The sequence below is a fragment of the Halichoerus grypus genome, chromosome 5 (genome assembly GCF_964656455.1).
Source record: "Halichoerus grypus chromosome 5, mHalGry1.hap1.1, whole genome shotgun sequence".
NCBI lineage: Eukaryota > Metazoa > Chordata > Mammalia > Carnivora > Phocidae > Halichoerus > Halichoerus grypus.
This window is the reverse complement of record NC_135716.1, coordinates 114399290-114522155: the sequence shown is the minus strand read 5'-3', so window position 1 is coordinate 114522155 and position 122866 is coordinate 114399290. Positions and strand designations below refer to the sequence as shown.

General features: G+C 38.7%; 2 protein-coding genes and 1 pseudogene across 3 annotated transcripts; 1 reads left to right on the top strand and 2 right to left on the bottom strand.

Moving 5' to 3' along the window:
* Nucleotides 1–17469: 17469 nt before the first annotated feature.
* LOC118540324 (homeobox protein MSX-2 pseudogene) lies at nt 17470–18207 on the top strand (annotated as a pseudogene).
* Nucleotides 18208–21508: 3301 nt separating this feature from the next.
* On the bottom strand, nt 21509–37032 carry LOC118540325 (guanylate-binding protein 1-like). 2 transcript variants are annotated; one of them, XM_078072781.1, is made up of 12 exons: nt 36857–37032; nt 35869–35980; nt 31096–31304; nt 29215–29342; nt 28028–28137; nt 27563–27759; nt 26713–26955; nt 25564–25844; nt 24758–24970; nt 23961–24063; nt 23526–23719; nt 21509–22693 (listed from the first exon to the last, which is right to left on the bottom strand). In XM_078072781.1, the coding sequence occupies exons 3-12, from the start codon at nt 31283–31285 to the stop codon at nt 22577–22579; spliced, it is 1776 nt and encodes a 591-aa protein (XP_077928907.1). In that variant the 5' UTR covers nt 31286–31304; nt 35869–35980; nt 36857–37032; the 3' UTR covers nt 21509–22576. The 2 variants fall into 2 exon arrangements, with proteins under 2 accessions (XP_077928907.1, XP_077928908.1); XM_078072782.1 differs by lacking the exon at nt 36857–37032 and adding an exon at nt 36325–36347.
* A 12481-nt stretch (nt 37033–49513) lies between these two features.
* On the bottom strand, nt 49514–111666 carry LOC118540323 (guanylate-binding protein 7-like). Its single transcript, XM_078071774.1, is given in 13 exon segments — nt 49514–49723; nt 61949–62142; nt 62469–62571; nt 62841–63053; nt 64413–64540; nt 64543–64692; nt 65790–65879; nt 65882–65944; nt 65947–66027; nt 68470–68642; nt 68850–68986; nt 110841–110968; nt 111477–111666. Coding segments are annotated over 13 exon segments (1860 nt in total).
* Between the last annotated feature and the right edge of the window lie 11200 nt (nt 111667–122866).

The window sequence follows — 122866 nt, the reverse complement described above, 5'->3', positions numbered from 1 at the left end:
TGCCTGAGAGAAGGCGAGCCTAAAGAGAATGTGAAAAGGGATTTGTAGATGTATTCATCGCCTGTGATGGGGGTGAGAGAAAAAAAAGCAGGAATTTACATTTCTGAATAGAAAAAAAGAGAGTTTGATTAGAGAACTGAGAAGGAAAGGGGGTGTGACACTGGAGGAAAATACACGACATCTTAAAAGTGAAGAAAAGATCGCCAAAGAGAAAAGGACACCACCTGTCCGTTAGGGGAGGTGGTGGAAAGCACAGTTTTGTTAAGAATCAAATTTCACAATTAGATTTTCTTCCTCTCCTATTTTAAGAAGATGAGAAGATAGATGAAGTGAGAGTGGCAGTAGCATTGTTACTCAGGCCTAGAGGAAAGAACAAAGACAATCTGTGGTTGAAGGAATATACTCTTCAACTAGGTACAAGGAGGTTTAGGAGACAATTAGGTGACTGGAGAAATTACTGGATGCAACAGAGACGCTAGCCCTAAATTGTGAACTATTGTGAAGGCCATTCAGTTGTCAATATTTTCCAGCAATTTGTCAATACTCTCCCTATTTGCTGGAGAATACTGGTAGTCCAGAACACCACCAAGAACACACCTGTAGTCAGAAAATTGGTTATATTACTCATTGCAATGAGGGAGAACACACACCTTGGGGAACCATGGGGTCATTTCAATAACAGGGCGTTAGAAATGACTTATTATAAAATTTGGGCATGTATTAGATGATGTGGGGGGAGGATTCAAGGAAAGGGAGAGTCATTCTGTTTTGGGCGCTGTCAGGAAGTAGAGGCAACTGTAATATGAGGTACATTATGACATTTTATGTAGAAGGAGGGAGGAAAATTGCAAGGCTAAATCCGTAATTGGTAAAGAGGCAACAATTTTACTAGATGGGAGAGGAGGAAATTTAGTATCTTTGCAGTTTTCACAATGACCTTGTTTTTAAATCTGTGCTTAGGCAAGGTTATTAAGTGATCTTGTCTGTTGTCTCACTTCATCATGACCACAGTGTGATTTTGTCTCATGTTGGTGTTCTGTCAGATTGTTATATTCTATAGGGGAACACCGCAGCCAGTGCTTAACAACACTGAAGACTTAAAAGTTAAGTGTCAGTTCAGTTCCCAATGTCCGGTGCTGCTTTTCTTTTTCTCACAGTTAACAAACAAGAGTTGAGTACATAGGTGCTGAGGCTACTTGAAAAAATGAGGCAGAGGAAGTGTGTGTCATAAACCTTACAGAGGGAGAAACACACAATAGAGGAGTTAATATGTACAGTGACTTCAGACGATGATAAGTGCTATAAAAGAAGCAATGATGGGTGGAGACAGCAGATGGTTTAAATAGGATGGTCAGGAAAAGGTTGTTTTTGTTTTGTTTTGTTTTGTTTTTTGAGGTGACATTCAATCCTGAATTGAATGATGAAGAGGCAACCTTGCAAAAACTGATTCTGGAAAAGAAAACAGTAGTGGTAAAGTCCCTGAGAGGGGAACAAACTTGGCATGCTCAAGGAATAAAAGAGACCATAGCGATCCAGAGGGAAAGTGCTTCCAGATTAGGATGGAAAAGAAAGCAGGGGCCGTATCATGCAGAACCTTGTAGACCCCAGAAAGGAGTTTAGATTTTATTCTGAAGCAGCCCTTGGAAAACCTTTAGCTGAGGAATAATGTAATCTTAATTACATTTTTTAAAAGATACTCTAGCTGCTTTGGAGAAGAGACTTGGGGGCAGGCAAGAGTTGAAGCAGGAAGATCTGTTAGGAGGTTGCTAAAGTGGGGAGTGATATTGGTTGGGACTAGGGTGGTGGCAGGGGAGGGAAAGAGGGCTAAGGATCTCGACATTCATTCTGCTGACATTGTTACTGCTCCTATTTCAACACTGTCCCTCCACATTCAGCTGTGCCTGGTTTCTCTGAATTCAGACACTCTGCTCACCCTCTTCGGAGTATAAACTGCTAATCTCTTGCCAAGATGAAGAGGGGCTAATTGGCAGGGCTATGTGGACCAGGAATGGGGGTCTGGAGATCTAATCGTTTCCTAGAGAGACCTTTAAATGATCCTCCTGTATTTAGTCCTGAGCCTTTGGAGAGTCCTCTGGGGGTAAATCTAGTTGCCTTTTTGACTTTCTTCGTGGCTAGTCTAGGACTCAGCTTATCTGAATCTGCTGTCTACTACCTGCCCATTTGCTTTCTAACTTCTATAATTTTTGTTGCCACTCTCTTTCCTCTTGTTTTTGTTCCCATGGGTTTATTCTTAAAAGAATCTCCTTACTGTTATTTTAGTGGGTCTTACATAGGGAGTCAAAATATAAGTATCTTTGCTGTAGTTGTTATTGGTTTACATATATATTCTTTAAATGACTGAATGGCCCAATGCTGGGCATTCAGGGGCTTTGTTCCTACATTAAGCCTCATGTTATTCTTTATACTCATGTTGATGTTTAAAAGAGAAATATAGAAATATAAGTGATTCCCTGAAATTAATAGCTCATAGGTGTATTTTCCTTATAGCTTCTGTTCATTTGTTTTGTGAATATAAAGACAGTATCTTATGTAGATAAAGCCTTTCCATTGCCTCATATTGAGGACTAAAAATATTCTGAAATATAGCAGAGAGAAGGCAGTTTAGCCCAGCGGCTAGGCCAAACCGTCTGGTTCAAATCCTAGCTCTGCAATTATCTGCAACCTTGGGCAAGTCACTGTATTTCTCTGTACTTTGCTTTTCTCATTTGTAAAATATGGGTAATAGAACCTTACTTATAGTGCTGCTGTGAGGATTAGATGATTTTATAGACCCCAAAAAAGCTTAGAACAGTACTGGTTCTTAGTAAGTACTATAAAATTGTTCCTTAAGAAAAAAGGAAAGAGAATCTTTGGGAGGAGGCTGCTAATTATTCCCTAATATTTAGTATTCTCTTCTTCTGTAGTAATAGAACTGTAATGGAACTAATGTGAGTTAGCTCCTTGGTGAGTCACAGATAGAAACTCCACCAGGTGAGTTGTCGCACAAGGAAACTTTATTTGCCGCAAATAAGGAGGTCACGGAATAACTTCCAAGGCAAGGGTGAATGGGTTCCTTTTACTTAGAGTTAGGATGCATATTTAGAAAGGGAAGCCTTGTCATCATATCTAGAGGCGGGCATAAGGTCATGCGTCCAGTAAACATGCCTGTACAAACATTGTATATTATATAAATGAGGCTTGTGCCCTCCTTAGGGGGAGATTTTAGTGTTATAATGAGGTAAAGGTAATTTTCAGTCATCCCAGAGGTCACTCCATGGTCCATCTGTGCAGGTGTGAGTTGGGGGGTTTATCTCAAACTGGTCTGGGTGGTCTGGGCAGTCATTATTGCTTGAGGGTCCATTTTGGTTTCCTTAATGGGATGCTGTGCCTATAGGGTCTTTTGCCTGAGTGAAGAGAAAAGAGAGCTTGGGGAAACATGTGGGATGAAGGTCAGTAGATAGAAGCAGGTGAGCAGTAAAGTTCAAGTCTCGGGGTCTAGGTGGTGACAGAACTTACACATTTCAGCAGAGTTTGTGGGTATTTGGTATAAAGACTGTGTTTCCACCTTCTTTTGTAGCTGGGTTGGACATAAAACTAAATTCTGGGCACTGGGATATAAATGGAAACTATATGCGCTTCATCCAGGAAAATCTTAAAGGGCTAGCATGCCTTTATTCTCCCTTATTTTGCAGTTCCCCTGACAGTTTGTGTGCAGACATGATTGCTGCAGTCTCTTGGACCAGCAGATGGAATCTGCAAGTTGAAGATGGTAGAGCAATAGAGTGAGAGAGAAGGAGCCTGAGCCCTGACATCAGGGAGCCACAGCTCCAGCCCCACACCTACTACATTTAAGTGTGAGAGAAATCAACTTCAGTTTTGTTTAACTCTTTTATATGAATTTTCTGACATGCTGTTGTACTGTGACTGTTGATGGGTTCTTGACTTTTCTAGTTTGCTTACCAAAGGTATTCTACTTTACTTTTACATGACCTCCCAGGTGACAATAGAGGAGTGACAGGGAGGAGAACAAGGTGGAAGCAAAGCTCCATTACCTGGAAATGCTTCGCAAGAGGTATCTGTCACTTCTAGGCACTAAGAGGCAGGCAGGCGGAACAACATTCTTCTTTTACCTCTAACCCTAGGGCAGTACTAAGAAGGACCTGCTCTAGGAAAGAAAGACAATTAAGTCTGGGTTTGTAACTTCCTAAAGCTTTTTCCACACATTCCTGCTATAAAGAGTTACGTTCTTGAGAGCCGATGAGAATAGATCTTCAGCATTTCAGCATTCTTACCACACACACACACACACAGAGTTAACTATGTTAACTATGTGAGATGATGGACATGGTAATCAAATTGACCGTGGTAATCATTCGGCAATGTGTGTGTGTGTGTGTGTGTGTGTGTGTGTACATACACATATATATGTCAAAAAAAGAGTTATGATCAGTTTTCACCCTCATGGAGCTATTTTAAATGCAATGTTTTATGTGTATTATTACAGTAAATTAATGCTTTCCAGCCAGATAAATAATAGCTGTACAAACATTAGTTTAAGTATTTCAAAAACCATAATAGAAATTATACATTTAACCATAGAAAGCCTGCCTAAGGCAACTATGTATTTATTTATCTATCTGTCTATCCACCCAACTGTCTATCCATACACACATTTGGCTGGATTTTTAGCAGTTTAGCTATTAGCACTGGTTACTTAAGCCATGCAGAAAGTCTTCATAGTCTTTGAACAATCTTTTGAAAGAGAGCATAAATTTTGACTTTACAAATCAATTTGGTAGGAAAAAAGTCATTCAAAACATGGGGTCCATATGTAAGATATATAAAATAAAAATTGTCCTTGTGAAAGCTTTGGCAAGTACTGTACCCTTCTAGGCTAGGTGTGTGGCTTCTGGCTAAATAGTGTGAGAAAATGTCCGTACACAAGTGAGTATCACTGTGTTAGAACCTAGTAGAAATTGCTCTTCTCAGGGTGGTGCCATGTGTTCTTTCTCAATCTCCTTTGCCTCTGGAATTCATGGTTCACATTCCTGATGAAGCTCTCAAGCTTTCAGAGGCCTCTCTCTTACAGGCTATATGCAGATTCTCAGCTCCTAAAGGGTTTCTATGGTGACGGCCTTTTGATCCCTCAGTTTATCATAGTGTGCGATATCTCTTTGGCACTGCTGCCTGTCCAGTCAGTACCACACCCTTAATGCGGGGGGGGGGGGGGGGGGGGTCTCCAGAGCAGCGGTAGGAAATTAACACCATATTCTCTAGGTCTGTAAGGAAGAGATAATGATGAAATCCTATGTGGGGAAGGAGAGGGAGAAGATTCTCCTCTAAGTTGTACAAGAATATAAACCATCAAATTCCTGCAATATTCAATATGACGTTAAATAACCAAATGGTAAACTTTCAGGGAGAAACATCAGGAATGGAGTTGTGATGATAAACAGCATAAGGATATTCACTTGTATGTTTAAAGATATTCACGGTATGAAATGTTTACTATGCCAGGCACCCTTCTGCACTCTGCTGATTCCAGTGATGAACAAAACAGTTCCTGCCCACGTGGAGCTTATATTCTAGTGGGGGAGGCAGGCAATATATACTGACAAACTCAAGTGATAAAAGGCAGTGATAAAATACTGTGAAGAAAAATTAAAATGTTGGCCACTAGATGGAGCTCATTGCCTTTTTCATTTCACTTACCGAGCCACTCAAAAAGAGCGAGATGATGAGTGCATGACATACATTAAAGTTGTGTTTTGGGGTCAGGTGATAGGCTGTCTCTCTCTCTCTCTCCCTGTCTCTTCCTTCTAGTCTGGATTTTCTTTTTCTACTAACTGAAAGGGGGAAATATAGTTAAGACATACTACGGAGCCAACCGAGATATCTTAGGGTAGGTGGATTAGATCAGCTCCTTCCTAAGTCATAGAAATCCTCTCCCCTCAATTTCCTGGGTATTTACTTTTATGTATTTATTTGTTTAATATCCGTATTCACAACTAGACTATTAGCTCCTTGAGAGAGGGACTACAGGAATACTTCCCAGTCCTTGACAGAGTACCTGGTAGGTACTCAGCAAGTACTTTTTGAATGAATAAATCCCTTTAGTTCAAGTAATTGGTGTTTTCCATGTGGTCACATCTAACTCCCTAGGGACTCTGTTTTGATGTTTGGTTGGGGGAAAATCTCCATAATAAAAACTTAGGTGAGTTTGTCTCTCTTGTGTTCTATGAATTCCTGTCAAAGAACTCTCAGTGGGTGGGAAGTGTGTGTGTGTGAGTGTGTGTGTGTGTTAGAAATACTTTTTGGCTTTCTGAGTTCGTGGCCATATTTTTTCCTTTTTCTACTTGGAGAAAGCCTAACACACAAAATGGACACACACACACACAGACATGCACACATATTTTTCTTTTCTTTTTTTTTTTTTGAGAGAGAGAGCACACACTTGCTTCCAACTGTTCATTGTTTGTATATAGAAATGCAGTTGAATATAAGTTTTTTTAAAATTATTGAAGTAAAATTGATATACAGTGTTATATTAATTTCAGGTGTGTAACATTTTTAGAAGGTAGAGAAGAGACAGGAAAGTATCCCCCAAACTGAGAAGGCACTTTGAGACCACAAAACGAAGCACACCACTCCATACAGTTTACACAGTTTTATTCAGGGTAACTTACTGACAGGGACGATCTGGTGGAGGACGATCCATGTCAGCTGTATTTTCTCCACAAAATTCAGACCTTAGTCCACAGATTTTATAGTGAGGGGACACACAGAAGGGGCATTGTAGTGAGATCAAAGGGTTGGCACCTGACAGCTGCCCTTCAATTAGATTTTGTGGTACTACCTATGTGTCAGAAGGGGAAGGAAAGATGTCTCTAATGGATTCCTGGGAGGCCAAAGCAAGCCTGCCGCCTTCCCTACCTTGACAGGCATTTCTAAGGTATGTATATTAATCTCCAAGGGGCCCAAACATGTAGCCAACGATGGAGTCCGTACTGTCAGCACTCCTACAGACATACTGACTTGACAATTCTATGCATTACTCAATGTTTACCATAACTATTATGGTCACCATCTGTCACTATACAACATACTACAATATTATTGACTATCTCCTATGCTGTACTTTTCATCTCCATGATTTATTTTATAACTGGAAGTTTGTACCTCTTAATCCCCTTCCTCTATTTCGTCCATCTCCCAACCCACTTCCCCTCTGGCAACCACCAGTTTATTCTCTGTATTTAAGAGCTGTTTTTCGTTTGTTTGGTTTTTTTTATATTCCACATATAACTGAAATCATGTGGTATTTGTCTTTGTTTGACTTATTTCACTTAGCATAATACCCTCTGGGGTCCATCCATGTTGTTGCAAATCAATGCAATCCTTATCAAAATACCAGTAGCATTTTTCACAGAACTAGAACAAATAATCCTAAAATTTGTATAGAACCACAAAAAAACTTTGACTAACCAAAGCAATCTTGAGAAAGAAAAACAAACCTGAAAGTATCACAATCCCAGATTTCAAAATATATTACAAACTATAGTTAATCAAAATAGTATGGTACTGGCACAAAAATAGACACATAGATCAATGGAACAGGAGAGAGCCCAGAAGATTAACTCTGTGTGTTGATCTTGTATCTTACAACCTTATTAAACTCACCTATTAGTTCTAAGAGGTTGTTTTGGTCGATTCCCTGGGATTTTCTGTAAGGACAATAATGGCTGAGAATAAAAACAGTATTATTTTATCCTTTTTGATCTATATGCTTTTTTCCTTTTCTTGCCCCACTGTGCTATAACTTTCAGTATCATGTTGAACAGGAGTGGTGAGAGTAGACATACTTGCTTTGTTCCTGAGTTAGGGGCAAAGCAGTCAGTTTTTCAACATTAAATATGATGTTAGCTGTAGGGTTTTTGTAGATGCCTTTTATCAGCTTGAAGAAGTTCACTTTTACTCCTAGTTTGCTGAGTTTTATCATGAATGGGTATATTATTTTGTTGAGGTTTTCTGCATCTATTTATATAATTAAGTGGTCTTTCTTCCTCAGACTTTTTAGTAAGGTGAATTACATTAATTGATAAACCCCAGATGACTGAGGTGCATTATTTTTATATATTGCTGGATTCAACTTGTTAATATTTTGTAGAGGATTTTTGTATCTATGTTCATGAGAGAAAATGGTCTGTAGTTTTTTCTATACTGTTTTTGTCTGATTATGGGTTCAGGATATGCTGCCCTTGGAGAAGGAATTGGGAAATGTTCCCTCTTCTATTTTCTGGAAGAAATTGTGTGGATTGGTATTACTTCTTTAAAAGCTTGGTAAAATTCACCAGTCAGGAGGGACCATATGGATCTGGGTAATTCTTTTCTTTTTTTTTTTTTTAAAGATTTTTATTTATTTATTTGTCAGAGAGAGAGAGCACAAGCAGGGGGAGCAGCAGAGGGAGAGAGAGAGAAGCAGGTTCCTCGCTGAGCAAGGAGCCTGATGTGGGACTCGATTCCAGGACCCTGGGACCATGACCTGAGCCGAAGGCAGACGCTTAACGACTGAGCCACCAAGGTGTCCCTGGGTAATTGTTTTCCAGAACTCTTTTTAACAGCTTTATTGAGATATAGTTGATGTACAAAGACCTGCACATGTTTGATGTGTACAATTTGTTGAGTTTGGACATATGCAAACACCCATGATACATGGTAACAGGCATTTCCAACACCTCCCCAAATCCCCCCTGCCTTTTTTTTTTTTTTTTGGTGGTAAGTATCCTAAACCTGAGGTCTACCCTCTTAACACATTTTGAAGTACATAATACCATATTTTACAGCAAAAAGATCTCAAGAACTTATTCATCCAGCATAACTGAAAATTTATACCCATTGGATAATAACTCCCTGTTCCTGCCCCATTCCCCACCCCCAAACCCCTGGCAATCACAATGGTAATTCTCTGCTTCTGAGGGTTTGATGAGTTTAGATAACTTCTATAAGTAAATAACTCATATAACTCATGCAGTGTTTCTCCTTTTGTAACTAGCTTATTTCACTTAACATACTGTTCTCCAGATTCATCTATATTGCAAATAGCAAGATTTCCTTCTTTTTTGAGGCTAAATCATATTCTATAGTATGTATATATCACTTTTTCTTTATTAATCTGTCGATGGACTCTTAGGTTGTATCCATATCTTGGCTATTGTGAATAATGTTGCAATGAACCTGAGAGTACAGATATCTCCTTAAGATCCCAATTTTAGTTATTGGATAAATACCCCGAAGTGGGATGGTTGGATCATATGGTAGTTCTATTTTTAATTTTTTGAGGAAACACCATACTATTTTCTATAGTTGCTTCACCATTTTACATTCACACTTACAGTATACAATTTCTCTACAACCTCACCAATACTATCTTCTTTATTTTTTTTAATAATAGCCATCTAATAGGTATGAAGTGATATCTCATTGATTTGCATTTCCTGATGATTAGTGATGTTGAGTATCTTTATATACCTGTTGGCCATTTGTATGTCTTTAGAGAAATGTCTGTTCAAGTCCTTTGCCCATTTTTAATTAGGTTATTTGTTTTGTTTGTTTTTGCTCTTAAGTTATAAGAATTCCTTACATATTTTGAAAATTAACACCTAATCAGGTATATGGTTTGTAAATATTTTCTCTCATTCTGTAGGTTGCCTTTTTATCCTCTTGTTTCCTTTGCTCTGCAGAAGCTTGATTTGATGTCGTCTCACTTGGTCTATTTTTGCTTCTGTGGCCTGTATTTTTGGTGTTATATCTAAGAAACCATCACAAAAACCAATGTCAAAAAGATTTGCTCTGTTTTTTCCTAAGAGTTTTACCATTTTAGGTCTTATGTTAAAGTCTTTAATCCATTTTGTGTTGATTTTTGTGTATGGTGTAAAGGAAGGGTCTAATTTAATTTTTTTTGCATATGGATATCCATTTTTCCCCAACACCATTTGTGGAAAAGACTATCATTTCTCCATTGTGTATTCTTGGTATCCTTATCAAATATTAGTTGCTTTTTCCTTGAGATGCAAGGATGATTCATCATATACAAATCAATAAACATGATACACCACATTAACAGAATTAAGGATAAAAATCATATCATCATGTCAATGTATGCACATAAAGCATTTGACAAAATTCAACATCTTTTCATGACAAAAACACTCATAAACTAGGTATAGGAAGAATGTATCTCAACATAATACCGACCATATTTGACAAGCCCACAGCTAATATCATACTCAATGATGGTCAGGAACAAGACAAGGATACCCATTCTCACCACTTCGATTCAACATAGTACTGGAGTCCTAGCTAAAACAATTAGACAAGAAAAAAGAACTAAAAGAAATCCAAATCAGAAAGGAAGAATAAAATTATCTGTGTTTGCAGATAACATGATCTTATATGTAGAAAACCTTAAACTCCATAAAAATTCTTAGAACTAATAAAGTTTAGTCTATGTTTGTCCTTAAAGCTAAATGGAATCTCTAATAGGCAGCTTATTGTTGAATCCTGCTTTTTTTTTTAATTTTTAAAAATTTTAATTCCTGTTTTTAAAATCTACTCAGCTATTCTGTCTTTTAATTGGAGAATTTAATTCATTACTTTTTAAAAATTCATTTACTTTTAAAATAATTATCGATAGGTAAGGACTTACACCTATCATTTTGTTAATTGTTTTCTGTTTTGTAGTTTCTTTGCTCCTTTCTTCCTCTCTTGCTGTCTTCCTTTGTGATTTGTTGATTTTTTGTAGTGGTATGCTTTGATTCTTTTCTTTCTATCTATTATGTATCTACTAGAGGATTTTTTCTTTGTGATTAACATGAAGCATACATAAAACATTTAAGTCTATTTTAAGCTGGTAACAACTTAACTTCACATACCAAAACTACACTCTTACATTGCCCCTCCCACATTTTATGCTATTTATGCCACACTTTACACCTTTCTATATTGTGTATCCATCAACAAATTATTGTTGTTCCAGTTATTTTAATAATTTTATCATTTAGGGGTGCCTGGGTGGCTCAGTCAGTTAAGCGTCTGCCTTTGGCTCAGGTCATGGTCCCAGGGTCCTGGGATTGAGCCCCACATTGGGCTCCCTGCTCAGTGGGGAGCCTGCTTCTCCCTCTCCTCCTCCTTGTGCTCTCTCTATCTCTGTCACTATCTGTCTCTCTCTCTCAAATAAATTTAAAAAAATTAAAAAAATAATTTTATCATTTTACTTTTATGCTAGAGTTAAAAGTGATTTATGCACCATCATTACAGTATTAGAATATTCTGAAGTTGATTATATATCTACCTTCACCAATAAGCTTAATACTTTCATATGTTTTCATTTTGTTACTTAGTACTCTTTTGTTTCAACTTGTAAAAGTACCTGTAGCATTTCTTGTAAGGCAGGTCTTGTGGTAAAGAAGTCTTGTCTGAGAATGTCTTTATCTCTTCTTCATGTCTGAAAGACAGTTTTGCTGGGCATAGTATTCTTGGTTGGCAATTTTTTTTCTCTTGGAATTTTGAATATATCATTTCCCTGCAAATGTTCTGTTAATAAATTCAATGATAGCCTTCTGTGTATGCCCTTGCATGTGACAAAACACTTTTCCCTTGCTGCATTCAAAGTTCTCTTGTCTTTGAATTTTGAGATTTTGGCTATAATGTTTCTTGGGGTAATCTTCTTTGGTTGATTTTGCTAGGGGTCCTTTTAGTTACATGAATCTAGATGTCCACATCCCTACCAAGGTTTGGAGAATTTTCAGCCATTATTTCTTTAAATAAAGTTTCTGCCTTTCTCTCTCGTCACCTTTTTGGATTCCCATAATGCATATATTTCTCTGCTTGATGACATCCCATAGGTCTCATATGCTTTCCTCACTCTTTTTCTTTTTATTCCTTTAATTGGCTAATTTCAAATGACCTGTCTTCAAGGCCATTGATTCTTTTTTTTTTTCTAATTCAATTTATACTAATTAGAAACACTGCCAGTTATTTCATGTTAATATTAACATTTTCATAAGTATTTGCAGTTAGAATTCAAGCTGAGATTCCAATAAATCTCTTAGATATTTAACACTTAATTTTCCTGTCTCAGACTTTGTAAATATTTTAAAGAACATTTTTGGATATTAATCGGCCTTTGGGGAATTTATGCTGTTTATGTAAAACAGCTGGGCAGAGAAAAAAATATTTCAATTTGGCAAAGCAAATTAAGGACAACCATGCCAGTTCTTAAAAACAAGTGTAGAATATGAAAGTCAAAATTTTCATTCTAATTTTTAGTAGATGTGCTGCCAAAGTGAGCACAAAAGTCAAAATTTTAACACAGATAAATTGAGCCATTAGTTTTTCACTTTATGTAAAATGTCACTCATAACTTCTTTGAATGGCAACCTCCTGACAGTATTTATGTATGTATGTATGGATGGATGGATAGTTGACACCAATGTTACCTTAGTTTCAGGTGTACAACATAGTGATTCAACAAATGTATGCATTATACTGTGCTCACTACAAGTGTAACTACCATCTGTCACCATACAATGCTGTTAAAATGCCATCAACTATTATTTCCTATGCTATTCCTTTCATTCCCATGAAAAGGCCATTGATTCTTTCTACTGAATAATTGAGTCTGCTGTTGAAGCACTGTATTGAAGTTTTTGGATCAGTTGCTACTGTATTCTTCAACTCCAGATTTTCTGTTTGATTATTTTTATGGTTTCTATTCCTTTCTTGACATTCTCATTCTGTTCATGTATTGGTTTCTTGATTTTTTTTAATTTGTCTGTGTTCTTTTGTAGTTCACGGAGCTTTAAGATTTTTTTAAAATTTTATTTTATTATGTTATGTTAATCACCATACATTACATCATTAGTTTTTGATGTAGTGTTCCATGATTCATTGTTTGCGTATAACATCCAGTGCTCCATTCAATACGTGCCCTCTTTAATATCCATCACCAGGCTAACAAGATTTTTTTTCTAAAGATTTTATTTATTTATATGACAGAGAGAGACACAGCGAGAGAGGGAACACAAGCAGGGGGAGTGGGAGAGGGAGAAGCAGGCTTCCCGCCGAGCAGGGAGCCCAATGCAGGGCTTGATCCCAGGACCCCGGGATCATGACCTGAGCCGAAGGCAGACGCTTAATGACTGAACCACCCAGGCTCCCCAAGAAGATTATTTTGAATGCTTTGTCAGGCAATGTATAGTTTTCCATTTCTTTAGGGTTGGTTATCAAAGATTTATTCTGTTCATTTGGTTGCATCATATTCCCCTGACTCTCATGTACCTTATAAATTTGCATTTGTATCTGTGCATCTGATGAAGCATTCACCTCTTCCAGTCTTACAGGCTGGTTTTGTCAGGAAAAGACATTCACCAGTCAACCCAGCTGGAGATTCTGGAGGCCTGTCAAATGTTTTCTGTGGTCATGCACTTCCCAGTCCTCTCCCTCCCTTCTGGAAAAGAGATTTCAGGCCTGTACATCTTCTTTCAATTTTACAGAGCCATGTTGGCTTCTATAAGCTTGCTTTCACTTTCACTAGAGCAGTAGCACTGATAGGGCAGCATACTGGAAAACTACTCGTCTTTTCCCTCTCTTCCAGGGGAGAAGTCTCAGGGTTGTGGACCTTTTTCCAATCTCAAAGAGCAATGCAGGCCACGATAAACCTCCTGCCACTTTTTTCTAGGTCAGAGTACTGAAATGCTAAGTTGTTCCATTCAAGCTCCATTTTTTCTCCCTTGCTTCTGAGGAGAAGATTCTGGATTGTGTGTTTTCTCCCTATCCCACAGAGCCATGTCAGCTGTTGAGAGCTGCCTGCTCTATTTTTCTCTATGACAATATACTAAAATGCCAGGATGTACTGGAATGGCACTGGGTGCAAGCTCTACTTCTCTCTCTTCCTCTAACTCTCACAATTGTTTACATTCTCTCTTTCTCTCTTTTTATTTTAATTTAAATTTATTTAATTAACATATAGTACAATATTGGTTCCTGGAGTAGAATTCAGTGATTCATCACTTACATACAACACCCAGTACTTATCGCAGCAAGTGTCTTCCTTAATGCCCATCACCCATCTAGCCCATCCCCCACTCACCTCCCTCTATCAACCCTCAGTTTGTTGTCTATCATTAAGAGTCTCATGGTTTATTTCCCTCTCTCCTTTTTTTCTTTTCCCCCTTTCCATATGTTCATCTGTTTTCTTTCTTAAATTCCACATATGAGTGAAATCATATGGTATTTGTCTTTCTCTGACTGATCTATTTCACTTACCATAATATATTCTAGCTCCATCCATGTTGTTGCAAATGGCATTTCATTCTTTTTGATGGCTGAGTAATATTCCAATATATATTTGAATCCAATCCAATATATATATATCCAATATATATCTATACATATATCTATATCATCTATCTATCTATCTATCATTTATCTATCTATCTATATCCCACATCTTCTTTATCCATTCATCATTGATGGACATTTGGGCACTCTCCATAGTTTGGCTATTGTTGATAATGCTGCTATAAACACTGGGGTGCATGTACCCCTTCGAATCTGTATTTTTGTATCCTTTGAGTAAATACCTAGTAGTGCAATTGCTGGATCATAAGGTAGTTCTATTTTTAACTTTTTGAGAAACTGCCATACTGTTTTCCAGAGTGGCTACACCAGTTTGCATTCCCACCAGCAGTGCAAGAGGGTTCCCTTTCTCTGCATCCTCACCAACACCTGTTGTTTCTTGTGTTGTTAATTTTAGCCATCCTGACAGGTGTGAGGTGATATCTCATCATGGTTTTGATTTGTATTCCCCTGATGATGAGTGATGTTGAGCACTTTTTCATGTGTCTATTGGCCATTTGTATGTCTTCTTTGGAGAAATATCTGTTCATGTCTTTTGCCCATTTCTTAACTGGATTATTTGGTTTTGGCGTATTGCATTCTTCATAGATTTTGGATAACAACCCTTTATCAGATATGTCATTTGCAAATATCTTCTCCCATTTAGTAAGCTACCTTTTAGTTTTGTTGATTGTTTCCTTCACTGTGCAGAAACTTTTTATCTTGATGAAGTCCCAATGGTTCATTTTTGCTTTTGTTTCCCTTTCCTCTGGCTAGGTGTCTAGAAAGAAGTTGTTATGGACAAGGTCAAAGAGGTTTCTGCCTGTATTCTCCTCTAGAATTTTGATGGTTTCCTGTCTCACATTTAGGTCTCTCATCCATTTGGAATTTATTTTGTGTATTGTGTAAAAAAGTGATCCAGTTTCATTCTTCCGCATGTTGCTGTCCAGTCTTCCCAATGCCATTTGTTGAAGAGACTGTCTTTTTTTTTTTTTTTCCATTGGATATTCTTTCTTGCTTTGTCAAAGAATAGGTGACTATATAGTTGGGGGTCCATTTCTGGGCTCTCTATTCTGTTCCGTTGATCTATGTGTCTGTTTGTGTGCCAGTACCATACTGTCTTGATGATCACAGCTTTGTAATAGAGCTTGAAATCTGGAATAGTGATGCCTCCAGTTTTGTTTTTCTTTTTCAGAATTGCTTTGGCTATTCAGAGTCTTTTGTGGTTCCATACAAATCTTAGTATTGTTTGTTCTAGCTCTGTGAAAAATGCTGGTGATATTTTGATAGGGATTGCATTAAATGTATAGATTGCTTTGGGTAGTATAGACATTTTAACAATGTTTGTTCTTCCAATCCATTAGCATGGAATGCTTTTTCATTTCTTTGTATCCTCTTCAATTTCTTTCATAAGCGTTCTATAGTTTTCAGAGTACAGATCTTTTACCTCTTTGGTTAGGTTTATTCCTAGGTGTCTTATCAGTTTTGGTGCAATTGCAAATGGATGGATTCCTTGATTTCTTTTTCTGCTGCTTCATTATTGGTGCATAGAAATGCAACAGCTTTCTGCATATTGGTTTTATATCCTGAAACTTCGCTGAATTCATGAATTAGTTCTAAAAATTTTTTGGTGGAGTCTTTCAGGTTTTCTACATAAAGTATCATGTCATCTGCAAATAGTGAAAGTTTGACTTCTTCCTTGCTGATTTGGGTACCTTTTATTTCTTTTTGTTGTCTAATTGCTGAGGCTAAGACTTCCGGTACTATGTTAAATAGTAATGGTGAGAGTGGACATCCTTGTCTTGTTCCAGACCACAGGGGAAAGGCTCTCAGTTTTTCCCCATTGAGGGATGATGTTAGCTGTGGGTCTTTCATATATGGCCTTTATGATGTTGGGGTATGTTCCAAATATCCCTACTTTATTGAGGTTTTTGTGTGTGTGTGTTTTGTTTTTTAAGCAAGAAAGGATGCTGTATTTTGTCAAATGCTTTTTTTGCATCTATTGGCAAATTACCCAGAGCAGGCCCAGGCCAGGAGGCCCCAGAAAATGGAAAGTTACTAACAATAAGCTAGAGATAACCAGAAGCCCTACTGGGAGCAAGAGATAACCAGCCATTTCTGCTTCTGTAAACAGGCTTCCCACCACAGGCTCCCTGCTCTACTGTTCCCGCCTAAAGAAGCCCCCACTCCCCCAGTTTAAAGCCACCTACCAGCAGTCAGCATAGCCCTTTAACCTGACTGCCTGCAGTACCCTATAAAAGCCCTATAACCCCGTTGCCTGGGGCCCAGAACTTTGAGCATGAGCTCATCTGGGTCCGCAGGCATAAAATAAATCCAAGTTCTCCTACTTCTCTGAGTGTCACTTGGTCTCTCGCCGGTCTGATTTTTATTTTTCCGCAACACTTATCCTTATGCCTTCAAAACCAAATAGGGGTCTCTTAAAAACCATTTAAAAATAAGAACATTGAAAACTAAGCAAAATTACATAACTTCCTCCCTAGCTTGGTAGCATGAGTCTTTACCAGATTTCAAATCATCTGATGTCTGGTTTAGGCTTTTTCTATACTATGTCCAGGAACAAAATAAAGCTCTCTCTCCGGGGAGGCATGTTGCTTTCACCAGTGGTCCTCAATCCAGCTGTGAATTAAAACCAATTTCCTAAATATAAAGATTCCTGGCCCCTACCCTTCCCTTGACTTTCTGATATAGTGGATCTGAGATGAGTCATTGGGTGATACAGTAACAAGAAAAAGGTAATTCAAGGCTATAAGCTTTCAGTCTGCCAAAGCTACCACATGTTAGGACCTGTATTTGCTGACCCTCATGGTGTTCTTGTGGCAAAATTCTTTTTAACCTAGAGAAGTATATTTTCTCTTGTTTAAATGTCAGGATGTTACTTTCCCCTCTGTAGGTTTAGTGAAAGGATATATAAGATGCCCTGATTTAGAGAAAGGGAACACACAGAACACTGAGATCCAGACAAAATAGCAGAGCTCCCTCAGTGAAAGCTGTCCTCCACAGATCAAAAATCATTTGGGCAGGGAGTTGCGCGCTCCGTAGGGCAGAGAAGTCATGGCTCCTCCGTCCAAAGGCAAGGACTTGTTTTCGTCTGATGAGGAGGGCTGGGCCATGGTGGGCCGGGCCCAGGGCCTGGGGGAGCGGAGGAGCGCCGCGTCAAGGTCTCCAGCCTGCCCTTCAGCGCTCACGTCGGACAAGAAGCCGCCCAAGGAGGCGTCCCCACTGCCAGCCAGCCGAAAGCGCCAGCGCTGGGGCCACCCTGCCCTGGGCCGCTGGTCAAGCCCTTCCAGGCCGCCTTGGTCAAGTCGGAAAACTCACAAGACGGGCCGCGTGCATGCAGGAACACAGCAGATACTTGCCGCCGCCAAGACACACGAGCCCCACCACCTGCACCCTGCGGAAGCACAGGACCAATCGGAAGCCACAAACCCCTTACACACGTCCCAGCTCCTCGCTCTGGAGCACAAGTTCCGCCGGAAACAGTACCTCTCCACTGTAGAGAGTGCGGAGTTCTCCAGCTCTCTGAACCTCACAGAGACCCAGGTCAAAATCTGGTTTCAGAACCGAAGGGCCAAGGCGAAAAGACTGCAGGAGGCAGAACTAGAAAAGCTGAAAATGGCTGCAAAACCTATGCTGTCCTCTGGCTTCAGCCTCCCTTTTCCCATCAACTCGCTCCTGCAAGCAGCATCCATATACGGAACGTCCTACCCTTTCCATAGACCTGTGCTTCCCATTCTGCCCATGGGACTCTATGCGACTCCAGTCGGATATGGCATTTACCATCTAACCTAAGGAAGACCAGCTCCATAGACACCATGATGGACGTTTATTTAAATGGGTCCCCCCTCCCTCTCCAAGAAGGCAGTACCAAGCCGGTACTTCTGCTCTGCAAACCTTGCATGCACCAACCTAAGCAACTAGGCCCACAGGGCTACAGACATAGTTCGAATTTGTTCTTTAGGCCGGAGGCACCAAGCCCCATTTTCTTGTGATCTTCTAGATGCCCCCTTCTCCTTTCACAAAGATTGGCTCTGATGATTCATTTATATATATATATATATATATATAAATATAATATAATATATATAATGACATTTTTATACAGCAGACATAAAAATTCAGATTTTGAAAGGCAAAATGTATATGCACATATGTATACTTTTTTCTATATATCACCTTCTTAAAAGAGACTGCTTAAGTCCATTTGTATTTTCTTATAGGAGAGACCAATTATTAGGTAAAATTGCTGACATCTGGTGATTTTGATGGGATGATTAACTTTTGCTTATGGAGAACAAAGTTAGAATTAAGCATGATGCTTAGGAAGTAGGTATGACAGATTCCTCAAAGTGATGAGGACACATCGTGTTTTTGCATTTTTACATGCATTAAAAAACTCATTAGGTCCTACCATATTTGGCCCTGTATTTTTCCCTCTGTCCACATTGTTACAGATTGTTAAAGTTTTAACTTTTTTTTTTTTTAAGATCAGTGAATGGGGGTTGAGAAGAATACTAAGAATGCCTTGGGGTAAGGTGGGACATGGAAGTACTTCCTAATTCCTCTCAAGGCTGTTGCTTAACTCAAATTAAGGCAAAAGTCAGTCCTCACACATTGCAAAGGTGATTGGGGGGCGGGGAGTGTAGTTAATTCTCCGTTTAAAAAAAATAAATATATTGTGACCATTACCTATATGCTAAATATTCTTGAGCAATGAATAGATTCAGAAAGAAAAAAAATCATGCTTTCTCTGTGTACCTATTGTATGTGCCAAACTTATTAGAAAAATTTATATACTTTTTAACATGTTGGCAGAGGGTAAAGCTGTGTTTTGACTTGCTAAAAATGGTGTTGTCAAACAGCCCATTTAGCTCCCTGGTACTTTATCTTTCAATCTTTCCCCCCACCACCACCCAGTATACTTTTATCCCTTTGAAAGGGTGTCTTGTATAATTTTATATATTTTATCGAAGAGTTATTTCTTATCTCTTATTCTGAATTAAACATTTGTTTTATTGCAAAAAAAAATCAATTAGGCCAATTAAGATATTCAATGAAAAATGAATGCAAACATAAAGATTTAAGAAATCTTTTAAATATTTGATGGATTTATAGATAAACTAAAAATCAACACTGTTACCACTCTACATGCATATTTTCAACAAATTAGATAAAATGGACCAATTTCACAAAAAACACATACTACTAAAACCGATCCAAGGTGAAATAGATGACCTGAATTGTCCTAGAACTTCTAAAGAAATTACATTTGTAGTTAAAAAAAAAAAAAAATCTGAAGTGAAATCTGCAAGATAATGGAAGAGGAAGTCCTAGCCCTCATCCCTCAACGAAAACACCAATAAAAGAATGCTATTTCACTTTACCGGTGTCGGTCCCTCCCACAAGTTGGAACAGCTCAGCATCTAAAGAAATCCCCTCAGCTCACAATTTTTCCCTCAGGGGCAAAAAATGAGTAAAGCAACTATCTGACATTAGCCTCACTTTTCAGGATGCTGCCCAAAAGATCTACTTCTATCTCAACTCATTCAAGAGCACTGAGGCAACTTTGCCTTGGGGCTACTAAGAGCAAAGAAAAGGGGTAGGAACTCTCAGCTGCCTGCATGGATCTATGGGATTGAGAGAAGGTACACAAAATTCCCAGAAACTTGTAAACTACCAAAACTGAAACAGGAAGAAATAGAATATTTGAACAGACCCATAATCAGCAAAGAAATTGAATCAGTAGTCAAAAATATCCTGATAAACAAAAGTCCTGGGCCAGATGGCTTCCCAGGGGAATTCTACCAGACATTTAAAGAAGAGTTAATACCTTTTCTTCTCAAACTGTTCAAAAAAATAGATGGAAGGAAAACTTCCAAATTCATTCTATGAAGCCAGCATTACTTTGATTCCAAAACCAGACAAGACCCCACTAAAACAGAAAATTACAGGCCAATATCCCTGATGAACACGGATGCAAAAATTTTCAATAAAATACTAGCAAATCGAATCCAACAGTACATTAAGAGAATTATTCACCACGATCAAGTGGGATTTATTACTGGGCTGCAGGGCTGGTTTAATATTCCCAAATCAATCAACATGATACACCACATTAATAAAAGAAAGGATAAGTGTTTCTTTACCATGAAGTTTCTTTAGTCTATAAAAATGTATTTTATTTACTCCTTTGTTGCAATGCAGCTTGGAAAAGAAAAATATAAAGCATATCTACATAAGCACCATGGGTCTGTGTGTATACTTACACCCATGCTGTGCATCTCACCTGGTCTCCTATGAAGTTGCAGGCAAGTGAAGAAATACTGCTTAGTAGCATGTTCTCAACTGTGGAAAGAGGCATTCACCGTTTGATGGGACGCAAGGAGGTTTAATGGAATAATATGTCCCCATGCAATCAGAAAAAGCAGGCTCATTAATGTGGATTTAATGGCATTTAGCTGCTTCCCTATATTTCTCTCAACTTGTAATATATTGAAACATTGTGTAATATTTTCAAGATCCTAACATACAATTTAATGCACGTTCCCTTAGAAATGTAAGCAACATAAGGCAGATACATAGTATTTGACCAATGGTTTAATAGAGCAATAATCTGGAAACTATGGCTTGTGGGTGCCACCTATTTTTTAAAATAAAGGTTTACTGGAACACAGCCATGGCCATGCATTTACCTATTGTTTATGACTGTTTTCACACTACATGGCAGAGTTGAGCAGTTGATACAGAAACTGTAGGGCCCACAGTGCCATGAATAATTATCATCTGGTCTTTTGCAGAAAAGTTAGCCAACATTGCTATGAAGAGTAAAGCCTTATTTTTTGGTGAAAACTGAAAAAAAAAAACCCATCAGAAATAAAAAGCCCAGTGAAGCACATTTTATTTTCAGCTTGAAAATAATTTTTAATCATTTTTAAGAAACAACCATTACCTAGGATTTTAGAAAATTAGGATAAAGCCTATATATACTAAGTAATACCAAAAGCATTATTTTGTTGGTCAAAAAATATAAAAAACAAACTATAATTTCTTTGGGGAAAATCAGTAAACTTTCAAGTATAGACTGTTAAGAATTGGGAAAATATTGCCTAATTTATAGGATTATAAACGATCTAATAATTTGGTTCAGTTTCTAATACATTATCTGTCATCATTTAAGGTCCATCTTTGTGAATCATACATTGTTATAAATACACAATGCATAATTGCCATCATGTTAACCATGTTCAGCCCAGTGGCAATTATCTAAAATTCTAAAGTGTCTCATTAAAGTTATAATCCGGGTAAATCGAGCAAGAAAGGAGAGTTTCGTTTTTTAGCCCATTTGTTTGTGACCCAACCCCTACTCATGCTAATGGTTTCTTCCATCTTCGTATGAAAATTCTGTAGAGATTCTAGATCTCTATCTAAGGTGGTTTGCTTCAGCTTGGAATCCATCAAGGAGGGTTGTCCATTCCTAGGGCCTAGTGATCACTTAACTGCTCAGACTGTGCAGTCGGGATACAATAGAAAACTGCATAGTCTTCACTAAAAAGCTAGGATGGTTGTCCCTGACACTGAAACCCATTGAACACTTGGCCAAACTGATGCCCAACTATGTTCTTAAAGTTTTACCTAAGATTTGGCTCAGTATCCTTTTGTCAGCTAATGGTCACCCAGAGAAATAAACTGCTCTTGGATGGTACTGCTCAGATACCTTCTGTGTTGTTAGAGAGGTAAAACTGAACTTTGTTACACAACTTACAATATTTTGTAGGAAGATGGACATGATTTTAATTATAATACTGCATGTCTTTGCAAATTTCTAGTGTTATAAAAATGCAAGACCTGATTACTTTCAAATGTAATGATATTTTTTTTTTTTAAAGATTTATTTATTTATTTATTTGACAGAGAGACACAGCGAGAGAGGGAATACAAGCAGAGGGAGTGGAAGAGGGAGAAGCAGGCCTCCCGCCGAGCAGGGAGCCTGATGTGGGGCTTGATCCCAGGACCCTGGGATCATGACCTGAGCCGAAGGCAGACGCTTAACGACTGAGCCACCCAGGCGCCCCTCAAATGTAATGATATTTTTACAAATTCAAAAATTACTTAAGTTATGCCTTGGGTAAGAGTGACCAGAAAAGCTCTATTCTTTAGGTCTTCAGCTTATGAGGCATATTTTCCTTGGCTTTTCCATGTTCTTCTGGAGATTTTGTATCTCATTATGAAGTCGTTTGCTCTCATTTTGGAATCCTTCCCTTAGGAGACGGGCCTGTTCCTAAAAAAGGGAAAAATGGAGACTGAGTAAAGTGTAGCACTAAGTTAATCTCTCATTTATATCTAGTTTCCACATTCATAGATTTTTTTAAATATTTAATTTCTTTTTGACATTTTCTCTACACTTAATTTTCATTAATTTCTCTTGGGCATCCTAGCTCTGTGATTACATTTCCACCAAGGGGTGAAGACAGTTCAGATATCTTACCAAGATGTGTGACCCTATAAAAGTTATTGGAACTTTTCTGAACTTCTGTTTCTTTTCCTAAGTAATAGAGGCATAGCAGTTCTTACTTCATATAGTATTTTTTTAAAGATTTATTTATTTATTTATTTATTTATTTATTTATTTATTTATTTATCAGAGAGAGACAGAGAGCAAGCACAAGCAGGGGGAGCTGCAGGCAGAGGGAGAAGCAGGCTTCCCACTGAGCAAGGAGCCCAATGTGGGACTCGATCCCACACCCTGGGATCATGACCTGAGCTGAAGGCGGACGCTTAACCCACTGAACCACCCAGGCAACCCAATGCTTCATATAGTATTAAGCAAGAGATACAAATAAGTGATTTTTCTGGATGCCTAGCAGATAACAGCCACTGATTGGAGGATGTACAGATAAAGGACTGGATGTGACCTAACTGCAAATAAAATCTTTTAACAACCAGACAGAGGCAGGAGCCAGGTCAGGAAGGCAGACAGAAACTGCAAAGTACAAGTGGCAAGCAAGGTCCTTCTTCTAGGCATTATGTTCTCACTGCCACACTAAGATATGATCAGGGACAGTGGAGAGAAAAGAGACAAAGAGAAATCTCAAGGTAATGCAATTAAATACCTGAAGTTTTAAAGCTAGAGTTCTCTCTTGTTCTTCCAGCAACTGGACTCTATCCTTCTCCATCTTCTCAGTTAATTGTCTCACATGTTCCTGATAGCTCCTTTCTTTCTGTTCCATCATCTGCTGATTCTTTATTTGCATTTCTTCCACTATTTTTGCTGCAGACTGTGCAGATTCAGCTTTCACACGTTCCACTGTGAGGAGGAAAAAGAAGAAGAAAAATGTATGTGAGTAAGCATGTTGTCCCTTTCTTCCCTGCACGCTTGCCTGTCCTTGTTGCTGCTCACTGTATATGCCCTACTTAGAAATGACTTCGGCAAGTAAGGGGCATCTTTGTTCTTTTTGCCCTAGTGTAAGGATCGCAGGCTTACCCAGCCAAATTATTTAAACTTCGAGAGCGCGTGAGGCTATCTAGTCTCTTGACTGGCTCCTCACCTTCAATCTCCTTTTCCTTTTCTGTGAGAGTCTGGTCTGTCTGTAGAATGGCATCAGTCACAGACTCCTTGGACTTCAAGTATTCCTGAAGAACCTCTTCAGCCTTAGGACCCGGAGAACACAGGGTTAGTTATAGGAAATGGCTAGAAACGCTTGTTCCTGATTGTCTTCCCACCATCTTTTCCTCTAGGATTTGTTCCTCTTGGCCCTGGTGTGCCTGGTGGTCAAGATTCCTTGCCACAGGTATGGGCACTTGCTCCAGGCTGGCCAATCATGGCACCCTACTAAGCAGAATCCTTTATAGGAGACTGATAGAGACACTGGGAAAAAGAGATTCTTTGTTCTTTTAGACTAAGGGCTCTAATTTTGGAGTTGTTGTTGCTGTGGTCCCCTGTGGGGTGAGTCGCTGAAAAAGGAAGCCACCATGGAGAAAGCAGATCAAAGGAAAGGTGGAGGAAGAATATGTAGCCTAAAATGATGAATTACCATTTTTGTTTAAGTGACCATCACTGGGTTTCTGTCCCTGACAGCATAAAGATCCAGCTATAATAGTGAATTACAATAACAACTTGGTGGTTAATCTGAAAATCCAATTAATAACTCAATTATTAATTGAGTGCACTGTTTTGGATGAGCACAGAGGGCATATCTGGTATGATAGGCTCCCTATACACGTTTATCAAATGAAAGCATGAATGCTGTTGTTCTTGCAATGTGTGAGATTACACTTGGTTATGCTGGTCTTCCAAGGAGGCATGTCAGCAGCTTTCCAGAATCAGCAGATAAATCCTGGTTACCTGTATCCCCTTCCTAGGTTTCTGAAGGTAGTTTCTCTTTAGCTCTTGCATCTTCTGGATGAAGAGATGATACCCTCCTGGTTTAGAATAAACCCCAAGCTTCACAGCTTCTTCTAGAGGACTGAAAATATCCTTAAGTAAATCTGAGCAAAGATCTGTTGATGCTTGCAGATTCTGTTTACAAAAGTCATCTCGCTTTTTTTCTAGTTGGGCCTTTAATTTAAAAATAAGAAGTAAAAAGAATAACAGGGAAAAGATGTTAGTTTGACCTTGGAGATTCTGAAAAGTCTTCTCAAAAATAAGTCTGTGACCCTAGAAAAAGTTATAGGCACCTCAACAGGACCATGTCCTTCCTCTTGCTCCTGACTTTATTACTAAAGGCCCTTTTTCCTTGGAGGTGAAGTTCAGAGCAGAGTGCTAACTTTTTTTTGTTACACCTTTAAGAGATAGATTTCTGCTTGTCAAATTGGACCAGTGATTACATATGGAATAAATGTGGCTCAATATCAGCCTGCATATGGTAATCAGGACTACAATTTTCTTTGCTTTTGACTAGGATATCAAATCAGTCTGATAACAGTGGGCATTTGATTAGAAACTCTGATTGTTACTTATATGCATTTAGTTAAATTTTGAGGAAGATCAAAATAAACTTTGTTCTTCTTTTTATGATAATAACAAATAGTGGTTATCACCATTTTAAAGTCTAGTAGGAATTCCCTCTCTCAAAATAAATGCTCATTTCATTTTCTGGTAGTACTTGGCTTTCCAAGGCCCTAATCCATATAAACTTGAGAACAAATTACCGCTAAGCCCTTTTGAAATAAATGGTCTACATCTCTGAAGGAACTGCTCATGAAGAGTTCGATGGCCTCTTTCTCACAGGCCCTGTGCAGGTCCAGCAGCTCTTGGAGGGTTTCAGTGGGCAGCTGCACCCTCTGGCTCATCTCCTGGTCATAGTGAGCAATGGCCTTTTGCACTGCAGCTGCATTCTCGATCTGGGCCAAGGCCAGGACAGCATTCTCCATGCAGGGCAGATCCCCACTGCTGATGGCATTGACATAGGTCAGCACCAGGTTCTTTAGACCTATAAATTGAGAACAAATAAGGATGCTTATTGTAGGTGGGATGAGGAAACATTCTATTCTGTGTAATTCTGATCATGTTTATTACTAACCATTTGCCTCACAGCATCAGTGTCCTCAGGATCACCTGGCAGCTTGCTAGATATGCAGATTCTCAGCCTTTGCCCCAGATCAACTTAATTAGACCCTCCTCTCTGGCAAGATGCCCAGGTGATATGTATATACATCAAAGGTCAAGAATCTCTGTTACAGATAGCATGGGCCTATGTTTATTGAGTGCTTGCATCTACTTTACCCCCAAGCACCATTAGGACAGGAACCATAGCTCTCTCATGTATGTCTCTATTAGCAGCCCTGGTCTGTGGTAAACATTTGATCAATATTGTAGAATAAATCAAAAAGAGTTCTCAGTTTTGTTTATTCTAGCATAGTGTTGTCCAAGAGAACTTTCTGTGATGTTGGAAGTGTTCTATGTGTATTGTGCAGTATGTTGTCCAGCTACCAACCCCATATAGGTATGGGCCTTGAAATATAGCTGTGTAATTGGAATTTTAAATTTTCTTTAATTTTAATTAACTTACACTTAAATTTAAATAGCCACACTTGTATAGTGGCTACCATATTGGGCAGTGCAAGTCCAATTAACTAGGGCAATTTTAAGAAATAGAGCTTTCTTTCCTTTGGCCTCTCCTATCTTTTCTCACCCAAGAGAATTTGGCTAGTAAAATCTATTAGAAATGTTGGTGCCATCTAGAATTTAAATGGTAATAGCAGTAGGATTTGCATTTTTCAAATCTGAAACTGTGTGGATATAATTCTACCCTCCTTTAGTCTTAACAATTAAAGAAAAAGACTGGGAAGAGGACTCACGAGGTCCATTGACTTTGATGCCTCCTGAAAGAGTTTTAATTTTGGAATTGCTAAAGACGTAGGAACAGAAGACTGCAGCTTGTTGCACAAATTCAGCATCCAGCTCATTATCATGCAATGTCTCAAGCTGGCCTAGCTTCTTCCGGTGAGTAGGTCGATCAAAGATAAAGCATTTCTTCTTTGGGAAGAACTTCCGGATACAGAGACGGGGCAGATTAAAATTTTGATCACTTTGAGTGGTACCTGCAGGAAGATAAAAAAGGAATGTCCCAAATATAGGGTCTTGCAAACTTTTTCTGTGAAGAGCCAAACAGTAAATATTTTAGGCTTTGCAAGCCAGGGGGTCTCTTTTCCAAGGACGCAGTTCTGCTGTTGCAGCGTGAAAGCAGCCATAAACAATCTATAAATGAATGGGTATAGCATTATTCCAATAAAACCTTATGTACAAAGACAGCTGGTGTGCTGGATTGGCCATCATTTGAACTGTGGGCCATCATTTGCCAACCCTTGGACTAGAGCACTGTTCATGCTTTCATCTCTTTTCTTCCAATCAATGTCTATTCTATTCCATATTCGTTAGCTAATAGCAAGCCCAAAGCAGGGAAATAAAATCAAACTAATAATAGCACAGGAAAAGATGAAAGAAAAGGAAATTATTCTTAGAAGAGAGGAGAATATAATTTAAAATCAAATTTATTAATTCATATATCAAACAAGCATTAATTCTTAGTTATAGCTAGCTAAGAATAAGTAGAAAACTATAAATGTAAGAAAACTGTAAATGGAACACTAAAACTATAGTTTCTTGTGTTTTGTTATCTCCATTTATTTCTAAGTCCCTTCCTTTTACCTTTTTTAAGCTTGAGTGAATTCTCTAGGTACTCATCTGCTGTGATGGGTAGTCCATTTGCTTCCAAATCTAAGGAAAAATCCCTCAGTGTCCACACAAAATCTGGAAAGAAGCTCACAAAGTCAGCCGAATCTTCAATCCCATCGGCATCAGGGGAGGATTTTGCCCTGATTCGATCTGACAGCTCTGTCACATAGCTGAGTAGCAAACTGAGGAAAATTGGCATAAAAGAACAGTGTCCTCCACCCCATATTAGTTCCATATATTTAAAACCTTCATTTCACCTTTGTTTTTAACCCAAGTGTCAATTCTTCAGTGGGTACATAGGATCGTTCCCTTACCCTTGAATTATTTAAGTTTTCTCTTTTTGTGCTTGATTCACCAGGATTCACTGCCAAGCAGCTGGTTTTTAAATATAGGTCTCCCCTCTTACTTTGATGCTATTTTGAACAACAAAAAGGATACTGCAGTTGGTCCATGGCCTGCTGGTTGATGGTCCCCATGCTATTGTACACAAAGGTGCTGCTCAGGAGTATTGCTAGGGCAAAGATCCAGGAGTCATTCTGGTTGTTACCCTGGAAATCAGAACACATTTGGGCTGAGATTATGTTTCATTCTCTTGGAACTTTCCAGATCAGCAGCAGTAAAAAGATGCTCATTTAATTAGAATAATGACCTATATGAGAAAACCAAATCCAAACAAATGTGTTAGTGGGACTTGAATTTTGGATCATTTTATAATTAGTATTTTTAGTTTACATTGATTCTCACTAGGTCCTTTTATGATCATTGGCAGATAATTCCAAAACCAATAATCAAGGTTGGTGGGCATTCTAAGGCCTTAAATATAATTTAAGTTTAAAGATTTCTCTTCCTTTTTACAGCAAAATTGACTTATATAAGAGTAATAATATGTGTAGCTACTTTACTGAGCAATTATTATACACCTAACATTTTCCATTACTTACCTTATTCAAAACAATACTATGAGGCAATTATATATCTATTACATCTGTTTTACAGATTTAGAAAGCTGAGGTTAAAAGAGGTCAAATAATTAGCCAAGGCCTCTGAGTTAGTGTCAGGGCTTATATTTAAACACAAGGGTATGGGACTTCAGAACCTAAAATCTTTTTCTTTTTAGGATTTTATTTATTTATTTGGGAGAGACTGAGAGTGAGAAAGAGCACAAAGGGAGAGGAAGAGGGAGAAGCAGACTTGCTACTGAGCAGGGAGCCCGTTGCAGGACTTTATCCCAGGACCCCGGGATCATGACCTGAGCTGAAGGCAGACGCTTAACTGACTGAACCATCTAAGCACTCCAGAACCTAAATTCTTAACTAAAGTTCTCTGCAGGATTGAACTCATGACATTGCTTTTATTTGTACTACTTTTATGTATCTGGGTTAACTGGCTTGGCATGCAGCCTATTGTTAATAATTAGAATACTACCTACTCACCACTATGATCTTCTAGGATTCTGCCTTATGAATATTTTCCTGACCCCTGATTGCTAAACTTGGTCTCAGGGCACATAAACAGATATGAAAAAAACATACATTTAAGTGAAAGCTCTTATTTAAAAAAATAAATACTGTAGAGAATATTCAGGGATGAGGGTCTAATTCCAAAATTGAATCCTTAATCCTTACCTTCTCTACATCTCCCAGGCCCTCAGTGTCCAGGAGAACTAAGGTGTGATTTGGCTTCTTGGGATGAGGCACACACCACATCCAGATTCCTTTGGTATGAGACTGTACTGTGGCACCCAGAGAAAAGCCTGCGAGGGGGAATGGAGATAATAGGGGGTGGAGTTTTAATAGCAGATGGATCTAGAAATCCTACAATGCAACACAAAAAATAACCTGATTAAAGAATGAGCAAAGCCCAGGAATAAATCCCACTTGGTCATGAATAATCATAAGAGATGCTGAACTCAAGGAAACAAACTGAGGGTTGCTGGAGGGGAGGTGGTGGGGGGCAAAAGAGAAATGGGTGATGGGCACTAAGGAGGACACATGATGTAATGAGCACTGGGTATTATATGCAACTGATGAATCACTAAATTCTACCTCTGAAACTGATAAAAAAAGTTTTTTAAAAATGAGCACAGGACTTGAATAGACATTTCTCCAAAGAAAATATACAAATGACCAATAAACAAATGAAAAGATGCTCAACATCACTAGTCATTAGGGAAATAACAAATCAAAACCACAATGAGATACTATTTCACACTCATTAGGATGGCCACCATCAAAAAAACAGAAAGTCTTAAGTATTGGGGAGGATGTGGGGATATTAGAAACCTTGGGTTTTTCTGGTGGGAATGTAAAATGGTGCAGTTACTTTGGAAAACAATATGATGATTTCTTTAAAAACTAAACATAGAATTACCATATGATTGAGCAATTCCATTTCTGGGTCTATACCCCCAAAAAAGTGAAAATAGGTACTTGAACAGATATTTGTACCCTCATGTTTTTAGCGGCATTATTCATAATAGCCAAAAGGTGGAAGCAACCCAAGGGCCCTTCAACAGATGAATGGATAAACAAATTGATATGCACATAGAGTTGTTCAGCCATAAAAAGGGAGAATTCTGACACATGGTACAACATTGATGAATTTTGAAGACATTATGCTAAGTGAAATAAGCAAATCACAAAAGGACAAATAATGTCTGATTCCTCTTTTTTTTTTTAAGATTTTATTTCTTTATTTGACAGAGAGAGAGCACAAGCAGGGGAAGAGGCAGAGGCAGAGGGAGAAGCAAACTCCCAGCTGAGCAGGGAGCCCGACATGGGGCTCTATCCCAGGACCCTGGAATCATGACCTGAGCCGAAGGCAGCCGCTTAACCAACTGAGCCACCCAGGCGCCCCTGTTTGATTCCTCTTAAATAAGATTTCCTAGAGCAGTCAAATTCATAGAGACAGAATATAGAATGGTGACTGCCAAGGGCTGGGGAGTTATTGTTTAATGGGTACAGAGTTTCTGTTGGGGAAGATGAAAAAGTTATGGTGATGGATGGTGGTGATGGTTGCATAATAGTGTGAATTTACTTAATGCCACAGAACTGCATGTACACTTAAAAATGGTTACAATGGCAAATTTTATGTTATGTATATTTTACAACAGTAAAAAAAAAGCCAATACAGACTTAAACATTCCACTTAATAATCAGTGGAAACTTGCTTTTACTGCATGAACATTTTAGTAAATGTCTGATAGTTTATTATTTTGTACACTAATTATTTGTATTACTGCATTATTAGTCTTTCTAGGAAAGGAACAATTTATGCTTTAAAAGGAACAATTTATGCTTTAAAAGCATAAAGGGGAAACTAAGGCAAAGTGGAAAGAGAGATGAACTGTCTTTTTCAGACCATAGTGAAGATAAGAGCATAACTGTGGGTTGAAAGATAACTTTCAGTATTCTCTTGCATCTCTAACTTTCTTGCATCACCGTGCTCCATGTTGGCAGTGTGGATGGACAGAAAGGACTTGGCAGAGCTTTGTTGGTGCCACTCACCCTTGTTCTTTCCAGCCAGCTTGTTCATTAGGTAGGATTTGCCTGTGCGATAGAGGCCCACAATAGCCACCACCACAAGAGGATTCTTAATGGCTGCCAGGATCTCCAAAGCTTCCTGATTAGCCACCAGCTGCCCTCCATTATTCTCAATGAGGCACACTGGGGCTGGCATGTGGATCTCTGAGGCCATGTTCAGAGTGTTCCCTGGTCTGCAAGGGAAGAGATGAGATGAAATAAAATTTCCAGTCTAAGTGGATCAGATATTTCACCAGGTTATTTTACATTTAGAAGCTAGAGTCCTCACTTTCCCCAAAATGGCCAAAAGTTTGGTGTCAGCATTGAGATAGATGAGGGTAATATCTGTATCATTTTAGAAAGTTACAGAAGTATTGTCAAAGTGGTCCACTCAAAAAATATTGGCATGACAGTATTTTAGGAACATTCAGCCTCTCTCATAAACAAAATCGTTCCATTTAATTCACCATGGAAAACTTTCTTTTTGGATTTGCATTTAAAAATTTAGAGTAAACTTTAAATGGAAAATAGAATAGAATTTAGAGAGATTTATTTTACATCTTGGTTATATGTAAAAAATTCAATGTTGATTTACTTATTCATTAATTCTTACTATGAATAAAGACTTTCATACATCATTTCATGTATATCCTTTGAATAGTTCCCAGAGATTTTAAGTATTTTTCCCCCACAGTTACGCTTATTTTGCTGGAATGATGGCCCACAGAGCTTCTCACACTGCTGTTCCAAAAGTGGAACCAATATAACTTACTTTTGCAAATTTTATAAAAACATATGACCATGTGAGACACATGACTAGAGACCCTTCCAAGCCTTAGTGTGGGCTTAAGTAAGCAAGGGGCCTTTAAACTTAAGCTTCATTAGCTTCTATCAAAACACCAACAGCATTTTTCACAGAACTAGAACAAATAATCCTAAAATGTGTATGGAACTACAAATTGCCAAGGCAATTTTGAATTTTTCAATTTTTTTTCCAATTTTTTATTGTTATGTTAATCACCATACATTACATCATTAGTTTTAGACGTAGTGTTCCATGATTCATTGTTTGTGCATAACACCCAGTGCTCCATGCAGAACGTGCCCTCTTTAATACCCATCACCAGGCTAACCCATTGTCCCACCCCCCTCCCCTCTAGAACCCTCAGTTTGTTTTTCAGAGTCCATCGTGCCAAGGCAATTTTGAAAAAGAAGAACAAAACTGGAGGTATCAGAATCTTGGATTTCAAGATATACTATAAAGCTGTAGTAATCAAAACAGTATGGTACTGGCACAAAAAGGACCACATAGATCAATAGGACAGAATAGAGAGTCCAGAAATAAAGTCATGCTTTTATGGTCAATTGATCTACAACAAAGGAGGCAAGAATATGCAATGGGAGGGGTGCCTGGGTGACTCAGTCAGTTGAGTGTCCAGCTCTTGATTTTGGCTCAGGTTGTGATCTTGGGGTCGTGGGATTGAGCCTTGCATGCCCAGCATGGAGCCTACTTGGGATTCTCTTTCTGCCTCTCCCTCCGCCCTTCCCCCCGCTCATGCACTCTCTCTCTTTCTCTCTAAAATAAATAAATACATATTTAAAAGAAAAAGAATATGCAATGGGAAAAAGTTTCTTCTACAAGTGGTGTTGGGAAAACAGGACAGTACATGCAAAAGAATGAGACTGGACCATTTTCTTATACCATACACAAAAATAAACTCAAATGGATTAAAGACCTAAATGTGAGATGTGAAACCACAAAATTCCTAGGAGAAAACATAGGCAGTAATTTCTTTGCCCTCAGCCGTAGAAACATTTTTCTCCAGAGGCAAGTGAAACAAAAGCAAAAATAAACTATTGGGACTGCATCAAAATAAGAAGCTTTTGCACAGTGAAGGAAACCATCAACAAAACAAAAAGATAACCTACTGAATTGGAGAAGATATTTGCAAATGACATATCTGATAAGGAGTTAGTATCCAAAATATATAAAAAACTTATATAATTCAACACCAAAAAACCAATAATCCCATTAAAAATGGGCAGAAGACATGAACAGACATTTTTCCAAAGAAGACATACAGATGGCCAACAGACACATGAAAAGATGCTCATCAACATCACTCATCATCAGGGAAATGCAAATCAAAACTACAATGAGATATCACCTTATACCTGTCAGAATGGCTAAAATAAAAAACTCAAGAAACAAGTGTTGGTGAGGATGTAGAGAAAAGGATTCCTGGTGCACTGTTGGTGGGAATGCAAACTGGTATAGCCACTGTGGAAAACAGTATGGAGGTTCCTCAAAAATTAAAAATAGAACTACCATATGATCCAGTAATTCCGCTACTGGGTATTTACCCAAAGAAAACAAAACCACTATTTCAAAAAGATACATGCAGTCTCATATTTACTGCAGCATATTTTCCAATAGCCAAGATATGGAAGCAACCCAAGTGTCCATCTGTAGATGAGTAGATAAAGTGGATAAAGAGGAAGTGGTATATATATATATATATATATATATATATATATATATATATATATACACACACACATATATATGTAATAATTGCCTTTATTATATATATTATATATATTACTATATATAATATACATTATGCCTTTAATATGATGGAATACTACTCAGCCATAAAAAGAATAAGAGCTTGCCATTTCCAACAACATGCGTGGATCTAGAGAGTATTACTAAGTGAAATAAATCAGTTAGAGAAAGACAAATACTATATGATTTCACTCATATGTGGGATTAATTTAAGAAACAAAGCAAATAAACAAAGCAAAAAAGAGAAAAACAAACCAAAAACAGACTCTTTTTTTTTTTTTTAAAGATTTTATTTATTTGACAGAGAGAGAGGGAACACAAGCAGGGGGAGTGGGGGAGGGAGAAGCAGGCTTCCCGCTGAGCAGGGAGCCTGATGCGGGGCTCAATCCCAGGACCCTGGGATCATGACCTGAGCCGAAGGCAGATGCTTAACGACTGAACCACCCAGGCGCCCCCAGACTCTTTTTTTTAATTCCACATTTTATCTTATTTTATTTTTTATGTTTCACAATAAGTTTTTTTTTATTATGTTAATCACCATACATTACATCATTAGTTTTTGATGTAGTGTTCCATGATTCATTGTTTGCATATAACACCCAGTGGTCCATCCAGTACATGCCCTCTTTAATACCCATCACCGGGCTAACCTATCCCCCCATCCCCCTCCCCTCTAGAACCCTCGGTTTGTTTCTCAGAGTCCATAGTCTCATGGTTTGTCTCCCCCTCCGATTCCCCCCCTTCATTTTTCCCTTCCTGCTATCTTCTTCTTCTTTTTTTTTTTTTTAACATATAATGTATTATTTCTTTCAGAGGTACAGGTCTGTGATTCAACAGTCTTACACAATTCACAGCGCTCACCGTAGCACATACCCTCCCCAGTGTCTATCACCCAGCCACCCCATCCCTCCCACCCCCACCACTCCAGCAACCCTCAGTTTGTCTCCTGAGATTAAACAGACTCTTAAATATAGAGAACAAACTGGAGGTTGCTAGAGGCGAGGTGGGTGGGGGTTTGGGTGAAATATGTGAAGGGAATTAAGGGTTTGCTTATTGTGATGAGCACTGAGTAACGTACAGAATTGTTGAATCATTATATTGTACACCTGAAACTAAAAAAAAAAAAAAAAAATCAGGAGGCAGATCAGGAGAGGCAGAGGGGAAGTTGTGCAAAGAAAATATTTGTATTTTCAGCCATACACTTCTAAGTTTTCTGTTTTGTTTTGCTCTTCCATTTTGTAGAGAAGGAGAAGCAGGAAGAGAAGGGGAAGGGGAGGGGGAGAGGAATGAGAGATGAGGGGAAGGGAGGAAGAGAAACTGAAAAGGAGAGAGTGCTGTCAGACAAGGGGTGATGAATAAAGCTCATGCCAAGCCATGGAATTCAGGGCAGGAGTTTCCAGAAGGCAAGATTGGAACTGCTTGAGAGCACAGAGAGGTCAAGGCAAACAAAGATGTTGCCTTTAGTGATGCACCACAGTAGATTCTTTAAAGAGGAAACTTTTTAGTAAAATAGGGCTGCAGATTCTACTTGTAAGGGGTAAGGAATAAGTTGGCACTAAGAAATTGGATCTACTGAACGTGGACTATTTCTACAGGAAGAAATACACTTTGAAACAAAGTTCAAGTATGTGATTAAAAAGTATGGTGTTTTCATAAATCTTCATCTTTCACTCCGGGTTTCAGTTTTTTCTTTCTCTGTCTTTAACAGTGTCAGTGGCTGTTTACACTGCACCTCATTTACTACTCTTTCCTTCTCATGAATATAACATATTTCAGTTGCCTTTCAGTTTCTTAGCTGCAGTCAGATGGGTACTGAGCAAGTTCCATCAAAGACAATGGCAATTTAATTGTGTCCCCAGTCAACACAGTCAGCAAAGAGAAAGACAATCCTAATGCATGTCAAACTTCATTTAGGCCCATGTCTGCTGGTGCCTAATTCTGCCCAAACACAGTGCAGAACAGGTAGGAACATGCTACCACCTGGAAACAGCAGTATCTCATCATCTGACCTGGTGTCCCACAGCAGGCTTACCTGCAGCCTGTCCTGATGCTGGTCATTCCTTAAGAAAACAGACCCTTATAAATCCCTTCCCATTCCTGCCCCAACCTTATCATGAGCTCCGTTTCCCAGAGCAGAGCTTCTTTAAGCTGAAGGGAAAGCTGCTTTGATGAGAAAGTGGAGTTCTTACCTCTTTTTTTCCTCCTCTGTTAGGTGGAGTGTTTTCTGTTATTTCTCTGTCTTTCACTGGATCGTGGATCTTTTATTTCACCTGTCCAATGTCATTGGACTTTCCAGATTTCCTTTAAAGACAAAACAGAAATGAAGCAACCACTGTAACAGACTTTATAGTAACATGAAAATGAAAGCACTGAACACAAAGCAATAAGCCCAATGACCACAAAAGGAATTTCTGCAAGCTAATCCAGTGGGAGGGTAGATGGGCTTAACACAATTTCTCGACCAGAAACTTCACATTTCTTTGCAAGAGATCTTAGAGAATATTTGCTGATTTAAACAAATGTCTATCAGATATTTAAATATAGTGAAATGGATCTCAGAGTTGGGGTTCAGTTTGAGAAACCCAGAATGAGGAAGCAATCATGTTAATTTTTAGGTCTATTCCTTAAGTAGTGAACACACTTACAGTGGACCTGGCTTCTCACTTATACATACAGTAAGTGAGGAAAAGGACATGCCTCACACACTCACAAACACACAGCATCTGGCACTAATCCCCAGTGGGTAGTTAGGAAGGGTCTCCATATATTGCACACGTGCTCTAGGCTCTATGCGGACTGCTTTACGGAGGTTTCATAACTTATATCTCATGCTAAACATTGCCCCATGATTTTATAGAAACTGAGACACTGAAAAGTTGAATGTCTTAACCCAAATCACAGCACTGTAAGTAATCTGAACTGAATCATCCTTGTCCCCAAGCCCTCTTGTTCAGCTACTTTCTAGGTTTTCTGAGTGAATAGCAATAGAAGTAACAGCTTTATCTCTTGATTTTTTTCTATGGGTGTTACTTGTCTAACTCATTCCTGATTAAATAAGTGACATTGTCTTCATCTTACCCTGAAAACAAGGAGGCTTGAGGGAGGGTAAATAATATGCCTATCCATATTCACTATGCAAGTCACAAGTGTGGGAATCAAATTTTAAACTATTTTTACCTTTGAACTCTGCTTTTTCCTCCTCCTCCACATTGTTTCTGAAAGGAATGAGGAGAAAGGGAGAGGTTTACCAGGTTCTCTGCTGATCCCAGATATTTCTCTACACCTAGAAGCCAGTGTGAGAAATTTAACAAATAGAACTGGACGCTTTCTTTTCTTGTCCCTTTTTGCATTATCTTTCCAAATGTCTCTGAGTAAGTAGCATTTCAATTTGTTTTGAAAAGTATGATTTCTCTGGGTCTTTCCGTTGTTGGTAACACCCAGTTACTTCCTGCCTTAACGGTCCGGGTGCAGCAATTTTGAAGATCTGAAACTTTCGTATCCTTAATCTTGGCAAGATTGGTCCCCTCCTATTCTACTGGTCTCCTGTGAGCCCTTTGCCAATCTCCCATCACATAACCTTGATTTTTTTTCCCTTATGACCGCCTGAAATTCAAGTTCATAAAAGCAGGTAACTCATGTATTCACAGCACCTGCAATAGGGCTTGGCACAGAGTAGAAGTTCAATGGCTATTATGTGACTAAATATAAAATGACCTCAACTATGAGAGAAACTTTTGCCAATTTGAATATATAAACTTTTTGAAGTACAGAAAAAAAGAGCAAAATACCTATGTAAAGCAGTTATTTGTTAATTTCATTACACACATTTAAAATTCCATATCACATGTATTTGTGATACAAATATATTGTTTCTTACTCATACTTAAAAAATGATTTTATTCAAACTCTTCCCATCCTTTTTTAACATTTAGCTTCATCATTATTAAAGCTACTTTAAAATCATTTAACTTATTTTTTTTTTTTCAGAAACATTCTTCTGTCAAATAATTTGAACTACTTAAAATATCTGTGGGATGCCTGGGTGTCTCAGTGAGTTAAGTGTCTGATTCTTGGTTTTGGCTCAAGTCATGATCTTGCAGTCCTGAGATGGAGCCCTGCATTGGGCGCTGCACTGAGCATGGAGACTGCTTGAGATTCTCCCTCTGCCCCACCCCCCACTTGTGCGTTCATGAATGCACTCATGTGTTCTCTCTAAAAAAATAAAAAATAAAAAAATATCTGCAAGTTGTCCTAAAGTCACACATCAAATAATGGAACATTTATTCAGGAAGATCTCCTACAACTCTGGTGAGAAAAGCTGAGAGTCTATGGCACTTGAGCCAGGACACACTCTCTCCCCATTCCCAGTTCAGTTTGACAAAACTCCACTTCAGGTGGATATGGAAAACAAGATGTGGCTTGCTTTTCCCTCATCTTCCAAGCAGAGATAAGGTATCTCACTGGTAAGTGCAGGTCACCAGTATTTCTCATCCCCTCTAACACTGAGCTGCAGAGACTAAATTGCTGGTTAGTGTGGCCAGAGGCTGGGGGCTCCCAGTCTCCACTGAGCCATGCTTTTAGAGTGGAGGGTTTAGCCCAGACGTGGCAGGCTGAGAACACCTGGCCTGACCACCCTCACTCTGGTTCATTTGTAGGGTGGAGTTCCCATGTTTGGGAAAGGCAAGTGAAGAACACCGGAGGCTACCATCCCTGCCGAGTGGAAGAGCAGGGAGATTTTTGTCCAAGGAGAGAGGCAGTCCATAAACACAGAGCACTCTGAGGCTCTCCCCAAAGGGACTGGCTTTATTTGAAATGGAGTGTGGGGGGAAGTTCAAGCCTAACGACTTAAAGAAAATTTATTGCTAGCAGATTGACATTATAAGAAATACTAACAAGAGATTTTCAGGCGGGGAGCAAGTGACCCCAAGTGGAAAAACTAACAACATCAGTGAGGGAATATGTAATTATAAAAGACAAAATAAATGCATATTATTTCTCTTTTCTTAACTAACTTAAAATGCAATTGTATAAAACAATATGTATATAATTGTATCACAGGGCCTATAGCATATATAAATGTAATATATTAACAACAGAGCAAAGGAGTTACATGAGTGCAAAGCTTATTGGGATAAAGATATAACACCAGACATTGACTTGAATCCATGGGAATAAAAAGAACCAGAAATTGTAAGTCAGAAAGTTAATATAACAAGTCCTATACATTTATTCTTTCTCCTTCAGCTTCTTTAAAAGACACACAATTATGTAAATTAAAAATTACAGCAATGTATTGTTGGGCTTGTAATATATGTAGATGTAATATGTAATATATATGAGATCAGTAGCTCAAAAAGGGGGAGGAAGGAGTAGGAGCATAGGAGTAAAAATTCTATATCTTGCTGGAGCTAATTTAGCATAAATTTTAGGCTTAGAGAAGATCTATATCTCTATCTATTTATATCTATGTTTATATGTGGTTAGCCCTGGGGCAGCCATTAAGAAAATAATAAATCTCAACTCAGTATCTTTTCACCTTAAGTAACTGGTAAAAGAAGAACAAACTAAATCCAAAGAACAGAATGGAGAAAATAATAAAGATTTTTGTAAATAAGTGTAATGAAATTAATGAAATAGAGAAAATTAATGAAACCAAAAGCCTATCTTTGAAAAGATCAACAAAATTGACAAACTTTAAGTCAAATTGGCCAAGAAAAAAGGATGGAAGACTCAAATTACTAAAATCAGGAATGAAATAGGGAATATTAATATTGACTTTCAGAAATAAAAAGAATTACAAGACAATACTATGAACAACTGTATGCCAACAAATTGTTTAAAGAATAGACTAGTACCGGGGCACCTGGGTGGCTCAGTGGGTTAAGTGGCCAACTCTTGATTTTGGCTCAGGTCATGGTCTCAGGGTTGTGAGATTGAGCCCCACGTCAGATTCCGCACTCAGGGCAGTCTGCTTGTCCCTCTCCCTCTGCTCCTGCCCCGGCTCGCTCGCACTCTCTCTCAAATAAATAAATAAATAAATAATCTTTACAAAAAGAAAATAAAAGAAAAATAGACTAGTACCTAGAAAGACACAAACTACTTAAACTGTCTCAAGAATAAATAGCTCATCCGAATGCACCAAAGTAGACAAGTAAAGAGATTGAATTACTGATAAAATTCCTCACAAACTTGGTAAAAGAGAGAAGAGATTTACCCAATTTCCCAAAGGTTATTTTACCACGTGTACTTTCCTTCTCTCTCTGAACTATTTCAGAGTTAGTTATAGACATAATGCCTCTTTACTCCTAAATAATCCAGTGTGTATTTCCTAAAAAAAAGATCTTATAGAACCTTATTATCTCCTTAGGTCATGGACTTCTTTGGTAGTTGCTGTTGTAAAAAGCAGGAATTCTGCCTCCCACCCTCTCTTGGAAGGGACCATCGAATATTTGAACAGACATTTTAGACCCGTCATTGCAAATGTTAAATAAACATGTAGCTATAAGAAAGAGTAGTTGATGTCTCTTATCCTATATCTATCTTCTTTATTATGAAATGATGGAAGTTTGAATCAAGGCTGTGGCATCCTTTGGTGCCATTCTTTAAGCTTTTAAGTTGAGGGATTGGAGTTATTCTCTTGGGACCACTTAGGCCTGTATTTGTCCCTGAGCTAATAAACAATATTCAAATTTTAAAAATTATTCAAATGATTATGAGATGATAGCTAGTCTATTCCAGAACTAAAAGTTTGTATATGTTGTTGAGTTAGTGAATAATTTTCACCAGGACAGACAATACTTATAACATGTAGTTTCCAAATGGAGTAAAAAGAAAAGAACTCTCAAAATTTGATGAAGATGCCACAGAGCATAAAAAGCTTTGAATTTACTTGGATTCACTGTAAATCAAATATAAAAGTATTTATTAATGTCTTGAAGAAACTTTGCTATTGTTTTGAATGAGTTGTTGCAATTATTACATTTTAGAATGAGGTTTGCTCCACTGGACATCATGATGAAGAGTGACATTCTTCAAATGTCATGGAAATCTTCAAACTATTTGCTGGACTTAATCAACTTCTGCATGACTACTTGGAAAAATGTTAAAATTAAAAAACAAAACAAAACAAAACAAAACAAATGTAGTATCTGTATCCCAAATAGATTATGATGAATTAGTCAAAATAAAAGGGAAACATATATAAAGTCAAGTGTTATGTAGAGTCCAAATGCTACTCCATTATTGTAGATTTTCCATGATTTTGACAAATACTGATCAACTGGTAATATTGTATGTTTAAGTTATTACAGAAAACCATGAGTAATTTGTTTTTTTTTTTTCCCCAACTGCAAAATCTTATCTGTGACTTTATTCAACAAAGTGAAATATATTCTGGGTGATTGTAACTTGCCATTGGACAGTATTTGTGGGCATTAGTATGAGTATGTCATATAACAATGCAGCCATATAAAAAGTAAAGACAAAGGGCTGCATGCACTCTTTATAAACATTAATAAATAAGTAGAATGTGCTGTCCCACAGGAGCTCATTACCTTTTTCATCAGAGGATAAGCTGACCTTCTAGTACCTGAAGTTATTAAATCCTTAAGTATCATTCCAGTTATATTTTCTCTTTGGGTTAGTCTTGTTTTGTAGAAGGAGTGTTTTAGGCACACAGCTCAACTTTGTTTAATAGCTAAAGGAGGATGCCTGCTTTTGGCTATAACAAGGAAAATCTAAAATGGGTGGTGGAGGAGGGACATGATGAACATCAATTATGGCCTATGACAAGTTGCAGGAGTTAAAGTCTGTGGCATGTACAAAGTCATGTGTATGAAGTCCTTTATAGGATTGTAGCTAGTCACCAACTTGAAGATACGATGATGGATTTCATTTACTGTAAGGCACAGTGATCAGAGTGGTGCAAGGAGTGAACCATTTTAGATGCTTCTGGGGCACTGACTCGTATCTTCTCAATCTCACCTCTGATGCTAGCTCTGGGTGTAGTGGACAGTTCAGAGAAGGCCTGAACTCATCTCAGGCTGAGAGCATCTTGCTTTAGTATATATAAAAACAATGTCCTCACAGGAGACTACAGGGGTTATGGACTTGGGGTTTCTCCCCTATAACTTCCCTCTCCTGGCCTCTCACAAACATGCTGAGCATGATCTTTCCCTAGGGCCTTTGTACTTGCTGTTTCCCCGGCAACCTAGGCTGTTTCCCTGTATATCCAAGTGATCTACTCCCTTTACAGCTTTAGCTCTTCGCTGAAGGGTCCCTTCACTGGTGCTCTTCTTGACCCCCTCTATAAAATTGGTCTACTTTAAATTGCCAGCATTTTCTCTCCCCTATTCCTGCTTCACTTTTCTGCATAGAAACTGTCATATGACATTCTGGATAGTTTATATATGTATATATTAAAGATTTTATTTATTTATTTGACAGAGAGAGACACAGTGAGAGAGGGAACACAAGCAGAGGCAGAGGGAGAGGGAGAAGCAGGCTTCCCACGGAGCAGGGAGCCTGATGCGGGGCTCAATCCCAGGACGCCGGGATCATGACCTGAGTTGAAGGCAGACACTTAACGACTGAGCCACCCAGGAGCCCCTGGATAGTTTATATTTTTATTGCCTGCTAGAATGTTACCTCCATGAAGGCAGCGATTTTTGTGTCTTTTTGACTTCCGAGTCCCTCAAAAAAGTACTTGACACGTAATAGGCCTTCACTAAGTATTTGTGATTGAGTGGATCCAACTGTGAAAAGTGAACACGTTGGTTAAAGGTTATGCTCCTCTTAGAGACTTTTGAGACATTCTGTAAAATTTCCTTCTGGAAATGTTTATACTCTCCTACTCTCCAAATATATATATAAAGTATGTCCTTTCACATCCTCCTGAACAAGTGGAATCATAGCTTTTTAAAATCTAAGCTACACTGAGAGGTAGATAATATCATGCTGTTTCAGTAGACAATTTTTGATTACTGCTGAAAAAGAACATATACTTATATAATTATTTTTTACATTTTTATCTCATAGTATATGGGTTTTGTTGAGGCATTGAAGCCTGAAATAATGTTGTAATAAGTAAAATGCATTTGGTGCCTACTGCTTGGTAGACATTGTATTAATTCTTTATAGGTGTTACTAATTAGATTTAATTTATTCTTCAGCACATGCTTATGATGTAGGTATTATTATTGGCATTTTACAGACCAGTAAATACAGTTTAAAGATTTTATTTATTTATTTATTTTAAAAAATCAGTTAAGAAAACTATTTATACTGTCTTATAATTACATAATTTACTAGTGTTCTTCTCTTTATGTGCATTCATATTATCTTGGCTCATTTTCAGTCTAAGAATTTCACTATTTCTTGTGAGATGGGTCTGCCAGCAAAAAATTCTCAGTTTTTATTTATCTGGAATTTTTTTTTTTTTAGTTTTTATTTGTACACCTGAAACATTGTATGTTAACTAACTGGCATTTTAAGATGTTTTTAAACTAGCTGTTCAGTGGGCCACAAGACCCTGAAAATTGAGATTTCTTTAAATGATAAGTCAGTATATTAAAAGAGGAAGGTCAGATTAAGTTCATCCATGCCTCTGTATTTGCAAAAGTGGCCTGGAACACTCTGGTGCTATATATCTCTCCCTTTATCCCCACTAACTGTGACAGTCTGATTAGTTCTTTTATCAAAAAAAAGTCTCTGGTTCTCAATTAAGGGATTTCTTGTCTCAAGGACAACTTGGAACTATTTTTACTGAACACATGTCAGTTAAAAACGAGAGCAGGAACAAGCTCTTAGTTTCTCAGAAATAGGCCAGATGTTAAGAAAAAGCTCCTTCCTGTGTAACATAATGTGTGCAGTTTTTATTTTTGTTTCTATGTCAGGCTTGAAAATTGTTCTAAGGACTTTTTCTTTTAAACACTAGGTGTGAAAAGCTATCTATATTTCCTCACTTTCCAGTATACTTGGAGTTGCAACCTGTAGAATACTTATTCTAAAAGACAGACACAAATCAAATTAATTTGCATGTTAGTATTATTACATTAAAATTTATTTATATATGCTTAATGGTTTCAAATGTTATCCAGAATTACAGGTCTAGAATGTTTTTATATTAAGCTGCTTTACACATGGAGAACTCCATGCAGAACATTTTACAGGACTCAATAGCAGGAGGTCATTTATTTAGTTGGGGTTACTGAGTCTCATATACAATAGGAGGCAAGACCAGCAAGTTAGAAAAACAACTTTCAGGGTGTGTGTGTGTGTGTTTGTGTGTGTGTGTGTGTGTGTGTGGAGAAAGAGAGAGAGCAAATGTACATCCCATTCTCTTCTCACTCCAGCCCTTGGTGACCACCATTTCTACTTTCTGTGTCTGAGTTTGACTAACTTAGATACCTCATATAGGTGAAATCATAAAGTATTTGTCTTTTGTAATTGATTATTTCACTTAATGCTTTCATGGTTAGTTCTTGTTTTAGCATGAGACAGATTTTCTTGTTAAGACTAACATTCCATTGTATATATACACAACATTTTCTTTATCCATTCTTCCGTCCATATAGACATATGGGTTGCTTCTACCTCTTGAACATTGTGAATAATGTTGCAATAAATGTGGGTATGCAACTATCTCTTCAAGATCTTGCTTTCAGTTCTTTTAGATGCATACTCATTAGTAAAATTTCTGAACCATATGGTTAACTCTATTTCTAATTTTTTGAGAATCCATCTTACAGTTTTCCATAGCAACTGCATTTTTTTTTTTTTTTTTTTTGGAGAGAGAGAGAGCATGCGTGTAGTACAGGGAGGGGCAGAGAGAGAGGGAGAGAGAGAGAGAGATAATCTTTTTTTTTTCTTTCAAGATTTTATTTATTTACTTGACAGAGAGAGAGAGCAAGCAGGGAGAGCAGCAAGCAGAGGGAGAGGGAGAAGCAGGCTCCCCGCCGAGCAAGGAGACTGATGCAGGGCTTGGTCCCAGGACTCTGGGATCATGACCCAAGCCAAAGGCAGACGATTAACCGAGCCACCCAGGCGCCCCAAGAGAGAGAGACTCTTCAGCAGACTCCATGCTCTGCATGGAGCCTGATGTGGGGTTCAATCTCATGACCCTGAGATCATGACGTCAGCCAAAATCAAGAGTTGGACACTTAACCAACTGAACCACCCAGGCGCTGCCATTTTTTACTTCCATTCACATTATACAAGAGTTCCAATTTCTCCATATTTTCACCAATATTTGTTATTTTCTATTTTTTTTATAGTGGCCATCCCAGTATGTGTGAGATAGTATCTCATTATATTTTTGATTTGCATTTCTCTAATGATTAGTGATATTAAGCATTTTGTCATATGCTTCTTGGCTCTTTGTTTCTTCTTTAACGAAATGTCTATGTAACTCCTTTGACCATTTAAAAAACTGAGTTACTTCTTTCTTGTTGTTGTAAATTGTAGAAGCTCTTTACATAGTCTAGATATTTGTCCCCTATCAGATACATGATTTTCAAGTATTTCCCCCCATTCTGTACATTGCTTTTTCATTCCATTGGTTGTTCCCCCCCCTTTTTTTTTTTAAATCAGATTATTTGTTTTCTTTTTTTTAATTTAAATTCAGTTAGCCAGCTTATCATTAGTTTCAGATGTAGTGTTCAATAATTCATAAATTTTGTATAAAACCCTGTACTCATCACATCATGGCTGTTTCCTTTAATGCACAGAAGTTTTAAAATTTGACATAGTACTGTTTTTCTGTTTTTGCTTTTGTTTCTGTGATTTGTTATTGTCATATCCAAAAAATCATAGCCAAAACCAAAGTCATTAAATTTTCCTCTATGCTTTCTTCTAAAAGTTTTATAGGGGCGCCTGGGTGGCTCAGTTGGTTTAGTGTCTGCCTTCAGCTCAGGTCCTAATCTCAGGGTCCTGGGATTTAGCCCCATGTCTGGCTCCCTGCTCAGTGGGGAGTCTGCTTCTCCCTCTCCCTCTGCTCCTCCCCCCCCAAATAAATAAAAATTTAAAAAAATTTTTTTTAAAGTTTATATTTTATGTCTAGTTCTTTAATATATTTTGAGTTAATTTTTATATATGTTTTAAAGATCCAAGTTCATTCTTTTGTATGTGGATGTTCAGTTTTTCCAACACCTTTATTAAAGAGACTGTCCTTTCCCCATTGTGTGGTCTTGATAAGCTTGTTAAAGATCGTTTGGCCACCTATGTGAGGGTTTATCTCTGAGCTGTCTGTATGTCCATCCTTACGCCAGTACCTGACTGCTTTAATTACTGTAGCTTTGTAATATGTTTTGAAATAAGGAAATGTGCAGCCTCCAACTTTATTCTTCTTTTTAAAGACTGTTGGGGCTATTCAGAGTTCCTTGAAAGTCCATATGAATTTTAGGATACTTTTTATATTTCTGCAATAAAATGTCATTGGGATTTTGATAGGAATTGCATTGAATCTGTAGATTGTGTACAATAGAATGGACATTTTAACAATATTAACTCTTGTAAACCATGAACATGGGATGTCTTTTCATTTATTTGTGTCTTCTTTAGTTTCTTTCACCTAGGTTTTATAGCTTTCATTGTATAAGTCTTGCCTTCTTGGTTTAATTTTATTAATTTTAGTAATTTGTATTTATATATAATAATTTATATTACGTATATATATGTTTTAATATACATGTTTATGCCTCAAAAAGTTATTTAAAAACATTCAGGGGGGTGCCTGGGTGGCTCAGACAGTTAAGCATCTGCCTTCGGCTCAGGTCATGATCCCAGGGTCCTGGTATCGAGCCCCACATTGGGCTCCCTGGTATCGAGCCCCACATTGAAGCCTGCTTCTCTCTCTCCCTCTGCCTGCTGCTTCCCCTGCTTGTACACACACTCTCTCTGTCAAAAATAAATAAAATCTTTAAAAAAAAATTCAGGAATAAATCTAACAAAATGTACAAAGAGTATATGCTGCAAAATATAAAATATTACTGAAAGATTTAAAAGGGCTAACAAATTGTGGGACATAAGATGATGAATTGGAAGACGATTTTTTGAGTGTCATTTCTTTATATATTTATCTATACATTTTATACAATTCCTAGTTTCACACATGTAAGGAAAATTGATTCATGACAACTATAGCAAAAGGATAGTCTTCTCAATAAATGTTGCTAGGTCAACATTACACACTCATGAAAAAAAATAAAACTTGACTCTTACCTTCTAACATTATAAAATTGATTCTAGGTGGATTGTAAATCCCAATATGGAAGACAAAATAATAAAATGTTTAGAAGAAAGTCAAAGAGATTATTTTCATGTCCTTCAGGTCAGGCAATAGAACAAATAAATCAATAACTTGTCAATAAATAATTGATAAGTTTAACTATGTTACTATTAAAAATTCATGTTACCACTAAGAGAATTAAAAAGTAAACTAAATGCTAACAGAAAAAAATTATAGAATATAGGGTATATAAAGAAGTCTTTAAATCAAGAAGGAAAAAAAAAAAGGACAGACAACCCATTAGACACATAAGCAAAAATATTGAATAGGAAGGTATGCAAAAAGCAGCAAACATGAAAATGCACTCAACCTTCCTAAGCATCACTAATTAATTAAAAAAATTAAACCCACAATTAAAACTATACACTTACTACAATGACTAAAATTTACAAGTCTAACATTAGTAAGTGATGATAAGATTGTGGAACTGGGAATTTTACACATCACCTATGACTGTATAAATTTGGACAATCACATTGAAAAACTGATATTACCTACCATAAAATGAACAAATACATACCCTATGAGGAAATAATTTCACTCCTTGTTATATGCAGAAATATTGTTACTGAATACAACAATTTGGATGAATTTAAAAAATATAATGTTGAACAAAAGAAGCCAAAATGAGATGAATCATCTACATAATCCAATTTATATAAAGACAAAAACCAGACAATAGCAATCTATGGTTTTAGAAGTCAGATAAAACTTTCTGTATTAGTTATCTGTTACTGCATAACAAATTTTCCCCAAATTTAGCAGCTTGCAATAGCAATATTTATAATCTCAAAGCTTTTGTAGGTCACAATAATCTGGCTATGGTTTAGCTGCGTCCTCTGCTTCAATGTCTCCTATAGGCTGTAATCACAGTGCTGACTGGGGATGGTAGTCAGCACAAGGCAAACTGGGGAAGGATCACTTCTCCAGATCACTTCCCAAGATCACTGATGTGGTTGTTGGTAGGGTTCATTTCATTATGGGTTGTTAGACTGAAGGCCTCAATTCCTTGAAGGTTGTTGTCTGAAGGTCATCCTTAATTCATTACCATGTGGGCCTCTCTACCATGGTAACTTGCTTCATCCATGTGAACAAGCCAAGAAAGAGAGAACAAAAGGAGGGAGAGAGAGAAAAAAGAGAATGGGATAGAGAGAAGCAATAAGAGGGAGAAAATGCTATCAAGATGGAAATCAATCTTTTGTTACTTAGTCATATAAGTTACATCTCATGTTTATGATATTCTGTTCACTAGAAGAAATTCACCAGGCTCAGCTCACACTCAAGGCAGAGGCAATTGCACAAGAGTGTGAATAATAGGAGGCAGGGATCACTGAAAGCTAGTGCCAGAAATTGCTTTCTACAGTTCCTTTGTGGGAAAAGAGAGGGAGTGGAAATCTGGAAGGTGCTATGACTAAGTTTCTGGGCACATTTGTAAAATCTTATGCCTTGACTTACATAATGGCACAAAGACATGCCTACTCTTTGAAAATCTCCATAATATTATAATTTGGTTATTATTCTTTATGTATGTGAAATTTTGATTAATTTTTTAAAAACAAAAAACCGTAGAACTAGATTAGATCTCGGAGGGTAAGACTGAACATAGTTGGCAACTTAAGAGCTTAGTATAGAATTCTAGGTGAGTGATGATATGGACATGGATTAGAAATAGTGATTTTTGTCTGACTCTAGATGTTTGTCAAATTTAGAATTCACAGGTTTTGTTGTTGGACTAAATTTGAGGCCTGAGAGAACAATAGGAATCAAGGATAGATTAAAGTAGTCATTATTCACCAAGATGGGGAAGACTGTGGAAGGATTACATTTAGAACCACAGGAGACAACCAAAAGTTTTAGTTTGGATATGTTAAACTTGCAATAATTACAGGGCAAGATATGGGGATGTCAAACAGTGAACTGAATTTATAGGCTTGAAACACATAAGTAAAGTTAGAGCTGGAAATATAAATTCAGGGATTTTTTTCTTTTTCTTTTTTACATAGGCTCCACACCCAGTGTGAAGTCCAAAGAGGGCCTTGAACTCACAACCCTGAGATTGAGATCTGAGCTGACATTAAGAGTCAGAGGCTAAACTGACTGAGCCATTCAGGTTCCCCTCAGGGATAATTTTTATAGATTTACTCCAGTCATGGAAATGGAGCACCAGATTAAAGAAAAGAAAGGTTTCAAACAGAAGAGCCACAATACTTGGAGATTAAGATAGTAGAGCAAATTCCAGGGGAACCTGGAGCACTTGAAAGAGGTTTGGGAGTACTTGAGAGAGGTGCCGTTTATACTGTGTGTAGGGGCACAGGGCAGTGAGCACTTTAAATGTTGAAATTACCTGCTATTGGAATTTTATCCTCATACAATGTTGGGTGATTGGTCTGGATTCAGTCAGGAAAACAGAGCCACCACCAAGCATTACAGAGAGAATTTGTTTTATGTAGGAATTATGTGAATACTAAGGACTAACTTTAATGACAAAGGGGTGTTGGGGTATGAAAGTCTGGAAAGAGGAGAGTCAGGGGAGGATGAAGGTATAATTACTAAACACTACAGCCTGAAGAATTGGTGAGGGGTAGAAAAGCCGTTATTTGTGGAGAAGTCTGAATACCTGTGCTGCCATCTGGTGTCAGTGATCCTGGACAGTTCTGCAGAAACATCACATCTGACCACCACTGTATGAAGCCACAGCTGCTCGAGAATAACTGCATTTTTTCTACTTGCATCATCCAAATCTCCCTTGATACTTTTATCTAGAATATATAAAGGATAGTCATTATTCCAAAGAAGATATATAAATGTTAATGCACATGAAAATATGCCCAAAATCATTACTCAAGAGGGAAATATAAATAAAAATCACAATGAGGTACCATTTCATGGCCACAAAGATGGGTATAAACAAAATGACAGATGATAAAAGGTGTTGGCAAGGATATGGAGAAATCAGAACCCTCCTACACAGCTGGTAGGGGATGTAAGATGGTGCAGTCAATTTGGAAAACAGTTTGGCAGTTCCTCAAAAGTTTAAACTTAAGAGTTACCATATGACCCAGCAATTCTACTCCCAAGTATATACCCTTGAGAAATGAAGCCAGTCACAAAAGACCCATTAAATTCTATAATATGAAATGTCCAGAGTAGGCAAATCCATAGAGATTGAAAGCAGATTAGTTGGTTACCTAGGGCTGGGGATTGAGCAGAAATACTGCTAATAATACTGTTTCTTTTTGGAGTGATGAAAATTTCTATAATTGATTGTAGTGACAGTTGCAACAACTCTATGCATCTACTAAAAACCACTGATTTGTACCTTTTGAGTTTGTGAATTGTATGTATGTGATTTATATTCCAATAAAGCTGTTATCTTTTTAAAAAGAAGGCTATGTAACCTGCAGTCATGTATACTGCCACCTCTTTCCATTCAGCTCCTCTTGGTCCCATTCTTCCTTGTGTCATATGACATGAAATTTGCTATGGAATTTTTGGGTATTTGCTAAGGACAGTTGAGGTTAAGATACATTTACTTTGGGTCTAGTGGGATATGTATATTTTTGGTTTATACTTACTTTCATAAATTGTTAATTCTTTTCTACCTGTTGCAGTGTAGTAATAATGACTTGCAGGAATTTTCCTACTGCTCACTGTCCATCATGATGTGAAGGTGTAAGGACAGAGGCCACATATGGGATCACATCTTAAGGTCCTCAGCACCAGCGTATGTGAGTAGTGGATATAAAACACGGTTTGTAGCACAAAGCACCAAAGCTAGTCTCTGCAAAACATTTTCCAGTCATGAGTTGAATAACCTTTTAAATGAGGAATTCAGTTCTTCATTTCATATGGTATTTGTCTTTCTCTGACTGGGTATTTTGCTTAGCATTATACTCTCTAGATCCATCCACATTGTTGCAAAGGGCAAGATTTCATTCTTTTTTTATATCTGAAAAATATTCCATTCTATGTATATACCACCCCTTCTTTATCCATTCATCTATTGGTGGACACTTGGGCTGCTTCCATAGTTTGGCTATTGCAAATAATGCTGCAGTAAACACATGGGTGCATGTATCCTTTTGAATTAGTGTTTTTGTATTCTTTGGATAAATGCCCAGTAGTACAGTTACTGGATCTTAGGGTAGTTCTATTTTTAATTTTTTGAGAAACCTCCATACTGTCTTCCACAGTGGCTACATCAGTTTGCATTCCCACCAACAGTGCAAGAGGGTTCCTTTTTCTCCACATCCTCACCAACACTTGTTTCTTGAGTTTTTGATTTTAGCCATTCTGACAGCTGTGAGGTGATATTTCATTATGGTTTAGATTTGCATTTCTCTGATGATAAGTGATGTTGAGCATCTTTTCATGTGTCTATTGGTCATCTGTATGTCTTTTTTGGAGAAATATCTGTTCACGTCTTCTGCCCATTTTTAATTGGAATATTTCTTCTTTGGGGGTGTTGAATTGTATCAGTTCTTTATGTATTTTGGATACTAACCCTTTATCATATATGTCATTTGCAAATATCTTCTTCCATTCAGTAGGTTGTCTTAGATACATTGGTTGTTTCCTTTGCTGTGTAGAAGCTTCTTATTTTGATGAAGTCTCAATTTATTTTGCATTTGTTTCCCTTGCTTCAGGAGACATATCTAGAAAAAATGTTGTTATGGCCGATGTCTGAGAAATTACTGTCTGTGCTCTCTTCTAGGATATTTATGGTTTCAGGTCTCACATTTAGGTCCTTCAACCATTTTGAGTTTATTTTTGTGTAAGGTGTAAGAAAGTGATCCAGTTTCATTCTTTTGCATATGTGTAAAAAAAACTGGGTCCAGTTTTCCCAACACCATTTGTTGAAGTGACTTTCTTTTTCCCATTGCATATTCTTGCTTCCATTGTCAAAGATTAATTGATCATATAATTTATTTCTGGACTATATTCTGTTCCATTGATCTATGTGTCTATTTTTGTGCCAATACCATACTATTTTGATTACTATAGCTTTGTAATATAACCTGTATGTTGATTTTGTATCCTGCAATTTTACTGAATTCGTGTGCCAGTTTTAGCAGTTTTTTTGGTAGAGTTTTTCGGGTTTTCTACATAGAGTGTTATGTCATCTGCTGAGTGAAAGTTTGACTTCTTCTTTGCCTATTTGGATGCCTTTTATTTCTTTTTGTTGTCTGATTGTGGAGGCTAGGACTTCCATTACTATGTTAACTAACAGTGGTGAGAGTGGACATCCCTTCCTTGTTCCTGACCATAGAGGAAAAACTCTCAGTCATTGAAGATTATATTAGCTGTGAGTTTTTCATATATGGCCTTTATTATGTTGAGGTATGTTTCCTCTGAACCTACTTTGTTGAGGGTTTTTAGCGTGAATGGATGTTGTACTTTGTCAAATGCTTCTTCTTCATCTATTGAAATGATCATGTGGCTTTTATTCTTTCTTTTATTAATGTGGTGCATCACATTGATTGATTTGCAAATACTGAACCACCCTTGCAACCCAGAATAAATCCCACTTGATTGTGGTGAATGATTTTTTTAGTGTATTGTTGGATTCAGTTTGCTAGTATTTTGTTGAGAATTTTTTCATCCGTGTTCATCAGGGATATTGGCCCATAGTTCTCTTTTTTAGTGGGGTCTTTGGTTTTGGAATCAGGGTAATGCTGGCCTCATAGAATAAGTTTGGAAGTTTTCCTTTCCTATTTTTTGGTTTAGTTTGAGAAGAATAGGTATTAACTCTTCTTTAAATGTTTGGTAGAATTTGCCTGTGAAGCCATCTGGCCCTGGACTTCCATTTTTTGGGAGTTTTTTGATTAATAATTCAGTCTCTTTGTGGGTTATTGGTCTGTTAAAGTTTTGTATTTCTTCCTGTTTCAGTTTTGGTAGCTTATATGTTTCTAGGAATTTATTCATTTCTTCCAGGTTGTCTAATTTGTTGGCATATAGTTTTTCATAATATTCTCTTATAATTGTTTGTATTTCTGTGGTGTTGGTTGTTATTTGTCCTCTCTTATTTGTGATTTTATTTGGGACCTTTATCTCTCTTTCTCTTTCTCTCTCTCTCTTTCTTTGGTAATCTGGCTAGAGGTTTATCAATTTATTAATTTTTTCAAAGAACCAGCTCCTGCTTTCATTGATCTGTTCTATTGTTTTTTTAGTTTTTGCTATAACCTTTATTATTTCCATCCTTATGTTGGCTTTAGGCTTCATTTGTTGCTCTTTTTCTATTTCCTTTAAGTGTAAGGTTAGGTTGTTTGTTTTAGATTTTTCTTGCTTCTTGAGGAAGGCCTGTATTGCTATATACTTCCCTCTTATGACTGCTTTTACTGCATCCCAAAGGTTTTAGACCATCCTGTTTTCACTTTCATTTGTTTCCATGTATTTTTTTTTTAATTTCTTCTTTGATTTCCTGGTTTGACCCGTTCATTGTTTAGTAGCATGTCATTTAACCTCCTTCTATTTGTGGTCTTTCCAAATTTTTTCTTGTAGTTGACTTGTAGTTTCATTTTATTGTGGTCACAAAAGGTGCATGATATGATCTCAATCTTTTTTTATTTGTTGTGGCCTGTTTTGTGACCTAATATAAGACCTATTCTGGGGAATGTTCCATGTGCACTTGAAAAGAATGTGTATTCTGCTGTTTCCTGGCAGAATGTTCTGAATATATCTGTGAAGTCCAGCTGGTCCAATGTGTCATTCAAAGCCATTGTTTCCTTTAGATTTTCTGTTTAGATGCTCTGTCCATTGATGTAAGTGGGGTGTTAAAGTCCTCTACTATTATTGTGTTTTGTCAATTGGTTCCTTTATGTTTATTATTGTATTATGTATTTGGGTGGTCCCATGTTGGGTGCATAAATATTTACAATTATTACATCTTCTTGTTGTTTTGTTCAGTTTATGATTATGTAGTGCCTTCTTTGTCTCTTGTTACAGTCTTTTTTAAAAATCTAGTTTGTCTAACTCAAGTATTGCTACTCTGGCTTTCTTTTGACATCCATTTGATGTCACTTATCCACATGATAAATGTTTCTCCATCCCTTCACTTTCAACCTCCAGGTGTCTTTAGGTCTAAAATGAGTCTCTTGTAGGCAGCAAATAGATGGGTTTTACTTTTTTATCTTATGTCTTTTGGTTGGAACATTTTGTCCATCTTTATTCAAAGTAATTATTGATAGATATGTATTTATTGCCATTTTATTACTTGTTTTGTCAATGTTTCTGGAGATTTTTTCTAGTCCTTTCTTATCTTTGTCACTTTTGGTCTCTCCTTTGCATTCATAGAGTCCCCTTTAATATTTCTTGCAAGGCTGATTTAATGGTCATAAACTCCTTTAGTTTTTGTTTGTCTGGGAAACTCTTTATCTCTCCTTCTATTCTGAATGATAATCTTCCTGGATTATCTTTTATTCTTTTTTTTTTTTTAAGATTTTATTTATTTATTTGACAGACAGAGAGAGAGACAGTGAGAGAGGGAACACAAGCAGGGGGAGTGGGAGAGGAGAAACAGGCTCCTGGCTGAGCAGGGAGCCTGATGCGGGGCTCGATCCCAGGACCCTGGGATTATGACCTGAACCCAAGGCAGACACCTAACAACTGAGCCACCCAGGCGCCCCTGGATATCTTTTATTCTTGGCTGCAGATTTTTCCCATTCAGCACTTTAAATATATCATGCCACTCTCTTCTGTCTTGCCAAATTTCATTTAAGAAATCTTCTGCTAGTGTGGTGGGTTTTCCCTGGTAATTTAAGATTTCTTTTGTCTTGCTGCTTTTAAGACTTTTTTGTTATCACTATATGTTGCAAATTTAATTACAATATGTCTTGGTGTTGGCCTGCTTATGTTGATTTTTATGGGCGTTTTCTGTGCCTCCTGGACTCGGGATGTCTTTTTCCAGATTAAGGAAGATTTTCCAGATTAGGGAAAATTTCTTTTCTCAAGCCCATTGAATATCCTTATGATTATTGCTTTGAATTTTCCTTCAGGCATGTTACTTATATCTGTTTTTCTTAGATCTCTAGCTGTGGCCTTATCTTATTCTTACATTTGGGATAAATTCCTCCACCTTGGCATTTTGCATTTTCTCTAAGTCTCTGCCTTCATCTCTGTGTTAGAAAAGTCAGTTATGTCTCCTGCTCCTGAAAGTAATGGCATTATGAAGAAGAGGTCAAGTAGTGCCCATGGCCTGGTGCTTCAGGGAGTGTCTCTGGTATGTGCCCCATGCACTCTACTGTTGTGTTTTGGCTGCTCTATTCTTCAGGCCAATCATCTGCAGAAGTTTTTGCCTGCTTGGGCAGTGTTCGGTTGCTGGCCTAAAGGTGCTGATTTTTAACTAGGTATGCTCTGGTCTGCTTGTGAAATGAGACCTGACACCAAATGCACCAGAACTGAGGCCCTGCAGAATATTCTGGTGGGGAGATGTGATGTGGGCAGGGGTTTGTGCTGGCCTACTGGGGGAGGGGACTGCCGCACTGGGACTGAGAAGGGCAGTCCTGCCATAGTACGGACCAGGGGGAGGGGGTGGCAGGCTTGGTGTAAGCAAGTTAGTCAGTGTCAGTGCTGAACGACTTCTGTTTTTATGGTGAGGGGCGGGGGAGGGAAGTGACACCAGCCATCTCCTTTGTTTCCAGAGAAATATCTCCGGGAATTTTCCCTCTCAAGGACACACTCAGGGAAGAGCAAACAGTCTCCCCACTGTGTGCCCCAGGCATCCCCCCCAGATAGCCATTTCCACGCTGCCCACCCCTGGGTTGTTTGCCTGCCTTTTCTTCAGGAGCAATACAGTGCCTTCTGGTCTCTATCCCAGCCACCCCTTCTGACCTTTAAAACTCCAGGCTTTAAGTCCTGCTGGTTGCAAGAACTCATGAAATTCAGCCCCTTTCATTTTCCAAGCCAATGGTTTTGGGGAAATGTTCTCCTTGTGAGTTCCCCTGTGTGCTCCTGTCTCTTTTTCACTGTTCTCCATGACCACAGCTCACTCCCCCTCACAGTGCTCATGATCCATTTCTCCCCAAACCACATCTCCACACTTCCTACCTTCTTGGATGTGTCCTCTTCTCTCCCTTTAGTTGTGGAGTTTGTTTTGTCCATCTAGGAAGACATTTTGATTATAATTTTTCTCTTACCAACATATTCTTCTGTAATAAGACTTATTGGGATGGGTTAAATAGATGATGGGGATTAAGGAGTGCACTTGCAGTGATGAACACTTGGATGATGTATGGAAGTGCTGAATCACTATATTTTACACCTGAAACTAATAATAACACTATGTTAACTAACTGGAATTAAAATAAAACTAAAAAAATGTCTTCCTAAAGTAATAGAGTGTAATAAGTGTCAGCTTGATTGAACTGAAATTACATTTTTTGATACCCTACACATTTTTTTAAATAGACTTCATTAATTTTTTTAAGAACAGCTTTAGGTTTATAGAAAAATTAGCAAAAAGTAAAGTTTTTGTATATCCCTTAACCCCTCTCCACCTCCCAATTTTCCCCAATTATTTATATCTTACATTAGCACGTACATTTGTTAGAAATGATGACTCAATGTTGATAGATTAAATTCCATATTAGAGTTCACTCTTTGTGTTGTACATGCTATAGGTTTTAGCTAATATATAATGACCATTATGGTATCATACAGAATAATTTCATTTTAAAGATCCCCTGTGCTCCACCTATTCATCCTTCTCTCCCTCCCTCTGAGCTCCTAGGAACCACTAGTATTTTCACTGTTTTGCTTTTTCAGAATGCCATACAGGTGGATGACAGTATGTAACCTTTCAGATGGGCTTCTTTTCATTTAGCAATATGTATTCAAGTGTGCTCATGTGTTTTGTGTCCTGATAGCCCGTTTCTTTTTAGCACTGAATAACATTCCATTGACTGGATGTATCACAATTTGTCTATTCACCTGCTAAGCATATGTTGGTTGCTTGTAAGTTTGGGCAATTATGCATAAAACTGCTTTAAATATCTGTGTGCAGGTTTTTGTGTAAATCTGTTTTCAACTCATTTTGGTAAATAACTAGGAGTATGATCTCTGGATCAGATGGTAAGAATGTTAAGGTTGGAGAGAAACTACAAAATTGTCTTCCAAAATGGCTGTACTATTTTGCATTCCCACAGCAATAAATGGGAGTTATCACTTTACATCTTTAACAGTATTTGGTGTTGTGAGTGTTTGGATTTTAGCCATTTTAGTAGGTGCTTAGTGGTATCTTACTATGGTTTTAATGTGCAGTTCTCTAATGACATATGATGTGGAGCATCTTTTCGTATGCTTGTTTGACATCTGTGAATCTTTGGTGAGGTGTCTGCTCAGATCTTTTGCCCATTTTTAAAGTGGGTTGTTTTCTTATTCTTGAGTTTAAAGAATTGTTTGTATATTTTGGTTACCAGTTCTTTATGAGATATATATTCTGCAAATATTTTATCCTAATGTGTGGCTTGTCATTTCATTCTCTGAATGGTGTCTTTTGAAGATCAGAAGTTTTAAGTTTTAATGAAGTCCAACTTATCAATTTTTTATCATGGATTGTGATTTTTGGTGGTGTATCTAAAAAGTCGTCACCAAACCTAAGGTTTTCCCTTATGTTATCTTCTAGGAATTGTATAGTTTTATGTTTTACATTTGGGTCTGTAATCCATTTTGAGTTTATTTTTGTGAAAATTGTAAGATGTGTCTATACTATCTTCTTTTTCTTTTTGGTTTATGAATGTCCAGTTGTTTCAGCATCATTTTTTGAAAAGATTATCCTTTATCCACTGACTTGCTTTTGCTCCTTTGTCAAGACCACACAGTCTTGATTACTGTAACTTTATAGCAAGTCTTAAAGACTTTATAGCAAGTCTTAAAGTTGGGTAGTTTCAGTTTCTTTTTTCTTCTACTTCAATATTTGTTGTTTATTCTGGGTCTTTTGCCTCTCCATATGAACTTTAGAATCAATTTGTCAATATCCACAAAATAACTTGCTGGGATTTTTACTGGGGTTATACTAACCTCTAGAAGTGACAGCTTGGCAATATTGAGTGTTCCCATTCATCACATGGAATATTTCCCCATTTATTTAGATTGTCTTTGTTTTCTTTCATGAGAGTTGTTATTTTCTTTATAAAGATCTTGTACATATTTTTTTCAGATTTAAAACCTAAGTATTTAATTTTCAGGGGTGCTAATATAAATGGTATTGTGTTATTAATTTCAAATTCAAAGTGTTCATTGCTGATATATAAGCAAGCAATTGATTTTTGTAGGTAAACCTTGTATCCTATAATCTTGCTATAATCATTTATTAGTGCCAGGAGTTTTTTGTTGTTGTTGATTCTTTGAGATTTTCTACATAGATAATCATGTCATCTGCAAAGGAAGATAGCTTTATTTCTTCCTTCCCAATCTATATATCTTTCATTTCTTTTTCTTGTCTTATTTATTAGAACTTCTAGTATGATGTTGTATAGAAGTGGTGAGAGCAGACATCATTGCCTTGTTCCTGATCTTAGTGGGACAGCATCTAGTTTTTCACCATTAAGTATGATGTTAACTGCAGGTTTTTTGCAGCTATTTATCAATTTGATGAAGTACTCTTTCTCATTTGTGAGAAGTTTTATCATGAGTGTTAGATTTTGTGAAATGCCTTTTCTTCATTAATTGATATAATCATATGATATTTCTCCTTTAGTTTACTGACTTGAGTTTAACCTAACTCTGTAAAAGTTGGTGTGGCACCTTGCTTTGGAATTAGTTGTTATTTGGCATCTAGTATTCTCAGTCCAGGATCCTTAGTGGACCCCTCATAGAAAGAGTCCCATTTAGCATCCTGAAACATAAGAAGAAGGAGCCCCAAACTGATGATATCCTGATCCACATGGGGTTCCTGAAAATGCAGACCTTAAGCAGTTTCAGGTCATCAATCTATTTGATGCAATTCTTCAGCTAATAAAAATCTGGGAATAAAGGAATAAATGATTTTGGAGCCAAGATTTATAGCTTTACAATATTCTTGAACAAGAGCAAGAGGCACTAGCCACTGTGAGAGAGAGTTAAACACAACAAAACAAATACTCTGATATTGTTGGGATTGGGGAAATCTATTTTAAAAAAAAGAAATAAGAAGAAACTGTTATGTACAAATTTAAAAGAATAGCTGCCCTTAGTTCAGCAGTTAGTATTTTTGAGCTTGGGGAGAAGGACAGAAATTAAAATTTAAGAGGTTTTTGTATTTGTATGATTGATATCAGAAGGATGGACGCTTCCTCTATGACCTGGGTTCTGGATGCTAGCATTAAATATTTGTGAATGTGGAAAAGACAAAAGGATCACAAATGCCACTCTCCGAGAGGTCCTGATGTCCCTCTGTTCATTTCCCTCAGCACAGTGTCAGCTGACTGTAACTTTTCTTCCATTCCACCCTGAATTGAGTATAATTTGTCTCATGATACACATTTGATGGTGACTATAGACACTACCAGTATGTACCATCCTAGTTTCTTGGCCATTCCTCAGCTTGCCCTGACCCTATTACTCCAGGAAAAGATTTGATGTCTGGCAGTGAGGCTAGTTGGAAAGAGCATCTTTGCCCTTGACCCAAAGATCCAATCTGCAAAATTAAAATAATAGTTAGCTAGTTTGGCTTCCCTTCATTGTCTGTGATATCTGGTTCAATAGTGAATATCTATACAAGTAAATTTTTGTTAATCTCCACTTTTGAAAGTATCATTTATACATGTCATCAAACCTTTTGAGAATAGTTCATTTAAAGTTAAGGAATTTTCAAATTTGAGATTTTGTTATTAGCCTAACCAAAGCCTGCTGACAAAAAGCTATTACTTTATGTTTTGTCTATTTGTTATTATTATAAACCTCCCAGTCCTTCAAAACTAGCATTTCCACTGCTTTTGTATATTTAAAAACAAAGAAAAGTTCTCATTCTTGGCTAACCTGCATCGTGAAAAGGGCAAATATTTTACCATTAAATAAGAAGTGATTACTGGGGTGCCTGGGTGGCTCAGTTGGTTGAGCGACTGCCTTCGGCTCGGGTCATGATCCTGGAGTCCCGGGATCGAGTCCCGCATCGGGCTCCCTGCTTGGCAGGGAGTCTGCTTCTCCCTCTGACCTTCCTCCCTCTCATGCTCTCTGTCTCTCATTCTCTCTCTCTCAAATAAATAAATAAAATCTTTAAAAAAAAAAAAAAAGAAGAAGTGATTACTGATAAAATAATGTTAAAAATAAAGTGTGTGAGGGGCCGCTGGGTGGCTCAGATGGTTAAGCATCTGCCTTGAGCTCAGGTCATGATCCCAGGGTCCTGGGATAGAGCCCTGTGTTGGGCTCCCTGTTCAGCGGGGAGTCTGCTTCTCCCTCTCCCTCTGCCCCTCCCCCTGCTCGTGCTCTCTCTCTCTCTTGCTCACTCTCTTTCTCAAATAAATAAATAAATAAGTAAAATCTTAAAAAAATAAAGTATTTGGTTGGCTACAAAAGCAACAATTAATCATATTCAGAAGGATTTTAGATGGCTTCACAGAGGAGGTGCCATTACTGCTGGATCTTGAAGGATGACTCAGATTGCAGCAAAGAGAAACTGGAGGAAATGTGTTTTAGACTGAAAGAAGGGAATGAGCAAATATATAATGGTAGTAAGCAAATGCTAGGAATCAGCTGGAGTTCACTATATCTGTAGGCTCATTAAAGATGAGGTTGATAGATCAGTTGGGACCTGAGTCACGGAATTTATTCCAAAGGCAGATATAGGCTTTGAGGGTTATTAGGTATGTTCAGAACAGTATTGAGTTCCACATTCTGATGGCAGAAGGAAGAAGAGTAAAGTGAGGACACTGGAGATAGAGATCACTTCAAAGGTTGCTGCTACAGCTTAGAAGACATATTACTACTGTTCTACCGCTCCAGGCCATGTGTGGAAGCATTGTTCCACAGTGTTGTTCAGGGATTCGGGTTCCTTCCATCTTGTTTTGTATCCACTAAGAAAGCCTATTTATCTGCAAGGTCAAAGCTCAACTGCTGCCAAATCTGATCTAGTAGGAGGGAAAAGATGTACTGGTGGAGCACAGGAGCATAATTTTATGGCCCAGACTTTTGAGTCACATACACATACTTTTTTTTTTTTTAAGATTTTATTTATTTGATAGAGAGAGACAGATAGTGACAGAGATAGTGAGAGAGAGCACAAGCAGGGGGAGAGGCAAAGGGAGAGGGAGAAGCAGGCTCCTTGTGGAGGAGGGAACTTGATGTGGGGCTCGATCCCTAAAGGATGGCAGCTTCCATATTTATTCTAACATTTTTTGAACACCTAGTGTTTATGTGGTGGCCTCTGTGCTGGGACAGAAATGTGTTCCAGTTCTAATGATGCCTTTTGGGAGAGAATATAGGTTTGATTCTAACTAATTCTCAGTTCTACTTGAGGCAGCATGGCCACACCCATCTACAAAAAATTGGAATTGCTAACAATGTGTAGAAAACAGGCTATCAAGCTGCATGTTGGAATAAGGAAGACTGTTCCCTTATACTTTACAGAGTAACTCACACAGATCTGGAAACAAATGCAGCAAATTATAGGGCTTTCTGGATTCTGTATTTCATATCAGGCATAATCTGATACTTTCATGACCCAGTGGATCCATTTTAGATCTATCTGATGGTTTTACTAATACCCTAAGGACTATAGGACTAACGTCCTACTCACTCCAGGCATTATAAAAACATACTATTCTCACTACAAACAGCAGCCTAGCAATCTGGGGGTGCCATTTGTTCACTTCAAAGACTAACACTACAGAAAGTGCTAGAGTCTTGTGGATTTAAGGGCCTCAGCAGAGTCCAGACGGATCTGAGGTTTCAATGAATCATCTCTTTATGATTCTTCCTGGGATCATGATTTTCATTAGTTTTGGCCCTCCTCCTCCTGAGGAACCATGGCACTGTCCATTGGGCACTGCCTAGGCTCTGTGCAGACTTACCTTCAGCTTGTGATTCAACATTTTTTCCTGTTCCCTCCGAAGGTTTTCTCTTTCTCTCTCCAACTTCTCTCTCAGTTGGGCTATGTTTTCCTTGAAACTTCTCTCTTGACCCTCCAGTTTTTGCTGTTGCTTCTTGTATTTCTGTCTTAGCAGCTACAGTTTCTTTTCAGCTGCCTCCTTCAAAGCCCATTCAGCTGTTCCACAAGTGTTTTAGAGAGAGAAGAAAACAAAAGTCAGGTCTGAGTCTAGCCTCCTCAGCACAGATACCAAACTGATGTTGAAAAGGTAGCTGAGAAACCTCTGAATTATGTGGGTTACCAAGAGCACATTTCAGAATGTGATCGAGATGGCCCTCCTTGTCTGCCAGATTTAAAAAGACAACTCTGATTGTTATATTTAGCAGTGCTGTTCCACAGAAAGAGAGGAAGCTCTTTGTTTCAGGAAGGTTTGCTCTCATCTCTGTCTGAAAGTAGTGCAGGAACCTACCCACTCTGCTATGAGCTCAACCCTGCACCTGTACTTGCTAGGGCCTTCTCCTGATAGGTGAGGACATTGTCTCCCTGCAGGATGGAGTTCTCTACTGCCACCTGGTTCTGTAAGAAGTGCTGGAGAACTTCATTTGCCTGAAGAAACAAGGAGCAGAGACATGTCATGTAGCAAAGAAAAACTGTTCTCTTTAATCCAGAATTCCCAATTCTACACCGTTTCTTGGGAAGAAATATTTCTAGTCTCTTCAATATATAACTAATTGTAGATAAAAACTAAAAGGGTGGAGATATGGCAATGCTCTGCTTTCTCCCTTAAAATGGTGCTATAATCTTAGATTTTCAGAAAAAGCCACACCCTTTGACTCTAGGATTCTGATAACTACCCCTCTCTCTTTATTCCCCACCTTAACCCCTTTCCTGGGCTCTAGGTTATAGTCCCATTCAACCTTTTCCTTTGCTTCTAAGTAAAGATGGTATCCTCCAGGAACAAAGAAAGTTCCTCTTGAAATGCTTTTCATCAGGGGCTCTGAAAGTTGCTTACACTGTGCCTGGGAATATTTGACAGAATCATCTTCATTCTGCAGCAAGAAATCTTCCTTTATCTCCTCTATGGTGTCCTGCCAGGGAAATGAGGGAGAAATCCAATAGAAAGAAACTGTTAGGAGGGAAAGTTCAATGTCATCCTCTTAGAAAAAGCATCATGATCACCTATGAATAGACTGGAACATGGAATGGACCAGGAGTCAAGAGACTTTTAGTCCTAGTTCTTTTTTTTTTAATTTATTTATTTGAGAGAGAGAGAACACACATGTAAGTTGGGGAGGGGGTAGAAGGAGAGGGAGAGAGAGAGAATCTCCAGCAGGCTCCCCGCTGAACACAGAGCCTGATGGGGAACTCAATTCAGCAACCCTGAGGTCATCACCTAAGCCAAAATCAAGAGTCAGACACTCAACTGACTGAGCCACCCAGGCACCCCAAGAGATTTTTAGTCCTAGTTCTGATCAATTCTCTGTGTTACTTTGAAAGCCCATTAACTCTCTTGGATTCAGGCTTATCATCTGTAAAATGATGGGGTTGGAAGACATAAACTCCAATTTTACTTCTGCTGTAGTATGAGTAACAGTGACTCAACCATCAACAATGAACAATAGGAAGTTGAATTGTGGCTGGAAGTAGTGTTTCCTCAGAGGATTTGGGTTGCAATGGATGGAAATGTGTACAAAGAAAATCAAATACCCAGTGATGACTGAAGAATACTCTGAACAGAGTTTGGAATCTTTCATGAGTTTTCCCCCAAGGATTCAAGTGTGTGAAGATATAAGAAGAGAACTTTGGGATGGCTGGGTTGCTCAGTTGGTTGGGCGTCTAGCTTTGGCACAGGTCATGATCCCAGAGTTCCAAGATCAAGCCCCACATCGGGCTCCTTGCTCAGTGGAGAGCTGCTTCTCCCTCTGCCCCTCACCCAGCTCATGCTTGCTCACTCGTGCCCTCTCTCTCTCTCTCAAATAAATAAATAAAATCTTAAAAAAAAAAAAGAGCAGAACCTTTTTCCTTGAATCTGTAAATTGCAATCCATGGGACTGGATATGCCAACAACCTTAATGAACTGGAGGCTCCTCAGAGGCCTGCAGATGAGAACTTGGGTCAAGCTGACATTTGTTTTTAGCCTTGTGATACCATGAGCAGAGCACATGACCACCCCGTGCCAGACTTCTGACCTATGGGTTGGTGAAGCTTATTCATGTTTGCTGTTTTAAACTGGTAAATTCATGGCAATTCTCATGCAGCAATAGAAAATTAAAAAAAATGCCTATGTTAGAGTAAAAAGGTAATCTATAACCTGTAGAGCCCTGTCTCACAACAATCCAGGCTCCTTTGACCATGATAAAGAGATGAGCTATTTGATCAAAAATATAGGCTCTAAGCATCATTTCAGAAGGGGAGAAATCAGGAGTGCTAAATGCTAAGACAATTACCATGAGTTTTTTCTGGAACTCCCGCTCGTCATCCTTGAAGGAGTGCTCCATGAACACTGCAGTGGCTTCCCTCTCACAGTCTGCATGCACGTCCAGCAGCTCCTGGAGCGTGTCTGTGGGGAGCTTCACCGCTGGCCCATCTGCTCGCTGTAGTGGTCAGCTGCCTTCTGCACGGCCACTGAGTTCTCACGCTGGGCTAGAGCTGTCACTGCGTTCTCCAAGCAAGGAACTGCTTCATGATTAATGGCATCCACATAGGCTTTCAACAGAGTCCTCAGCCCTGAATAAGCCAGGAAATTTGAGGATAAATACCAAGGTCTCAATCATTGGCTTATAGTTTTTATGGAGCATCATTCTAAGATCACAAAAACCCCACCTTATTTACAAGGAAATTTTATTTTCTCCTTTTGGGAATCTATTCCTTTCTAACAGCATTACTGTTTTCCTGTTCTTTCTTTTATTGTTCTCCGTTTTGTCCTATTACAATTTAAATTAACAATTACACAGTATGCACACGGATTACTGGAAAAATGATTTCCCGTTCATGAGAATGAAAAGGAATAGATTGTATAGGTGAAGTAATAGACACAAACAAGACCAGCTACATAATTTGTGTGGCCCGGTACAAAACAAAAATGTAAACTCCTACTTGAAAATGATTGAGAATTGGGGCGCCTGGGTGGCTTAGTCGTTAAGTGTCTGCCTTCAGCTCAGGTCATGGTCCCAGGGTCCTGGGATCGGGCTCCCGGCTAAGTGGGAAGCCTGCTTCTCCCTCTCCCACTACCGCTGCTTGTGTTCCCTCTTTTGCTGTGTCTCTCTCTGTCAAATAAATAAATAAAATCTTTAAAAAAAAAAAAAGAAGAAAATGATTGAGAATTCAAAACAGGGATAGAGACTCTTAAAGCAAGTACAGGCCCATCTCCACACAGGGCACTACAGGACTGCTTACATCACATGCCCATGAAGCCTGCCCTGCACATAAGATTACACATAATTCTGTTTCTCAGTGGACTTGCAGGAACTCGTAACTTCCTATTTATGACCTGACTCATGTAAATTTACAAAATATCTGCTATCTCCTTAAAGACAAGAAGTTATCCCACGGAATTTCTCAATATACAGATGTCCTCTCTTTAACTCCATCTTGCCTTTTTATGATTAGTGGATGAGGTTCCTGAGATATATTAGGTCTCAGCAGACTCTCACATAGGGAGACTTTAATGAATAAACACATATGGATATCTTTTCATGGCATGAATATCTGCTTCCATAGTTACACACAGATGTAAATAAAATTACCGCCAAATCCAGGGTATCATCAAAGCTCCACCACACACTGACACAGAGACATGCTTTGGGACAAAGGTGATTCATAGCTCTCAGTGACAATGATTCCCTCTTTTAGGGTCTTGGTCTTTGTATGATTGAAAATATAGGTACAGAATTTCTTTGATTGCTCCTGGAAGTACTGTCCAGCTTGTCTTCTGGCACCTTCTCAAGATGGAATAAGAGATTTCTGTCATTTGTAGGCCAAAGATGAAGCACTTCTGTTTTGGAAAGAACTGCCTGATACACTCTCTGGGCATGTTGGAGTTCTGGATTCTGGGATTTGTGCCTGCAAAGTGGAAAAAAATTGATCACTGAAAGGTGGCTTTGGGTAAGTGGGTCAGGACTTTCATTTCCAGGCATTTTTGCATCATTGCAGCTCCTGTGCCTATAAATCTCCTTTAACCCAATCATTTCAAATCAACCTGGGCCATCAGCACAGACAAGGAAAATCCATTTCTGCATGGAGCAGAGCCAAGAAAATATGGGAGAAGAAGGAGAGGCATCAATCCCAACTGAAGCAACTTATGGTTGGTTCCTTAACACTGTTATGGAATTCAGTGGTTGAAGTATTCATTAAATCTTTATTAAATGACTGATGAGTAAAAAAAAAAAAATGGTGAGAATTCCTTTTGTGATTTGACTGGCCCCATATTAGATATGAAATATGGACCCTAAAATAAAGTAATGCCCAAAGAAGAGTAAGATATTGCTTATGAAAATATCAGGAGGAGGACAAATAATACCAAGGTAAGAAAAAAACTTAAAATTCAGAGTAAAAAAAAAAAATGACACTAAATAAATATGTTTGGAGTTCTTTTAGCAGAAACATCCCTACGGTAAGGTTAACTTAAAGGTAATTGGAGACCTTAACACTGTCTATATCAAACTGTATCTGACTTGACAATGCTTCACAGAATTTTGATTTTGGGGGGTATGTCAGATGTTCAATAAAAGTTCTTTGAGGGCGCCTGGGTGGCTCAGTTGGTTAAGCGACTGCCTTCGGCTCAGGTCATGATCCCGGAGTCCTGGGATTGAGTCCCACATCAGGCTCCCAGCTCAGCGGGGAGCCTGCTTCTCCCTCTGACCCTCTCCCCTCTCATGCTGTTTCTCTCTCTCTCTCTCATAAATAAATAAAATCTTTAAAAAAAAAATAAAAAAAAATAAAAGTTCTTTGAAACAATGAATACATGAATGATGAAACAAAAATATGTATTACTTCCAAGTGCCATCAGTTATTCACCTGGCTAAAATAAAATAAAAATAAACTGCATGTAAAATTTACATGTAGTAAATTGATATTAAAATGGTAACAATGTATAAGACTGTGAGAAAGAAGAAAGTGAAATCATGAGAAAGATCAATGTGAATCTGGAAGTCTTACTAGATGGACATTTTTTTTTCTCCTGGACACTTATCGTGTAAATATCTTTTCTCTGAAATTTGTAACTCTGGCCATTAGTAAAATACTCATAGAAACATGAAATATATTTTTTAAATTAGGTCATTTAAATATGGTATATGCAAGCAAAAAAAATACTATTCAGTCTTAGAAAGGAAGATATTCTAACACATGCTACAGCATGAATGAAACTTGAGGATATTATGGTTAGTGAAATAAGCCAGTCACAAAAAGACAAGTAGTATATGACTCCATTTGTATGAGGGAGTTGTATGGAGACAGAGAATAGAATGGTGGTTGCCAAGGGCTGTGGGTAGGGGGTATTAGGGAGTTAGTTTTTTTTTTTTTTTTTAAGATTTTATTTATTTATTTGTCAGAGAGAGAGAGAGCGAGCGAGCAAGAGAGCACAAGCAGGGGGGGAGCAGCAGACAGAGGGAGAAGCAGGCTCCCCGTTGAGTAGGGAGTCCAACGTAGGGCTTGATCCCAGGACTCTGGGATCACGACCTGAGCTGAAGGCAGACGCTTAACTGACTGAGCCACCCAGGTGCCCCAGGGTGTTAGTTTTTAACAGGTACAGAATTTCAGATGTGGAAGATGAAAAACTTCTAGAGTGGGTGGGTGGTGATGGTTGCACAACAATGTGAATGTACTTATTGCCACAGAGCTATAAACTTAAAAATGGTTAAAATGGTAAATTTTATGTTTTGTCTATTTTTCCATAACAAAATTTAGGTCCTTTTATTTCTTGTGATTCTAGGTTTACCAACTTCTCATCTGATGAGCTATTTTTGTCAGTATGGAATACGAGGAGCACATTATAAGGAGCCCAAGTATGTGGGCCTTAGGGAGTTACAGCACTGTAACCTAGAAAAATGTTTCACAATACCTATTTTGTTCTAAAATCATTTGGTTCAACATTGGTCCTTAAATTTCCTCAATGAGCTTGCTCCAGCAGCTGGAGTTTCACAAGTAATAACCTATGAAAAACAATCACCAAATGCCATTCAACAATCACCCCCCTCACTATTAGATGACATCTCAATCCGATGTCAAACAAAAATTGAATTCAAGGGCGCCTGGGTGGCTCAGTTGGTTAAGCGACTGCCTTCGGCTCAGGTCATGATCCTGGAGTCCCGGGATCGAGTCCCGCATCGGGCTCCCTGCTCAGCAGGGAGTCTGCTTCTCCCTCTCCTGCTCCGCCCTCTTGTGCTCTCTCTCTCTCTCAAATAAATAAATAAAATCTTTAAAAAAAAAAAAAATTGAATTCAAGTGCTGACTGACAGGGCTTAGTTGATCCCACCCCCGTGTTGAAATATCCACCACCCAGACCATGCTCTGGAATCAGCTTCAAGGCATCCTCCAGGTACTCGTCTTCGGTGATTGAGGCTTCATCTATCTTCAACTCTAGGGTGAAATCCCGAACAGTCCAAACAAAGTCTGGAAAGAAGCTCACAAACTCGGAGGAGTCCTTTTCTTCCTCAGAGGTTGAGGAGGATTTTGCCCTTTTAGCTGTGTTTGTTCAGTCACATAGCTGAGAATTTAGCTAAGGAAGGAGAAAGTATTTACACCACAATTTTCAGCTCGTCGTATTTAAAAAACAAATTTTATAAACATTAACTTATGTCCCATGTCCCCTTCTCCACAACCATGACAGTTAAGTCGCAGGAAAGATGACATCTCAGTTACCATTCCTGTAAACTCAATGAAACTTGGTGGCTTGGTCCCTGGAAGGATCCGGCAGCTGCTCCAGGGCCTGGTGGTTGATGGTGCCCATGCTGTTGTAGATTAAGGTGCTGCTCAGAAGCACAGTCAGGGCAAAGATCCATGAGTCATTCTTAGGGTTTACCTAGAAAGCACCTTAGAGCAAAAGGCTAAAGAGTCCACTCTTCATTTACTTGTTAACATTTCCATTCCATAACACAGCAACTGGAACATAGTAGGTGGGCACCAATAAACAGGAAATTATTCCTATAGCAAATTTTATGTGTCATGGTCAACATTAAAAACATAAATGTTATTCAGTTAAATTCAACAGCTATTTGTTGGGTTTCTTCTAAATGCCAGGCAGTGCATTTGGTTGGGTGGATGCAAAGATCCATATGATAGTCCCTGCCCTCAAGAAGTTGGCTTTCTGGGTTGGCTGACCAATAAGTAAACATACAACAGCAACCAAGTTAATGATCTCAGGAGTAGAACTGAAAGCTAAAATATAAAAGAAAAAGGGGGTAAATGCAAAAATGAAAAAAAAAAGTGTCTTGGGAATTCTGAGCAAAACATTACTTCTGACTTTGAAATGATGGCAGTAGGTAAAAAAAAAATAGCTGGGTTGGAGCACCTGGGTGGCTCAGTCGGTTAAGTGTCTGCCTTTGGCTCAGGTCATGATCTCAGGGTCCTGGGATGGAGCCCTGCATTGGGCTCCACACTTAACCGGGAGTATGTTTCTTCATCTCCCTCTGCCCCTCCCCCTGCTCATGCTCTCTCTCTCAAATAAATAAATAAAATCTTTTTTAAAAATTAAAAAATAGCTGGGTTTTAAAGAAATGATGGAACTATGGACTTGGACTTGTGGAAATGAAAAGATCATGCAGGTGGAAGGACCAACACAAGCCAAGTCAGAGTTGAAAAGCACAGTCATACAAAGATCTAATTATTCCATTTGGCTGAAGCAATGTGTAAATATGTTGGAGTAGACAACAAGGCTGGGAACGAGATTCAGGACAATATGTGAGTGACACTGAAGGCCAGGAAAACAGAATTACACACTACCTAAATCACACCACATGTTCTAAATTTATTGAGCTGTTCTGTTGCCATCAGTTATTAATAATATAATATGTTTTGGTCCTTTAAACAAAAGCAATTAGATAAAAAGAAACAAGTTTGGGCCAAAATACAGTATTTTTCTCATTAAGAGTCCCTCTTCATTTTGGGGGGGCAAAGGGAGGGGATAATTAGCATGGATCTAATTCACTGGGAATTAAATTGAGGGGCCCTGTAAAATAAGTAACAAGTTGGTAGGGTTTGTTGTTGTTGTTGTTTAGTGTGAAAAGTTGCTGGTACATTCAAAGAAGGAATAAACTTGTTAAAATTCAAACATGGTGAGATGAATTCATGAGGCTGAATAGGTATTGTTTTAGTTTCTCTTCTGTTTTTATTTTATACTTTATTTTATATTGAGGACTTTAAAACTTCCTAAGTTTTAAAACAGTAAAAATTTTTTAAATTCAGAATTTCTCAATTTCTCCTTTATTTTTCTGGGGGGGGGGGGCAGTATCGGAATCGAACAATCTACTGCTGCAACAATGTAGACTCAGACTCATATAAAGAAAGGAGAAACTGCTGATCGCACCTAACACTATAAAGGCAACAAACCTACAAGTATCCTGTTTGCAATATTTTCTACTGGTCAAGATCATGCTTTTTAGAAGTCAGTGAAGAATTAATCTCTAAAGTCCAGAAACTTAGACTAAAATCATTATGAATGTTCCTGGAATAGCCAAAGCTTTTCTGGGGTTTATTTAAATAGATTACTTTGTTTAAACCCTATTTTCAAGACTACTATATTCAATGTCACAAATCTATACACTTTAACTGGTAGTCCCATTGACCTGATGAGTTACAATTTAGATAGTTTACATGTTATTTCACCAGGAAAGTTTAGATCTAATCCTTACCTAAAACAGGGTTGTATCCATGGCACCCTGTACTGGTTGTACTAAGTACTTGACATCTCCCCAGCTAGCCTCTGGGTCTTTACTCTCTTCACTGCAGTGTCTCTAGTACTTAGCAGAGAGCCCTGGATTTAGCTGCTTAATAAGTGCTTATTAAATTGTGTCATTAACCCTGGTGTTAAAAATAAGATGAATATTTTGCCTCAAAATACAAAAATATTTGTGCTCTTGAGGAAAAAATTCAAGGTAAGAGAATCTAACCTCATTATCCATAATTTGCACTTGCTATTTGTGGGAATATGTCACAGAATTTGAATTGAGGTGGTGAATTAATAGGCAAGAGCAAGGAAGGGTTCTCAACTCCCTGCCTTACCTTTTTCACATCCCCCAGCCCCTCAGTGTCCAGAAGGATCAGGGTGTGTTTCTTCTCGGTGGAGTGGGGCACACACCACATCCAGATGCCCTTGGTTTCAGATCTCACTGTGGAATTCAGTCGGAAACATGCAAGGGAGGAGTCAACAACATACAGGGCCAGTGGATAGTCCAGGTTGCCAGGAGCTATAGTGGTGAAACTTGGAAGAAAGTAAGGGCCCAGCAGGGAGAGGAGTTTTTTCCATTTTAGTGACAATCTAACATTTATGCAGATTAAGTACTCTCTAAAGAAACACTTTGGGCCCCCTATTCACCTTGCACCTGTAGAGGTTCAAATAGGTCACATGACAGAGTAATGTAAACTCTACCAACCTGTGTAGTTTTAGCTGACCCTTAAGAGGAAAGAAAAAGCATGCATCCATAAGTAGAATTAGAGAGGGGGCTGAAACAAGAACTCTGTGTTTCTGGTTCACTCTTCATGTAGCATCTCTCTTTCCTTATCTGGGTTATTTTTAAGAGAAAGCCATCTAAATGGAGAAGACACTGACATGGGAAGGACAGCATTGAGCTGTCACTCGAATCCAGTTCTGTCACAACAGTTGCCTAATAGGGGAGCAGTGAGGCCTGAGTCTTGAAATGTAGGCATGTTATCCATAATGTGAGGCTCTGAATGCCTAGATAAGTAGACAGGATTTGTTAGATAAGAAAATCACTAAAGTTTTTCAGATGGACGGTAATAAAACCAAAAATATATTTAGAAAAATTGGTATGGTATTGGAATAGGGGAATAATTCGGAATTGAGATTCTGAAGTAGTTAGAACGCTTCTAGAATTTTAGAGCAGGGATGGACTCAAGTGACCATGTAGTCCACTGGGAAATTGCCTTGTTATTATTTGACGTCATCTCGAGTAGAAAATAAAAAGGACATTGTTGAACCTCCCTAGCTAATATTTATCTCTCAATTTTAAAAATTCTTTAATCCCTCAAATAAAACCTATGAATTTATTTGGATCAGACAAGGAAGTTTCCTTCTCTGATTGATGGTCAAGAATTTTCCTTAAAAGAAAAATAAAGACAACGATATTTTGCTTAGAAACTAATAGGAGATTGGAAAGTAAAAGGGGAGAGAGAAGGAAGGAGAAACTACAGACTGGGAAGGATGAAGGGAGGCGGGAGGGAGGGAAATGGATGGATGTGTGGGATCCTGAGAGTTTAGTGGACTGCAGTTCAACCTCTAGTGGTGTTGAGCTAGAGAGAAATTAATACATTTGAAAATAATAGCTGCATGTTCTAAAGAGACAGAAAGTCCTATAGGACAGTGGGGAAATTTTCATAAAACATCACTAAGAACCACAAGAAACAACTAAGTTAAACAACAACAACAAAACTCCACATCAGGGAGCCATAAGAACATTCACATTGCTCTTAACCACAGACTACGTTGACCCTATTATATTTATTTTTATAAAGACCATAACATTGAAAGGAAAGCTCAATGCTTGTCAGTAATTAGCACAGTGTTGGACACTGTACAAGACCTAGAAGCCACTTTTAGACTTCTTGTGACTCTTGGGACACTTATCACTGATGATTCAAACATTGTAAAATTAATCAAGACTTTAGGCATTGATTCTCAAATAAAAAAGTATGTATCAGTATCAGTATCAGAACCAGCTAAAGTAAGTAAATGCTGTAGACTTATCCTAATTTGCTCTAACCGTGGAGGAAAGGGCTCAGATTTTAGATTTATTTATTTGAGAGAGAGAGAGAGCGTGTGTGAGCGTGTGTGCTCATACAGTGGGGGAGGCAGGGGCAGAGGGAGAGGGAGAGAATCTCAAGCAGACTCCCCTGTGAGCCTGGAGGGCTGAGATTTTAAATTAGTGTTTTTTTTCTCACATTTTACATGATTAATTACAGATGATTTAAAAAAAAAGAATACTGTGGGGCACCTGGGTGGCCCAGTCACTTAAGCGTCTGACTCTTGGTTTTGGCTCAGGTCGTGATCTCATGGTCATGAAATGGAGCCCCGTGTCAGGCTCCACGCTCAGTACAGTCATTTTGAGATTCTCTCTCCCTCTCCCTCTGCCCCTCCTACTCTCTCTCTTTAAAATAAATAAATCTTTAAAAAAAAAGAATATTGTGAGGGGTGCCTGGGTGGCTCAGTCGTTGGGCGTCTGCCTTCGGCTCAGGTCATGATCCCAGGGTCCTGGAATGGAGCCCCGCATTAGGCTCCCTGCTCTGCGGGAAGCCTGCTTCTCCCTCTCCCACTCCCCCTGCTGTGTTCCTTCTCTCGCTGTGTCTCTCTCTGTCAAATAAATAAATAAAATCTTAAAAATAAATAAAAATAAAAAAGAATATTGTGGATTAAGTAAAACTTTTAGATTTTAGGGCGCCTGGGTGGCTCAGTTGGTTAAGCGACTGCCTTCGGCTCAGGTCATGATCCTGGAGTCCCTGGATCGAGTCCCGCATCGGGCTCCCTGCTCGGCAGGGAGTCTGCTTCTCCCTCTGACCCCCCCCCCTCATTTGCTGTCTCTCTCATTCTCTCTCTCAAATAAATAAATAAAATCTTTAAAAAAAAAAAACCTTTTAGATTTTATAAAGTCGGGGGGAAAGGAAACAAAGGAGAAATAAAATTTTTGCACTAAAAATAGGAAATACAAACAGCAAATAAATGTGAAAAGGTTCTCAAATTGATTTATAATTAGAGAAATGCCATATGACTATACAGTTACCAGTTGGTGATGAGGGTGTGAAAAAATCTCCATGACTGCTAATAATCATGTAAACTGTACTTAAAGTTTGAAAAGCTGTTTGATATTATCTGGAAAGACTGAAAACATACAGACTCTGTGATCTTGCAAGTTCATTTCTGCATATAATCAACAGGGGAAGGCTGAGTACCAGAATATAAGTACAAAAACATTTATGATAGCTGAATTCATAAAAAATAAAATCTGGGACTAATATCAACATTCATTAATAATAAATGGAGAAAAAATTGTGATATCTTCATACAACTGCACACTATAAAGCAGTTAACATAAATTACATATACCTACAAGAAAGTGGATGATTTTTATAAACTCCTTGATGAGAAAAACAACATGCAAAAGAATACATACAGTATAATTCCATTTATATAAACTTTAAAAGCAGACCAAATTAAACTTTTTTGAAACACGTAGACTGTAAAACCACTTTTAAAAAGCAAGGAAGAAGTGCCATGAAAATGAAAAACATTGGTGAGCACAGATGAGAATGTGAAAGGGTGTGATTTGGGCTTTTGGTATTGGTAATGTTAAACTTCTTGACCTGAGCAGTGATTATGCAGGTGATCACCTTTCATTTAATAACTTTATAGTACATGAATGTTTTATACACTTTTCTGTGTGTATGTTAGTTTGCACATCAGAAAATACTGAATACAGAAAGTGTAATTTATCAAACTTTTATTATGAAATGGAAAAAAAAATGAATCTTAGCTCCCTTGAGATTTGGGAATAACAGGTTTTTCCCTCCTTCCTCTCTTTCTCTTCCTTCCTTCTTCCTTTCCTCTACTTTTTTTTTAATACGACACAATAAAATAAATTTTTATGCTCTGGGAATGATCGTGTAGTTTGGGCAAAAGTGATGCAAAAGAAAAGTGATGCAAAAGAATGATCGTGTAGTTTGGGCAAAAGTGATGCAAAAGTGATGCAAAAGAAAGGGATCACAGCAGAAGCTAAGCTGATGAGAGTGGATGGGATCCAGAGGACAAGTAGAGGGATCTATTGATAGGGTTGGGAGACTCTTCTTTTTTACTAGATAAAAGAATAAGATTTTGTGGACAGATAGGGTTGAGGTTGTAAATTTGGTGGTGAGAATTAGAATTTTTCTTCAGTGGGAGGAGTTAGGCTCTTCCTGAAGATGACACTAGAAGAAGCATGACCAGCCTGCACTATCAATGATTCCAAGCAAATGGCCTCAGTCCCAGGACAACACTCACCATGGTTCTGTCCCACCAGGCAGTTCATCAAGTAGGATTTTCTTGTCCAAGACAGCCCTGCAATGGCCACCACCACCACAGACTGAGATATATTGTTAAGAATCTCTAGTGCTCTGGATTCACCATCAGCTGCCCTTCCTGGTTTTCTACCAGGCAAATGGGGGCTGTCATGGTGAGTCCAGATGCCATGGTGACCTGTAATCCAGAATATAATGCAAGATCCCGAAGTCCCCTCTTAATGGTCATACAAATTACACACCTATCAGCTTTCTGCTTATGGAATATATACACCATTTCTAAGGGGAAAATATGTACCCTAGTTAGTGTGTCAAAGCTTGGGACAGAAGCCTTACATCTCTTATTTATTGATCTTAAAATGGCTCTTAAAATAACCATATCCAGGAGATGCATAAAATGAATATAATGAGGAAAGCAAAGGACAGAGATGGAGTCCTGAGAAAACCAACATTTTGGGGGTAAGGCAGAATGAGACATAAAGATAGATGAGAAGAGTAGTCAGAAGAGTTTCTAAGAGTTCCAGGACAATATGGTGGCTCATCAAGTCTGCAAATATTTATTGAGTGCTGCATGTGTTGTACTGTTGTAGGTGCTCAGTATCCAGAAGTGAACACATGGATAAAACTCTTGTCTCGTGGAGCTCTAGTCTAGTAGGGGCAGCCAGGTAATTAACAAAACAAATGAGCAAAGATATGTGTTAGATGATGGTAAGTGGTCTGGAGAAAAGTAAGCAGGGGATGAAATACATAGCAATGGATAGGGGTTGTTGTGGGTGGAATTACATACAGAATATTCCAAGAAAGAGACAAAATTAAGGTAATCAGTGCTCGTGACGAGGACAGATTTCATGAAAGGGCATTAACAGGAGGCAGATTGGTTGGGGGAGTGAGCGCAAAAGAAGGGAGAATAACAATGCAGCTTGTCTCAATATGCAAGACCTTTATACATAGTGCTTAAAGAAATATATGGGTCCAGGATTCATTCATGTAACTGAAAAACATTTCCCCTTTATAAGTTTACAACAAAGAGAGCCAGTCGTAGGATGTTTAAGGATCTCCCAGATCTGACAGAGCCCCACATCTGAGCTAGATTCTGCCTTGTTTTCATCTAAATGAATGGAACATTCCATCGTACCAAAAGATAGAGACTAGCCAAAGAACATTTGCTATGTCTTTATTCTAAGTTAATGCTTAGTAACATTCACATGTCCCCACACTGCTTCTAGCCCTCTGCCTAAGGTGGGATTACTCGAATAAGTCATTCAGGCAGTACGGGACCCGAAGTGGTAGGAGCTCTCATGTACAAAGGTGCCCCTATGAGGGTATGCTCACAAGTAAGTCAGTGCTCACTGGGCACAATTACCTCCTTCAAGAGAGAAGTGAGCTCACCACTCTGGATAATATAATCCTGTATAATTTGGGACAGGTGGTGATACAAAATTACAATTTTCTTAGCTGGTTTGAGACACTAATTGAAATATCAGTCTGCAATCAAGCATGATTTCTGGATAAAGAATGCATCATTACATAACTTTTCAATGCTCTCCACATTTTGTGGGAATAGAAAATATTGTCCATTTGTTTCTTCTGAGAAACAAAATGATTAACTACATGGCAAATACCCATAAATTTTCAGGCACATAAAAGGGATTTGTCAAAGATGTTAGTAATAGACAGGGAGATGTAGAGCAGAGCTAAAATTAGAGCAAGAGCAAGGAGATAAGATTGACAGAGACAGAGAAAGATTGATGATTCTGGAGAGAAAGGGATGACTGACAAAGAGAGACAGCATCATACTCTATGTTTGGAGCCCAACTGCGGGGGCACAAATACTGGATCCATACTTTACAAACAGTGTGACTACTGGAAAGATATCTCTCTGTGCCTCCGTTTTTTCATCTGTGAAACGGGAATTCTTATCGTAACTAAATTGTAGGGCCAGTAGAATAAAAATATCCCAGAAATACATACATACAGAACACTTAAAATTATATTTGATACCTAATAAATGCTATGTAAGCATTGCTTAAAAATAAGTATCTAAGGGGCACCTGGGTGGCTCAGTTGGTTAAGCATCTGCCTTTGGCTCAGTTCATGATCTCAGGGTCCTGGGATCAAGCTTGGCATCAGGCTCCCGGCTCAGCAGGGAGTCTGCTTCTCCCTCTCTCTCTGCCCCTCATCTTCGCTCCTGCTCTCTCTCTCAAATAAATAAAATCTTTTAAAAAATAAGTATCTAAGGAAGCAAGGAGGGTGAAATTCCAGAAGGCAAAGAATTGGTTTGGGTAGAAATGGTGACAATTCTTTCCCACGAATAAAAGCTGGTGTGAAGGAAACAAGGATTACTGCAAGCAAATTGTCCCAAGAGAAGCCAGAGTTGGCAGAAGCAGAACCAGCACGAACCACTGACCAGAAGGGCACTGCAGACTGTGTCAGGCAGGGGAAACCGAGAGACATTTCAGAATGTTAGCACAGATTCTGGGGGAGACTGCTGTGGTTCAATACCTAGAGTTTTAATCATCTACTGCCTGGGAGACCTTGAAAAAGGAACCTACCTCTGTAAATCTTGACTTTGTTATCAGTGTTACAGTGTAAAAAAAAAAAAAAAAAAAAAAAAGTAATTCCTGCTTAATTCATTACCGTACAGGGCAATAACAAAAACCTCCCAGTACATTAAATTTTCCACAGTTAACGTACTGTTTCTAGAACGAGCCTGTGAAGCTACTGAGTATTGAAACAACAAGTTCTCTGTCAATAGGTTCTGTAAACTGGGACTTACCAAGAAATATTAGGGTAACTAAAATATTTTTTGTTAAAAAAAATCAATTTGATTCTTAACAGACTTCTGTGCAATTTCTCTTCTTTTCTATGGATGGATGGGAGAAGAGATTAGAAGTAAAACATGAGCTTTGTAATACTGTGTCAGGAGGAAATGTAGAGTTCTCATAGTTAATATTTTGAAAAGCTTTGGGGAAGAGATGATATTACAAAGTGATTTTAAAAAAAAAAATTTTTTTTTTTTTAGATTTTATTTATTTATTTGACAGAGAGAGAGAGAGCGAGAGCAGGAACACAAGCAGGGGGAGTGGGAGAGGGAGAAGCAGGCTTCCTGCTGAGCAGAGAGCCCCATGCGGGACTTGATCCCAGGACCCTGGGATCATGACCTGAGCCGAAGGCCGATGCTTAACGACTGAGCCACCCAGGCGCCCTAAAAAAAATTCTTTTTAATGCAAAGCAGGACTGTGGTAGCAAGGCAAGAAGCTTTTATCTCCAAAATAGACAAGTAGAATGAGATAATTCTGCTATATACCGATAAATGATCATTGGTTTCCTAAGGTACTGTCTGTAAGAGTTATCTGGGGTGATAGTTAAATGGTCAAAACCTGTATTTTTAATAAATACTGCCAGTTATTATTTGTGGCGATCGTACATTTAGAAACAGCGCATGATGAACAAACCATATAGTTAGGTCATACAGTTATTTTTAACAGTTGATTAACATGGATTAGGAAGAATGCCATTGAATTCTTCCATGTAATATAGCTTTGTAGTATCTTCAGAATATTGGATATTATTAATAAAAGAACAATCGACAATCCAAATTTTAGATTTCAATTGTCTCCAAGGTAAGGATCATCCTTTTGTTTCTCCAATGCCCAGCAGGGCGCAGGCAGGACCTTGTCTGAGGAGGAAGGGTGCTGGGAAGTGGAGGGAGCGACCCCACACAGCGCCTCTGCCACAGGGTCGGGGGTCGGGGTGGGGGTGGTCCTTCAGTCTGAGAAAGGACTCCAGCCCCCTTTCTGTGGGTACGGTAGGATGCACTCCTTCCGTGCAGGGCTCTTTATGCAAACCTGAGTGGACGCCAGGGGAGGAGCAGCGCCTTTTGGGGACACGCTGCGCGCGCTGTCACTTTGCAAAGCAAAGCGTCCCAAGGGCCACACACCATCCGGTACCCTTGCCGTTCTTTTGCTGTCTTTGCCACCTGCCAGCGTGGAGTCTGCGCTTGGGAATTTGTTGTTGTTGTTAGTTAACGGATATATGCATGGAAGACCAAGTTTAGGAGCGAATTTACCTAGGGCGGGTGCTGCAGTCAGGGGACAAGTTCTCAGCTGCCCTCGCCTACCCTTTTTGCACTCATACGTCTGACTTCTACCGACACGGACTGTTCTCTTTAGAACTTAAAGCAAACCGGGTATTACAGCCATGCTTTTCAGGTTGCGGATGGAGACTGAAATCGAAAGGACATGCTTTATTCATGTTCCATCTATGTGGATTTTCACTTTTAGCCGTCAGGATACTTGAGTGTGTGAATGAGGCGAAGTAGAAAATCCCCGTTCTTCCACACCCGTCCCTCCTGCACAGTTGGCTTAGGTTTCCTTGGCCCCCCAATAAATACAGAGCAGTGGGAGTGATGTGAGCAAAATAGGTTGAGAATATTTCAACAACCTGTTTCTCAGGGGTACTTTGTCAGGGAAGAGGTTTTTGTTTTTGTTTTTGTTTTCTTTCACCATTTTTAAAAATTCTATTTTATTATGTTATGTTAGTCACCATTCATTACATCATTAGTTTTTGATGTAGTGTTCCATGATTCACTGTTTGCGTATAACACCCAGTGCTCCATTCAATATGTGCCCGCCTTAATACCCAACACTGGGCTAACCCATCCCCCCCAAAAAACCCTCAGTTGGTTTCTCAGAGTCCATAGTCTCATGGTTTGTCTCCCCCTCTGATTACCCCCTCTTCATTTTCCACTTCCTACTTTTTTTTTTTTAATATAATGTATTATTTGTTTCAGAGGTACAGGTCTGTGATTCATCAGTCTTACACAATTCACAGCACTCACCATAGCACATACCGTTCCCAATGTCTATCACCCAGCCACCCCATCCCTCCCACCCTCCACCACTCCAGCAACCCCCAGTTTGTTTCCTGAGATTAAGAATTCCTCATATCAGTGAGATCATATGATACTTGTCTTTCTCTGATTGACTTATTTTGCTTAACATAATACCCTCTAGTTCCATCCACGTCGTTGCAAATGGCAAGATTTCGTTTTTGTTTTTGTTTTTTTTTTTGATGGCTGCATAATATTCCATTGTGTATATAGATACCACCTCTTCTTTATCCATTTATCTGTTGATGGACATCTTGGCTCTTTCCATAGTTTGGCTATTGTGGACATTGCTGCTATAAACATTGGGTTGCACGTACCCCTTCGGATCGCTACACTTGTATCTTTGGAGTAAATACCCAGTAGTGCAATTGCTGGGTCGTAGGGTAGCTCTATTTTCGACTTTTTGAGGAACCTCCATACTGTTTTCCAGAGTAGCTGCACCAGCTTGCATTCCCACCAACAGTGTAGGAGGGTTCCCCTTTCTCCGCATCCTTGCCAACATCTGTCATTTCCTGACTTGTTAATTTTAGCCATTCTGACTGGTGTGAGGTGGTATCTCATTGAGGTTTTGATTTGGATTTCCCTGATGCCAAGTGATGTTGAACACTTTTTCATGTGCCTGTTGGCCATTTGGATGTCTTCTTTGCAGAAATGTCTGTCTGTTCATGTCTTCTGCCCATTTCTTGATTGGATTCTTTGTTCTTTGGGTGTTGAGTTTGATAAGTTCTTTATAGATTTTGGATACTAGCCCTTTATCTGATATGTCATTTGCAAATATCTTCTCCCATTTTGTCAGTTGTCTTTTGGTTTTGTCGACTGTTTCCTTTGCTGTGCAAAAGCTTTTTATCTTGATGAAGTCCCAATAGTTCATTTTTGCCCTTGCTTTCCTTGCCTTTGACGATGTTTCTAGGAAGAAGTTGCTGCGGCTGGGGTCGAAGAGGTTGCTGCCTGTGTTCTCCTCTAGGATTTTGATGGATTCCTGTCTCACATTGAGGTCTTTCATCCATTTTGAGTCTATTTTTGTGTGTGGTATAAGGAAATGGTCCAGTTTCATTCTTCTGCATGTGGCTGTCCAATTTTCCCAACACCATTTGTTGAAGAGACTGTCTTTTGTTCATTGGACATTCTTTCCTGCTTTGTCGAAGATTAGTTGACCATAGAGTTGAGGATCCATTTCTGGGCTCTCTATTCTGTTCCATTGATCTATGTATCTGTTTCTGTGCCAGTACCATACTGTTTTCATGATTACAGCTTTGTAATAGAGCTTGAAGTCTGAATTGCGACACCACCAGCTTTGCTTTTCTTTTTCAACATTCCTCTGGCTATTTAGGGTCTTTTCTGGTTCCATACAAATTTTAGGATTATTTGTTCCATTTCTTTGAAAAAAGTGGATGGTATTTAATAGGGATTGCATTAAATGTGTAGATTGCTCTAGGTAGCATAGACATTTTCACAATATTTGTTCTTCCAATCCATGAGCATTGGAACATTTTTCCATTTCTTTGTGTCTTCCTCAATTTCTTTCATGAGTATTCTATAGTTTTCTGAATACAGATTCTTTGCCTCTTTGGTTAGATTTATTCCCAGGTATCTTATGGTTTTGGGTGCAACTGTAAATGGGATTGACTCCTTAATTTCTCTTTCTTCTGTCTTGTTGTTGGTGTATAGAAATGCAACTGATTTCTGTGCATTGATTTTATAACCTGCCACTTTACTGAATCCTGTATGAGTTCTAGCAGTTTTGGGGTGGAGCCTTTGGGTTTTCCACATAAAGTATCATATCATCTGCAAAGAGTGAGAGTTTGACTTCTTTGCCGATTTGGATGTCTTTTATTTCTTTTTGTTGTCTGATTGCTGTGGTTAGGACTTCTAGTACTATGTTGAATAGCAGTGGTGATAGTGGACGTCCCTGCCATGTTCCTGACCTTAGGGGAAAAGCTCTCAGTTTTTCCCTATTGAGAATGATATTTGCTGTGGATGTTTCATAGATGGCTTTTATATCGAGGTATGTACATTCTATCCCTACACTCTGAAGAGTTTTAATCAAGAAAGGATGCTGTACTTTGTCAAATGCTTTTTCTGCATCTATTGAGAGGATCATATGGTTCTTGTTCTTTCTTTTATTAATGTATTGTATCACACTGATCGATTTGTGGATGTTGAACCAACCTTGCAGCCCAGGAATAAATCCCACTTGGTCGTGGTGAATAATCCTTTTAATGTACTGTTGGATCCTATTGGCTAGTATTTTGGTGAGAATTTTTGCATCCATGTTCATCAGGGATATTGGTCTATAATTCTCCTTTTTGATGAGGTCTTTGATTTTGGGATCAAGGTAATGCTGGTCTCATAAAATGAGTTTGGAAGTTTTCCTTCCATTTCTGTTTTTTGGAACGGTTTCAGAAGAATAGGTATTAATTCTTCTTTAAATGTTTGGTAGAATTCCCCTGGGAAGCCATCTGGCCCTGGGCTCTTGTTTGTTGGGAGATTTTTGATTACTGCTTCAATTTCCTTAGTAGTTATGGGTCTGTTCAGGTTTTCTATTTCTTCCTGGTTCAGTTTTGGTAGTTTATACATCTCTAGAGATGCATCCATTTCTTCCAGATTGTCTAAAATGCTGACATATAGGTGCTCATAATATGTTCTTATAATTGTTTGTATTTCTTTGGTGGATTCCAATGTTTTTTTAAAGGATTTTATTTTTAAGTAATCTCTCTACCCAACATGGGCCTTGAATTTACAATCCCAAGATCAAGAGTCACATGCTCTACCAACTGAGCCAGTCAGGCATCCCTGATTCCAACATATTTGAAAGTGTTCATTGTACTGTTCCCCTACACTGTTTTCACACTATGACCATTGGACAAAAACAGGTAAGTCATTTGATTAGGATATGGTGTCTCTAAGTCCACGGTTCTAACAACTTGTATTTAGAACATTTATATAAAGAAGAAAGCTCTGCAATAAGGTCTTTGTATATCCTTTCATCATGAATAGACTTTACAAATGTGTATGAAATATGAAAAGAGAAATTAACCAAAATAACAAAATATTAATAATATTAGTAATTATTATAATGTACTAATAGTTTTTGAATCATTTATTTTTGAACTTTTGTTGAATGAAAGTAGCATGACATACAGACTTCAAAAATGAGCCACAGTATTATACTATTAAAACAAAAGATGAAGGGCACCTCGGTGGCTCAGTCATTAAGCATCTGCCTTCGGCTCAGGTCATGATCCCAGGGTCCTGAGATGGAACCCCGCATCAGGCTCCCTGCTTGGTGGGAATCCTGCTTCTCCCTCTCCCATTCCCCCTGCTTGTGTTCCTGCTCTCACTAGTCTCTCTGTCAAATAAATAAATCTTTAAAACAAATAAAAATTAAAAAAAAATAAAACAAAAGATGCTTCATTTTATAATATCCATGCCAGGAAATACAAGCCTGTTTTGTCGGTGAGCTGAAAAGTTTTTTTTTTTTTTTAAAGGTTTTATTTATTTGACAGAGAGAAAGACAGCCAGAGAGGGAACACAAGCAGGGGGAGTGGGAGAGGGAGAAGCAGGCTTCCTGTGGAGCAGGGAGCCTGATGTGGGGCTCAATCCCAGGACTCTGGGATCATGACCTGAGCCGAAGGCAGACGCTTAACGACTGAGCCACCCAGGCGCCCCTGTCGGTGAGCTGAAAAGTTTTATCCCAACACCAAACAGCTTAGCAGTCAGGTAGTGAAACAATTACAACACTGTCAGATGTGTCTACGACCTTTGAAATCCAGAACCACTTATATTTTCAGTTGTTTCAATTTCTTCTTTTAGTCAATATATCTCTAAATGCAACTCCTCAGACTTCTTTTTAAATCCTTCATTAAGCGGGGCACCTGGGTGGCTCAGTTGTCAAGCGTCTGCCTTCAGCTCGGGTCATGATCCCAGGGTCCTGGGATCCAGCCCTGCATCAGGCTCCCTGCTCAGCGGGAAGCCTGCTTCTCCCTCTCCCACTCCCCCTGCTTGTGTTCCCCCTCTTGCTGTCTCTCTCTCTGTCAAATAAATAAATAAAATCTTTTAAAAAAGTCCTTCATTAAACAATATTTCATTAAGCAGTTCTATAAACCAGAAAGGGTCCACTTTGAAAAACACCTAAATTATCAAGAGTCAGGGTTTTGTATTTAACAATTTCAACAACTAAACACTGTCTATTTCTCTACCACCTTAGGATGCTCTTTGATGAGTTTGTCCAATATTTGCATATGATTGGACATGAGAAATGGGAGTATCCAGGGTTTATACCTTCCTATGATACCTTCAGCACCATCCCACTGAGAGTGGGGAGGGGCTGGGACTGGGTCAGGTCTGAGTACTATCCCCTTAATATGTTACAGCCCATAAAATGCACCTTGGGGAGGGAGTGTAAGTTTGATCCTAATTAATTCTCAAGTCCATGGAGGTAGCACGAGCACATGCAGAAAACAGTAAGAACTGTTGACCCTCTATAGAACACTAGTTATCAGGCTCCAGGTTAAATCAAAGAAAAAATTTGCCTCATCCCTGGGAATATGTTGGATTTTCATCCCATGATTAGGCTATATGATATGATACAAGTTGACCTTTAGAAATGGAAGTTACCCAGGTTGGCATTACCTACTCACATCAAGGCACCCAGGTGTCACTTTTTGAAGGACACTATGGCCAGTCTACTCCCTTGTAAGATAGTCAAGTAATCTCCTGTTTCGCCTTCAGGGGTAATATTACCCACTGGGTATGTTAGGGCTTATGAATAGGCAGATGCCTTGTTCCCCCAAGATTCTGCTCCTGGGACTCAGCCTCTCCAGATACCTGCCCTGTTCCAGGTCCCTGGCTACCCTGGCCTTCCAGCCAGCAGGAGCACAGTACACATTCCACCAAAGGGCTTTGGGAATCGGGGGCCCTCCAGACCTGTGGCGCTCGGGTGCATAACTAACCACCTGTATAGACTCCAGGATGGAGGGAGCACACCTACCGAAAATTATTCTGAGGTGGCAGCTTTAAACTGGCAACAGTCAGTCTTCATTTGGATTTGCGGTCTGATTGGGTCCCAGGCTTCTCCCATTATCAGGGATCCCAGGTATTTCTGTTGAAGGAAACAAGGGTGAATCAGCGCAGCCCCTCCCTGCCAATTACCTCACATTTTGCCTTCATGGGGAATATTAGTCAGTGGCTAGTTTAGGGCTTATGACTGGGTAAATGCCTTGTTTTCCCAAGGTCCTGCTCCTGTGATCAGACTCTCCCAACCCTTGCCATATTCCACATCGCTGATAATCCTGAAATGAGCTGCAAGCGCATGTGTAATAATACCCCCTCAGTAAACTCTGGGCAGCTGGGGCTTGCAAGGACTGGGGATCTAGGGCCTGGGCCCAAACACCTGTATAGCTTCTAGAATACAAGGAGCCCATATCTCAAAAGGTGCCACTCTGAGGTGGCAGTTGCAAGTGGGCTACAGTCATTCTCCATTTAGACTTACTATTGATTGTGTACCAGGCTTCTCCCACCAGAGCTCCAAGGTGTACTTTATTGGACTATACTGGAAAGTCAGTCACATCTTCCCTGGCAAGTCAGCAGTATAGTATCCTCCAGTATTGCCTTCAGGGGGAATAGGCTCATTTGTGTAGGTGAGAGCTTGGAATTAGGCAGATTCCTTGAGCCCCTAAGACCTGTTCCTGTGACCCAGCCTTTCCCTCCACTTGCCTGATCCATGTCCCAGGCTACTCTGACCTGCTGGCCCATGCCTACACACCCTGTCAGCCAGCCTTGGGCAGCCGAGGCCCTCCAGGCCCCAGAGACTTGGGCCTGTCTCCAATCACCTGCTCACCACAAATCTTCCTGAGGTGGGAGCTTTAAACTGGTGACAGTCAGTCCCTATTTGGATTTGCTGCCTGATGGGGTCCTGGGCTTCTCCACCAATCAAGGGTTCCAGGTGTCTTGTATTGGAGGCTATCATGGCAAGTTGGCCTGACAAGGCAGTCCAGATTCCTCCAGGTCTGCCTTCTGAGAGAATATGCACATTTGTGTAGTTTAAGATTTGGAATGAGGCAGATGTCTAGTATCCCCAAAAAGCCCATTTTTGTGACCTGGCATATCCGGACACTTACTCTGTTCCAGGCCTCTGGCTACCCTGTCCTGCAAGGGCACATACCTGTGAACTATGCAATCCATTGGCTGGCTTTGGACAGCCTGGGCCTTCCATGCTTGTGTGGCTTAGGCTGGTCTCCAAATACTTGCACAGTCTCAGGGTAGAGAAAGTCCCTCCCAAGAAAATTACTCTGAGCGAGCAGCTTTCAACTGGCAACAGTCAGCCCCCATGTGGCCTTCTTGCCTAATGGAGACCCAGGCTTCTGGAACCAGGACTCCCAGGGATATTCAGTAGGATATTCACCATGGGGTACCTAGTGCGTGGGATTAAGCAGATGCCTTGCACCCTCAAAAGCCTGTTCCTGAGACCCGACTTCTCCCAGCACTTGCACCGTTCCTGTGCTGTGGTGCAAAGCCTGCGCATGAGCAGTAAGCATCCCATCAGCCAACCTTGGACAGCCAGGGCCCTTCATACCTGCAGAACTCCGGCCCATCTGGTCACCTCCGTAGCTTCCAGGGCAGAGACAGCCCATAACCTGAAACCTTTTTGAGGCAGTAGCTTTAAACTGGCGACAGTGAGTCCTCATTCGGACTGGCTGCCTGATAGGGTCCCAGGATTCTCCAGCAATCAAGTTTCCCAGGAGTCTCTTACCGGACGAAAACTCGTCCAGGCAGCCCTGCCCCACCTGGAAAGGCACTGGAGATTGCCCCAGCTCTGGCTTCAGGGGAACTGTTCCCCACTGGGTAGGTAGAATTTGCGATAGGCAGCTGCCTGGTTGGCCAATTATCTGCAGCTGGTTCTTGGCTCTTTGCAGACTGAGCACGCATTCAGACTGCGCATGCGCACTAAATATTCAGTGAGCCGGCCTGGGGCACAGAGGCTCTCCAGAACAGTAAAGCCACACTGTCCACGACTCCTTGCGTATCCTCCTGGCTGGAGGCAGCCCATCCCCTGAAAATCCTTCTGAGGTTTCGGGTGCTAATGGGTGGCAGGTTCCATTTAAACCTGCTGCCTGATAGAGTCCCGGCTTCTCTCCCAGGAGTGTCTTAATGGAGGATCAGTGCACTAGCCAGGCCATCCAGAACCAGGTAAGGCAGTCCAAATTTCTCCAGCTCTGCTTTCAGGGGGAATATGCACCTTTGTGTAATTCAGGGCTTGGAATTAGTCAGATGCCTTGTACTCCCAGGAGTGTGTCCTGTGAGTCAGCCTCTGCCAACACTTGCCCGGCTCCCCAGGTGCCTGGCTATCCTGACCCGCCGGGACCCCACATAGGCAGTAGGCCACTCCTCAGCTGACTTGGGGCAGGCTAAGCCCTTCTGGTCTGTGGGGCTTGGGCCAATCTTCAGCCCCCTCATAGACTCCAGGGTGGAGGAAGCCCACTTGGTGAAAATCATTCAGAGGGGGTGGCTTTAAACTGGCAACAGTCTCCATTTGGATTTGCTCACTACTGAGGTTCCAGACTTTTCCAGCAGCCAGGGCCCCCAGGTCTCACTTATTGGAGGATCACCGGGCCATCAGGCCCCGCCCCTCCCTGGCAATGTCACTAACTCCAATTCTGCCTTCAGGTGCTATATTCCCCACTGGGTAGCCAGGGTTTGTGATTAGTGCTGGATGCCTTGTTCCCACCCACCACTTGCTCCCAGGGGTCCTCCCTGCCTGTGAAATTCCAGCATGGCCCCAACCACCTGCATTGTCTTAGGGTAGAGGGAAGCCACTTCCCAAAATTATTCTGAAAGGGCTGCTGCAAATGGGTTGTAGTCATCCCCCTTTTGGACCTACTTTCTGATTAGGTCCTAGGCTTGTTTTATTGGATGAAACCCCTTGTCAGCCAGCTGGGGTTGAGATCTGATTCCTCCTGCTTTGCCTTCAAGGAGAGTATGTGCTTTTCTATAGGTCAGGTCTTGGAATTGGGTCGATACTTTATACCCCTAAGAGCTTGCTCCTATGATTAGGCCTTGTTGACAGTTGTCCTGTTCACAGTCCCCAGCTCCCCTCACTTTTGAGTCCAATGCATGTGCAGTTTGCACCCATTCAGCTGGCCTGGGTGGCCTAATGTGTTTTTTTCCTCCTCTCTTATAAGAGTTGAAAAGCCCTGGTTGTGCTTTATGTAGCATCAGAGGCCCTGGTTCCTTTCATATGCTGGTTAGCTGTTGTTTAACATGCCACCTCCTGGGTAAAATTTTCTTACCCTCACATGTACCTTGCACTCAGCAGAAGAGTATAGGGAAAAAGAGGGAATGTTTCCTCCCTTTAAGTACATTGTCTAGATGATTGATTATGCATAATAACATCTCATTATAATTATTTACTAGAATTACATGTCATGGCAATATTATCTGCAAAGAAGCGCGGGGCGTTTAGTCTCTTTAATTATAATTTCTTATTCTACTTAAATTAGAAATTCTAATTTCTTATTGTAATTGCAACCTATGTGTCATGTGCCCAGGTAAAAATCAGGTGTTCTTTTTCAATGAGAAAAGGAAGAGAATGAATGCTCAAGATAAATACTAGTGTCTTCCACAGCAATCATGAATAACTCTAGAACTTATGTTGTATTGAAGTAGACAGACAATACATCATTGTACCCTGAGTAGAGAAAGCAGAATGATATATGTATGCACGGGATAGTACCTAAATAAAAAAGAAGGAAAATCCAAGTGGAGAGGGAGATACAGGCTTCCAGTTATGGAATAAATGAGTCAGAATAAAAGGCACAGCATAAGGACTACAGTCAATGATACTGTAGTAGCCACGTAACAGGACAGATGGTAGCTATACTTGTAGTGAGCACAGCATAATGTATAAACTTGTCAAATCACTAAGTTGTACACCTGAAACTAACATAACATTGTGTGTTAACTGTACTCAAAAAAGAAAGATAATCTGATATCACTGAAGAAAGACTGACCCAAGAAAACTTTCTAAAAGGAGCAAGTTAGTAAAGATAGTTAAAATTGAAAAGTAACAGCATATAGAATGATTTAAAGGATTAAGATGATTAGAAGGTATCTAAATGATTCCTAGGTTTTTCACTTGAATAACTAAATAGATGTCAAAAAGTAACAAAAATTATCATAGTGTCTTTTCAGTGGATGTTGAATTTTTGGGGGGCATGTTTAATAACTTGCATACTCTTAGAACATTCGAATGGAATTGTATAACCCTGAATACATGTATCTCCTGCTAGAAAAGCATTTATTCACAGTTTATCATGCTCATTTGTATCTCCTCATAGTAAGTTCTCATCTCAGTAAGATGAGAAGCAAATTTTCAGTTCATACAGGATACCAAATATTGCTACCTTGAACTGATGTTCAGCTCAGGAAAAAGTTCTGCCTGGGAAGTTAGATACACATTCATTGTATATCTGTAAGACTGTAGTTTATGCATGGAAACTGTAGGAATGTCCTTATAACACTTTGCCCAGAGGATGCATAAAATTAGAATGAGAAAAGCAAAGGACTGATGATGGAGCCCTGAGAACACTAATATTTTGAGTATTACTACAAACAGAATAAGATGTGAGGGAAACAGAAGGAGAGGCCAGAGAAGGGCCTAGGAGTTCCAGGAGAACATGCCTCAGAAGCATAGGATGAGTAGGTGTCAAGAAGGAGGCAATGATCAATAATATGAAATATATTCAGACAGTTCACATAGAAGGACCAGGTATATCATTAGGTTTGCCATTATGTATTACATCAAAAAAGACACACGGAGTACTTGCTATGTGCTGGGCATTATTCCTGCCTCACGAAGCACTAAGAAACCAGAAATATGTGCATGTTAGGCGGTGGGAAGTGCTCTGGAGAAAATGAGCAGAAAATGAGGATACAGCATATTGGGGGTTGAACTTATCGGAGAGTATTCTAAGAGACAAAATGAAGGTGATCTGTGAGCTTGCTGAGGACAGATTTAGTACATCTGTGGGCTTTGGAGGCAGGTTGGATGGAGAAGTGATCTTGAGAGAAGAGATCAAGAATTTGGCTCTCTCTCAAGTAAGGATAGGGCACATCCCATCAAGAGGAAGAGCAAGCAGGAGAGAGTCATCAGCAAGGGCTGACTAGGAGGGCACCCTTGGAGGATGTCAGGCAAGAGGAACCCAGTGCCATCTAGGGCTGTCCCAACACATTCTGGAGTCAGGCTGTCAGAGTTCAACTGATTTGAACTGATCAGTTGAATCAAAGTTGAACTGATCAGTTCAAATCACTCCTATGAGAGCTTGAAAAAGGATCTTACCTCTGTAAGCCTCAATGTTCTTATCAATATTATGGGTGACAGGTATTCCTTCTTTTTTTTTTTTTTTTTTTAAAGATTTTATTTATTTATTTGAGAGAGAGAGAATGAGAGAGAGCACATGAGAGGGGGGAGGGTCAGAGGGAGAAGCAGACTCCCTGCCGAGCAGGGAGCCCGATGCGGGACTCGATCCAGGGACTCCAGGATCATGACCTGAGCCGAAGGCAGTCGCTTAACCAACTGAGCCACCCAGGCGCCCGACAGGTATTCCTTCTTGATTCATTACTGGTTAATGACATAGTTTCTTAATAGGTTATTTTTAAATTCCCCGTATCAATATACTATTTCTCCAATAAGCAAGTAAGGCCATGAGTTCATATGTGTCAATAAGCCCATGTAAGTTGTAAAGTGCGAAGAAATCTAGATAAACTAAAAATCCTTTTGTCAGAAAAAAACATTGATTGGTTTAACAGACTTCCTCTGAACAATGTATCTTATTTTACATTAGCTATTGAGGAGTAGTATGGAATAATACATGAGTCCTTTCTTGGTGTTATAAGCAGGAAAAATACCAAATATTGCTACCTTGAACTGATGTGCAGTTCAGGAAAATGGAGTTCTTAGAGTTAATATTTCAAAAAGCTTTGGGAAGGAGTAAATGAGCTTACAAAATTGTAGGTTTGGTTTTGTTTGGTTGGTTGTTTGCTTGGTTTTTGTTTTTCCTGCAAAGGAGGGTTGAAATAGTCAAGCAAATAAGTTTTTAACTCCAAATTAAACAAGTAGAATGAGGTAATTCTATTAGATCTGTAATCAACAATTTCCAATAGTTATTGTCCGTAAGAAGCATCTAGAGTGATGATTAAAAATGTCCCAAATCCGTATTTGCAACAACTACCACAGGTCGTTCTGATGTAGTTTGTGCATGGACCATGTATTTAAAAAGTACATGATAAATAAACATGAGTAAACTTTATTATATTTTTAATGGTTGGTGTAAACGAGACCGAATTGTTCCATATAATACAGCTTTGTAGAATCTATGGAATTAAATATACTTAATACAAAATAAGCCAGAAACAATCTTCTGGGATTTAAGTGGTCAGTGATGCAAAGGCCATCCAGGCTGTTTTCCCCGCGCCGGGCAGGGGGCAGGCAGGACCTGCCCCAGGAGGGAGCGACCCCACCCCGAGCCCCTGCCGCGGGGTTGGGTGAGGGGTGGGGTGAGGTGCCTCCATCCTGCCGGAGAAAGGCTTCAGTCCCCTTCCGCAGCCGAGGCGGCAGGCAGCGGTCCTTCTCCCGCGCCCGGCTCCCGGTGAGGCCTGAGGGGGAGCGGCGCCTCCCGGGATGCGGCGCGAACGCTGTCCCCCCGCAGGCGCCGGGTCCACGGCACACGCTGAGCGGCCGGAGCTAAGCTCCCCGCGCCGGCCTCCCGCCGCCTTCCCGCGGGCAGTGCGGAGCCTGCGCTTGGGCCTGTGCTGTTCTTGCTAGTTTGTTAACCGAAATGTGCACGCAAAACCAAGTTTAGGAGCGAACTTGACATGGCGCGGGCGCTGCAGTCAGGGGACAAGTTCTCAGCCCCCCTCGCTCGCCCCTCGCGTGCTCCGCCTGCGTCTGGCTTCTCAGGAAACCGCCTGTTCCCTTTGGAAGCGGGAGAGCTGCCGGATATTACAGCCATGCGGCCGTGGAGGGGGGCGGGGTGCAGAGGACGGGAATCGAAAGTACACGCACAGCGTTTGCGGCTCTAACTGCGGGGGTTTTCGCCTGTTTTGCCGAGGCGGGAGAGCGGGGCGTGTGAGACATGGCGCGCCGCCGGTGCGAGCGGTTCTTGGCGCCTCGGCTGTCTGTGCTCCCAAGCCCGGCCGGCGCCGCATGCGCAGTCGGCTCCGTGGCCTCAGTCGAGAAACAGAGCCGCGGGCGGGAATGCGGGAGCATGGTGGCCGGCGGCTGCCTGTCTCTCGGGGTGCCTTGTCAGGGGACAGCTTTGGGTTTTGTTTGTTTGAATGGGTTTGTGTGGGGGTTTTTGTTTTTTTTGTTTTTGTAATATTTACTTGCTCATTTCTTATTTTGTCTTTCCTTTCTCACTCATTTTTATAAAAAGTACTCTTGTAGTTAGCATGAATATTCTTTTCATATTAAAAATACTTATATAAGCATTATAGTATTATAAGTTACATATTATATGTATAAGACTAGTATTATAGTGGCACCTGGGTGGCTCAGTTGGTTAAACATCTGCCTTGGGCAGGTCATGATCCCAGGGTCCTGGGCTGGAGTTCCCGCATCAGGCTCCCTGCTCAACGGGGAACCTGCTTCTCCCTCTCCCTTTATCCCCCTTTCCCCTCTCTCAAATAAATAAAATCTTAAAAAAAAAAACAAAAAAAACAGCTTTTTTAAAAAAAGGGAAATAAATTGAGGGATGCGGAAGGGAGGGCGTGGGGGGGATGGGGAAGGGAGGCGGTGGGGGGATGGGGTAGCTGGGTGATGGGCATTAAGGAGGGCACATGATCTGATGAGCACTGGGTGTTATACCCAACTAATGAATCAGTGAACACTACATAAAAAAAAAGACTAGTGTAATAGTCCAGAGATAATCACTATGATTTTGTTGCATATTTTTCTCGATTTTTACTCTGCTTATTCTATGGGTTTTGATATCGTGAAGCTTATATAATTTGAGGTTCTGCTTTAAATAAAATAATAAAAACTCAAAAGTAAATGTTCAAAATGAGCAAATGAATCATAAGCACCATTTTTTATTTTTTAAAAAGATTTTATTTATTTGACGGAGAGAGAGACAGTGAGAGAGGGAACACAAGAAGGGGGAGTGGGAGAAGGAGAAGCAGGCTTCCCGCCGAGCAGGGAGGTCGGCGCGGGGCTCGGTCCCAAGACCCTGAGATCACAACCCCTAAAGACTGAGCCACCCAGTTACCCCATAAGCACCATTTTTTAAAGCTGACAAATGCTGCAGACATTTTATCTTTTTTTTTTTAAATATTTTATTTATTTGACAGAGAGAGAGAGCACAAGCAGGGGAAGTGGCAGGCAGCGGGAGAAGCAGGCTTCCCGCTGAGCAGGGAGCCGATGCGGGGCTTGCTCCTAGGACCCTGGGATCATGACCTGAGCCGAAGGCAGCCGCTTAACCGAGTGAGCCACCCAGGCGCCCCTACAGACATTTTATCTTAGTTTCCAATTTTTACTTCTGTTAGGGCACTTCCTATCATATTTGAGTTTCAGTATGAGCAATAATTCCGGCATACAAAGTTGAGGCATACAGATGAACCATTTTAATGCATCTTAAAATTTTATTCCCTTATACTGACCAATAGAACAAGAATTGAAATTAAATTACTTTTTTATGACATCTTGTCTTCTGGATGAATATGGTAGGAGCTATTTTGCTAGAACAATGTGGTCTCTGGTTCATCAGCTGTTTTCCTATGTCCAGAATGTTCTGAGTGAATTGAGAAGATATTAAGAATCTTACCCAGCTTCATCAATATATTGATGTGTGTGTGTATATATATATGTACATATATGTGTGTGTATATATATATATATATACATACCCAACTTTCATCAATTTGTGAAATTGATTCTGACAATAATGAGGTAGAAACTAAGTATCAGCGTTTAGATATTAGAGATTCACTTCCATACCTTTTTTAAGTTCCTAATATGACAAACTTGTGTCATAATAGTGTAACCCACTGTATAAGTAGAATTTCATATTGAAGCTTTAAAATCTTTTTCCTTTGATATATTATGTAATGCTATTAATCACATTTTTATTGGAAAGTTGACCTTAAAGTGAGCTTGTATACTTTCCTTCCTAATATTAAATGTTAAAATGTACTCTTCTTATGTAATATCATGGTGAAATTAGATTATTGGGTTTTTTTTCAGTTGTCTTTCCTTGGGAGTATTCAGGTTGGGCAATGAGGTGCTTTTTTGTTTTGTTTTGTTTTGTTTTGTTTTTTTTACCTTCAACACTTGAGGGCACATTTTACTAATGCATGTAACCCAAGATGGGACCCATTGTTAATGGATATTTAAAAATGACCAAGGCAAAGTTCTCACTCTTGGTGAAACTGTACCTTGAAGGGGCAGATACTGTAAATAAAATGAGAAGTGATCAGTGTTAATATAATGTTACAAATGAAATATTTGAGTCTCCTTAAAAGCAACAATTAATTATACTTGAAAAAATTATAGATGGCTTCATGAGAGGGTATCACTTCTGCTGGATCTTGAAGGATGACTCTGATTTCATCAAAGAGTTAGGATGAATTGTATTTTAAAGCAAAGGAGGGGAACGAGCAAATATGCAATGGTAGTGAGTAAATGCTAGGAATCAGCCAGAGTCCACTGTAGCCAATGAACTCTTTGAGGATGAGGTTGAAAGATCAATTGCAATCTCGGTCATAGACTTTATCCTGGGGGCATGTAGTCTTTGAAGATTATTAGGCATGTTCAGAGCTGTGCTTGAGGTCCATCACTTTGATGGCAGAAGAAGAGGTAGAATAGAGAGGGGATACTGGAGAAAGCTTATTCAGGAGGCTCTTGGTACAGCTTAGAAGGCATGCTATAGTCCTTCTGCTCTTGGCTTGAATGGAAACATTCCTCCACAAGATCATTCAGGGATGCAGGTTTTTTGCATCTTGTTGTTCTATACCCACTAAATCATTGTATTCATCTGCAAGATCAAAACTTGACTGCTGCCACATTTGTGATCCAGACAGTAGGAAAGAAAAGAGATTCATGGAGTACAGGTTCAAAGTTCTCAGGCCCAGATCCACAAGTGACATACATATATTTCTGTTCATATTATATATAGAACTTAATCACATGACCACACCAAGCTGGAAGTGTACCTAGAAAAATATAATCTCTAGCAGGATTGTATGAACTCATCTTGCAAAAGACAACCATATAATATTTAGAAGTGAAATATCTGTTATAACTCTAAAAGTGTATACAGTGATATCAGAGACAGATTTTTATGGGTCCTGACATTAAACTTGGCCATTAGGAGTGTTGAACCCAAGCTGGACTATGTATAGTAGCCCTGTAATTTCTGGGACACAGACACTGAGGTAGGAGGAAGGTGGGCACATGAATAAGGACAGTCTTTTCTCTCCTAACTGGATCCAAGAAATGTACCCCCACTTATGTTTTTGTTTTTCATTTTTTTTATGAGGTTATAAAGATGTCACTCTAGAAAAATAAAAGTATCTAAAGCTATTTAGTTTTTTTGGAATATAAACAAGATTTTAAAAAATTATTATGTGGTAATGAAAGAAAAAATAAATTTGAACTTTCTTCCAGATTCCGTGGTTTGTAATTGTTGCAAGGAAGAATATCTTTTAAAATTATATTCGATAAGTCTCAGTCACAGGAATGTATTATTGGTAAAATAAGAATTGTCAAAATGGTTTCCTAAACTGATAGAGGTTGATGAGGCTTAATTTAATTGAAATGACGTGTTTTCATATTCTATTAGTTGAACTCCAGAAAAGATGGTCTAGTATCTTGTTTTAGAAATTGTGGGTTTTTTGGAACCTACTGTGCTCAACCTTGGGGATTAGTGAAAATACTCAGACACAAAGAGTCTTATTTTGTAATATCTTGCTACACAAGGTTTGGTGAAAGACCATAAAAGTGGCCTCCATCAGGCAGGTTTGGTGGGGGGCATGAGACATGAGGGAGCTCCCTAGGCTGGACGGGCCACCTGAGCATTCCACAGTTTGTGGTTGCACAGCAATACCTGGAGAACATAGATAACCCATGCCTTCACCAGGAACCTTGAACTGGGTTACAAGTAACAGCAGCCTATCACTGGGGTAGGAACAAGAGCCTAAAGAAAAGACCCATGTGACATAGATATGTCAGGGCTGCTAAAACTGGGAGAGAAACAGTAATACCAAGACAAACCTTCTGGCATTTCAGGCCTTACATAAAGAACAATGTAGTAGCAGAATTGCACTGGAGAAATTTGAGAAATTTGAGGCTTCTGGTACACTGAAACAGCTATAGAAAAAGCAAAACCCAGAGCCAACTGAACTACAACTGCATTGAATCAATGCTTGCCACAAATATTGTAACCTAAAAGAGGTCCTATTTCCAGGTATAAATATTATCTCAATCTCAACTATTTTTTAAACAATGCCCAGCATTCAATAAAAAAAATGAGATACACAGAAAAATCAAGTAAAACTATCCATTGTGAAGAGATAAAACAAGCACCAGAAACAGAGATAGCCCAAGTGTTGGAACAATCAGACAGGGCCTTTAAAACACTGTGATTATTGGGTAAAGGGATCTAATGGGGGAAGTGAACAGCACACACAAGTACATGTGTATGTTCAATAGAGAAATGGAAACTACTGATAGAGTTAGAGGAAAATGCTAAAAATGAAAAGCACAATTTCAGTAATCATATACTATTGTGCATGTAACTGGAATATCAAAAGAAGAAATGGAAAGAAAAGAGATCATGACTGATAACTTTCCAGAATTACTGAAAGACAATAACCCACAGATCCAGAAGTTCAGGGAAGCCCAAACAGGATAAACACAAAGAAAAACACAACTAGGCACACTATAGGCAGAGTAATGAAATCTAAATATAAAGAATAAATCTTGAAGGCTGCTGGAGAAACACGAACATTACATACAGAGAAACAAATGGAAGATGTGAGGGATTTCTTTCTGGAAGCTGTAGAAATTAGAGAAAGTGGAAAAACATCTCTTAAGTACTGAGTAAGAACTAATGGCAACCCAAAATTCTGTATCCAGTTAAAAAATTTCAAAATGAATATAAATGTTGATTTCAAAGTAAAGCTGATAGAAATATTTTTTAATGGATTCAGTGTAATCCCAGTGAAAATATAAACCATTGTTTGGGGTATAAGATGATTCTAAAATGCATATAGAAACACAAATGATCAAGTAAAGTCAAATGTACTTTTGAAGTACATTCTAGAAGGATTGGTTAGAACAGAAATAAAAACTTATTAAAATTTTAGTAAGTAATATGTTGTAATATTTGCATCTGGGTGAGTAAATAGACCAAAAGAGAGAGCCCCCAAACAGGTATACTCATATATTGACATTTAACTTATGGCAGAGGTAACCCTGGGGGTGCCTGGCTGGCTCAGTCCATAGAGCATGTAACTCTTGATCTCAGGGTTGTAAGTTCAAGCCCCATGTTGGGTATACTTAAAATCTTTAAAACAAATAGTAAGAGATGACAGAGTAACCCTTCATAAGGGTGGGGAAATTGATGAGAAAATGAGTGATCCTCCAGAAAAATACTTTACACTTGTACTTTCCACCACATGAGGAAAAAAATCTCAGTGGATTATGGACCTAAATGTGGAAGGGAAAATGATAAATATTTTAGTACAAGAAAAATAATTCATACAGAACACACACACACACACACACACAGGCTCCACTACCCATAAAATAAAATGTTGTTAGATGACATTAACATTAAAAAGTTCTTTTCATGAAAAACACCGTAAGAAGAGTTAACGAAGCAAGTCACAGAATGGGAAATGACATTGTCAAATGATCAAGCCAACAAAAACTCATGTCCAGAATAAATTAAGAAATCATACAAATCAAGGAAAAGACAGACTACCCAGTATAAAGACATCAACAGCCCTTTCACAAAAAAGGACAAAGAACTAGCGAACAAGCATATGGAAAGATGTTCTATCTGATTTATGTGAGGAAAATGCAATTAACATCTCAATGAGATATGAGCACACAGTCACCATGTTAAGAGAAGTTAAAAATTCTGATGTCTGATGTGGAGTACAGTCATATTCTGCTGATAAGTAGGTAGATTGTAAGAGAGACTGAAATGATGTTAAACCTGATCCAGGGGCGCCTGGGTGGCTCAGTCGTTAAGCGTCTGCCTTCAGCTCAGGTCATGATCTCAGGGTCCTGGGATCGAGCCCCGCATTGGGCTCCCTGCTGGGCGGGGGGCCTGCTTCTCCCTCTCCCACTCCCACTCCCCCTGCTTGTAGTCCCTCTCTCGCTGTGTCTCTCTCTGTCAAATAAATAAAATCTTTAAAAAAAAAAAACAAAAAACCTGATCCAGAAAGACTAGATACAAATCCTCTATGACGTAGGAATTCCACTTCTGACTTTATTACACAAGGGAGTTTTATACCTACGTTCAACAAATCCTTAAAAATATTTCATAAAAGATAAACCTGAAAATCCAAATACTTATCAATGATAGAATGAATAAATTATTATCCTCATACAGCTCAATATTTATAGTTTACAATATACACAACGGACTAGATGAATTTTACAAATATCTATTGAACAAATGAAGCAAGACACAAAATAATACATACAATGTAATTCCATTTACAGTTTGAAAGCAGGCCAAGCTAAATTATATTATTTAGGGCTCAGATATCCATGATAAAATCCTAGAAAGGAATTGTGAAACTGGTGATATTGGTTGGCTCCTAGCAGGGTTGTGAGGGTTTTAGGAATACACCTTTAGGCTTTTAGGAATGTTCAATTTCTATAATTTAGGTATTTGTTTTAAAATTATATTTATATTACGTATTTTATATTTTATATTCTAGCATTCTTATGTATGTATCATATTTCATAATTTTCAAAAACAGAAAAGGATGCAATTTATCAAAATATTGCTTTGAAAAGGAGCAAAAGATTGTGTGGTGATTGAAATATGGGGTCAAGAGATGATTTCTTTTTTCCTGCCCCTTTTCCTTTTTTCTTCCCCTCTATTTTACCTTAAATTAGAAATATTCAGTGTTGAAGAGAAGACTTCTGTTTCCAGAAAGATGAAGTAGAAATGCTTTCCCTATTCCCCCCCCCCCCATTAAGTACTACTAACCGCCCTATTTTATGCAACATGAACCTTAGAAAATTCTGGAAGGGAAGAGAAGGCAAATTAGATGTGTAGCAGTTTTGGTGCTGGAAAAGCTGACAACCCAGAAATATCAATTTGTTTGGGAGGTCCCAAACAAAAACCTCATCAAAGCACATTTTCTTTAGTCAGAGGCCTAGGAAAGAGGCAACCTGACAAGACAAAGAAAATTCTAGACAAAGTGCTTTATGCCAGCCCAACAGCACAGTAAAATCTGTGGACTAACCTCCAGCCTCCCATACAAGGAGAGGCTTAGACTTCTGCCTTCTCCTGGCTGTGAAGAGGTACTGCGACCCACTGCCTGAATGGGTGTCAGAGAATATCCCCTAGGGATTTAGACTCTCACTCTTACTGCATGATCATGTGGCACCCTTCCTCCTTCTCACTGGGTAATGTCAGAGAAGGCCTAGTGGAGAGATGAAATTTTCAGGGGGGTAAGGAGGCCGCCAAACAGTGAGTGACAACAGAGGCCATTTTGGGAGCAATAATGAGGATTCCTGCTCTCTGCAGCCTGTGTTTTATCAGCAGCAACCTTATGGGAGCTGAACACCAGACCACTAAGATGAAAATTTAGGAGGATTTCCTATTTGTAGAATGGACACTTAGAGAACAAAAATAGCTTCCTTCCAAAGATGATATCACCTATTTGTAAATATGAAAAAGATGAAAGGATCTTTTATGTCACTCTCTAAGAGGCGCTCCAGTTCCTTGTTCAGCTGACTGTACCTTTTTTCCCCTTTCATCCCTAGCTCTGTATGTTCACTTCATGACACATCACTGATGGTCACCACAGGTACTGCCTGTGGGTACAGCTTGAGCTCTGGGTCCTTCCTCAGCTTGCCCCATTCCCTAGGAACAGACTTGGTGCCTTGTAAGTAAGGCCAGCTGGAAACAGCATATTCATCTTTGGTCCTAAGGTCCAAACTGTGAAATTAAAACAATAGGTAATTTGGCCCGTGACATTGGCTTCCAGATGGTGAATATTGCATGTGAGTAGATTGTTGTAAAGTTGAATGTGCCCATAATACATTTCCAAAACTCTTCAAAGATAGTTCATTTTAGGTTAAGGAATTTTCCAATTTATGACTGTGGCATCATGTTGGTTAAAACCCACTATTAAAAGCAATTGACTTGCATTTTGCCTTTTGTCATTATTGTAGCTCCAAGGCCCTCAAAACCAGCAGAGTTGATAGATACAGCATAATCTAAGAAAAAAGGCTCATATTAGGAAGTATACAGGCTCTGACTTCCCTGATCTAAGTTTCCCCCTGAGTGCTCTTTGAAGGGTTCAAGTTCTCGGGACATCCTGGAGTCTGGTAGTTAAAGGGGCCTTCGCATATTACTTGAGGTGCACCAGCCAGAACCTCAACACCAGAGTTAGATCACTGATTGGACAAGCTACTTAGGAAAAAATCCTTCTCCAATGTAGGAACCCTTTTCATTGTGGGAGTAATGAACAAACTTGAAGGAGAGCAGCATCAACCCCTTGTAGCTGAGGAGAGCTGTTACTTTTATAGTGATGCCACTTTTTGCTGAGATGGCATGCCCAGCATGTTTCAGAGAAGTTTGGCAGAATCATCATCTTTTCCTTCTTTTTCCTTCTGTCTTTTCCTCCTCTTCTTCTCCTTCTCTGTAACCGAACATCTTCTCCATCCACAGCCTGTTGAATCAGAAATATGTATTTATTACAAAATTTATTACAAAATATTCCACACATTATTCTGCTGTTTTGCAGGAATATGTCATTTGTGAGCAGATATATTTACTATGAATAGGATAACTAAACACACACATTGTTATGGCCTAAAAATACTACTCCTGAAAAGCTACTTCTGTTTTAGAAAACGTTAGGGTGGCCAGTGACATGGGTGGTGAAGAATTGCACAAAGAGTAGAGCAACAAGCAGGACAGTTTATTCACTCTCCAAGGGAGGAGAGGGGCCAACATCAAGAGAGATGTCCGCCCTGAGTTTCTGTCAGGCTGGGCCTTTTAAGGGGTTTTGCAAGATGTGAGAAGGTTGAATCTGTGCCCATGGCTGGAGTGTGGGGAGGGGGTCAATTCTTAGCCAGGTAGAGAAGGAAGAGGCCGGTTTTTTGAGGGCTCTGTCTGGGGCTCGTCCAGGTTGTGGGTTGCGGTCAGACTAGAGAATATGTTTTATAGTTGGGGTCTACTTTCTAAGAATGGAGGGCACCATGACCTAGAAAAACAAAGAGTTAGGGCCAAATACAGACACCTGTGAGTTTTTTCTGTAAGCCTAGCTGGGTCGGGGTGGGGGGGTACTTTAAATAGATTCCTTTCAGAAATCATTATAATTGTGAGGATGATTTAAAATCATTTTGAAAAAGTGTTTGGAATCATCTACTAAAGGTGAACATAAGTAGCCAGTTGCCTGCCCATTTCACTCCTAATTTTATATCCAATGGGCATGTATGCACTTACCAACAAAGCAGAATAATCATAGCAGAAGTATTTGTAATATAGCTACTGTAATATCATAAGTGCTCATTCAGACTAGAATAGTGTGATAGATTTAAAAAATGGCCTGTCAGGGGCACCTGGGTGGCTCAGTCGTTAAGCGTCTGCCTTCGGCTCAGGTCATGGTCCCAGCGTCCTGGGATCGAGCCTTGCATCGGGCTCCCCACACGGTGGGAGGCCTGCTTCTCCCTCTCCCATTCCCCCTGCTTGTGTTCCCTCTCTTGCTGTGTCTCTCTCTGTGAAGTAAATAAATAAAATCTTTAAAAAAAATGGCCTATCGAAGATATATTCATGGCCTAATCCCCATAACCTGTGAATGTTACCTTTCTTGGAAAAAAGGGCTTTTGTTTTCTTGATCTGGGTAATAATTATAGAGATATGTTCATTTTGTGATATTTCACTGACTATATACTTTTTAGCTGAGCATTTTACAGTTTCTATGTTATATTTTAATTGAAAAGTTAAAAAATTTTCCCTTAGAAGTCCTTATATTAATATAAAGGCCCCTTGAGATCTTTAATTATCTATCTTGATCACAAAGCAAAAGAAAACAAACATGCTTCAAACTGCTACCTCTTCTCTGTCAAAGTTATCTAATAAAATTGGGGCACTTGGGGGGATCCCTAGACAATATAAATTAGAATTCTTACCCAAGCCAAAAGAAAATAGTCTCAGATCCTAAAATGACTGATCAGTGTGTCAAAAGAGTTTGTAATTATATTCCACTCTAATCTGGGAGATACTAGTCAAGAACTCATTGATTCTGTGTGTCTTTCCTCTTGTCTCCTTAAATTTCTGTTTGATAACTTTTTTGTAGTTGATAAGGTCTGGAGTTACTCATTTCTCCATGAATGTAAAAGTGGTTCCAATTTCAAGACAAAGTTTATGACTTTATTTTCTATGAATATAGCTGAGACTGAAAGTGACAGTAGAGCAGGGCTACTTTGAAATCGGTCTAGTGCTGAGAAACCAGCTGCTTTTTCTTATGATCAATGCCATCTATCATTTATTCCAGTGAACTAAAAAGAGTTTCAGGGACAATTGAATGTTTTGTGAACTTTGTATATAGAAGAACTGAATTTCTTGTGCATCCTCCAAACTGCTTTCCAATAAATTTATTGTTTGTAGATAAATTTGGAAATGTCAGTTAAGAATAATTCATGGTGTGTAATATTCTGTTCCTGAAAAAAAGCCTTATAAATCAATAATATATAAATAAATATGTATTCCCAGAAGAATATATAATCCAAAATTAACAGTGTTTCTAGCTCAGCAATATGTTTTATAACAAAGTGTATTCCACACATTGTTTCGCTAGTTTCAAAGGATTAGAGGTTATATTTTATTTTTATACTTTTATGTATATTATGAATTTCTTTTCAATGACTGAATTATTTTTATAATCACATAAATATGTATACTTATATATGTGTGTGTATATATATATATATATGTCTTTTACTTCTTTGTGTATATATATATATATATATACACACACATATATAATGCATTTTTCCACTTTGGTTAAAGAAAGCACTTCTGGAAAGCTATTTCTGTTTTAAAAATCATTATAGTTTTGAAGATGGTCTAATGTATCACCTAATGTACTTCAGCTTGAATGATTACTATACTGTGTATATATATGTATATGATATATGTGTGTATATACATATAGACTTGACACAGTATGTATATGTAACTACACAGTATATGTAAGATGGACACAGTATATATATGCAAGTACACAGTATGTGTGTGTGTGTGTGTGTGTGTGTGTATGTATATATATAGCGCCAACACAGTGTATATATGAAACTAACTACACAGTGTATATATACCTGCTAATGAGAGGCATTGTGAAACTCTTGAAAACCGTATGTATACTGACCTCTCTAAAACCATGAAAACCTTTGGCCTGGATTTCTACATTGTGAAGACTTAAAGAGTTCAATGATAGTTTAGTCAATGTATAAATGCTTGGATGTTACCCAAGTAGGCATAGAGACTTTAACTCTACCATACCACACAACTATAAGCAGTCGAAAATTAGACTTTTCACAACATGAACAGAAACCACTTTTAGACACATAGCAAGTGAGTGAAAATGGGGAAAATGTCAAGGAATATTGATAAGTGGTTAAGCTAAAAGCAAAGTACTCAATATAATGCCAGTTTAGTAGCAGTTCTTCTATTGTGTGACCTCTACTTTAGTCAAGTGTAAATAAATTAAGGCCTATGTCCTTACATGACTCTCAATGTAAATTCCTCATAAATAAAACAGGACTCAGAAGGTCTGCCTGGCATCCTATCCTAGGCAAAGTTCATCAGGTGATTAGGAGATTATATGCAGGTTCTCTACTCTGACTGCCCAATCTGAGACATGCATGTGGCATGCTGAGCACTTGGGAAGCAACTACAGCCAGTATGCCAATGTGACACCCATAATGATATCCTGTAGCTTCTTTTTCTTTATTTTCTTCTTCTTCTTCTTCTTCTTTTTTTTTTTTTTTTTTGAATCCTGTAGCTATTTTTTTTTTTTAATTTAAATTTACTTAGTTAACATACAGTGCAATATTGGTTTTGGGAGTAGAATTCAGTGAGACATCACAAACGACACCCAGTGCTCATCACAAAAAGTGTCCTCTTTAATACTCATCACCCATCTAGCCCCATCCCCCACCCACCTCCAACCATCAACCCTCAATTTGTTCTCTGAGAGTCTTTTATGGTTTGTTTCCCTCTCTCTCTCTCTTTCCCTCCCTCCCATATGTTCATCTGTTTTGTTTCTTAAATTCCACATATGAATGAAATCACATGGTATTTGTCTTTCTCTGACTTATTTCACTTAGCATAATACACTCTAACTCCATCCATGTCATTGCAAATGGCAAGATTTCATTCTTTTTGATGGCTGAGTAATATTCCATTATATATATACACCACATCTTCTTTATCCATTCATCAGTCGATTGGCATTTGGGCTCTCTCCATAGTTTAGCTATTGTTGATAATGCTGCCATAAACATTGGGGTGTATGTATCCCTTTGAATCTGTATTTTTGTACCCTTTGGGTAAATACCTAGTTTACCTCTTTAGTGAGGTTTATTCCTAGGTATCTTATTGGTTTTGATGCCATGGCAAAGGGGATTGATTGCTTGATTTCTTTTTCTACTTCATTGTTATTGGTGTATAGAAATGCAACAGATTCCTGCACATTGATTTTATATCCCGCCACTTTGCTGAATTCACGTATTCTAGCAATGTTTTGGTGCAGTCCTTCAGGTTTTCTACATAGAGTATCATATTGTCTGCAGATAGTGAAAGTTTGACTTCTTCCTTGCCTATTCAGATGTCTTTTACTTCTTTGTGTTGTCTGATTGCTGAGGCTAAGACTTCCAGTGCTATGTTAAATAGTAATGGTGAGAGTGGACATCCTTGTCTTGTTCCTGACCGTAGGGAAAAGGCTCTCAGTTTTTCCCCTAGGGATGATATTAGCTGTGGGTCTTTCAGATATGGCTTTTATGATGTTGAGGTGTGTTCTATCTATCCCTACTTTGTTGAGGGTTTTTATCAAGAATGGATGCTGTATTTTGTCAAATGCTTTTTCTGCATCTATTGAGAGGATCATATGGTTTTTATCCTTTCTTTTATTAATGTAGTATATCATGTTGATTGATTTGGGAATATTGAACCAGCCCTGCTGCCCAGGAATAAATCCCACTTGATCGTGGTGAATAATTCTCCTAATGTACTGTGGATTTGATTTGCTAGTATTTTATTGAGACTTTTTGCATCCATGTTCATCAGGGATATTGGCCTGTAATTCTTTTTAGTGGGGTTTTTGGAATCAAGGTAATGCTGGCTTTGTAGAATGAATTTGGAAGCTTTCCTTCCATTTCTATTCTCTGGAATAGTTTGAGAAGAATAGGTACTAGCTTTTCTTTAAATGTCTGGCAGAATTCCCCTGGGAAGCCATTCAGCCCAGAGATTTTTGATTACTGATTCAATTTCTTTGCTGGTTATGGGTCTGTTCAAGTATTCAATTTCTTCGTGTTTCAGTTTTGGTAGTTTGTAAGTTTCTAGGAATTTCTTCCAGATTGTCCAGTTTGTTGGCATATAATTTTTCATAGTATTCTCTTGTAATTGTTTGTATTTCTGTGATGTTGGCTGTGATCTCTCCTCTCTCATTTGTGATTTTATCTATTTGGGTCCTTTCTCTTTTCTTTTTGATAAGTCTGGTAGGGGCTTATCAATTTCATTAATTTTTTGAAGAACCAGCTCTTAGTTTTGTTAATCTGTTCTACTGGGTTGTTTGTTTCTATATCATTGATTTCTGCTCTAGTCTTTATTATTTCCCTTCTTCTGCTGGCTTTAGGCTTTATTTGGTGTTCTTTTCTAGCACTTAACTTTAAGTGTAAGTTTAGGTTGTATATTTGAGACTTTTCTTGCTTCTTGAGGTAGACCTGTACTGTAATATACTTTTCCTCTTAAGACTGCCTTTCCTGCATCCCAAAGGTTTTGGGCTGTTGTGCTTTCAATTTCATTTGCTTCCATGTATTTTTTAAATTTCTTCTTTAATTTCCTGATTAACCCATTCATTCTTTCATAGGATGTTCTTTAAATAAGTTTTTTTTTATTTTTTTAAAGATTTTATTTATTTATCTGACAGATAGAGAGACAGCGAGAGAGGGAACACAAGCAGGAGGAGTGGGAGAGGGAGAAGCAGGCTTCCCGCTGAGCAGGGAGCCCGATGCAGGGCTCGATCCCATGACCCTGGGATCATGACCTGAGCTGAAGGCAGACGCTTAACAACTGAGCCACCCAGGCGCCCCTCATAGGATGTTCTTTAACCTGCATGTTTTTGAGGTCTTTCCAATTTTTTTCTTGTGGTTGACTTCCAGTTTCATAGAATTGTGGTCTGAAAATATGCATGGTATGATCTCGATCTTTTTGTACTTGTTGAGGGCTGATTTGTGACCCAGTGTGTGATCTATTCTGGAGAATGTTCCATGTGCACTCGAGAAGAATGTGTACTCTGCTGTTTTAGGATGAAATGTTCTGACTATATCTGTTAAGTCCATTTGGTCCAGTGTGTCCTTCAAAACCATTGTTTCTTTGTTGATTTTCTGCTTAGATGATCTGTCCATTGCTGTAATTGGGATGTTAAAGTCCCCTACTATTATTGTATTATCATCAATGAATTTCTTTATGTTTGTTATTAATTGATTTATGTATATGGGTGCTCCCAAGTTAGGGGCATAAATATTTACAATCGTTAGATCTTCTTGATGGATTGACCCCTTAATTATGATAAAATGCCCTTCTTCATCTTTTGTTTTAGTCTTTGTTTTAAAATCTAGTTTGTCTGCTATAGGTATGGCTACTTTGGCTTTCTTTTGACATTTGTTAGCATGATAGATGGTTCTCCATCCCCTGACTTTCAATCTGCGGGTGACTTTAGGTCTAAAATGAGTCTCTTGTAGGCAGCATTTAGATGGATCTTGCTTTTTTATCCATTCTGATACCCTGTGTCTTTTGATTGGAGCATTTAGTCCATTTACGTTCAGAGTGATTATTGAGTGATATGAATTTAGTGCCCTTGTGTTACCTGTGGAGTTGGTGTTTCTGGTAATGTTCTCTGGTTCTTTCTAGTCTTTGTTGCTTCTGGTCTTTTTTTCTCCCCTCAAAGAGTTCCCCTTAAAATTTCTTGCAGGACTGGTTTAGTGGTCACGAACTCCTTTAGTTTTTGTTTGTCTGGAAAACTCTTTCTCCTTCCTTTCTGAATAACAGCCTTGCTGGATAAAGAATTCTTGGCTGTATATTTTTCCCATTCGGCACACTGAATAATTCCTTCCACTCCTTTCTGGCCTGCCAAGTCTTTGTGAACAGATATCCTACAAACCTGATCTGTCTTCCCTTGTAGGTTAATTTTTCCCTTGCTGCTTTCAGGATTCTTTCCTTGTCTATTTTGTGAATTTGACTATGATATGCCTTTCTGATGGTGGGCTTTTCTTGAATTTAATGGGAGTTCTCTGTGCTTCCTGGATTTTGATGTCTGTGTCCTTCCCCAGATTAGGGAAGTTTTCAGCTATAATTTGTTGGAATACACTTTTTGCCCCTTTCTCTCTCTCTTTATCTTATGGGACTCCTATGATATGAATGTTATTACATTTTACTAGGGTGCTGAGTTCCCTTCTTCTACCTTCATGGTTCATTACCTTTCTTTCCCTCTTCCTTTTGGCTTCATTATTTTCCATAATTTTATCTTCTATATCACTGATTTGTTCCTCTGCTTCATCCATCCTTGTTTTTTATGCTGCCTATTTATGTTTATATCTCGGTTATAGCATTTTTAATTTTGGCCTGACAAGATTTTAGTTCTTTTATCTCTGTAGTAAGGGATTCTCTAGTGTCTTCTATGCTTTTTTCAAGCCCAGCTAGTATCCTTATAATTATTGTTTTCAATTCTAGTTCAGACATCTTACTTATGTCTGTATTGATGAAATCCCTGGCTGTGAATTCTACCTTATGTTCTTTATTTTGGGGTGAATTCCTCCATCTCATCATTTTGCCCAGAAAAGAAAAGAAGAAAGAGAAAAAACAACACAAAAAACTGAAACAAACAGACAAAGCAAAAAACAAAGGAAGGAAAACAAAAACACAAAACAAGAAAACAAAAAAACCCACTAGATCCTGGGTGTGTTTTGGTCTACTTGTTAAGAGAATCTAGATCCTAAAATAAAAAAATAAGATAAAATGAAAGTAGAAAAAAATAAAAAATATATATGAAAAGCATATAAAAATTTAAAAAGTTAATAATAAAAGATTAATAAAAGATTTGGAACTATAAGAAAATAAATGAAAAAATAATAAATTTAAAAGAAATAAAAGTAAAAAGGAAACTCAATCCTATGTCCCCTAGAGCTGAAGCTTTGTAGCACTCTATGATCAATAAATTTGGTGCAAGGTGGTTGTTTGTGCTGGTCGTCTGGGGGAGGGGCCTGCTGGGCTGATTCTCAGGTTGACTTGTTTCCGTGGAAATGCTTCTCCAGGAGCACGGGGGCGGGGCTTGGTGTAAGCAGCTCTGGTCTCCAGTAGGTGGACTGTTTTGCTCCCTGAAGGCTTTCCAAAGGTGGTTGTTTTTCTACTTGTAGACTTGCAGTTTTTGTTCTCTCAGACCTCTGATTGACTTCTTGGGTGTTCAGACTAATTTGATAACTATCTAGCCATGTTTGAGGGATGAGACAAGCTCAGGATCCCCCTACTTCTCCACCATCTTAACTCTTCCCCCTTCAGCAGTTTTCCTTAGAACTAGTTAGGTATTTGCAATGGATAGTCAAAGTTAGTGGGGTAACCAGAGTGCTTAAAATCAAGATTTTCATCAAAAACACAAAAACAACAAGTATTGGTGAGGATGTGGAGAAAAAGGAACACTTGTGCACTGTTGGTGGAAATGCAAACTGCTGCAGCCACTGTGGAAAACAGGGTGGAGTTTCCTCCAAAAATTAAAAATAGAACTACCATATGGATCATATGGATCCAGTGATTCCAGTACTGGAAATTTACCCAAAGAATACAGAAACACTAATTCAAAAAGATACATGAACCCCTAGGTTTATTGCGACATTATTTACAATAGCCAAAATATGGAAGCAATGCAAGTGTCCATCGACTGATGAATGGATAAAGAAGATGTGGATATACACACACATACATACATAAACACAATGGAATATTACTCATCCATAAAAAATGAATTCTTGCCATTTGTAATAACATGGACCTAGAGGGTATAATACTAAGTGTAATAAGTCAGATAAAGACAAATACCCTATGATTTTACTCATATGTGGAATTTAAGAAACAAAACAAAAAAAGAGACAAGTGAAAATAAAAAATAGACTCTTAACTGTAGAGACCAAACTGATTATTACCACAGGGGAGGTGGGAGGGAGTAGATGGATGAAATAGGTGAAGGGGATTAGAGTACACTTACAGTGATGAGCACTGAGTAATGTGTAGAATTGTTGAATTGCTATATAATACAACTGAAACTAATGTAACACTGTACATTAATTATATTGGAATTTTAAAATTAAAGGAAAAAATCAAGATCTTCAATTGTGTAAAACAAATTTGGCCTGTACACATAATATGTATATCTATTTTATTGACTAGTTATTATACACAAGACATTTCACATTACTGGTCTTGTCTAATACTCAAAGCAATACTATGAGATATGTTTATAACTACGGTTTTCATGTTACAGATGTGGAAACTAAAGCACAAAATGAGGTAACCATTTTGATTTTGTGGCAAATCAAAAGCAAAATGAAAACATGAAAAACACGGGAAGTGCAAGGGAAAGATTCTGTTGGGTGCTAGAGCCAGCTCATACCAGCTCACAAGAGCTGATTGTACACTCCTTGTTCTGAACCATGAGTTTAGTGACTTCACTGTGGAAGCTTGGAATTCGCTTTGATGGAAATATTTAGAAAACTGGCAAGTGCTACAAATCAAGTCTTCCTCCTAACCCCCACACAGTGGGCTGGTTGTTAAATACCAGTATAGAAGTGGAAAAAGCCCACGTGTTTACTGTTCAAATGCTAAGTTGCTTAAGATCAAAAAGAAAATAAAAGATCTGGGGAGATTTGCTTGTCAAAGTCAGAAAGCTACAAGTGCCAGAGCCCTTATTTGAACCCAAGATCCTCTGACCCAGAGCTCACTACTAATCACTCTTCTCTGCAGGATCAGACTCGTGAGAGTGGTTTTATTTGTACCATCTTTTCTGCATTTCAGTTAACTGCCTAGCTCTACATTAGTGTCTTGTCCCAGTCATGATTCTGGCTTATAAATATATTTTTCTCATCTCAGATTTCCAAATTTTGACTATTAAAAATAGAAAGGGAAAAAAGGTATACTCTGTCAAACAGAAGTACAAATTCAGAAAAACAAACACAAGAACAAACCTCCCTGTGTAAAGAATGTTCAGAGGTGAGGAGGAGTCAAAAGGAATTCTTGTTCCTCACCTTTTCTACATCTTCTGGACCCTCTGTGTCAAGAAGAACTAGGGTGTGGTTTGGCTTCTTGGGATGAGGCACACACCACATCCAGATACCCTTGGTGTGAGACTGCACCGTGGTTCCAATAGAGAAGCCTGCAAGGGGGAAGGGAGAGGTAGTAACAGAGGAGGGGATCTGGAAGTTGGAGATCTTCCTGACAACTGAGCTAGGGTTTAAGGAATGCACGATGAGGACACATCAAAAAGTATAGCCAGTATTGATCTGAATTAGAATAGAGGAATGGGAAAATGAGAGTATCAAATACCATAGGTTGTAAATTTGATGTTTTTCCTTTTTACAGGAATGTCACACATTTTAGTAGTTTATAATTACATGTATAGAAATTATTTTATTGATGTCTTCTTCCTTAAGATTGGAAAATATGCTTTTTCTAGGGAGAAACTAAGAGAAGAAAAAGAGATGATATGTCAGGAACAGACCTCTGCCTTTGCTTCCCAGAAGATAATTAGCCACCTGTGGCCCAAACATTAGCTTTTGGCATTACTCCCTGTCTCTAACTTTCTCTCCTTGCATCATTGCACTCAGTGCTGGCAGTGTGGGTGGACAGAAGGGACTTAGCAGAGTTTTGGTGGTGCTATTCACCCTTGTTCTTTCCAGCCAGCTTGTTCATCAGGTAGGATTTGCCTGTGCGGTAGAGGCCCACAATAGCCACCACAACAAGAGGATTCTTATTGGCTGCCAGGATCTCCAAAGCTTCCTGATTAGCCACCAGTTGCCCTCTGATGTTCTCAATGAGGCACACTGGGGCTGGCATGTGGATCTTTGGTGTCATGTCTATGGTGTGACTTTGTCTGCAAGGGAAGAGATGAGATAGTTCAGTATTTCCGGTTTTACAGAAAAGAAAGTCATTTTGCTTCCTGAACTTGGGGACATACTACTTCCCAAAATGGCCAATGTTTCTAAAGAAATTTTTGAAAAAAAGACAGCAAAGAGGGTCATAGTAAAATAAGTTCTAGGCCCTTCTCAGGACTATTACAGGCTACCCCATTGGTTCTTAAGTATTTGGTGGGCATAAGGAAATCCATTTCCTGAGTTTAACTATTTTTAGTTTAAATCTGACTCTTCCCTTTAGGTTTTTGGCTTGCTTGTGTTCCCTAGTTTTTACCTTCCCGAATCCTTAGATTGAATCTTTATGACCACCATTTGTTATATTATACTTCTTGCTTTTACCATTTATCAACTTGTTTCCCTCTAATGTAGGGCTATGTCTAGTCAAACTGTATTATACTAAATCCTGCCAGGTCATTATGTAGCATAATCTAACAAATCATAATTGTTTACTTCTTATAGCTGTACTTTTTAAAAAACATTTATTTATTTGTTTATTTATTTATTTATTTATTTATTTATTTATTTAGAGCTTAGAGAGAGGACACGCAAGCCAGGGAGGGGCAGAAAGAGAGGGAGAGAGAGAACCTCAAGCAGGCTCCATGCCCAGCACAGAGCCCAACACAGGCTCCATCTCAGGATTCTGAGATCAGGACCTGAGCCGAAACCAAGAGTCAGATGCTTAATCAACCGAGCCACCCAGGTGCCCCTTATAACTGTACTTTTAAAGAATTTTTTATATAGCTGTAGTAGTGCCTTGTTCAATCAAAACTTCAATTCATGATTGTTTTATGAATGAGAGTGAGAGTGAAAATACCTTTGTAAATAATACTTGGCCATTGACTTCTGGGCATCAATTCCTGTAACCTGAAGAGTTGCTGATAAAGCATTTTTAAGAAAATGTTTGGTTTTCTGCCTTGCCTTATTATAAGAGCAATTTTCTTCCATTTTAGAAGTGATTATTTACTACAGAAGCTAAAAATCCAGTATCTACTTGACTTTCACTAAAATCTTAATTGAAAAGTTATGGATTCCCTTATTAGCCAGTGGTAGAAACTGCTTTTTAAAAATTATAAAAACTCATTCTCCCCTCTTCCTAATAGCTAATGCACTGGAGATTATTCAGGTGACAAATAAAAACAAACTGCTTAAGAGCAGATCATAGGTGATCCTTTGCAAATGGCACAGCACCGTGGACATGGGAGCCAGGAAATGCCCAGGCCAACCCAAACCCAAGGAGGGATTCCATGATTTTACAGACTCAAATGCCAAGTCTATTTCCATTCTAATGCATCTCCAATATAATATTGGTACCGTACATTTGTAGAGTTCTGGTTGCCTGATTTACATAAAGCAGGGGTCATAATCATTTTTAGATTACAAAGATATGGGGAACTGGCAGTGATGATCTACAGTTAGCTAGAAAAACAGAAGATACACAATCCAAATTTATTTGCAGATATTGGAGGCTTACAAGCTTTTGTGCTTTAGGATGATGTCACTAATGGGAGAGGGAACTATGGGTCTGAATTTTCAGACCTCCTAAAGAATAACATTAGCACTGTGTATTTATATTAATAGAAGTATTTTACACATTGCCCCCAAATATTATCTGGGTGACATCTTTAATGCTTTTAGGAGAGTCCAATCTCCAAAACATCTTTGCAGATTCAACATGAACACACCCATATATAATTAACGGTTGCTCTGCCTTTCCTAGCCCGGCCTGTGATGTGTGCTCTGAGATGCATTCTTCTTAACTCTGTTAGAGCCTCATAAACTTTTGTAAATAAAAACAATGCAAAAGGGGCACCTGGGTGGCTCAGTTGTTAAGCGTCTGCCTTCGGCTTGGGTCATGATCCCATAATCCTGGGATCAAGCAGCACATCAGGCTCTCTGCTTGGCAGCTAGTCTGCTTCTCCCTCTGTCTCTGTGATCTCTCTCACTTTTGCTCTCTCCCAAATAAATAAATAAAAATATTTTTTTTTTAAATGCAAGAATGGATCAACATACACACACAAATACACATTTGGCTTTGAAGTAAGGCAGACCTGATTTCCAATACTAGCCCTACAAGTGGCTATTTGTATGACATTGGCATTTCTACTCAACGCTCTTAGCCTATTTGTGAAAAAAAAAAAAAAAAATAGAGGTAAATATTTATTTATACCAGTATAACTTCTAGCTTAGAAAAGAGAGCTGAAGGAGAAGGGGAAAAAAGTATAAAGAAGGAAAATGCCAAGAAATATAGGAGAAAAGGCTCAGAAGTGCTAGTGATGGGGTGTCTAGAGGAAATCATCTCTGTTATCAGCCATACAATTCTAGTTGGTTTTGTTTGTTATTATTGTTTGCTTTTGCTTTGTTTTGCATTGTTTTTGGTTTGAGTTTGGAGGGGGAGGAAAGGCTTTTAGCAAGGAGATAAATGGAAATCAAACAAGAAGAAAATGCATGAAGCATGTGTCATGGCAAGAAATCCAAACGTATGAGCTCTAAGGAGCAAACAAAATTGCCAGACAGTATTGATGGGTCAAGTTGGGCAACTCAAATTAAATGATTCATGATAGTAGAGACAATAGAGGAGAAACAGAATCCAGCAGAAGAAGCCCTAAGGAACGAGTGTGTGCCGGAAAATAAAAATTAATTAATCCAGGGTTATTTCTAAAGGAAGAAATCCATCTTACTAGGTTCAAGTCTATGACTAAAAGTATATAGTTGTTTTCATTAAACCTCTTCATTGTTCACTCTGAGTTTCAATTTTTTTCTTTTTCCGTTTTTAACAATGTAAGCAAGCTATTTACCTTATATCCCATTCATTGCTCTTTCTCATAAAGATAATACAGTTGCAGTTCTTCAAACTTTCAGATTGCAGTTTGAGATAACTTAATCAGGTTTTATAAAAAAACAAAGGTAACTTAAGTGGCAGGTATGATCTCTGTAGATCTCAAGGTGGCAAAGAGAGGAAAACAGTGTTAAGACATTTCAGATTGTCAGTTTAGTCCCCACTCATGCTTGTGTCTGATTCAGCAGTAAGCAGATGTAGCTGGAGCTTAGTGAATTCTGCTCCCTGTGTTAGAACATCACAATTTAGTCATTAATTGTGTCTAATGGTCCACATCAGGCTCTACTGCACCCTATCCTGGATAGAAAGTTTTGAAAACATTCTGACCCATGCAAATCTTTTCCACTCTTGCCCCAGTCTTCCTTAACTGTAAATTCAGTAGCAGAGATCCTTTAGAGCTGGTAAGAAAGCTGCTTCCCTGAGAATGTGCTAAGAGTTCTTTGTCCCACAGTTTAGGTGTGTTGGTTTCTGATCTACTTCTTCCCCAGTCCTGGGGATTTCTTACGCGCCCCCGGCCATCAGAGGACAGATGATTAGAATGTGAAATAGAAACTGAAAGTAGCAAGGGTCTTCAAAGCCTCACTACAGAAACTAAAACCACAAGGCAAGCTCAGTGACTAGTCATTTCAATGGTAATTCCCTGTGTATTTTCTGGTGGATAGCTGGATGTTGGGCCTGAATTCTCAGAAACTGCATGTTGTTAGTGGAAGAGACTGTTTCTGCAATTTTTGAGATTGAGATCAGTTGTAATTTTTTTTTCTACTCTAAGCCTGGTCCTCAGGGCTGAAAGGAACCATAATAAGTCCACAGTTACAGTGAATATAACCCCAAAGTATGTCTGAGTTTTGTGAATATACCATTTTTGTTTGTTTTTGAGGAAGCAGCTTTTTTTTTTTTTTTTTAAAGATTTATTCATTTATTTTAGAGAGCACACAGGGGCGGGGGAGGGGCTAAGGAAGAGGGAGAGAGAAAATCCAAGCAAACTCCCTGCTGAGCATGGAGCCCGACCTGGGGCTCGATCCCATGATCCTGAGATCTTGAACTGAGCCAAAATCAAGAGTTGGGTACTCAACCGACTGAGCCACTTAGGCACCCCAGGATGCGGCCATTCTGTGCAAGACACAGAATAAATTGCTGTATAATTTCAGTGAAAGAAAATTAACTTTCTAAGGAGATAAATGCTGACAAGTTTTAAAGAACTTGTAAAATGATCAGTCATTACTGGGTCAACAGTTTTTTGTAACTGTATCTTTCACAAGTCAAGCAAATATTCAAACCAAACACTTTGAATACCTAGTAGATACTGCAGTGTTCAAAGACAAGCAAGAAACAAACACATCATAATCTCTATGAGGAAATTTCTGTCTCGATAATGCAATCTACTGCCTCCCCCACAACCCTAAATCCATTTTCCCAAGCATGTAAATATTTTTTTGGTTTGTCTTCTTTATTTTCAACCATTGTCTAATAGTGTTCAGCACTTTGAATATATTTTGCCACTCCCATCTGGCCTGCAAAGTTTCACCTGAAAAGCCTGCTGATGGTCCTGCAAAGAGTTCCCTAGCAAGTAGTTTTTCTCTTACTGGTTTTAAGATTCTGTCCTTGTCTTTTTTTTCACTAATTATAATGTGTCTTGTGGGTCTCCTTGGGTCCATTTTATTTGGAACTGTCTGGATTTTTGGATCTCGGTGTCTGTTTTCTACCTCACGTTAGGGAAGTTTTCAGCCATTATTTCCTCAAATAAGTTTTCTGGTCCTTTGTCTTTCTTTTCTCCTTCTGGGATTCCTACAGTGCAAATATTGGTCAGCTGGCTGTTATCCTCTAAGTTCCTTAAGCTATATATTCATACTTTCTCATTCTTTTTTTCTTTTTGTTTCTCGATTGGATGAATTCCACTGCCCTATCTTTGAGTTTGCTGATTCTTTCTCGCCTTTTTTTTTTTTTTAAATGGAGAGAGAAGGGGGTGGGGGAGTGGCAGAGAGTGAAAGAGAGAATCTTAAGCAGGCTCCCTGCCCAGCACAGAGCCCGATGTGGGGCTCGAACTCACAACCCTGAGATCATAACCTGAGCTGAAATCAAGAGTTGGACGCTTAACTGACTGAGCCACCAGGTACCCCTTTCTTGCTTTTTGTATTAAATTTTTATTTTAATTCCAGTATAATTAACATACAGTTTTATAGAGGTGTCTGGGTGGCTCCATCGGTTAAGTGTCTGACTCTTGATTTTGGCTCAGGTCATGATCTCAGGGTCATGGGATCAAGCCCCATGTCAGGCTCTGCACTCAGTGTGGCGTCTGCTTGAGATCCTCTCCCTCTGCCCCTCCCACTGGCTCACACTTGAGTGCTCTCCCTCTCTCTCAAATAAATAAATACATACATACATACATACATATTTGAAGAAAAACATACAGTGTTATATTAGTTTCAAGTGTACAATATAGTGATATGACAATGCCATATATCACCCGGTGCTCACAACAAGTGCCCATCTTAAGCCCCATCTCCTATTTCCCTCATCCTCCCACCCACCTCTGCTCAGGTAACCATCAGTTTGTTCTCTATAGTCAAGAGTCTGTTTCTTGGTTTTTCTCTGTTTTCTTTTTCCTTTGCTCGTTTGTTTTGTTTATTAAATTCCACATATGAGTGAAGTCATGTAGTATTGGTCTTCCTCTGACTTATTTCACTTAGCATTATACTCTCTAGCTCCATCCATACCATTGCAAATGGCAAGATTTCATTCTTTTTTACAGCTGAATAACATTCCATTGTATGTATATACCATGTCTCCTTTATCCATTTATCTGTCAGGTAACACTTGAGCTGTTTCGGTAATGTGGCTATTGTAAATAATGCTACAATAAACATATGGGGGCATATATCCCTTTGAATTAGTATTTTTGGATCCTTTGGGTATATACCCATTAGTGCGATTACTAGATCATGTGGTAGTTCTATTTTTAATTTTTTGAGGACCCTCTATACTGTTTTTCACAGTGGCTGTACCAGTGTACATTCCCACCAACAGTAAAAACGTGTTCTTCTTTCCCTACATCCTCACTGACGCTTATTTCTTGTGTTGTTGATTTTAGCCATTCTGACAGTTGTGAGGTGATATCTCATTGTAGTTTTGATTTGTGTTTCCCTGATGATGAGTGATGTAGAACATCTTTTCATGTGTCTGTTGGCCATTTGTATGTCTTCTTTGGAGAAATATCTGTTCATGTCTTCTGCTTCCATTTTTAATTGGATTATTGGAGTTTTTTTTGGTGTTGAGTTATATCAGTTCTTTATATATTTTGGATACTAACCCTTTATAGGATATGTCATGTGCAAATGTCTTCTACCATTCATTAGGCTGCCTTTGAGTTTTATCAATTGTTTCCTTCACTGTGCAGAAACATTTTATTTTGATGTGATCCCAAGTTTATTTTTCCCTTTTTAAAAAAAGTATTTATTTATTTATATATTTTAGAGAGCAAGAGAGGGAGAAAGCGAGAGAGAGAGCACACACAAGCAGGGGTAGGAGCAGAGGAGGAGGGAGGAAGAATCTTAAACAGACTCCAAACCGAGCATGGGGCCCACCAGAGTAGGGCTTGATCTCATGACCCTGAGGTCACAACCTAAGCTGAAACCAAGAGTCAGACGCCTAACCAACTGAGACACTCAGGTGCCCTTATTTTTGCTTTTGTTTCCTTTGCCTAAGGAGACCTATCTAGAAAAATATTGCTATGGCCTATGTCAAAGAAGTTACCACCTGTGTTCTCTTGTAGAATTTTTATGGTTTCAGATCTCACATTTAGGGCTTTAATCCATTTTGAATTTGTTATTGTGTATGGTACAAAAAAGTGATCCATTTTCATTCTTTTTCATATAGCTGTCCAGTTTTCCCAACACTATTTCTTGAATAAACTGTCTTTTTCCCATTCTTTATTCATTCCTCCTTTGCTTTTTTTTTTTTTTTAAGATTTTGTTTATTTGAGAGAGACCGCATGAACAGAGGGAAGAGGCAGAGGGAGAAGCAGATTCCCCGCTGAGCAGGGAGCCTGATGTGGGACTCGATCCCAGGACTCTGGGATCCTGTCCTGAGCTGAAGGCAGATGCTTAACGACTGAGCCACCCAGGCGCCCTCATTCCTCCTTTCTTGGAGATTAATTGACCATATAATTGCAGGTTTATTTCTGGGCTCTCCGTTCTGTTCCATTGATGTGTGTCTGTTTTTATGCCAGTTCCATACTATTTTGATCACTTCAGCTTTATATATAACTTAAAGTCTGGAATTGTGATATCTCCAATTTTGTTTTTCTTTTTCAAGGTTTCTTTGGCTATTTGGGGTCTTTTGTGGCTCCATACAAATTTTAGAATTGTTCTAGTTGTGTGAAGAATGCTCTTGGTATTTTGATAGGGATTGCATTGTTTTGGATAGAATGGACATTTTAAGAATGTTCTTCCAATCCATGAGCATGGAATGTCTTTCCATTTGTGTCATCTTCAATTTTTTTAATCAGTGTTTTATAGTTTTCAGAATACAGTTTTCACCTCTTTGGTTAAGTTTATGCCTATATATTTTATTATTCTTGGTGCAATTGTAAATGGAGTTGTTTTCTTCGTTTCACTTTCTGCCCCTTCATTATTAGTATATAGAAATGCAGTGGATTTCTGTACATTGATTTTATATCCTGCAACCTTACTGAATTCATTTATCATCTTTAGTAGTTTTTTGGTGTAATCTTTAGGGTTTTCTATATATAGTATCATGCCATGTGCAAATAGTGAAAGTTTTACTTCTTCCTTACCAATTTGGATGCCTTTTATGTCTTTTTGTTGTCTGATTGCTGTGGCTAGGACTTCTAGTACTATGTTGAATAAAAGTGGTGATTGGACATCATTGTCTTATTCCTGTCCCTAGGGGAAAAGCTCTCAGTTTTTACCTATTGAGTACGATGTTGTTTGCTGTGGGTTTTTCATATATGGCCTTTATTATGTTGAGCTATGTTCTCTCAAAACCTGCTTTGTTGAGGGCTTTTATTGTGAATGGATGTTGTACTTTGTCAAATGATTTTTTTTTTGCATGTATTGAAATGATCATATGGTTTTTATCCTTTCTCTTATTGATGTGATGTATCCTTTGATTGATTTCCAAATATTGAACCACCCTTGCATCCTAGGAATAAATCTCACTTGATCATGGTTAATGGGGTTTTTTTTTAATGTATTGTTGGATTTGATTTGCTAGTATTTTGCTGAAGATTTTTGCATCTATGTTCATCAGAGATATTGGCCTGTGGTTTCCTTTTTGTATGGTGTCTTTATCTGGTTTTGGTGTCAGGGAGATAACTGACCTCCTAGAATGAATATGGAAGTTTTCCTTCCTCTTCTATTTTTTGGATTACTTTGAAAAGAATAAGTATTAATTCTTCCTTAAATGTTTGGTAGAACTCACCTGTGAAGACTTGTAGTCTTGGACTTTTGTTTGTTGTGAGTTTTTTGACTACTGATTTAATTTCATTGCTGGTAATTGGTCTGTTCAAATTTTCTATTTCTTCCTATTTCATTTTTGGTAGTTTACATGTTTCTAGGAATTTATCCGTTTCTTCTAGGTTGTCAAATTGGTTGTTATATAGTTTTTTCTAATATTCTCTTACAATTGCATTGCTGTGATGTTGGTTATTATTTCTCCTCTTTCATTTGTGATTTTGTTTGAGTCCTCTCTCTCTCTCTTTGATGAGTCTGGCTAGAGGTTAATCAGTTTTGTTGATCTTTTCAAAGAACCAGCTCCTGGTTTCATTGATCTGTTCTATTAAGTTTCTACATCATTTATTTCTGCTCCAATCTTTATTATTTCCTTCCTTCTGCTGGTTTTGGGTTTTTGTTGTTCTTTTTCTAGCTTCTTTCAGTGTAAGGTTAGTTTGTTCATTTGAAATTTTTCTTCCTTCTTGAGATAGGCCTGTATTGCTCTAAACTTTCCTCTTAGAACTGCTTTTGCTGCATCCCAAAAGTTTGGACCATTGCATTTTCATTTTGTTTCCATGTACTTTTTGATTTCTTTGATTTTTTCTTGGTTGACCCACTCATGGTGTAGTAGCATGTTATCTAACCTCTATTTGTGGTCTTTCCAGTTTTTTCTTGTGGTTGCTTTCTAGTTTCATAGCATTGTAGTCAGAAAAGATGCATGGTATGACTTTGAACTTTTTGAATTTGTTGAGACTAGTTTTGTGGCTTAATATGTGACCTCTTCTTGAGAATGTTCCATGTGCACTTGAAAAAAAAAAAAGTGTATTCTGCTGTTTTAGGATGGAATGTTCTGAATTTATCTGTTAAATCCATCTGATTCAGTGTGTCATTCAAAGCCACTGTTTCCTTGTTGATTTTCTGTTTGGATGATCTGTCCATCTATGTGAGTGGGATGTTAAAGTCCCCTACCATTATTTTCTTACTATGGATTATTTCCTTTGATGTATTATTAACATCAAAGGATGTATCATCCTTTGATGATGTTATTAACCCTTTGATGTATTTAAGTGCTCCCAAGTTGGGTCCATAAATATTTACAATTGTTATAGCCTCTTGTTGGATTGTCCTTTTGTTATTGGATAATGTCCTTGTTTCTTGTTACAGTCCTTGTTTATAAGTCTATTTTGTCTGATATAAGTATTGCTACTTTCTTTTGACATCTGTATGATAAATATTTCTCCATCCTTGCCCTTTCTATCTGCAGGTGTCTTTTGGTCAGAAATGAGTCTCTTATAGGCAGCATGTAGATGGGTCTGGTTTTTTGATCCATTTGTAACCCTATGTCTTTTGATTGGAGCATTTAGTCTATTTACATTCAAAGTAATTATTGATAGATATGTATTTATTGCCATTTTGTTACTTGTTTGTGGTTTTTATAGTTTTTCTTTGATCCTTGTCTTTCTTTCATGGTTTGCTGATTTTCTTTAGTACTTAGATTCCCTTCTCTTTATTCTTTGCATATCTATTAGTGGTTTTTCATTTTTGAAAATGAAAAACCACTAATAGATTAGTGGTTTTATTAGTGGTTACTATTAGGTTTATATATAACATCTGCATATAGCAGTTGATGGTCACTTAAGTTTGAACCCATTCTTTACTCTTCTCCCCCCCTCCCACATTTTAGGTATGTGGTATTATATCTTATATCCTTTTTTTTCTTTTTTTTTTAAGATCTTATTTATTTGACAGAGAGAGAGAGAGACAGCAAGAGCAGGAACACAAGCAGGGGGAGTGGAGGAGGGAGAAGCAGGCTCCCAGCTGATCAGGGAGCCCAATGCAGGGCTCGATCCCAGGACCCTGGGATCATGACCTGAGCCGAAGGCAGACGCTTAATGACTGAGCCACCCAGGCGGCCTTATCTTATATCCTTTTATGTTATGAATCCCTTGACTGATTTTTTATGGTAATATTTATTTTTACTGCTTCTGTGTTTCCTACTTTTCATACTCTCACTTTGACCTTTCCTTTAAAGAACTTCTTTAGTTTTTTTATTTTTTTATTTTATTATGTTATGTTAGTCACCATACATCATTAGTTTTTGATGTAGTGTTCCATGATCCATTGTTTGCGTATAACACCCAGTGCTCCATGCACTATGTGCCCTCCTTAATACCCATCACCAGGCTAACACATCCCCCCACCCCCTCCCTTCTAAAACCCTCAGTTTGTTTCTGAGAGTCCATGGTCTCTCATGGTTCATCTCCCCCTCCGATTACTCCCGCTTCATATTTCCCTTCCTACTATATTCTTTTTTAAACATGTAATGTATTATTGGTTTCAGAGATACAGGTCTGTGATTCATCAGTCTTACACAATTCACAGTGCTCACCGTAGCACATACCCTTCCCAATGTCCATCAACCAGCCACCCCATCCCTCCAACCCCCAACGACTCCAGCAACCCTCAGTTTGTTTCCTGAGATTAAGAGTCTCTTATGGTTTGTCTCCCTCTCTGGTTTCATCTTGTTTCATTTTTCCCTCCCTTCCCCTATGATCCTCTGTCTTGTTTTTCAAATTCCTCATATCAGTGAGATCAGATTCTCTGATTGACTTATTTCGCTTAACATAATACCCTCTAGTTCCATCCACATCATTGCAAATGGCAAGATTTCGGGTTTTTTTGATGGCTGCATAATATTCCATTGTGTGTGTGTGTGTGTGTGTGTGTGTGTGTGTGTGTGTGTGTGTGTGTTTGTGTTTGTGTGTATATATACACCAAATTTTCTTCACCCATTCATCTGTTGATGGATATCTTGGCTCTTTCCATAGTTTGGCTATTGTGGACATTGCTGCTAT

What these genes read in the sequence shown, in the direction of transcription:
- LOC118540325 (XM_078072781.1), bottom strand. Translation starts at nt 31,285, where the DNA reads ATGGCCTCAGAGATCCACATGCCAGCCCCAGTGTGCCTCATTGAGAAT. An exon ending in GCCTGGGAGATGTAGAGAAG is followed by an intron (nt 28,138 to 29,214) that starts GTAAGGATTAAG and finishes TCTGATTTCCAG; the next exon opens with GGTAACAACCAGAATGACTC. An exon ending in TTCACTCAAGCTTAAAAAAG is followed by an intron (nt 26,956 to 27,562) that starts GTAAAAGGAAGG and finishes ATCTTCCTGCAG; the next exon opens with GTACCACTCAAAGTGATCAA.